Below are 126,423 nucleotides of genomic sequence, written 5' to 3'. Positions count from 1 at the left end.
TTAATACACATCACTGTAACCCCATTAACATACATTTCCATTAATGAACGATTAAACTAAATCTGGATTCACTTAACTATAAAGCCAGCATAAGATACATAACACATTACTTAATAATCACAGAACAAAGTTATTTTTTACATTTTATTGTTATGAACAAGGCCAATGGTGATCCTTTACTTCCCGGGGAGGATGATCCCATCATACTGTAAAGAAGAGAACAATTAGCTTACAATGCCCAGAAAAGAAGTCACCTCAAATCAGGAGAAATGGCATACTTGTCAAAAATCCAGACAATACAAAATGTTCAATGAAGTACATAAACCAATAGCCCTGCAACAGAAATGTTGAAGGGTCAACTGACAGTTCTCTTCCAATAGCATTAGAGCAGGTATTGGCAATCTTAAAGGCAAATAGGCAGTGTGAATGCAGTTTTCATTCCTGCCGAATGGCAACACCTGCCTCAAAGCTTGTTTGACATGCTATGCAGTTACAGCTCACCATTTATTGATTGCTAAAATTCTAATATTTCACCTATGTCAGTTAATGTGACAAAACAAGCAAGTACAGCATAAAGAATCATTGTACCATCTAAACTGCTGTAATATATTTATGACACCAAAAATAATTATATTTTCAGCTGGTGTACAAAATGTCAATTCTGCATAAACTTAACAGGAAGAGTAGAAATATTGTAAATAGAACACATCTACCACTTCAGACTTCCAATGAGAATGACAGATTTAAAATATCTGAATTTTGTCAGGTTGCCAAAGTGACATTGCAGCTTTAAAAGACTCAAGCATTACTGCTCCTAGGAATAGGGGACTGAATCTTACTGGTAAACTACGAGTTTCAGACACATGTCACATTCATGTTTCTGATGTACTTGTAATAAAAATCAACGCCAGCCATTTGCAGGTACCATTGACCACCCGTACCAAACAAAATAAGTCAGATCATAGCTCAAACAGCCTCACCTTCTGCTGGAACCAGCGCATGGCCTCCTCTTTGCGGATACGGTGCCTGAAACCGATGCGACCGGTTTTCTGCTTCTTGTCAGCGATGCTGAAGCCAGGTCTGCCAAGGACCTGACAGAATGAAAGGAGAGAAAGAGGGTGGTTGAGATTAGAAGGCATGCAAAAAACTATTGTATACCAACAGCCATGTAAAGACAAGTTATTTAAAAAGCATTTGAAGCCACTCACGACATAGAAGTCCAGTCCATAGATACCGATGCTGGGGTCGTACTTGATTCCCAGATCAATGTGTTCCTGGATGCCAAAGCCGAAGTTCCCAGTGTCGGAGAAGTTGTTCTTCCTCAACTCGTACTCACGCACCTTTGGAAGGATGCCTTACACCAATTAGGAAGGGCAACATATAGCAACTACAAGCAATCTGACTAAATACATTCCTAACCATGTGGACAAAGTTCACACCCTAGATAAAACACCATTTGTTGAAGTTGAACATGAGTGATACAATGCAAAATGTGTCATTTAGCAGACATTTCTCCAGAGCAAATTGGGTTTAAGGGTCTTGCTCAAGGGCACATTGACAAACCTCTCCTAGTCGGCTCTGGGATTCAAACCAGCTACCTTATGTTTACTGGCACAACGCCCTTAGCCGCTGGGCTACCTGAGGCCCTAAAAGTATGCATAATTCAATAACGCATGGAACAGCAGCCAATGTTATGAAGGCTACTACACTAAGCCCCAACCAAAGGTGTCAGAAACATTCCCTTGACAAATTAAGGGCAATTAAGACATGTGCAAGGTCATTAAAACATCCATAAAAATGTAATAGTGTTTCTAATAAATAATATTGAAAGCGCACCTTGAGTCCCTTCTCCAGGATCTCCTCAGCCTTAGCTCCACGTACGGTACAGTGGACAGCAATCTTTTCATTTCTGCGGATGCCGAAGGATCGCACAGTGTAGCGGGCTGAGGAGGACAGGTGAAAGGAATTGTAATCATAACACATTTCACTGACAAACAGAACGTGTCAGTCTGTTACCTAACAGTCAAACACCCTGCCACTGATTAAAAGCACAGAATCAAGACAGTTTACCTACCCTTGGAGAAGACAGGAGTCTGTCCTGTCAGCTGCTCAAGCACCTTAGCAGCACGGGTCAGTCGGTCACCACTCTCCCCAACACAGATGTTCATACAGAGCTTGCGGATGCGAAGCTCACGCATGGGGTTCTCCTTTTTCTCGCCCTGTTCCTGTTGAAATATACAGATATCATGAGGCTGGAAGGTTGACACACTGTAGCCAATAATGAAACTTCTGTTTGGATACATCAGCTGCCTGTTATGCAGGCTGGCTAAGTTAGCTAGCAGCCGAACTAGCAACATGTTGCTAACTACTGTTAACGTTAGTTAGCTAGCTAATAAATCCAGGTCAATAGACGACAGTCCATCTTTAAGCTGTTCCCAAAAAGCCATACGTGTTCACACCGACTTAAATCCCTTCAAAAACGTGATTCAGTGTTATTTACATTCCTAAGTGAACCACTAAAACCTGCCACACGGACATGCCCGTGCATATCCCCGACTGCTAATAGACAGTTAGCCATTAAAATGTTGCGGAATCAAATGTCACAACTTCTTACAGAATATTTACAATATTTTTTGCACGGTTCGCATACGGACGTTCCAGATACCTATTTAGCGGTAACTAACAAAGCATTGAAAAAACGTATTCGGAGAGAGACCTCAACTACAACAGCTATGTCGCTAGCACTTACTGATGCTTCAATTAAATCAGTGGTCCATAACATCTTGGCCGTAATACAACGTCATTCCAATGCTGCACATGAATCTACTCATATTTGGCTATAAAAACATTGAGATGTTGGCCATAACACGCTGATGATTGTGGATTTAAACTGTAAACCGAGAAATCTCGCCATTTTATGTGTAAACGCTGTACTTACCGCCATGTTTAATCACTAGAAGAGGACGAGACGTTTCCGGCGCAGCATATTTATAGGGAAGTGTTCGAATAAATGGGCCCTACGTAACATACTGAATTTGAAGGACGGTTCCATAAGCGCCCAAAGTCAATAATAAAGTACAGTAAAACTGTATCTATCAGTATTAAATTAGGCTTATATAATAATATTTAGATTCAACAATTCAAAATCTTTATTAAAGAAAAAATATGGAAAATTGTAATGTAATCAGTTAGGACGTCCATCAGTTAGTCATCCATCTCAGTTATGTCATTACATTAGTTTTGATTTAAAGAATTGCCATCACCTTTCCTTCCATACAGATTTTGGAAGGTCCTGCCCTAATACAGACTTCAAAACAGACCAGCAACTCTGTTATAGAAGGACTGCAATGCACAAGGATTTTATACATGCACACACACACACACACACACTATAATAAATCATATAGGATCATACATGATGGACAAGTATTTCATTGATAAATAATATATTTTATTTAAAAGTTTGGGGTACGTTGGGGTAGTGGACAGAAGTAGTAAACAATACATTGTATAGCTACTATATTCTTGGTCATTTGCATATATTTAGCATTTACATACAAATACAGAAATGTTACTTTTTTCATTGTGTTTATTATTAAGAGCAAAGACATCATTTAAAGATAAATAAAAATCTGTTTAAAAATGGCTTATCATTCTCTACATCTGCATAACATTTTAGCGCCCTCTGCTGTAGATTGGACTGTCTCTGCTACCTTCCTACCACTGATGGGCTGAGGTAACAAACAACACAGACCAAAGCCACAACCAAAGCTAAAATGTTTAACATTTTCACTAAAGCTTTTGTCTCAATAACTTTGGCTGGCTGAATAATAGTAGACTGGATAACATGAGTCTGCTGTACAACAATGGATGGCTGGGACTGGGAGTTACTGGGGGAGTGTACTGCCAGTGGTGGGGCAGGAGCCGGGGGCATTAAAAGGGGAAGCCCCTGTCTCCTCTGCTCCTCCAGAGACTCAGTCAGAAACACCAGAGCTTTGCGTGGGAAGGTCGGTGCAGCGAAGAGGTTGGAGCTGGGGACAAAGAAGTGGGGTAGCAGGCCACTCCTTGCGTGGCCCTCCAGGGCCCCTAGGAGGTGCATGAAGCAGGCAGGCAGATGATGCGGTGTCCACAGGGAGTCCTGGGCCCTGATGGAAAGAGTGTGTAGAAAGACTGTCTTCCCATGGTAGGAGCACAGAGCATCCAGCTCCTGAGGGTAGCGTTTCTTCAGTCCCTCGATCAGAAACTTGAGGAGCTTAAAGCACTGCTTACTAAAGAAGAGGAGGAGAGAAGGAGAGGTATTGTTCATGATGTTGATGACTTCAGATAAAGGTATTTGTTCAGTATTAGGGATAAATGAGTCACAGGTGCTGGTAAAGGCTGTAGTAGAGTGAATTCTGACCGGCAGCACTTGGTTGCAGAGCTCTCACAGCAGGTCCTCTTGTTCCCGTGAGTCTTGATTAGTTCCTTTTCTATGTGAGAAAAGGAAATACTCCAACTCTCTGCAGTAGACAAGCAGCCACAAATAAAAGGGAATCATTTTCAATAAAAGGAAAAATAGCATTCACATTCACTGTATCAATCGTGACAAAATCTATCCACATACATCTATGGCTCTGGCACAAGAACAATGTAATGTTACACACACCTTTAGCTGCCTCACTGAGGTTACGCCCTGGCGGTTTCTTGGGCACAAAGAAGCAAGTTTGGTGGGTGAGAGAGTCTTCTTCCCCAGCCAGTTGTTCACATCTGGGCCTGCGCGGGCAGCCAGAGGCCAGCTCTGTGAGGAGGGCACTTCCAAGGCGGGCACCACATCCACAGAAAGTAGTTCCTCTTTCCCATTATCCACCTCCAACAGGGAAAGGGTCACCGCTGGGGAGTTTGGACGCTTCCTCTTCACAACCCAACGCCAGCTATTTCCAGGCACTGCTGATCAAAGAACATACAAAAGCCTACAGGTATGTGCCACGTCATATTTAGACAAACAGTTTATATTACTAATATATATATAGGTGGCTGGAGATGTGGACAACGACCACTGACCTCTCAAGGACTCACGGATTCATATTGACCCCTCAACAACATAGCATCCACAGATAAACCAGTCGGACAAGATACAGCATATAAACACACAGTATGGGTAGGTGAGCACTTGTATGACTGCATTTCCAAACAATCAGGTGAATATAGACCTGTTACCACACCTTTGTAGGTGCTGATGAACTTTCGGACCAGACGGTGCATTTCCCTTATGATCTTGCTGGCTGAGATGGTGAGCCCATCTTCCAATAGGAAAGACCGTATGTGGGCACGCGTCGGTCGGGATAGGGCGACTTCGTAGAACAGGCCGTGGTATTGGTCCAGCTCAGTCATTTTGAGGCGGGAAGGAGACTGGAGCTTCAGCATCATGTCAAACTCATTTGGGTTGTGTATCTGTTGGCACACAATGGTAAAAGGTACTATGTATTATTTACATGCTATTTCGTTTCGTTCACAGGATTCTAATAACAGTAAAGTATACTCACTGAATGCTTAAGGCAGGTTTGACAGACCCAGATTTGTAAATCCAGAAGACTTACAAACAGCAACACCTAGCATTCAACACAAGAAGAACAACGACCTCCATGTTTGCATGTCACGTTTCCTATTATGTACAGTATGTCAGAGATAAGCTTTAGTATTGACTCATAGATACTGCCTAATCAGTCGCTCAATGTTCATCCATGTTTATCAAAACACACCTTTAGTGAAAATGTGGATCATTTGCTGCCGGTAATTATTTTGTTTTCATGGGTTTTAATTGAGCCGCCAGCCAGAGACAATTCCTGTCTCATGGAATTGAGTACCTTAACCATCTCGTAGTATGAACCACTGTTGAGCACAGAGGCTGACTGGAAGTAGGGCTGCTCGTCACTGTTCTTGAGGAAGACCAGCAGGCTGTCCCGGAGATGGTTGACCAAGTCCACGGCCCACTGGCGGTCTCTCTGGCGGAGCTTGAGGTTCTGTGACCGAAGCCTGATCCAGCGGGCCAGCTCTGGGGTGATAGGGGCCAGCTCGTACCCTGGTGTGGGGTTCTGGGCTGTGGACAGATCGAAGTATTGGCAGGACTGTCTCAGATGAGCATATTTCCTGACAACAAACCATGGGTGACCAAAGAATTGAAAGTGGTGCTTAATAAGAAGAAACAAGTGGACAAGAGGCACAGAGAGTGAACAAAGAGATTTTTTAAAAGGTGAGATGCCAGTACAAGAATAAGGTGCAACAGATAATATTACAGGGAGACTCTCGGGTCGGCCTGGTTGGGCATTCAGAATATGGCCAACGACACTGGGCCAATTGTGCGCTGCCTCATGGGTGCCCTGCCTCCAAAACATTGCAGATGCAAAAAGTCACTCAACTCAGAATATGGATTCTAGCAAGATGAATGAATGTAACATGTTACTGATTGATTGTCTTAGCGTCTTTGACATGAAATGATACCCACATCAGATGAGGACAATCAACAATACCATTGAAGCGAGCAGGTTGACCGTGCTATTACCTGTCAGGTGTGGTCTCTGCCTAGGGAGGGGTGAGTTGTGTGTGGCTGGGGTACTGGAGTTTCCATCAGTCTCCTGACCCAACGATGCCCCAGTCTGAGAGTCCTCTATGGGGCTACCTCCATCTCCATCTTGTCTGTCCAGATACTCACCCTCCACTGCCTCTCTGCCCAGGCTAGTTTGGAGGTCGACGGAGGTGGACGAGGTCCTGGCGAGGGCCCATGATTGAGGAATTGTCTGGGGCTCTCTAGGGGGTGTGGATGGAACTGAGGTCTGTCTCCTGGAGGATGACCTCCTCTGAGGTGTGGTTCTGTTCATCTTTCTACTGTGATCAACACACGCACACAAACACATCAATCGATTCAGAGAAAGGAGAATGACATAAATGGAATTTGAATATCCTCTTCCTTTTAGGTTGAAAGTATATGGGACGGGACCGCGCAATAACAAAAACAACCTTGCTCAGTCTTTAGTGGGTGCATAGTAACGTAGTATCAGAGATCATGTTACTAAGTTCTATGTCATTTTAAGCACGGTATTGTGATTTCCTAGACCTTACCTAAACCAGGCTACATGTTACTCTCGACAACTTCGCTTGCAACCATTTCTTCATAATCCCAGACTGATTGTTAGAAAATCATTCAACCATTGTGACATTTTACAGGGGTTGTTAAGACTTACCTATTGCCCCGTCGTTGACACAAATTGCAGCTTGCTAGGGGGACATTGAAACATCTCCATCGCTCCTCTCTGTGTCAGCTGAAGTATTTCTGGTTCCGGACACTATTCCCTTTCTATTTCCAAACTGTGATGTCACATATCACTCAAAGATAATAGATCGTTTCTCCCTCTGTCTCTGTAGCAGTGGATCATGGATTGCACGACTGAATTCTAGGTGCAGTGTTGCTAGGGACACATTAAGGAAGATGTTTCACTCATGTGACGCCATTCCATAAAGATTTGTTATGCTCTACCTGGCTTGTGAAGGCTTTTGTATATAAAAACCACGCAATTAGTTTCTCCTTCTGTCAGAACCCCTTACCTTGACAGTAGCCGACATTTAGCGGGGTACAATTTCCCCTATTGAGAAATCACTCTTCTCTGAAAATAGGAATCAACAGTACTGACATTTCTCACGTACATTTCTGATGTAACTCAAAGGAGAGAATGCTTAAAATGGAGGCAGTGAATGATATCTAAGTTGTTATTATTTTCTGTTTGTAGCCAATATTGTAAACCAATGGAGTGTATTCAGCAAATCAATCCAAAATTTGACAATTAGCTCAATGTTTCACAGCAACAGAAACCAGACTTTATTTGAATATTCTAACACAACATATCATTTCATGGTAGATAGCAGTATGAATCCAACAGTAACTGATTCAGCGTTTTGGCGGTTCATGTTCATGGTTTTTTATTTTATCAGAATTTCCCCTAAAGCATTATTCTTCGAACATTTGCTTTCCTTTCCTGCGAAAATTTTTGCGATGGGTTTTTATTAGCATTAGCCAGTCCTTGAGTAGAGAGCTCAGGTTCTGAGACACTGCAGGATGGGATGCCGGTGACACGCTTTGTTGTTGCTGGATGTCTGGAGCAGGAATTCATTTAGCTTTGGCAGCCTTAACGGCGGACTTGGTCACCTTGCCAGTGCTGGCAGCCTTCTTGTCGACGGCCTTGATGACACCAACAGCCACGGTCTGCCTCATGTCACGCACGGCAAAACGACCTGCAACGATGCAGCAACAAAGAGATATGGTTACTGGAATGGAGTGTCAGAATAATCCAGTCATTGTAGTCATTGTAGTTCCTAAAGAGTTTTTGTAAGTGACGTTGTAAGGTATTGAGGCAAGTAAGATCTCTTCACCTTCCTACAAGCAATCAACAGTAAATGTATGGCGAGTTCTTTCAACACCAAACGGCTACATTACCCAGATGGGTCCTATACAGTGATGATAACAACCCCCCCCCCCCCCCCCCCCACGTAACATTCCGTTTTTCAATAGCACTGCATCAATAAGACCCATAATCGTCATCATAAGGAATTGGTGTGTGACTCACCGAGGGGAGGGTAGGCGGCGAAGCTCTCCACACACATGGGCTTTCCTGGCACCATGACGATGATGGCGGCGTCTCCAGACTTCAGGGCCTTGGGGTTGTCCTCAAGCTTCTTGCCGGAACGACGGTCGATCTTCTCCTTGAGCTCGCTGAACTTGCAGGCGATGTGAGCGGTATGGCAATCCAGCACGGGGGCATAGCCCTGGGAGATGGTGCCCGGGTGGTTCAGGATGATGACCTGAGGATTGGGGTAAAGGTTGGGTAAGGATGGGATAGAATCTAGAACTACATTGACAAGGGGTTGGAATGTGGGTAAACTGAATTTAGAAAAACATTTAATGAAAGTGCAAATGTTTGGCCAGAAACGAGACATGAAGGAAAGTAGACTTGGAAATATTTCAAATCTGTCCCATCTCTCACCTGAGCGGTGAAGTTGCCGGCCTCCATTGGAGGGTCGTTCTTGCTGTCTCCAGCCACGTTGCCACGACGGATATCCTTGACGGACACGTTCTTGACGTTGAATCCGACATTGTCACCGGGGAGAGCCGCTTCCAGGGTCTCGTGGTGCATCTCCACAGACTTGACTTCAGTGGTGACGTTAGCGGGGGCGAAGGTGACAATCATACCGGCCTTCAGGGTTCCAGTCTCCACACGGCCCACGGGCACTGTTCCAATACCTAAAGGGAAACAAGTATTTACCCACAAGAGCCACACCTCGTCATGTCTAAAGGAAATAACCAGTATATTGAAACATATTGATCTATAACTGGTTCTTACCTCCAATTTTGTAGACGTCCTGCAGGGGCAGACGGAGAGGCTTGTTGGTGGGGCGGGAGGGGGGCAGGATAGAGTCCAGAGCCTCCAGAAGGGTCACACCATTAGCGCCACCCTCCTTACGCTCAACCTTCCATCCCTTGAACCAGCCCATCTGCAATTGGAAACAGAAGAAACAATGTTACTGTTCTTGTGTGGATCAAAATTAGAATGAGGCTTGCTGACCTGTCAGTGCTTTACCTTCTATAATGTTCCAGCCCTAATCATTTAGGCATATGACCACCTAAAACTACACTGCTGCGGAGGAGTGGACTGTGGGGATGGACTACTCACGTTAGGGCTGGCTTCCAGCATGTTGTCCCCATGCCATCCAGAGATGGGCACAAAGGCGACGGTGGCAGGGTTATAGCCGATCTTCTTGATGTAGGTGCTGACCTCCTTCTGGATCTCCTCAAAACGCTTCTGGCTGTAAGGGGGCTCTGTGGAGTCCATCTTGTTGACGCCAACGATGAGCTGCTTCACTCCCAGAGTGTAGGCCAGGAGAGCGTGCTCACGAGTCTGCCCGTTCTTTGAGATACCGGCCTCAAACTCACCAACACCACCAGCAACGACCAGCACAGCGCAATCAGCCTGAGACAAAGACATGACACACTTCAAACGTCATGGTAAAATGCCACTACTGATCATTTCATAATTAGGAAACAGGAAACCAGCAATGGTTATTATAGCTTTTCTTTACCTGAGAGGTACCAGTGATCATGTTCTTGATGAAGTCTCTGTGTCCGGGGGCATCTATGATTGTGACGTAGTACTTGGCGGTCTCAAACTTCCACAGGGAAATGTCGATGGTGATACCACGCTCTCGCTCAGCCTTCAGCTTGTCCAGCACCCAGGCATACTTGAAAGAGCCTTTGCCCATCTACACAAGCAGAGAATCAAGTTTGCGTTTATTTCACTTAAGTCTATTGCCTACACAGTTGTAATAGTTTTTAGATCATATCTACCCAATTAGGCCTACTACAAATGCATATAATTTTTTGGCAGTTTTGTCATTTAAATCCATAACACAAAATGACTGCCATCAGATAAGATTTTTCTGCTAGTTGAGCAAGTTTTTTCCCAGCAATTTCCTGATGCCCAAATACGTTTGACCACCATATCATTTGCATATCTTAATTTTGAGTTCTTATTCCTTGACTGAACGAGTTGCAGTTCAATGACTCAATTAAACCATTTTTAGAAGGCATTTTTGCATTTAGTTACCGCAGAATGACTGGCCACAACTGACAGCGATACACACTATCGTACAGTAGGTGTCGCTTGTGTCAAAGCAATCTTTCCAATGATTTTCAGCTGTAACCACGCCCGTTATGTCGCTATTCATAGCTGCAGACAAACAAAAAAAAAATCGAGAAATGTCAGAGCGCCCAAACCTACCTCAGCAGCCTCCTTCTCGAACTTCTCAATGGTTCTCTTGTCAATGCCTCCGCATTTGTAGATAAGATGGCCGGTGGTGGTTGACTTCCCGGAGTCGACATGGCCAATGACCACGATGTTGATGTGGATCTTTTCCTTTCCCATGATTTACTGATTGAAAGGAAACTGACGTAACTACCGATGCACAAATACATTTACACAAAATACGCATGCAAATAACATGGTAGCAGGAGATGCATACAATGTTGATGCCTTTGACGCCCAGCGGCACCACTGACTCATGCACCATGTGCTATCCGCAAATCGTCCTCCATGTTAAATCGGTGGACTAGCGAGCCGGCCATGTTGGGTCGTCACTAGTTACCACAGCCAAAGTCATACACCCCCGCCTAGTCGTGGAGTTAGTCCACACGTCTAACCCATTAGTTAACATTTTAGTTCGCTGGTAGCTAGTTAACCACTGAACATGATGCGGTCAACTATGTTGGACCGAGCAGTGGACTCATGACCATTTATGAATCCAAATGAGCGAGCAGATAGAAACACTAATCTCTAGTACAATTAGACCGGTCCTTAATCATGCTCGTGAAGATGATACTTGTTAGGCTAGCACGACTCATGACCATCCCATTATCACAATTTTAAGCGAACAGTGTTAAGAGTAGCTTAGCCACAAGCCATTAACGACCAGTATATCCTGAAATAAGCATTCTGTTACACTAACCTGCGATAGGTTTACCGTTATCCCTGCTTTAGACCGGAGAAAAAGGGAAGAATTTGATCTCACATTTCTTTTTATACTGGTGCTGTGAGGGGCGGGAGAACAGCAAATGCTAAAGCACTGCTGTCATCAATAAAATAGGGTGCTATTGGTTGCACCAGTGTAACCCACCAAGGTGATTGGACTGCAAAAACCCAGCACTGGGCACAGCCCTGCAGCTGTCAGGGATAGGATGTGTCAAAACAGCTGCAAAGACCAGTTACATACAGCATTGCACTTGTCCTACCCTATGGAGCAGCTCCTACTGAACTACAAGCACACAAAGGACAAAGGATTAAGGAAAACGACAGCAGGATTTTTGGTCAAGACATTTAAAGACCTTTATTAGTTATCAGCAGTTTCCTTCCAATTTAATAGTAGAATCATAACAGGTTCCGTTCAACCATTTACACAATTTAACTGAAAGAGGCACCGCCTGAAATGAAGAATCCACAAGTGTCTCCACGTTGGGTTCCTTTCCTGCGGAAACTTTTACGATGAGTTTTAATCAGCATTAACCAGTCCTTAAGTATAGAGCTTAGGTTTTGAGACGCCGCAGGATGTAGGGCAGCAGACCCCGCTACCTGAGGGACGTCCTGTGGGAGGGGAATTCACTTTTTACCGGCCTTAACGGCAGACTTTGTGACCTTGCCGCTTGAGGCGGCCTTCTTGTCAACAGCCTTGATGACACCGACAGCGACTGTCTGTCTCATGTCACGCACAGCAAAACGACCTGCAGGAGATTGAAAAGGCAGCGTTACTATTTTGCCAGAAGCATAGAGGACCTTAAGGATTATCAATGTTTTGGTGATGAGAGCATGTGGATAACTTACCAAGAGGGGGGTATTCCTGGAAACTCTCCACACACATGGGCTTGCCGGGGATCATGTCAACGATAGCAGCATCTCCAGACTTCAGGAACTTGGGGGCATCTTCAAGCTTCTTGCCAGACCGACGGTCGATCTTCTCCTTGAGCTCACTGAACTTGCAGGCGATGTGAGCAGTATGGCAATCCAGCACAGGGGCATAGCCCTGGGAGATCTGGCCAGGGTGGTTCAGGATGATTACCTGGAAAAACAAGGAGTGGTCAATTAGCACAAGAACAATTGTCATGGGAAGTAACCTGCCCCGCCCAACTACAAACAGTATGCCTACTTGAGCGGTGAAAGTGCCAGCCTCCATTGGAGGGTCATTCTTGCTGTCTCCAGCTACGTTGCCACGACGGATATCCTTGACGGACACGTTCTTGACGTTGAATCCGACATTGTCACCGGGCATAGCCGATTCCAGGGTCTCGTGGTGCATCTCCACAGACTTTACTTCAGTGGTGACGTTAGCGGGGGCGAAGGTGACGATCATACCGGCCTTCAGGGTGCCTGTCTCCACACGGCCCACAGGTACAGTTCCAATACCTGAGGAAACCAGAGGAGTAGATTAACCAACTAGCAGAACCAAACCTTTGCGTGTCAGTCACTTTCATGAAGTTTAACAGATTCTTACCACCGATTTTGTAAACATCCTGGAGGGGCAGACGAAGGGGCTTGTCTGTGGGGCGGGATGGGGGCAGGATGCTGTCCAGGGCCTCCAGCAGAGTCACACCATTGGCGTTACCATCCTTACGCTCAACCTTCCATCCCTTGAACCAGCCCATCTGGAATAAGAGAAAAGCATTTAGAAACAGTAATATGTATGCAAATGACAGGCAACTATTTCACAGTAGTGTACTGTTGGGATGGACTACTCACGTTGGCGCTGGCTTCCAGCATGTTGTCCCCATGCCATCCAGAGATGGGCACAAAGGCGACGGTGGCAGGGTTATAGCCGATCTTCTTGATGTAGGTGCTGACCTCCTTCTGGATCTCCTCAAAACGCTTCTGGCTGTAAGGGGGCTCTGTGGAGTCCATCTTGTTGACGCCAACGATGAGCTGCTTCACTCCCAGAGTGAAGGCAAGGAGAGCGTGCTCACGAGTCTGCCCGTTCTTTGAGATACCGGCCTCAAACTCACCAACACCACCAGCAACGACCAGCACAGCGCAATCAGCCTGGGGGGGGATTAAGGTTGGTCAGCCCACCACCTTAAACTAATAGGCTGTAGATTAACAGTACAGCCCAATTGCAGTGGGCCCCACTTACCTGAGATGTACCGGTGATCATGTTCTTGATGAAGTCTCTGTGCCCAGGGGCATCAATGATGGTGACGTAGTACCTGCCGGTCTCGAACTTCCACAGGGAAATGTCAATGGTGATACCACGCTCTCGCTCAGCCTTCAGCTTGTCCAGCACCCAGGCATACTTGAAAGAGCCTTTGCCCATCTACACAAGCAGAGAATCAAGTTTGCGTTTATTTCACTTAAGTCTATTGCCTACACAGTTGTAATATTTTTTTTAGCTCATATCTACCCAATTAGGCTTAAGTTAAAATAATTATTACATTAAATCAAATCAATGTGACCAAGCTACATGTTAAATTGCATTGTGAGCAAGTACAACATTCAGGGTCAAACCTAGAATGTTATTGGATACTAAGCCAATAATTTACACTAAAAAACAAATATAAATGGATTGTTCAGTCTACTTTCAGAAACGTAATTTATGCATTTTATGAAGTGGAAATAGAGGCTGTGAACTAGAGATGGGACAACTTCTTAGAGTTCACTTTCCGTAGCCGGTGTTCAGTAAGTTATTAGCTAAATATATATATATACATATACATACACACACACACACACACACACGTTGTACCCTTCTAGCCACGAAGGCCTCAGCCACCATTACACAAAGTGCATCGTCATCACCCGGACGCTCGGCCCGCGCGCAAGCGCCACCCCACATGCGCGTACTCGTTACACACCCTACCGGCTTCGCCGTTCAAAGACCATGCTGGCGTCGCCATTTAATCCAAAGTATTGTAACCAACGAGTTTAGGAAATGCTTACCTCAGCAGCCTCCTTCTCGAACTTCTCAATGGTTCTCTTGTCAATGCCTCCGCATTTGTAGATCAGATGGCCGGTGGTGGTGGACTTCCCGGAGTCGACATGGCCAATGACCACGATGTTGATGTGGATCTTTTCCTTTCCCATGTTCGCTTAAGTTTCTGAAATAAAATGAGAAACCACTTAGCTAAGCCACATTGCCTCTTGGAATATAGCTGCAAAGAAAACGCAGGTCACTAATCTTTTGTCGATGGTCCAAAAATATAATACATCTCATTAAGAACAGGACCCCATAAAAAATGTTTTAAGAGTCACCACTCGACAATGTTAACTCATCCGATGCGATTTGACAAAGGGTGAATGAGCCATGACCACGTAGGCCTTAGTCCGCCATGGGCCAAACGAGACACGTGTTACTTCTGGGCCACGTCGTGTTAAGTTACAGAAAGATTTCCAAATATCCGAGAGGAATTTAGCTATCACGACTCGACAACTGTCGCCTGGGCTACCGTGCAATTCACTTTAATGGAAGACAGACATTCCATTTAGCTACTCAGCCACACAGACCACTGCTTTAGTATCCTTTGTTCTCCCCCCCAGTTTCCCCTCCCCCAACCGAAAAGTGTAATTTTCTGACAAACTAAAAACTTCAGTAAAGACAACATTACGGCCATTTGTATAAAGTAACTAATCACAGCATCCTTGCCGTTACACCATCAAATCCACAGGTTAATTGAAACGACAGACAGAAGATAACAAATGTATTCGCTATAGTACATTTTCGCAATACGGCTAGCTATGAAAAAAAAAATGTAAAAACATAACCACTTGTAAATTCAAGAAAAGATTAGGCCCATTTTTGAAACCACTTGATGATAAACGCGCTTACCGGTGTCACTACGAAATCACACTGCTACTACCACTGCTGTTGCCCTTAACCAGGTAACAGAAAGAGAAAGAATGATGGTTGAGTTGGAGTTTTATACACGGGGAGGTGGCCAGATTGGGTTGCACCCCCGCTTCCTTCCCCCTCCCTATTCGAATCCGCAAATCACACACAATTCAGCGAAAAACTGGTCAAGGATAGAGGGAATACAGGTTATTTCAAGTTTACATCAAAAGTTGATTTTCTGTCTTCTTTTTAGCTCTTCGCTAACCCCTTTCCGAACCTTTACCTAAATTCTCAGAATTTACCACGTTAATTCTCATAACCTGCTGCGTAAATTCTCATAACCTTCTACAAAAGTAATTTCTGATCATACATAAACTGTCTGTCTCCCTTCTAGCCGAAACCAGAAAAACGATCCTCGCCTGAATTAATATGTCATGATTTAAAATCTTTTCAATTTTGAAAGTAATCCTTTCTGATTCAATCAAATAATCTAAAAAGAACATAGCTTGGTAATTGATAAATTGATTAAATAACCCCAAGTGGTCAAGACTTGCTTATCATTGGACCTCAAATATTTTGATTTTCTGGAATGTCTGCTTCTTCTTGAAAATCTATCATATTCAATGATGATGCTGGAGGTTTGAGAACATTGATGATTCCCATAAGGGGCTACTTGATACATTGCTGCATTACCATCCTAATTGTCAGCCTCACTCTGGCTTTTCTTCTACAACGAAACAAAAATTGTCAATACAAACCATTCTACTTCACCTCAAATGTTTTGAATTTTATAATTATTTGTATACAATCTAATATGTTGTCTCTGTCTTTTTCCCTATAACACTGTTCAAACACACTCTTTATTGGCATTAGAAAAACATGAACAATAAATCAGAGATTCATTCAATAACTCAACTGACAGAGTTAAACTGTTATCTGAAAATAAATCTCCCCACTGTATGTTGAATGTGATTAGTTATCTCAACAAACCAATCGCCACTCTGTCTCATAAACCTGAGTGAGATGATCAAGGCCTGTTTTCTAGAAAGGAAAATCTATTATTTCATACATTTTTTCAACGTTAGTACATAGTGTTTACACAATTGTCATATCAAATTTATATGATTTTTCCTCTGTGGACCATAAACTGTCAATTAAGAGAATCACATTTCTTGGATTATTGCCTCAGGAGCAGGCTACACTAGACAGAAAATAAATGCCCTTGAGTTTCTCATTATCACCATCAACCTGTATTGACTCTAGGTGACCCAATCAGCATAACAAATCCAGAGATTTTCACTCAAACAGTGCACTGAAAAGGGAGAGCCAGGCTCATTGTTTCAATGGCCTGGAGGGCACCTCCACCACATCTCACACACATTCAGATTCTAAAGACGTTCAGACAAGGCCAAGTTGAGTGACTACAGTGATCAATGAGTGTGAGGGAGTCCTGCTAGATTCTCCAGTCACATTCGCAGAGTATAATGCTAACACTGAGTGCTTCCCATAATGATCATATTGGTCAAGCCAATTCTCCAATAAATATAGCAAAAGCCATGTTAAACCTCGCCATGTTAAACCTCTGTTGAGTTGCCCACCCAGTCCACAAGCAATGTTAAATTCTATAACACTGGATCAAAGTTGGGTGATGTACCTAATTGCAGTTCTACATTCTACAGTTGCTTTTCCCCATAGCCTAGTCAGTGAGTCTGTTTTATGGTAAATATTAGTGAGGAAAATGCATGTTTTTAGATTTCAGTCAACCTTTTCCAAAAAACAAACAAACTACAATATAAACATTTGATTTATTTCATTCCCAGCACCACAAAGATTTGATGATGTGGATATTGACATTTGCCCAATATATGATCCATATATTCTGATCTATTGAGCCTATTCCAAAGGATGCTGTGGAAGTCCATTCTGTGTTTTGGGTGCTGTGGAGAGGTCACAGAGGTCCGACTCAGTGCCCTGCAGTCTCCGTACTGTCCCATCACCGTTGAATGCCTGACATAGAACAGCTGGCATCCCTTGGCGTGGTGACGGCACTGCCCGACTATCTTTTCCTCAGTTCAGGTAACAGTCACAGAGCTCAGCTGCTGCTTTCAATCAGCTCACAGCACAAGTGAGAGGGGGAAAGAGAGAGTGGGTGAGAGAGCGAGTGCGAGAGAGAAGGGTGCTCACAAACCACGTTACAGATAGTGGGCGAATGCACAGATAGTGTCCGAGGAAGAGAGGAGACATAGGATGGGAAGCCGGAAGAGGTTGAAAAAAGAACAGGGGGAAGCAAAGGTGAATGAAAGCGCAGATGCATTGGCCAGGAACAGGATTTCAGGGGACCAGAAAAAAAAAACATCTTACCCTGCCAGCTATAAGTTGACGATCCCAAAGAAGAAAGAGGAGCACTCAGAAAGCTGCATGGATCTTTAGGTTTATTCAGGACAAACTAATAGGCTTACATTTCAGCGTGTCAATCGCCTTCCTCAGAAGGTTCAGGAGAATCTTTTAAGAAGTGTTGGCCTGATATATCAGAAAACAGGACAAATGGTTTATTCCATTAACGTTTCCCCATTCCATTACTTTGGCTCACATATTTGGCTGGGTTTTACATGTCAAAAATGTTAGCACATTTGTCATAAATGAACTAATCACAGGAAATGTGCCCTGGTTGTCCCTAATCCCCAAAGATGATACAGTACTGCGTCTTCCTTTAAGAATGAGGAAGGATCTAGTACAGAATAACACAGTAAAAAAGGCCAACAAGTAAAGGGTGGTTTCAGCACTAAAACCAGAAGAGCAGGCGAATGGAATCTTAACTACAGTCTTCACAAAAGGACAATTTGTTGAATCTACACCCTTGGGTTGGCTTGCTGACGCCCAATGCTACCCAAACTTGAAAAATGAAACCATTGCTAAACCACACCCAACAATCTTATGAAGAGACACTCTCGGTTCCTAGATCTATTCCCGTTTTTAATAGGGACGCAGTGACAACAATAAGCATTCAGCTTTAAAATGTGACATATAAAATATGACAATCATATGTTGTGTTATGAATATTCAGCTAAGTTTATTTTACAAGTAGGTGAAACAAAGTGGGAAGTAGTTAGGAGGTGCTTGAGCATTCACTGTAGTGCAATGATTACAGGCTAAAGGACGGAATAAATGCAGTCCACCAGAAAGGGGAAGGGGATAAGAGCAGGTATGACTGACAAAGAGGGACTAGGAGAAAACTATGCTGTAAGGCATCCTCCAGTGACTTTTGAACTTTTACTGTTGAAAATGTCATGTTTTGTCATTGATTATCATGTCTTGTCCCTGTGCTTCCCCTTCTATTCGTTTCCCTCTGCTGGTCTTAAGGTTCTTTCCCTCTTTCTAAATGCAGTCCATTCCCCTAATCAATCATTTAGGAACCTGGGATAAGAGTCCCTATTTCTCTCCTTGTTTTCCGTTCCTGCCCTATGACTGATTCAAAGAGTGTTTCCCTCAGATGCTGAGCAGGTGTCTGAAAACTTCCCGAGGCAACCTGCTGTCAAGAGGCAGTCGGTTCCTCCAGATTGACTGGATTATAGACTCTGTTTTGAACTTTTACTGTTGAAAAGCAATATCCCAAGTATAAATACATTAAAGCACACACACAAAAGGGTAAAATAAAGAAATAATTAAATAGCGTTTTGAGAAAGTTTTTTTTCTTTTCTTTCAGACACAACAGCAAACTTCAATGAGTATGGCAATCAAGGAGTTGGTTTGATGGGAAGTCGATGTCATCAGCCTCCCTCCAATTTATGACAGATTTCCTGGGTGACCTTAGATTAATTCTGACTATTAAGGGACAGACAGTAAAATTGTCGTTTTTTTCTCGTTTTTCAAGTGAAGGTATTTTAAGGGAGTATGCAGTTCGGCTAGCCGGGTTAGGACTGAAGCATATGATGATGACTTTACCTGTACCACCTTTTGTTAAGTAAAGCAGGTGTTAAATGGAGGTGAAAAGGAGACTGGAGTGCCACATTAATTACAGGTTTCCCCCCATGGAGCCTACTCACCTCCCCTCCTGTTCTGTGTCTGAGTGACTCATTGCAAGTTTACAGGCAGCTGAGCAAAAATGGAAAAAAATTCTGGAGGACCTATCATCCTTTCCGTCCTTCCTCTCTACCTTATGTTCTTCTGGGGCTATTGCTAAAGCCAGCCTCTATCATTCAAAATGTCAAGCCTCTGCCTCTAACCCTAGGAAACTCTCCCTCTACGGACAACTTTATCAATCACTTTGAAAAGAAGGTTGACATCATTTGCTCCTCATTAACTCAGCCTATTGAGTCCACTGGCCCCATTCACACAGAACTACCCTATGCCTTGATCTCTTTCTCCCCTCTCTCTCCAGATGAAATCCTGCAACTAGTTATGTCCGGCCGCCCGACAACCCCATCCCCTCCTCCAGACCATCACTGGAGACCTTCTCCCATTCCTCATTTCCCTCATCCCTGACCATTGGCTGCGTTCCCTCTAACTTTTAAATGGCCAGGGTAAAACTTTTTTTTAAGTAAAAAAAAAAAGACCCCTCTGACATCAAAAACGACAGACCGGTATCCTGGAATTTCTTTGCAAAACACTTGAGCGTGCTGTTTCCGCACTGCCAAAGCTGACTCTCTCTCCGCTGTTCTCATCCTCCTAGACCTATCTGCTGCCTTCGACACTGAACCATCAGATCCTCCTCTCCACCCTCTCAGGGCTGGGCGGCTCAGGCTCTGCACACTCATGGATTGCATCCCACCTGGCAGGCCGCTCCTACCAGGTGGCGTGGAGAGGGTCTGTGTCTGCACTGTGCTCTCACTACTGGTATCCCGCAGGGCTCGGTTCTAGACCCTTTCGTCTCTCTATACACCAAGTCACTTGGCTCCGTCATATCCTCACATGGTCTCTCCTATCATTGCTATGCGGATGACACTCCACTACCTCTCCCCTTCTTACACCCAGATGGTGACACGCATCTCTGCGTGCCTTGCCGATACCTCAGCTTGGATGTCGGCCCACCACCTCAAGCTCAACCTCTGCAAGACAGAGCTGCACTTCCTCCCGGGGAAGGTTGCTCTACAACATGTGCAGAGTACAACCCTACCTCACACAGGAAGCGTCACAGGTCCTAATCCAGGCATTTGTCATCTCCCGTCTGGGCTACTGCAACTTGCTGTTGGCTGGGCTCCCCGCTTATGCCATCAACTTATCCAGAATGTTGCAACCGCCTGGTGTTCAACCGTCCCAAGTTCTCCTTGTCACACTGCTCTTCTGCACACTCCACTGGCTTCTAGTCAAAGCTTGCATCCACTACAAGACCATGGTACTTGCCTACAGGAGCCAGAAGAACTGCCCCTCTGTACATTCAGGCTATGCTCAAACACTCCGTTCTGTCACCTCTGGTCTCTTGGCCCTCCTATAGCCCTTACAGGAGGGCAGCTCCTGTTCAGACCAGTCCAACCTCTTCTGTAAACATCTGAAACCCTACCTCTTCACTCAGTGACACCCAGATAAAGAACACGTACATAAAACACACAGTCATCTACAACGACACACACTCACACACACTGAAATGCCGCGGATAACTTGACTCAGGGAGATTGGAGGCAGTTGAAAGAAATAACTGCAGCTGTCCGTGTGGCTGGCTCTCCAACCCACACACCCCTCCCCATTCCTAGACACATACTTACACTCACCAATTACTCACCATGTCCCGGAGTGGCTCACACCAGCATATAAATATATCACACAACCTTTGTTCCCCGTCGGTAGCCACTGTAGATGAGAATCTCATGACATTCAGATTGCCTCACAGTGGTAGCGCTATTATACATCAAAACAAATTTGATTTGTCACATGTTTAGCAGATTTACTGTGGGTGTAGCGAAACGCTTGTTTCTAGCTCTGCCAGTGCAGTAATATCTAACAATTTCACAACATATACCCAGGACACACAAATCTAAGTAAAGGAATGATGAATAAGAATAAATGGACGAGCAATGTCAGAGCGGCACAGACTAAGAGACAGATAAGTCAACCCTAGACAGTGATTCCCATTCAGTGCTGAAGTTGTGATTTGATTTAATGTCAGCAGCACACACAGCTACAACAAGCAACAGCTGAAGTCTTATTTCACACACTAACTCGGGAAGAGAGAGTGGGCTGTGTCTGGCAGAGAGGCATGGTGCTGGTTGTCCGCTCATATCAGTTCTGAATCTTCCTGATGGCTTAACAGGCAGTTAAGATTGTGACCACCGGCAACAGCCTTGTTTTTATATTAGTGTGTCTCAATAAGCAATAGACAGTATATACTGAACAAATATATAAACCTAACATGTGAAGTGATGGTCCCATGGTTGATGGTTTCATGAGCTGATATAAAATATAAAAAATGATCCATATGCACAAAAAACGTATTTCTCCCAAAATGTTGTGCACATTGTTTTTTACATCCCTGTTAATGAGCATTTCACCTTTGTCAAGATAATCCATCCACCTGACAGGTGTGGCATATCAAGAAGCTGATTAAACAACATGATCATTACACAGGTGCACCTTGTGCTGGGGACACTAAAATGTGCAGTTTTGTCACACAACACAATGCCACAGATGTCTCAGGTTGAGGTAGTGTGCAATTGGCATGCTGACTGCAGGAATGTCCACCAGGGCTGTTGCCAGAGAATTGAATGTCCAACTTTGTTTTAGAGAATTTGGCAGTATGTGCAACTGCCCACACAACCGCAGACTATGTGTTACCATGCCAGCCCAGGACCTCCACATCAGGCTTCTTCACCTGCTGGATTGTCTGAGAACAGCCACCCAGACAGCTGGGTTTGCACTGTGAGTTTGCACAACTGAATAATTTCTGCACAAATTGTCAGAAACAGTCTCAGGGAAGCTCATCTGCAAGCTTGTAATCCTCACCAGGATCTTGACTGTAGTTCAACCTTGTAACCGTCTTCAGTGGGCAAATGCTCCCCTTCAATGGCCACTGGCACGCTCTACAAGTGTGCTTTTCAAAGATGAATCCCGGTTTCAACTGTACCGGGCAGATGGCATCATATGGGTGAGCAGTTTGCTCATGTCAATGTTGTGAACATAGTGCCCCATGGAGGCGGCAGGGTTATGGTATGGGCAGGCATAAGCTACAGATAACAAACAATTTCATTTTATCAATGGCAATGCAAATAGTCCGGGGAGCCATTTGATTATCTGTTCAGGAGTCTTATGGCTTGGGGGTAAAAACTGTTGAGAAGCCTTTTTGTCCTGGCACTCCTGTACCGCTTGCCATGCGGTAGTAGAGAGAACAGTCTATGACTTGGGTGAATGGGGTCTTTGACCATTTTTAGGGCCTTCCTCTGACACCGCCTGCTGTAGAGGTCCTGGATGGCAGGCAGCTTAGCCCCAGTGATGTACTGGGCCGTACGCACTACACTCTGTAGTGCCTTGCGGCCAGAGGCCGAGCAGTTGCCGTACCAGGCAGTGATACAACCAGTCAGGATGCTCTCGATGTTGCAGCTGTAGAACCTTTTGAGGATCTCAGGACCCATGCTAAATATTTTTAGTTTCCTGAGGGGGAATAGGCTTTGTCATGCCCTCTTCATGACTGTCTTGGTGTGTTTGGACCATTCTAGTTTGTTGTTGATGTGGACACCAAGGAACTTGAAGCTCTCAACCTGCTCCACTACAGCCCCGTCGATGAGAACGGTGGCATGCTCGGTCCTCCTTTTCCTATAGTCCACAATAATCTCCATAGTCTTGGTTACGTTGAGGGATAGGTTGTTATTCTGGCACCACCCGGCAAGGTCTCTGACTTCCTCCCTATAGGCTGTCTCGTCGTTGATCAGGCCTACCACTGTTGTGTCGTCTGCAAATAATAATAATGATGGTGTTGGAGTCGTGCCTGGCCATGCAGTCGTGGGTGAACAGTGATTACAGGAGGGGACTGAGCGCGCACCCCTGGGGAGCTCCAGTGTTGAGGATCAGCGTGGCAGATGTGTTGCTACCTACCCTCACCTCCTGGAGGCGGCTCGTCAGGAAGTCCAGGATCCAGTTGCAGAGGGAGGTGTTTAGTCCCAGGATCCTTAGCTTAGTGATGAGCTTTGAGGGTACCAGCAACTTCGCACAGCCATTAAAGAGTGGGACAACATTCCAAAGGCCACAATCAACAGCCTGATCAACCATATGAAGGAGATGTGTTGCGCTGCACGAGGCAAATGGTGGTCACACCAGATACTGACTGGTTTTCTGATCCACGCCCCTATTTTTCCAGTATCTGTGACCAACAGACTCATATCTGTATTCCCAGTCATGTGAAATCCATAGATTAGGGCCTCATTTATTTATTTCAATTGATAGATTTCCTTATATGAACTGTAACTCAGTAAAATCTTTGAAATAGTTGCATTTTGAGTTTATATTTTTGTTTAGTGTAGATTCCAATCTCTAAAGGAAGATAAACATTAGTCATGACAAAACTGGGGCATGAAAAGTGAAAAATTGTGTCAGCACAAAATGGTCAGTGAAATAAGTCATGTTCTTTTTATAGCCTACTGATAAAGCCACAAAATGAAATGATTGATATCTTAAATATACTGCATGTGTAAGGTACTCAGTGTCATTCTACCTTCAGGGGGCTAATTGCTAATGCAAATAGAATATTTTGCAAGACAGTGATTTCCTGTCACCCTCTGGCAATCTAAAGTAGTTGGTTCACACTTGCAAACAAAGTCCTTTTGGTCATTCTTTTCTTTGGTTTGGCCTCGGGCAAAGTGTGAATGGGAGAAAGTCTAAACACATGCATATGACTCTGGGCTCCAGTTGTCCCATGTCTTGATTGCACATTTGGGAAGAGGTGAGCTCAATAGAACACCTTCACATGTGTTTCAAATGTGAGTGAAAGACTAGGGGAAGAACACATTGGAATTTAAATGGGATTTTAATTGAATAAAATGTGAGGATTATTAAAAAATCATATCTGGACATTTGTCTCAAATACCCACTTTTAAATATCCAATTAAAATAGCAAAAATGTCAAGTTTTGTCATGTTTTGTCTTAGATTGTCTTGTCATTTTGCTTTCCCCTCTGTTCATTTTCCCCCTGCTGGTCTTTTTAGGTTCGTTCCCCTTTTTCTCTCTCCCTTCCTCTCTCTCTTCTCTCTATCGTTCCGTTCCTGCTCCCAGCTGTTCCTATCCCCTAATCAATCTGGACATTTGTCTCAAATACCCACTTTTAAATATCCAATTAAAATAGCAAAAATTTCAAGTTTGCCTAGTTGAAGATGACTGGGTAACATGTATAAAATGGCTTATACTGTGTACAAGTAAATGCAATATTTTATAAATGTGCAAAAATGTCAATGTGAATAAACATGTATTTTTTATATGTCACCATGACATTGGATTTAGGTTACAATTTGGGTGGAGAAAAACATTTTTTTGAGGACCTTTTGCAAATCCAAACAGCTTTCCACATGAATTCAATGTCATCACATTAGATTTCATGTGGTTGAAATGACACAAAAACATTTTTGTCCAGTGGGAAGTGTCTGAGCAAAGTATCAGAAGGATGAATCTACTGACCATGAGAAAAAATTTGAATATTATCTAACTATGAGATGTCTGCCAAGAGAAGAATATAATTTCATCAACATGCAAAAAACTCCCACAAATTTGGTAGGCCTATTATCTAAACAAGTTATGTCAATGTCCTGTTTTGCATACCTTTCTTGATGAAAATAAATCAATAGCCTATGATGTTTTCACTATGATTTTATGCATAATAAAAAAGGTTGTCACAAGAAGTGAAGAATAAAAGGACATTAAAGACACTCATTCATAGCCTTCATGTAACTGTACTCTTAGAGTGACTGCTCCTAAAAAGCAACTTCTTGTTTTGAAAATGGCCTACGTGACAGACATGAGTCAGAAAAATGTATACATCCGAAACAGGTCAAAATTGACTACAAAGTGTAAATAGGATATATTTTGATCATGAAGTCAGTCAAATCAAATTTGTCACAGGCGCCAAATACATCAGGTGTAGACTTAACCATGAAATGCTTACTTACGAGCCCTTTCCCAACAATGCAGAGTTGTGCTGATGTTGGCACAAGATGGAGGGAAAGTTAGAGCATAACTAATGAAATTAGTTGTTTTTTTTTAAGAGAAAAAAAAGGATGTTTGATCCAGTATAAACAAATGTATAGAATTTATTATACAAGAGACAAAATTCACAAATTCCACAGCATGACTGCAGAGTCAATTCTCAAGTAAAAAAAGAATGACTCAATAAATAGAAGTATTGCAATGTAAACTTTCAGTTTGTCTGTCTGCATATTTCAAGACATGACATATGGGGGTGGAGTGAGATACCCAGGAGGCTGGACAATTATTTTCTCATTACGAAAAAACGTATACAAAATACTTGGAAGTCAATCAATCTGCCATCATTGACACAATGGAAAATCTAATGATGTAGTATTTAAACATTTTACGTTACAATTTAAGACCAAGTGGCAAACTATAATGCAGGCACTAGGGATGGGGGTGTGAGCATGCAGGTCTGTGCAGAAGAAATGTAGCCATTGTTTGCATGTGTCTGTAAGTATACGCTTGTTTTAGTATTTTGGTGTAAAGTAGACAAAGTTTGGACACAACTACGCATTCAAGGGTTTCTTTATTTTTTTTACTATTTTCTACATTGTAGAATAATAGTGAAGACATCCTTCTGTAGCTCAAGACATCAAAACTATGAAATGTAACACATGACGGAATCATGTCTAGTAAATGGCATATATTATTATATTACATCAAAACTATGAAATAACACATACGGAATCATGTAGTAACCAAAAAAAAACATTAAAACAAAATCATACTATTTTTTAAATTTGAGATTCTTCAAAGTAGCCATCCTTTGCCATGAGGACAGCTTTGCACACTCTTGGCATTCTCTCAACCAGCTTCATGAGGAATGCTTTTCCATCCGTCTTGAAGGAATTCCCAAATATGCGGAGCATATTTAAATAGCCCTTACACAGCCTTGGAGGTATGTTTGGTCATTGTCCTGTTGAAAAACAAATGATACTGGGACTAAGTGCAAACCAGATGAGATGGCGTATCGCTGCGGTACCCATGCTGGTTAAGTGTGCCTTGAATTCTACACAAAGCACCCCCACACCTCCTCCATGCCTCACGGTGGGAACACACATGTGGAGATCATCCGTTCACCTACTCTGCATCTCAAAAAGACACAGCGGCTGGACCCAAAAATGTCAAACTAGTAATCATCAGACCAAAAGACAGATTTCCACCGGTCTAATGTCAATTGCTCATGTTTCTTGGCCCAAGCAAGTCTCTTCTTATTATTGGTGGCCTTTAGTAGGGGGTTTCTTTGCAGCAATTCGACCTTGAAGGCCTGATTCACGCAGCCTCCTCTGAACAGTTAATGAAATGTGTCTTACTTGAACTCTGTGAAGCATTTACTTAGGCTGCACTTTCTGAAGCTGGTAACTCTAATCCTCTGCAGCAGAGGTAACTGTGGGTCTTCTTTTCCTGTGGCGGTCTTCATGAGAGCCAGTTTCATCGTAGTGCTTGATGGTTTTTGTGACTGCACTTGAAAGTTATAGAAATTTTCCAGATTGACTGACCTTCATGTCTAAGTAATGATGGACTGTTGTTTCTCTTTGCTTATTTGAGCTGTTCTTGCCATAATTTGGACTTGGTATTTGACCAAATAGGGCCATCTTCTGTATACCACCTCTACCTTGTCACAACACAATTGATTGCCTCAAACGCTTCAAAGAAAGAAATCCCACAAATGTAATTTTAAGAAGGCACACCTGTTAATTGAAATGATTGAGGTGACTACCTCATGAAGCTGGTTGAGAGAATGCCAAGAGTGTGCAAAGCTGTCATCAAGGGTGGCTACTTTGAAGAATATAAATTCTAAAATATATTTTGATTTGTTTAACTCTTATTTTTTATATTATTTTATATTTAATCCTCATAAAATTTCACTGTCTTAGTTCAGTTAGGATCACCACTATTTTAAGAATGTGAAATGTCAGAATAATAGTAGAGAGAATGATTTCTTTCAGCTTTTTTTTTTCTTTCATCACATTCCCAGTGGGTCAGAAGTCTATATACACTTAATTAGTATTTGGTAGCATTGCCTTTAAATTGTTTTGCGTAGCCTTCCACAAGCTCAATAAGTTGAGAAAATTTTGGCCCATTCTTCCTGACAGAGCTAGTGTAACTGAGTCAGGTTTGTAGGCCTCCTTGCTCACACGCTCTTTTTCAGTTCTGCCCACAAATTTTCTATTTGATTGAGGTCAGGACTTTGTGATGGCCACTCCAATACCTTGACTTTGTTGTCCTTAAGCCATTTTGCCACAACTTTGGAAGTATGTTTGGGGTCATTGTCCATTTGGAAGACCCAAGACTTCCTGACTGATGTCTTGAGATGTTGCTTCAATATATCCACATAATTTTCCTTCCTCATGACGCCATCTATTAAGTGCACCAGTCCCTCCTGCAGCAAAGGACCCCCACAACATGAGGCTGCCACCCCGTGCTTCACGGTTGGGATGGTGTCCTTCAGCTTGCAAGCCTCCCCCTTTTTCCTCCAAACATAACGATGGTCATTATGGCCAAACAGTTCTATTTTTGTTTCAGACCAGAGGATATTTCTCCAAAAAGTATGATCTTTGTCCCCATGTGCAGTTGCAAACCGTTCAAATGATGTCAATTAGCCTATCAGAAGCTTCTAAAGCCATGACATAATTTTCAGAAATTTTCCAAGCTGTTTAAAGGCACAGTCAACTTAGTGTATGTAAACTTCTGAACCACTTGAATTGTGATAGTAAATTATAAGTGAAATAATCTGTCTGTAAACAATTGTTGGAAAAATGACTTGTGTCATGCAGAAAGTAGATGTCCTAACAGACTTGCCAAAACTATAGTTTGTTCGCAAGAAATGTGTGGAGTGGTTGAAAAACAAGTTAATGACTACAACCTAAGTGATGTCAACTTCCGACTTCAACTGTATATTTTTAAATGAGGCTATAAACAATGAGTGCGGGTACCAAGTCAGTGTGCTTTTTGAGGACCTGAGGGCCCATGCCAAATATTTTCAGCCTCCTGAGTGGGAAGAGACGTTGTCATGCCTTCTTCACGACAGTGTTGGTGTGTTTGAATCATGATAGGTCCTTAGTGATGTGGACACAGAGGAACTTGAAGCTCTCAACCCGCTCCAATACAGCCCCGTCAATGTGAATGGGGGCGTGCTCAGGCCTCCATTTCCTGCAGTCCACAATCAGCTCCTTTGTCTTGCTTACATCGGGGGAGAGGTTTTTGTACTGGCACAACACTGCCAGGTCACTGACCTCTTCCCTGTAGGCTGTCTCATCATTGTCGGTGATCAGGACTACCACCATTATGTTGTGAGCAAACTTAATGATGGTGTTGGAGTGGGTGAACACAGAATATAGGAGGGGACTAAGCATGCACCCCTGAGGGGCCCCTGTGTTGAGTGTAGGCGTGGTGGAGATGTTGTTGCCTACCCTCATCCCCTGGAGGCGGCCCATCAGGAAATCCAGGATCCAGCTGCTGAGGGACCTGTTTAATCCCAGAGTCCTTAGTTTAATAAATAGCTTTGAACGCACTATGGTTTTAAGGTTACCTTTGCGTTCTAGGGCACAGGGACTATGGCAGTCTACTTGAAACCTGTAGGTATTACAGATTGGGTAAGGGAGAGGTTGAAAATGTCACTGCACCGCAGCGCTAGCTGTGCCACTGAAGATTCTGGGTTAGAGTCCAGGCTCTGTCGCAGTCGGATGCGACCGGGGAGATCCATGGGGCGGCGCACAATTGGCCCAGCATCATCCGGGTTAGGGGAGGGTTTGGCCGGCAGGGATGTCCTTGTCCCATCGCGCACTAGCAACTCCTGTGGTGGGCCGGGCGCATTGCACGCTTACACGGTCGTCAGGTGTATGGTGTTTCCTCCGACACATTGGTGTGGCTGGCTTCCGGGTTAAGCGGGCATTGTGTCATGTGTTTCGGAGGACGCACAGCTCTCGACCTTCTCTCCCCAGTCCACACAGGAGTGCCAGCGAGGTGCAGACAAGACTAACAATTGGATACCACAAAATTGGGGAGAAAAATAAAAGAAAAATGTCAGAGTACGCATCCTACAATCTGTCTGGCCCTGCGGCCTTGTGAATGTTAACCTGTTTAACGGTCTTACTCACATCAGCTAAGGAAAGTGTGAACAGTCATCCGGAACAGCTGGTGCTCTCATGCATGGTTCAGTGTTGCTCTCCTCGAAGCAAGCATAGATGGCATTTATCTAATCTGGTAGGCTCGTGTCACTGGGCAGCTTGCGGCTGTGTTCAAAGCGGAGATTTGTGAGATGATAGGAAAAAATGGTATGTCTGAATGAAGGAGCATTTCCTAATGAACCAAATCAAAGATGATCTATTATATTGCCAATCTTGCCGAATGACCGCTCCAACAATGGAAATACATGTCCTCAATCAGCAAAACAAGTGAGGTCAGGTGGGACCATTCTAGCCAATGAGAGGGTTGATACGCGTGTGAATAACAGGCACAACTAAGTTATTTCTCAAAATTGCCAGAATGCAACATGCATACACTTAACAGTACATTTGTAACAGCCTAAACATTACAAAACTTATACCCGATCAAGTAAACCTCACGTAATTTGGCACTAATTTATCGACCTCCATACAAAAAAAGGGCTTTTCTCACGCAGACAAATTTTGGCAGAATAAATCCTCTCATGTGTCAACTCTTCCTCTCTGACCAGAACTAAAACCATGCCAAATCAGGAAGTGCAGTCACATTCTCTGTTATTATTGATGACATCCATGTAACCATTTGCCTGTAGTGTGAATCTGGTTTAATACGTGACAGGCAGTGCTTGACATGGGCAGGAGCTCACCGGAGCGGAGTACCAACACCTCACATTCTCTACTGCTTCCAGGCTTATCACAACCGGCCGTGATTGGGAGTCCCATAGGGCGGCACACAACTGACCTAGTGTCGTCCGGGTTTGACCGGTGTAGGCAGTCGTTGTAAATAAGAATTTGTTCTTAACTGACTTGCCTAGTTAAAAGTTTTTTTTTTAAATGATGCAGAAATGTTTTGGTACCCTTCCCCAGATCTGTGCCTCGACACAATCCTGTCTCGGGGCTCTACGGACAATTCCTTCAACCTCAAGGCTTGGTTTATACTCTTGACATGCATTGTCAACTGTGGGACCTTATATAGACAGGTGTGTGCCTTTCCAAATCATGTCCTATCAATTGAATTTACCACAGGTGGACTCCAATCAAGTAGAAACATCTCAAGGATGATCAATGGAAACAGGATGCACCTGAGCACAATTTCGAGTCTCATAGCAATGGGTCTGAATACTTACGTAAATAAGGTATTTCTGTTTTAATTTTAAAAAATGGATTTACAAATATTTCTAAAAACCTGTTTTCGCTTTGTAAATTATGGGGTATTGTGTATAGATTGCTAATGATTTGGTTTTATTTAATACATTTTATGTTAAGGCTGTAATGTAACAAAATGTGGAAAAACTCAATGGTTTTGAATACTTTCCAAAGGCACTGTATTTTCATTGTTAGAGCGGTCACTCCACTGTCTTGTCAATATAATAAGAATAGCTTATGCATTTTTTCTTATGATTATAAACTGGGTGGGTTAAGCCCTGAATGCTAAATGGCTGAAAGCAGTGGTATATCAGACCATATACCAGGGGTATGACAAAAACAAAAATTGTTGACTTTTCTAATTACGTTGGTAACCAGTTTTTAATAGCAATAAGGAGCCTTGGGGTTTGTGGTATATGGCCAATATACCAATGGTTAAAAGACCATTTATGCTTGATCAAAATGTGGTTGAATGTACCATATGGATGGTGTGAAGCCTCTGGAGGCATGCAGAGGCCAAATTGAGCTCTGTACTGCATGGGCACCGCCCAATTTATTTGTAACAATGTGGATGGCTCCATTTAACTCTCTGCATTGCCATGATTGGTTGACGGTAGGTGGGGGCGGGGGTCCAGTATAAACACAAACTCACTTCCTTGACAACTTCCTTCACAACAGCTCTGCTATGCGAAACTCAACAAGTATGAATGCCCTGACTTCTGCAGAGGTTGTATGGCAGAAAATGCTGTATGGGCACTGCAGACATCGGATTGACCATGCAGCGCATTTAATGGCTGTATCCAGGCACTCCGCATTGCATCATGCGTAAGAATAGCCCTAGCCATGTTAAATTGGTATATACCACACCTCTGGCCTTATTGCTGAATTGTAGCTCAGTGAAGTTTACCGCAATGTACATCCAGATCATTCACACTAAATCTGAGGCAAGTGCCTGATGCACAGCCATAGAAATGTATTTATTCATAGCCCTCTTGAGAGTTTTAGCAACTGTCGCAACTCTGACGTCACCCCATTGAAGTAGACATTTAAAATAGTTAGGTAAGGGTTATGGTTAAGGTTTAGGGTAGGGTCCCGAATAGCACTAACCATCTCAAAATTACACACACTTTTGAATTTGGAAAGACAGAAGCCTTGCTGCCCACCTTGAGCATATCTTATTTCTTGATTACTCAAAATGTATCTTTATTTTATAATGTGCAGTTCGTCAGAGATTCAACTATTTCATTTTTTTGGTGTCAACTCTTTAATCTCTTTTTTGGGGGGAGAGATTAAAATATGAATATTAGTCAAAAGTAATCTACAACACCTGTAATTTTAAATGCGTAACCTTAATGGAATCAAATACATTTTGTTAACTCGTTTTGGTTACAAATTTACAGTCAGTAAATTCAATGTAAACCATGAACACATAACTTATTCCATCAAACACTGTAGCCTATACTGTATTTTTATATTCATGACGCGTTGCCAAATGTATATGCTGAAGTCATGGTGAGGTAGGTAGTATGTCGATGAAAATGCAGCCAACGCATTAACATATGTCTTCACAGTTCGTGGGCGCCCGCTTTACCACATGCCGCAAATTTGGGGATTTTGTAAAGTGTCCTGCGACAAGCATCTGTGACAGAGAATGATTTTCTTTACCGGAAAAATATCTCCTGCATTCTGAACATCCCTCAAGAGTTACGTTCCTACATTGAGTACTAGCCCCCTGACAACTCTTTCTTTTCACTACCTCGTTGGCAGGGCGGGGATCGGGATCTGACTTTATAGCTCCTTTTAGCATCACATAGTTTGCCCGAAGCGCTGATGCTAGGTTCAGGATAAACTCTCTCCGGGTATAATCGCATAGTGTCCCACATGCACTCTTTGTAAAGCACATAGGCATTGATGGCTGCCAAGTCCAGGACGTTGTAGAAGACGGCCTTCGGCCAACACTGGGAGCCACCCTTCACACTACATGCGCGCATGCCTATCCAACACATTCACCCCGACTTTAGTGGAGTTGTTGAAAGGCAGAGATTCTGGGGTTTTCTTTCTGCAGGTACTAGTGCCAACAGACAGGTGCAGGGTGCGGAGAACACCGATGGTCTTCATTGGCTTACACATGTACACAGCCTCGCGTCATGCGGCAATTTATTTATTCCTTCCTTTGTCAAGATAAGGTTCCATCAGCTTCAGCACCACACTGGCACTGTCCAGTTGTCTGGAAGTCATCTTCTTTCCCCAAGTTCGGGAAACCATTCACGATGCATTTGGAGTAAGCATCCACTGCCATCCAGAACTTGATTCCATAACGGTCGAGCTCGTTTCCCATGAAGTGCGAGAAAACGCCCTGTGCTTTTGTAGGAAACTGCGAATCAACAGCAATATTCGGCCCTGTGTTGTAGCAGGTGATGCTATTTTTGACAAAACTGTTCAAAACGTGTGACAAGGGGGAACATTTGTCATTTTTAACACTTTCACTCTTTATTTATTTTGGGGCAAAACATAAATATCGCATGATGTCTCTAAATCTGTTCCTTGGCATTGTTTGTCCAAATAGAATCACCCCACACTGGTCATTCCAAAAGCTCTCCATCTTCGCGCAATTGCCACACGAACGTAAAGGAGCGCAATGAAGGCTTGAAGCTCATCCAAACACATATCATAAAAACTGTCATCAGTGCATCTGCGCGCTTCTTCAACTGTACATTCTTTGATGTGGAGCAACATGTTGATGTCAAACAGGCAATGAAAGGCGCTGAGTGGGCTGCTGTCTATGTCGCTTTTTGCTGGCCCTGGAGCGACCATGAAAACATGTTGCTCTCTGGCCCACTGCCTCTCCAATGGGATTTAACCCTCGCCGAACGGTGCCATCTTTGCCAGTCTCATGATCCCCATTTTCTGTTGGAGGAACCGGTTTTCCTGTTGAAGTGACTGGGTTCTTCAGCCGAGGTTTCTCGGTTGATGGCGCTTCTATCTCACTGTCCTCACTACCAGTGGAACATTGACGAAGTTTAGTCCAAAATACATCACTGTCAGGCTCAGATTCACTGCTGGAATCTAAATCGTCTTCAATATTGGGGGCATTTCATGAGCCTCAGCGGCGCGTTTTCGTATAGCCTTCTTAAAATGTCTCTACTCAGGGTTAAGGTGATGCCTTTTTAGTAGTTGGAGTATTCCGAAAACTGCCTCCCCGCAAAAAAACAACGTACAAAAATGTTATTGCCCTGCAGTCTGAAAATGTAAAGGAAGCACTTGTTTCACTCCGTCACGTTCACGCTAGCAACTAACAACATCCGGGTTGGAAGTTAAAATGGAAACCAGGTTATGGAGCTTGAAAATGTCAAAATAAACATATTTGACGCAATATAAATGCGAATAAAAAATGTATAGCACAATTAGGATAAAATTGGCACTAATATAGTTATTCAAAAGTATTAAAATGACAACACATGACAACCCAAAAAGTCAGTATGTGAACATTTGGTATATTATTTAATGGAAAGTTAAACCAGTAGGCTATTGGAAATAGCATGACATTTTGATTTCACATATTTTTTTCTGTTATGAACATTCACATTGATTTGTTTTTACCTAACACTTACAAAATGTTCTTGCATGAATTTACATTGACCAACAAAACATTCTTACATGAATGTACATTTCCTCAAATTAAACATTTTTGGTAACCACATTTTTTTTGTGCAGCAATGTCCTTAAGGGCAAAGTGCCGGGAGGTCAAGTAGGCAGCGGTAAAATATCAATTGTTCAAGTTCTGTAAGTACCTCTGTCTGTCGTTCAATAAAAAAATATTCAAAGCACAAATGGTTTGGGGCAGTAATTGTTATATAGCCAACAGACCAGACAATGGCTAATCATAGGCAATGAATCCTGGGAAGAGCACAGGTATTTTTTAAATAAAATGTGGCAGATAAAAGTATAAGAGCACTTAAAAGTGATCAATTAAAGAATAATCTAGTTTATTAGAAGTTGCCTGTGTATTTCCTTATACCACTACGGGTAGCCCATTATTAAATGTAAAGCTCTTAGATTTAAGTAAAAAAAGGTATAATGACTCATCCTGTATATATATATACACTGAAGAAAAAAACATTACAGTTCATATATGGAAATCAGTCAATTGAAATAAATTAATTAGGCCCTAATCTATGGATTTCACATGACTGGGCAGGGGCACAGCCATCGGTGGGCCTGGGAGGGCATAAGCCCACAAATTTGGGAGCCAGGCCCAGCCAATCAGAATTATTTTTTCCACACAAAATCAGAAATACTCCTCAGTTTCATCAGCTGTCCGGGTGGCTGGTCTCAGACGATCCAGCAGGGGAAGAAGCCAGATGTCGCGGTCCTGGGCTGGCATGGTGACATGTGGTCTGCAATACTAAAGAAAGGCATTTGGAATATAAAGAAGCCATTTTAAAAAGTCCCTAATTCTATCATGAATAATGTATTATATATAGGGTCCCATTCCCAACACAGCGTACTAAGAGACTATTAAAATGCACTGGTCCATCCTTTTTAAAACCACCTGATGGGGAGTTAAGTTAACCTGAGGTCAGCTTATTTCTTACAGGCCCTATTCCCTTTAGGTCATGTCTGTCTGTCTGTCTGTCTGTCTGTCTGTCTGTCTGTCTGTCTGTCATGTAGGGATTAACCCATCTCTCTCGGTTTCTGCCTGCTCCTGCTCCTCCTCTGCCAGGGCCCATTTCTGGACCTTCCCGCTGCCAAACAAGGTGAAGACAAGCGCTCCTCCGGCGCTGATCCCGGCTGATAGACAGAACACATTCCTCCATCCCGCCAAGGAGTGCTGTTTGAGGAGGGAGGGGAGACATGAGTCACAGTTGTATGTATAACAGTCTTCAAGGGTGCAGTAACTTTTAGAAATGAGCCATTGCATTGTCCTCGTGTCAAGCAGCCCAATTCTGATCTGTCTTCCACTAATTGTTATTTTGACCAATCACATCAGATCGTTTTCAGAGCTGATTGGTCAAAAGACCAATGAGTGAAAAAAAGATCAAGAATTGGACTGCCTGTGTAGACGCAGCCTCGGTCGAATACTTTTTACAGAAACAAGTATTTAAGTAGCTATATTAAATATATAGAATTATTTTGAAAAGCAGTTTCAGAATGAATCAATTTGATGATGAGGGAAAAGCTAAAGCGTACATCTTTGGTGAGGTAACCTGTGATGATGGGCGCGACAACACCTGGGATAGTCGCAAAAGTGTTGGTGATTCCTAAAAGCACCCCGCATACCTGAATATGAGAGGAAGAGTGAGACAAAGAGGTTCAAATACATCCAAAAGCAGTGAAAAGGCACTGAGTAAGTGACTGAGAGTGTGATAGAATGAGTGCAAGAGAGTTCAGTGAAGGTCCAAAATATGCCAGAAAAGACTGGTGAGTAAAGGAGAGAAGTGAAGAGAAAAAAGTGAAGTGACGACATGTCAAATAGAGAAACACCCACCGTGGAGCAATGTCTATCTGGTTGATGAAGACCCCGGCTGCACTGGTGCCCCCAACAGTGGTAGAGAGGGTGAGGAAGGTCACAGCCAACACCCCACTGCAGCCGGAGAAGCCCACAGCAACCAGGAACGCTGCAGGCAGCAGCAGACCTGAGGGAGGAGGAGTCAACAATATACATCAATACACATGTTGAATGTTCAAACACTGCACTTACTTTCTATTGATAAGAGACATATAAGTGTGGCCATTCATTCATTCAATTAACAACAACAACAACAACACACACAATATATATATATATATATATATATATATATATATATATATATATATATATATATATATATATATATATATATATATATATAAAATACTCTAACTGTAAGTTGCTCTGGATAAGAGCTTCTGATAAATCACTAAAATGTCAATATAAAATGTAAAACTATAAATTCATATTTTGCTGATAAACATATTTCTACAGACTAAAATATCAACTGCATTAAATAGTACCAAAGAATCCCCCAAAAAATTGTTGCAAACTTTTTTACGTTTTAACAGCCAATCAATCAACATCTGGTAAAGCCCATTCCATAAGTAACCAAGACCAATTCCTTTAAAAATAAAAGTCCCCTCCTTGCCTGTGATAGTGAAGATCTTGCGGACCGCTGTTACACTCAACAGCTCCTTCTCCAGGAGGCTGTCTGCTACTACACCTGATATCACTGAGAAGGCCCAGCCACCCAGATAGGGCAGAGCTGAGAGAAAGGCATTCTACAAAGAGAAACAGAAAGAAATAGACAATATTAACCAACGACAAAAATAATTTCAACTACATTGTAGGAATAAAATATCCCGATAAGATGGCGTCACTTTCACCAATGTTTTATTCAAACATTGCTACAGCAGCACAGGCCTTGGTAACAACACAACATGATTCAAGTCCAGAGACTCCTGTACTATCCCTGTACAGTGTGATATACTGATACGACATTAAAACTTAGTCAGTCATTCTCTAGTCCTACCACCTAAAGTATGTATACACTTGTCTAAGAAATATGACACAACTCTATCTATGGAGCCTGGATGTCGATTATGGCAGCCAACCGCACCTCTCTGATTCAGAGGGGTTGGGTTAAATGCGGAAGACACATTTCAGTTGAAGGCATTCAGTTGTACAACTGACTAGCTATCCCCCTTTCCCTTATATCAACATCAAATCAAATTGTATTGGTCACATACACATATTTAGGAGATGTTATTGCGGGTATAGCGATATGCTTGTGTTTCTAGATCCATCGGTGCAGTAGTATCTAACAATTCACAACAATACACACAATTCACACATTTACATTACATTTAAGTCATTTAGCAGACGCTCTTATCCAGAGCGACTTACAAATTGGTGCATTCACCTTATGACATCCAGTGGAACAACCACTTTACAATAGTGCATCTAAATATTTTAAGGGGGGTGAGAAGGATTACTTTATCCTATCCTAGGTATTCCTTAAAGAGGTGGGGTTTCAAGTGTCTCCGGAAGGTGGTGATTGACTCCGCTGTCCTGGCGTCGTGAGGGAGTTTGTTCCACCATTGGGGAGCCAGAGCAGCGAACAGTTTTGACTGAGCTGAGCGGGAACTGTACTTCCTCAGTGGTAGGGAGGCGAGCAGGCCAGAGGTGGATGAACGCAGTGCCCTTATTTGGGTGTAGGGCCTGATCAGAGCCTGGAGGTACTGAGGTGCCGTTCCCCTCACAGCTCCGTAGGCAAGCACCATGGTCTTGTAGCGGATGCGAGCTTCAACTGGAAGCCAGTGGAGAGAGCGGAGGAGCGGGGTGACGTGAGAGAACTTGGGAAGGTTGAACACTAGACGGGCTGCGGCGTTCTGGATGAGTTGTAGGGGTTTAATGGCACAGGCAGGGAGCCCAGCCAACAGCGAGTTGCAGTAATCCAGACGGGAGATGACAAGTGCCTGGATTAGGACCTGCGCCGCTTCCTGTGTGAGGCAGGGTCGTACTCTGCGGATGTTGTAGAGCATGAACCTACAGGAACGGGCCACCGCCTTGATGTTAGTTGAGAACGACAGTTTGTTGTCCAGGATCACGCCAAGGTTCTTAGCGCTCTGGGAGGAGGACACAATGGAGTTGTCAACCGTGATGGCGAGATCATGGAACGGGCAGTCCTTCCCCGGGAGGAAGAGCAGCTCCGTCTTGCCGAAGTTCAGCTTGAGGTGGTGATCCGTCATCCACACTGATATGTCTGCCAGACATGCAGAGATGCGATTCGCCACCTGGTCATCAGAAGGGGGAAAGGAGAAGATTAATTGTGTGTCGTCTGCATAGCAATGATAGGAGAGACCATGTGAGGTTATGACAGAGCCAAGTGACTTGGTGTATAGCGAGAATAGGAGAGGGCCTAGAACAGAGCCCTGGGGGACACCAGTGGTGAGAGCGCGTGGTGAGGAGACAGATTCTCGCCACGCCACCTGGTAGGAGCGACCTGTCAGGTAGGACGCAATCCAAGCGTGGGCCGCGCCGGAGATGCCCAACTCGGAGAGGGTGGAGAGGAGGATCTGATGGTTCACAGTATCGAAGGCAGCCGATAGGTCTAGAAGGATGAGAGCAGAGGAGAGAGAGTTAGCTTTAGCGGTGCGGAGCGCCTCCGTGATACAGAGAAGAGCAGTCTCAGTTGAATGACTAGTCTTGAAACCTGACTGATTTGGATCAAGAAGGTCATTCTGAGAGAGATAGCGGGAGAGCTGACCAAGGACGGCTCGTTCAAGAGTTTTGGAGAGAAAAGAAAGAAGGGATACTGGTCTGTAGTTGTTGACATCGGAGGGATCGAGTGTAGGTTTTTTCAGAAGGGGTGCAACTCTCGCTCTCTTGAAGACGGAAGGGACGTAGCCAGCGGTCAGGGATAAGTTGATGAGCGAGGTGAGGTAAGGGAGAAGGTCTCCGGAAATGGTCTGGAGAAGAGAGGAGGGGATAGGGTCGAGCGGGCAGGTTGTTGGGCGGCCGACACAAACCTAAAAGTAAAAGAATGGAATTAAGGAATATATAAATATTAGGATGAACCATTACGGAGTGGTATAGACTAAAATACAGTAGAATAGAATACAGTATATAGATATGAGATGAGTAAAGCAAAATATGTAAACATTATTACAGTGACTAGTGTTCCATTATTAAAATGGCCAGTGATTTCAAGTCTCTGTATATAGGGCAGCAGCCTCTAACATGCAGGGTTACGTAACCGGGTGGAAGCCACCAAGTGATGGCTGTTTAACAGTCTGATGGCCTTGAGATAGAAGCTGTTTTTCAGTCTCTCGGTCCCGATTTGATGCACCTGTACTGACCTCGCCTTCTGGATGATAGCAGGGTGAACAGGCAGTGGCTCGGATGGTTGTTGTCCTTGATGATCTTTTTGGCCTTCCTGTGACATCGGGTGCTGAAGGTGTCCTGGAGGGCAGGTAGTTTGCCACCCAGTAGAGCTATTACCATATTCTTATAGTTATCTAGTCTTGACTGCACTCTGGAATTGAGCATCTCACTCTGTCTCTCCCCTCTTCTGGCATCATCCATAGAAATCATATGTCCATATCTATGATGTATGACTTAATGTACAATTTCTTTGGGTCTCACCTGTCGGAGGTCAAAGTGAAGCACCGTGTCCATGTAGGTGGGTAGTGAGGTGAGCAGAGTGTAGTAACCCCAGTTGGCACACATCTGAGACACTATGATGGCCCACAGGGGAACAGAGAGCACCATGGGTAACAAAGGCACTGACCAGCCATGGGCACCACCCTGGGTTCAGAGGCATAGAGAAAGAGAGAGAGAGAGAGAGAGAGAGAGAGAGAGAGAGAGAGAGAGAGAGAGAGAGAGAGAGAGAGAGAGAGAGAAAGGGGATTGACTGTAAAGTGATTGACAAATGTTTGATAAAGTGGCATAAAGGATACCACAGATATATTGTTGTTACATCTTTTCCTATGGAGTTGATGATGTAATGTTTTTCTCTTGTGCTGATTCGTGGATGAGTGCCAGGCTGGTCAGACACCAGAATGAACCAGAAAACTGCCCAAATACAACCAGCACCCCCTGGTGACGAGAGAAAGAGGGAGAGAGAGGGAGGGAATGAGAGAAAAGACTGTTTATGTTGACATCTTTATAAAGCAAGAGGATATGTAGGAACAGTGTTTGTGCTGAACTAGGTTCCTGTATTTCTAGGGAGTGTTTCCTAGCCACCGTGCCTCTACATCTGCATTGCATGCTCTCTGGGGTTTTAGGCTCAGTTTCTGTATAAGCACCTTTTTTTTTCTTCTCAACTACTGTTGTAAAAAATAGAAATACTCTATAAATACATTTGATTGATTGAGTGTACAGAGAAGAATTGTGAATGATCCAAAAATAGGAAAGTATAATGTGTGTGAAAACAGGAGAATAAAATAAGAGCTGACAATGCAGATAATGGTGTGTGTAGGGGGAATGTATATGGTTGGGGGGTGCAACTCAATATTACGAAGGTGTCCTTAATGTTTTGAACACTCAGTGTAAATGTTTGGGGAGTGTAATTGCTATCCAACTCTCACCACACATGTAGAAGACAGCGGGCCAGCCCAGACTGTGACATATGAAGCCGGTGAGGGGCAGGGCTACAAAAGCCCCAAAGTTTGCCCCTGACCCCGACAGGGAAATAAGACGAGACCTCTCTAGAGGGGGAGCCCAGCGAGCCCACATGGCCATCATGGCCGGGAATGTCACCCCCTGACGACACACAAACACAGAGCAATACACACTGATATGTCACTTAAATTAACAATATACCTTGTAGTTTTAGAGAAAATAATGACCACATGGCCAAATTGGCTATACTGTAAGTATACCATAAATCGAATGCTAAACTAATCCAGTTCAATGCTGATAACAGAATGAGATTGACCCCTACTCTGCACACATGAAGCCTCTTACCTCCCCAAATCCCTCCAGTGCCCGTAAGCCAAACAGCCAGTAGGGTCCTAGCTGGGCTGCCAGGGGGGTGAGGAGGGTGAGGGCTGCGGTGCCAAGCACCCCTCCCCCCAAGAAGATACTCCCTCCAAAGTGACCGGCCAGGTAACCCCCGGGGATCTGAGTCACCAGGTAACCAAAGAAGAATGCCCCCAGCAGCAGGCCCTGAGTTGGAGAATCCCACGAGTACTGAGGTATCTGAGAGAGAGAGAGAGAGAGAGAGAGAGAGAGAGAGAGGGGTAAATGAGCAATAGTGTTACGTATTAGTTTGTGAGTGTCTTGTATCTACTGTGCATACTTTGCATGTGCAGTATGTCCAGTACGCATGCATCATGTTTATGTGAAGCATATTGATGTACTGTAATATATGAGCTTTAATATGGATGTACAGTATACTATAGGTCTAGTTGTGGATACTTTGGAAAAGCTGGTACTTACCCCGTCTGGTTGGTCTGGGGTTTGGCTGCCATTGTTGTTCCCGTGGGAGGACACTGGGCACTCATGGCCAACTGAGCTGTTGAGAGTTGGTTGGCTATTGGTCCCATTGACCATGGCGACCATGGCAACACTTAGATTGACACGGAGACCATAGACAACAGAGAATCCGAAGAACATCATGATGGCCAGATTGTAGCGTGCAGAGCAACATTGTGGAGGTACTGGTAGACATGATGACAACAAGTGCACAATCACACCTCACAATCGATCTGAAAAAACTCAAAACTTTAAAGATGACTATTTAAACAGCGCTGGTAGAACATCTACACTACCAAACGAGGAGTACTTGACACTTAAATGACCTATTTCACTAGCACTAAGCTAAAGCATAGGGACATATCCAAACTTCCAGGTAGGTCAAATTTTCACTTGATATGACTTCCTTCAACTATCATAAAAAGTTATCATTACATAATAAATCACCCTCTAGCACATCCATGCTGCTGAGTGCTTACTATGCAAAAGAGCAACGCAAAAATAGTAGACACCTGAATCATCAACATCCACCACATGTTTTTTAAGTAGGGGTGTTGTCTCTCCACTCTCATCCAGTGGGGTGGAGTTGATGGAGAATCCATTTTGTAAAGCCATGGCAACCACCAGTCAGGTGACAGCCAGAGATGGAATGAAGTGGTTGTGATCTGAGGTCACCTAACCATAGTGTCCTAAGAAAATATGCAGGACAGACAGAGAGCAAGAGTCAGCAGGAAAAATGGCTAGACATTCAGTCTCATGCGCAAGCACGCACACACACACGCACACGCACACACACACACACACACACACACACACACACACACACACACACACACACACACACACACACACACACACACACACACACACACACACACACACACACACACACACACACACACACACACACACACACACACACACACGGGTTAAGACTACAGACACAGGCTGGATATGAGAATGACCATGACCTGACAGGTCAATGGTCCTTATGGTGTTCAAATAAATCCATGGGTGCTTGTGCAACCATTACAAAACACCTGACTAAGTCAAAGAAATCAAATATACTGTAGACATGCATTATAACAGTAGACTTAGCTCTTTATATTGAGGAATGTTCAGAATTCAGGGTTCTCCAACCCTGTTCCTGGAGAGCTACCCACCTGTAGGTTTTCACTCCAACCCCAGTTGTAACTAACCTGATTCAGCTTCTCAACCAGCTAATTATTAGAATCAGGTGCGCTAGATGAGGGTTGGAGCGAAAACCTACAGGATGGTAGCTCTCCAGGAAGAGGGTTGGAGAGCCCTGGTTTAGATAGAGAAAAAGGTTTGACCAATTATCACAAGTAGGACTGGTTGGACCAGAATGTTACTCACTTGCTGTTATTGAGTTTCTAGACCTAGATCATAGGACTGGGGAGCATCATATATTCTTCTTCAGATGATGCTCCAAATAGTTTTAGGCTGGCTGGTGGTGTGGCTTATACATGTTGATCCTGAAGAAAAAAACAAGATGGAAAACAAATACCAGTCTGTGAATTATGGCCTATGTAAAGTCAGTCACAGAATCATGAATTCAATGATTTTTCATAGCTACCTCTTTTAGAGCTGGACCAGTAGTACGCAATAAATCTGATCTCAGAATACAGGTCTGTCCACTAAATGAAATAAACCAGTAGTCTTGGCCTCTCCTTCACTCTGACTGTGACTTGTGCAGACTGATTAAAAGCAGATGTGAACCTAGTGTATCTGCTGACTAATAAAACGTTCACACTCAAAAGGTTAACATTGGAGGAACAGAGAGTGTGTTACGCAAGTCAGCTGATGAGGGGGGTGGAATAGAATGACATAATGTAGTGCCTTTTGACATGGTGTAGTGGCCATTTAAGGTTAATAAAGTATATTTATTAAATGTTTTATTTAACTAGGTAAGTCAGTTAAAAAGAAATTCTTCTTTACACTGATGACCTACCCCGGCCAAACCCTAACCCGGATGATGCTGGGCCAATTGTGAGCCGCCCTATGAGACTCCCAATCACGGCCGGTTGTGATACAGCCTGAAATTGAACGAGGGTCTGTGGTGATGCCTGTAGCACTGAGATGCATTGCCTTCGACTGCTGCCCCACTCAGGAGCCCGAGTTCTTATTCAGTTTAGAGTGATTAACACAATGCTTAGCATATTTGTATGTTTTTGCTATTCTGTAATATACATGTTCTATTTGTGACATATTTGTGTCTGAGTTGATAGTCACTAGATTTTTGTACTGAATGTTATGGATTCTTCTCATATCGTTTGATAGTGATTGACGCCAGAGCTACAGATTGCAAAAGGAACGAGGACACTGATTCTAATTGTATTGATTACAGTATGCACTGTGTGATTCTGTAGCAGCAGGCAAAGTCACTGTCTTTTGTTTTGACTTCGCACAAGCCTCTCGGGCTGATGTTAAGAGAACATTTGGCACTGTCTGAATATAAAGGGCCTGTCTCCAAGAGGCCCGTTAGACATTTTCTCTGCTTCTGTACTAGAGGTGTCTCCCTGTTGCATCTTGTAATTAAACCAACATTATTTTGATTGATGTGATCAACAACTGCTCTCCTTTTTTGTTCGCCTGGAAATTCCCATTACAAACGGACACAGTCAAAATAAACATGGGCATTGGTATGTGATTGTGTGTTATCTGTAAAGTTCACTTCTTCCAAAGTTGGTATAATAACTGTGTGTAGTTTTAGTAACTCTATGCTTCTTCTTTCAATCATAACTTCTCCATTTTCTGACATTAGATTTGGGAAAGGGGATTTTAAATCTCTGCTCTCTCTCTTGTTTTGATGTTTGTTTTGCCATATATTTTTATTTAATTTATTTGTATTTATAATCCCAGCTCCCGTCCCCGCAGGAGGCCTTTTGGTAGGCCGCCATTGTAAATAATAATTTGTTCTGAACTAACTTGCCAAGATCAAAACAAAAAAGGTTAAATAAAATAAAAATAATAAAACAAGGTTATTACAACACTGGAGGCTTATAAGCAGTCAGTCATGCATGTGAATCGAAATGTGAATCACTTGAAACAGCTGGCCACATTGGTACATAACGAGAATAGATAGCTAGATAGGTCTCATAAGTAGATCCAAAATAGTACAGCTGCTAGTGCATTTTAGTTGAATTTGAGCTATAGAGCAAACCTACCTAGAACGAATGGACTCTTCAACACAAACCTCTGGTTTACGTTGCACCTGTCGTGTTTAATAAATGTGTAAAGAGCTCTCTGTTTTGCCTTATAGCGGTATAGCGTCCTTACTGCTTGTAGCCTTTCCACTTGGCACAGACCAAGTAAAAACAGTGGTAAAAGTGTTGTGTACACTGTTTGCGATTCAGGGAAAGCGGTAGTCACATGATCAATAATATTTTTTTATTCGGTGACGTTATTTTTATTTACACTGAACTCTACAACACAAGATAAACTAAACTAATGTACACATCGCAGGATATGCTGCTCCGTATGATGTGGAAGTTGATGATTGTTTCTCAAATTTCTTCCGGGTAGCTAGCATGTCATGTGACAAACTGTGGCGATTCTGAAAAGTAAGTAGTAGTTTATTGCTCGGTTTCAGATTGAGTGTTTATTGCTCAGCAAATGTGTATTGTTTCAATATTCAGTGAAACACGACTTGCAAGAAATGAAGACAGTTGCTTGTTCAGACATAGATACCTATCAAGCTAGGAAAATAACGTCCCTAGCTTCCCACATTTGGGGAGCTGGTTTGTTATAAAAGAAAGGCACCTCCCAAACTTGTCTTTGATTTTGGGAAGCTCTCGCAGGCATATTCCATGATTTTGACAACATGGAAGACCCCTACCAAACAAGAATCGCGGCTTTAAAGGCACACTCTGCCAGACCTTGAATTCATAATAACTACGTCTGCATCTGAGAGATTACATCCCCTCAGCCCCATCGCTCAGTTTACCAAACAAAGTGGCAGGGCCAGGCTGTTGAAATTACACATTGTGCCTTTTAACACTAACACATATTGTTCCGTTTAACACCGCTAATAGCCCACTAACGTTCCTGTTGTATCACATGACTGATTACATAGATAGCCTTGAATTTGCATTAGTTCACTTCTGGTCCTCTTCTTTATATTGATTTCAGGGTTCAAGATGACCACACTTCTCCGCTTGCTCCTGGGGGCTGGCCCCCTGCTGTCACAACTTGTCCTCAGCCCGGTACATGGATCTGACAATGCCACCCTCCCATTGGTTATGTGGCATGGAATGGGTAAGCACTTAGATGCATAATACTAGAACATTATGTTTTCACATACAGCAAGGATGTTTCTCAGTTTGGCAGAATGGCTAAGCAAGGAAGGGGAGGCCACTTCCTATATTTGCCTGTGGCCCTTAGATAAGTCATGCTATGTCAGATAGTGTATATAGACCCTGTTCTTGTTTCTGTTTGAATACAGGAGACAGCTGTTGCAACCCTCTCAGCATGGGCTCCATAAAGAAGATGATCGAGGAAGCAATCCCTGGCATTGACGTCCTGTCCCTGATGATTGGCAAGACTGTCATTCAGGTACTTTCCACTCTCCTATCTCTGTGGCAGGGCTAGCGCCAAAATGAATAAGTTGGACGGGCATTTGATTTCCATAGGCAGGCTAGTTTTTTCGGACAAACTTCCTATGTGATTTTATTTTTTATTTTTAAAAAAATGGTTGTTATAGTAAAGACCAGTTTCAAATTTGGTGAAGCTTACAATTTACCCTACCATCTCTACCGATCTGTGTGCCAGTTATGATTATTTTTATATGTGCATTTTTGTGGAACAGTAATATTTCTATAATGTTATTGTTTCTCAAAATCATTGTCACGTAGTTAATCATAAAAATCATAATTAAAATGATACAAATCTCAAAGTTAAAATTCAACTAATGCGAGAGCTGTATGGACACATTGATACACCGTGAGCCGTTGGCAGCTAAAGAAATGAGCGCATGGAACTCAGAGATTGGCTGTAGGTCAATGCAGCAGTAGGCCTGTAATTTCCATTGTCAACTAAGTCAAATAAAACCTAAAGCAAACAAATAAAAACAGAAAAAATCCTGATTATATTCAGGTTCTTTCAATCTCATTCATCTCTGTACCCTGCCTCTCTTACCATCTGTCTTGACTTGAGCTATAGCTAGTGAAGATTTTTCAAATATTGTGAGGAACTATTATCATTCCCAATGACTCAAAACAAAAAGGACTTTGTTGACTTGATGTCAGTTTATACAATGTGGACCAGAGGCTGCGTACGAAGGGTTTGATGCAATTTCCTTAATTTTGTGGCTAGAGTCAAATACTTTCTATAGAACAAACTTCGTCAGGGTAGGCAACCAAAATGAATAATTCATGTATGTGTGTTATATTAAACAGAGGGTGTAAAATGTAGGCAAGCAATAAACATTTCAGAACATCTACTAGTCGAATAAGACATGGGAGAGATTATGAATTTTGGCAGAGATTTATTTATAGACTAATACAGTTGAAACAATTAGTCAAACCGAAAACTGCAGACATTACCAGTGCCTCCCCAACGATCAAACCAACATATCAAATTAAACGCAGTCTAACGTGATTAGAAAGCAAGTTTCAGCAATGAAGAATTGAGTGCGTGCTCGTTCACGCGAAGGGGGGGGGGGGGGGGGGGGGGGTTGGCAGGGGGGGAGCTTTTCGGCACAACATCGTTCCTCAAGTTATAATGCTTTAGTTGCTTACTGGACCCTGGCAATCTGTGTGAAATGTTAACAAGCTAACAAACTAACCTCTATCTGTTAACTAATGTTTTCCCTCTACAGTGTGTGGTTCATTTTCAGAATGAGAGAATTAGGTGAAAATGAGGCATTGCTTGTTAAACAAGTCGATTCAGGGATCAAGTGTAGCTGATGCCGGGCCTGGCTTAAGCTGGATGCCACTATAGAGGTGAAAGGAACACCTGTCGTGGAAATTTCCTCTATTTACCAAATCATGGGAGCAAACCACACACACAAGTCAGAGTTAGTTATCAAAGTCCATCTTTACTTATAATGATATTTACATTTACATTTAAGTCATTTAGCAGACGCTCTTATCCAGAGCGACTTACAAATTGGTATGAGCTCTATCACAATCCTGTGACTCTCAGGTAATTCAGTGTCCCTCAATTAATTCTCTGAGAGCCCCTTCCACATTTCAAATGAGGTCCTTTATAGCAAAGACACACACAGGATAAGACAGCATCGGCATAATTCATCGTTCAGCTTTGTCTCCTTTCTCAAACCCCAGAACCATAAACCAATCCTCCATATCAACAGGCATATATCAAATTATAATTTAGATACAACCAATTCTAAATACAACCAATCCTGGACAAACTCACGGAGAGGAGAGTGAGGCTATAGGTTAAGATAAAAGGGAGCATGAGAATGATTCCAGACACTGCCATCCTCCTTTTCCCCAATGGGAAAAATAGGGAGTGACTGTCACACACACAGTGGAGCAAAAGATATGTTTACACATGATGACACTTTGACCTCTCCCCTCTCTGCGGCCCATGCAACTTAGTCTTGACATAGAACAGATAACTGCAACCTCACCACAGTATTATACAAAAATACCATTCTGATGAGAAGTAACTTATAAACATATGATGAATATAAAACATCTTACCTATGTTACCAACAAATTCTGATTATTCCCTAACACACCACACACTTTCTCACTTTTGCTGGCACATTGTAGAACAAATGTCCACAAGCAAAAAATGTACAATGTAATAATGTGCAGTGTAGCTCAAATATATAGATTTTGTTGTGTTGAACTGTGTGTGTGAGAGTGAGGAGGGATTATATATGTTTTTACTCATTGAACATTATTTTTGCACTTGATCGATGTCTGGCCACTATAATATCGCAAAAATAGGGTTGGAATACTTTCTGAATGCACTGTATGTAATTGGGAATTGATCCAAATAAACAATCAATGGGCAAACAATTCACACAAGGAAATGCGCAAGAATTGGCAGGAGACAGCTGTGTGCATCCTAGAGAACCAAGTACATTCGTTTGAGCAAGACGTGCCATATCTTCATCCCATACCCCTCCACTTTTTTTTCTCTCAACATTTTAAAATGATACTCAAGACATTATCTAAACACATCATTTAGATGCTGTTCACTGACAACTCAATCAGCTAGGCTTATTGTCACGCGTGCTGCCCAAATACTGGCTGCCTAAATAGGCATGTGCCTAAGAAGCTAATCATCCCCTGTGGCTAAGTCGTGCTCTGTGGTTGATGGATTTTGAATGATTTTATTTAGACAGGAGTAATTATATAATTTTGGCAAAACATCATACTTTAGGGGAAGCCATTGTCTGAACAGTGCACTGTGCACATGGCAACTTTCCTTTCCTCTTGAAGAGGCTGAAACCTGAGATCTGTATATAATGACGAGATGCTCATGTCTCCGCCCTAACAGACTACATTTTGCAACTGCACATGAGGACAAAGATAGTACTTTGAAACTGCACATGAGGACAAAGAAAGTACTTTTTGGATGAATGTCCTCTTTTCTGATTAAACAAAAAGCCGAAGAACACCATCCCAACCGTGAAGCACGGGGGTGGCAGCCTCATGTTGTGGGGGTGCTTTGCTGCAGGAGGGGCTGGTGCACTTCACAAAATAGATGGCATCATGAGGTAGGAAAATTATGTGGATATATTGAAGCAACATCTCAAGACATCATTCAGGAAGTTAAAGCTTGGTCGGAAATGGGTCTTCCAAATAGACAATGACCCCAAGCATACTTACAAAGTTGTGGCAAAATGGCCACAACTTTGTGGGCAGAACTGATAAAGTGTGTGCGAGCAAGGAGGCCTAAAAACCTGACTCAATTTCACCAGCTTTTTCAGGAGGAATGGGCCAAAATTCACCCAACTTGTTGTGGACCACCCAAAATGTTTGACCCAAGTTAATCAATGTATATATATATATATATATATATATATATATATATGCAATGCTACCAAATGCTAATTTAATGTATGTAAACTTCTAACCCACTGGGAGTGTGATATTCCTGATTGCCAACTTTGTTACGTTCCCACCATGAACTTTCTTGCCTCATATCTACCCCTCAGGACACAGAGAATGGTTTCTTCATGGATGTCAATGAGCAGGTGTCCATGGTGTGCAGCCAGCTGGCCCAGGATCCCAAGCTGAAGGATGGCTACAATGCCATGGGCTTCTCCCAGGGAGGGCAGTTCCTGTAAGTATCTCTGGACCCGTACTCGCAAAGCCTCTCAGAATGTTTTTTTAAATAGAATGTTAGAGATTGGGAAGAGCCACTCCGGTTCTGGAGAGCTGCAGTACACTTTGACACCTATTCAACCAATGTAGTTAAATCAGGTGTCTCATAGCCGAGGTGGAACAAAAGCCTGCGGAGTCTCCGGTCCTCAAGGAGTTGCCCATCCCTGGTAAGCGGAGGAATATACTTTATACAAGAAGCTGTCATTCTCAGTTCTTCACCTTTCCACCTAGGAGGGCAGTGGCGCAGCGCTGTCCATCTCCTCCAATGAAAACCCTGATCTCTGTTGGAGGACAACAACAAGGTAACGGCACCATGGCAACAGTGCCTTGTCTCTATTCATTAACATTGTTTTTCATTCACTTCCTGACAGTTGTGTAATGATTCTATTCTCTACATTCACAGGGGTGTATGGTCTCCCTAGATGCCCTGGAGAGAGCTCCCATATTTGTGACTGGATTCGCAAGGAACTCAACTCAGGAGCCTATACCGATATTGTGCAAAAACAGTGAGTGTAGGCTTACAACTCAGAAGGAAATGGTTATGTTTGAGACAAGTCAGCAGCACCCAGGTAATCAGTATGACGTAGTTACTATACGTTTTTGAGAGGATGCGCAAAGAAAAGACAGTGCTTTGTGTATGGTGGCTGTTATCTAGTGGTACATTTGGAATCCTTGTCTTTATCAGCTTGGTGCAGGCACAGTACTGGCACGACCCACTGAATGACGACCTGTACAAAAAACACAGCCTCTTCCTGGCTGATATCAATCAGGAGCGGGTTAGTATGGTGCTCATTTTCAGAATCAGACCTTATTTGATTGGTCATACAGTGCTGTTTGTCTCCATAACTGTATTCCAAATGATCTGCTGCATTTCACCTCACAGGTGGTGAACGAGACTTACAAGAAGAACCTCCAACTGCTGGACAAGTTTGTGATGGTCAAGTTCTTGCAGGACAGCGTTGTTGATCCAGTTGACACCGAGGTAAATACTGGACACATCATGACAATCTCTTGATGTACTGTCCTCCTACACTGTAATTGCTTATGAACCAGATGTTTTTCCATTTGCAATCTCTTTGTTGTAGTGGTTTGGTTTTCTGAAAACTGGTCAGGCGAAAGAGACCGAGACCCTTCAGGAGAGTGTCCTCTATAAAGAGGTAAAACCCCATCATGTTTACGCATCTTCAAACAGACACGTATTTCAATAATACAGATTCTGATAGTGTTGATAAATGTTATCGGTTTTAAGGATCGTCTGGGACTGGCAGCGATGGAGGCAGCTGGGAAGCTGGATTTCCTGGCCACAGAAGGAGATCACCTTCAGTTCACCGATGAGTGGTTCAATGCCAAACTAGTGCCTTACCTGCACTAAAACCACCTAGCTAGCTACACTGACATGAGTTGACATACGCACACATTACTATTGCACTGATCATTCCGATATCATCCTGCTGTTTAAATCAAATAATGCACTATTTATGATTTAACTGTTTTACCCAGTTAACGTACTACCACAGAGAAATAAAGTTGGTGTTAGTTGGTTCTCAGAGATGCATGAGTCTAATTTGGAGATCTCTATTCAAGTTTAAATGTAGGATCATTTGCTTAGCACTGTATTTTGGAATAAAAGTATGGTGGGTGTTTCTTCGCCAGTAGTGTAATGGTAAATAACATGTTAAGAAATCACTGGTTCTGAACGGAGTTAATTATCAAGCTCTCCTTGTGAAAAGTGGCACGTTTTCCCAGATAGAGCAAAACATAAGGGCTCATCATCCCCATATTTGGCCTGCTCTTACTGTCCAGTCAGCCAATAAAGAAAAATCCCCCACATTATCAGACTCAAGACTGACTTATATTGCAACATTATTTTAATGTTTTCCTCCAGTGCTAATGAGCAAAATTTAGATTCTTGACCCAAATGAAATAAACTCCACATCAGAGCATGACAGCTACAAGAACAGGATAACCACAGAGGTTGTAGTAGAGACATAAGTGGATAGGTGGGTTGATGATGGCGACAGTGGGGTTAAGACAACTAGCATTAAAAATGTCTATACAGATGATTACAGCAGATAATCCAAAAATCATGGCAACCACAAACTTAACCATTACCGATCAAACAGTATTTTGACGTCTTCTCGCTAAAAACCACATCCACATCATTCACCTCCATATTGTCTGAATAATATGGAATGTGTCTTGGTTGAGCAAGGAATTAACATTTATTTTTTTACATTTCATCTTTCACCATTTTGCTTCAGTGTTATGATAAAAAAAGACAGTGATCCTGCACGTAACTTGTCATTTGACCTATTTTAAGAGTGATGACACAAATGTTATATTTAGTCAATCTCTATGAATGTTACCATTGTCGACTGTAAAGAGGGGTTGGTTGTACATGTGCTTCACGGCTGAATTGCATAAATGGAACTGAAACCTTGGACCCCTAAACACATGCCTCCCCCTGACCAGAGCCAATTAACGATTGGTTTTAGGAAATATTGGCCGATGCATTAACCACAGGTGTGATAAAAGCTTTGCTCCCTCACGTTCGCTATTACGTTTATCATTAGCAAGAAATCAAAAATCAACCTGGCTGTTGGCAAACCCATTTGAATACACTCACTGGTCATGAGGATAACCGAATCGAATAACAAGCCGCTCCCTGCAATTGGCTGAAGGAATGCTCCAGATAAAGCAAGCAGTCCTCTCATTGGCTGAAACCGCTAAAGCTTTGATTGGCAGAATGGAAAAATATGGGTGCGGTTGGCATCTCAGTCTACTTTGTGGTTTGGTTAGCTGGTCGGTTGATCAGTCAGGTAGGCATTTGCAAAGGGGAGGCTGTTTCGAGTGCTGCGCCTCTATCCAGCGATCTCTGTACAAGTGGTGACAAGCTTCTTGCCATCCCAGACAGTCTTGAACTGCTCAGGAACAGGGATCTCAGTCTGAGAGACAAAGGAGAAATGGTAGTTTATCATCACTTTTCCACATCACATGTATTACCATGTTGTTCCATAATTGCCTTTATAATGCCAATTAGACAAGATTCCCCCATAGATGTACTCACATAGTCTCCGTCGTTACCAGGTACCAGCACGTTCATCTCTGAGCTCTTGGCGCTGACGAGCTCACACTCCAGCGAATCTTTGCTCAGGTACACGTGGCAACCGTCAGTCTTGTTGATGGAGATAGTGGGAACCTTGCCCAAGACCTGAACACACCAGAGGGTCAAGTGTGATTCTACTATGATTAAATAAATCTGTTTGGTACCGTGCACAGATAAAACAGCCATACGTTTAGTAAACATGCAAAGTAATCTGTAAAATGTCACACCCACAATCAAACTGGAGACTTTGTCATTTACATATTAAATCAGACAAAAGCTGATCTGATCAGTTGTTACCGTTGTGTGATATCGCCATGTTCATTGACTGTACGACCAGCTTCTTTCACGGTGTCCATTTTCTCATTGATGGAGATTAGAAATACACACCTGAACCTTGACGTCCCTGCAGTTGATAACCTCTACGATGCCCACGACATCGTCAAAGACCAGACCCAATTTCTTACAGTTGTCTACAAGAGAGGAAACCTATTAAGAAATGCCCTTAGTTGACCTTTGACTTTAAAATGTGTCCACACACGGGTAAGTCCTTACCTAAAGTGATGGAGTTTATCTTGCCCTTGATCTGCAGGGTGCTGTTGTTACACTTGAAGGCGTAGACCACCTGCTTGAGCTCTGTGTCGCTGATCACCATGCCCTGGACACCCTCTTGGTTCTCCTATTTGTCATTACACAGGGGAAGAGGTTAGGGGTTAGAGAGGAAATACACTCCACTCCTGAAAATGCAAATGTCTCAGGACTGTAGTGATCAGTGCATGTGAAACCTGTACATTCAGCTCAGGGGTAAACCAACAGCCCACTTATCTGAAATATGCCCTTTGTGAGTTCACTGAAATTAATCTTTGAAATGCAACAGAAAGGCCATAATGTATTATTCCAGCCAAGGCGCAATTTTGATTTTGTCCACTAGATGGCAGCAGGGCATGTGGAAAGTTTTAGACTGATCCAATGCACCAATGCACATCTGTTCAATGTTGTATCAAGACTGCTCAAATGTGCATAATTGGTTTATTAATACATTTTCAAGTTAATAATTGTGCACTCTCCTCAAACAATAGCATGGTATTGTTTCATTGTAATAGCTACTATAAATCGGACAGTGCAGTTAGATTAACAAGAATCTAAGCTTTCTGCCCATATCAGATATGTCGATGTCATGGGCCATTTCTTTGTTACTTTCAATCTCATGCTAATCACATTAGTTCAACCATCGGGGGGGGGGGGGGGGACATCGATCCTGTAGAGGTTAAGGGCTTCTGGAGAGAGAACATTGCCCATAGGAACCTTTTTCCTATAGGAGGAACTGACTGTCAGAGAAGCCGATGTGGTGCACTGACGCAGCGTTCTGGGCCTGTTTGTCAGACTGTCTTTGTTTCTCTCTGGCTGAACCGTCGAAGCCGCTCCACTGAAGCTACATTGCCTTTCCAATCCGAACTGCCTCAACTCCCAGCCTTACATCTGAAGCCAAATAGACATTCAATCTCCATCTCTACCATATCAATTTAAAATGTGGTTTGTTTTGCTTTTTATGTGCTTCGAGATTTTTTTCTGTTATGAAAAGCGCTATACAAGTTAAATGATTGTATACCAGTGTAAACGACTTGACAAGGACCAATATCTCACCACTTTCCACTTTTTGCCGTCAAGCTCCAGAACGGGGGGCAGCTTGCTAGAGGGGGCGGCGGTGGCCTCTGTCTTGGGTGAGCTGAAGGGCTTTGGCCCTGTGCACACCGGACCGGTCTGGGTCCTCAGGTTGGGATTCTTGTGAGTCATTTGGTCTTTGGGCACGTGCTTCAGGCCTAGGGACAAAAAGTAAAGGTAGGAAGGAGAGGGGACCACAAATACTGACATTTACCAGAGGCTATTATCCAGTATAGTAAGCACAAATATACTGTAAGATGGGTCAGACATGGTGCTACTGTCCTGGTAGACAAGGAGAAATGCCTTTACATAATGGAAGACTATATAATGAATGTAAGGGCTGGGGTCAATTTGCTTCTCACATTGTATTATTTTCTCGATCCTTTATTTAACCAAGTAAGTCACATTGAGATCCACATCTTTTTCAAGTGAGCCCTGCATGTTTCAAAGTACTTCTTAATCAATTGAGCTTCTGATTCTAGAATTTTTGCTGATGCATTATTCGATATGTACCCTTGGTGATGTCAGCTCCCTTGTTGAGGGAGGCGAAGAGGGCGTTACGGGTGTCGGGCCCCTGGTCTCCGCCACCGCCAGACGACCCGCTGAAGTCCATGGGAGGGGGAGGAGGGCCGGGGGGAGGAGGAGCGCCACCGGCAGGGTGAGCTGCAGAGGCCGAGGCTACTGGACCCTGGGATGGACAAAAAAAACAGACAGCACATTGGTTATACACATGCCTAGACATGGTCATTTCCTTTACTTAACAACTGGGTCTAATCCAATAAGGCGCAATGTTTGGAACTGTGAGAATAGTAACGGCTGACAAGAAATCAACACATTGGTGATTTTACCATCCGCCCTCTCTATCACACAAACAGACTTCTTGTTGCACATAAAACTAAAGACATTACTTGACAACTGGGTGGGATGTTGAGTACTGTGCTGATAGACAAGGCAAACAGAGCCCAGTCTGACTGCATGACAGATCTACATATGTTAGATAAACAGAATTAGAAGGTTTCTATTTGCATCCGTTCTGCCTTCCTAAACACGCCCATGTCATTACTTCACTCATATGGTAACGGTTTGAATCACCTTTCCCTACCCCCAGCACTAAGTCTGTTGTTTATGAGCACCCGATAACGTGTATCCCTCCTGTAGTGACATGAGAAGTAAAGAGAGAGCGAGAATAGGGTAAAAATGACTCACGCTCTTGCTCCAGGCCAGTCCGGTGGTGTGGTGCTGTTTGATGTAGTTCTGAAGTTCAGTCCAGATAGACAGATAGGCCTTAACCCAGTCCACATGCTTCTGGTCCCTGAGGAGTAGGACACACAGCAATTTAGCTTAGCACAACAGGAAGAAAATATACAGTATTCAACTATGAGATTAAAACCAAAACTTTTTGGGGTTTTGGTTTTAATTCAGCAGACGCTCTTATCCAGAGTGACTTACGGGCGCAATTAGGATTAAGTGCCTTGCTCAAAGGCACATCGACAGATTCTTCACCTACTGGTCCAACGCTCTTAACTGCTAAGCTACCTGCCACCCACTTGGCAGTCAGAAAAAGGTTAAAAGGCCAACAAACAGCAGATGGTCCTTACTTCTCCTTGTAGTCCTTGAGCACCCGATTGGTATAGAACTGGGCAGCATCCTGCATCTCCTTCACATAGGGACCTGGCTTAGGAGCCTGGAAGAGCAAGAACGTCGCAGGAGATTTATTGCTCTTCAAAACAGCCTGTGTGGACACGGCTCGTGCGATGGCTTACGAGGGTTTATTAGATGTGTGCATTGCATCCACTGGCATACCAAAGTCTAGGTTTAACTTTGTTCATTATTGATCAGACTAAAATGCAGCAGTTCTCATTCATATTCATTACTCAAAATTATCAGCAGAATTCCAGAGTTTCAACACTGATGCACTGTTGCTAAAAGGGACTGTTTCAATTTCACTGCCAAACAACAGTCTCAGGACTTCCGCAGAATGAAAGACGTGCTTGTTTCCAGCAATCACACACACACACACAGGTTATAACGCCAAGGCCCTCCACTCACCATGGCGACCCAGCCGAGGGCAGGCACGCTTTCGCTGATGGCCGAGAGGTGGTTGAAGAGGGGCGAGGAGCGGTTCTGCTCACGGAACGTCTGCACCTGCTGGATCACTTTGGAGACGGGGGTCAGGAGAGCAGTCAAGGATGCCTATAGAGGGAAAATAACCATTACTTAAATCATAACATCCTAGAGATGCAAATAAAGGAATGTATTTGCACCTGAAGACCAAATATAAATCACCAACCAGGGTGGAATAACGTGCAATTAATTTGAATAATATATGTGGCAAGAGAATGTAGGAAAGCCATGCCATTGGAATCAGTTAACCTAATTGCTACACTGCTGATTCAATACCAATATGTCCGTTAATGAGACAACTACAGTAAATGCACTGTTGAGTTGATCTAAATAATGCCATTCTGTTGAAAACTATGTCATGTCAAGGTGATCGCTGACGGGTGAACCAACTCACATCAGAGGGCTTCTGGGAGCCGGAGGCGGTGACAAGGAGCTGTCTCTGACATGAGAACGCCTGCTTCATCATGTCCGCCTGAGAGAGGGAGAGACAGAAAGGGATGAGAAGAGGTCCAGGTTTGGTTAACTGAATCATACACATCCACCAATAAGCGTGACATGAGACCTGAGGAGCATTACGAGCCAACTTTTCCCACTAGTGCAATTCAACTTACATGCTTCTGGACGTCGCCCCCTATCTGCTGGCTGAGGGTCATGTACTGGCCAACAGAGCCCGTGATGATGGCATCATAGGCCTCCACGTAAGCTGCCACGACTGCAAGGAATGGGTGGCAACGGGCAGAGATACCAATGTTTATACGATATGTTTGTTCTGCTTGTGAGTCATGTTTTAATTTTACCTCCATTATCTAAGACAAAACAAACGATGACAACTGGTACTGTGGAAGTTTCTTTAGCATTATTAGGACCAGGACTCGCAATTCAGTCTCAGTCTTTCCCTGACTTCTCGCACCCGTGTTTCCGTGAAAAGGGTTACAATATGAAATATCCTAAAGGTTACCTCCAGAGCCTCCAGTAGAGCCTCCCGCAGAGCCACCGCCACCTCCACCGCCCGACACCGCCTCCAAACGACTCACAGCCACCTCCAGCCGCTGCACCAGACTTGCCAACGCCGCCATTCCTGGGGACAGACGACACATTAGCTGATGGGCTCAGTAGTCACTGCTTGTTTGACTATAAAAGTATCACAAGCGGTCGTTGACAGCAAGTGGTTGAGACTGTCTGAAACATGTTGGCTTTTCATTTAAAGTTGTTCATTAAGTTGTGCATTAGTAAGCCTACTTGTCTAGTATGTTAGTCTGTCTTTTGTCATTCCGTTACTCATACATTGTCTATAAAATAAAAATAGGCAGCCTACTGCTATTTTGGCAATAAAAATCAGAGATCATGGCCATAGATCCAACTGGACAGAGAACGACCAAAAGGGGGAAGACGAGTTGTAACTTTAACCAACCTAGTGATTAAACAATGAGTACTGGAATGGGGTTGGGGGACAAGACCTCCTGAGTACAGGTATGCAGGGAATAATACTGGCCTTCCCTCCCTGTCATTCCCATTACGCAACCTTCACCTGGGCGTGATTACACCAAAGCAACCACTCATAACTACACTGAACAAAAAATATCAAGCGCAACATGCAACAATTTTTAGATTTGACCGAGTTACAGTTCATATAAGGAAATCAGTCAATTTAAATAAATTCATTAGGTCCTAAATCTATGGATCTCACATGACTGGGAAAAGAGATATGCATCGGTTGGGTCACAGATAGCTTAAAAGGGTAGGGGCGTGGATCAGAAAAAAGGTAGGGGCGTGGATCAGAAAACCAGTAAGTATCTGGTGTGACTACCATTTGCCCCATGCAGTGCGACACATCTCCTTCGCATAGAATTGATCAGGCTGTTGATTGTGGCCTGTTGTCCCACTCTTCTTCAATGACTGTGCGAAGTTACTGGATATTGGCGGGAACTGAAACATGCTATCGTACACGTCGATCCAGAACATCCTAAACATGCTCAATGGGACCTGATGCATGTCTAGGCTAATTGAACACAGCTAAATCTATACTCATCAACAGTCCTCTGTGTTGACAAAGTGGGAAGTGATAAGTGTTGTTAGAGCTTCTCTACTGTTGTGAAATGCCCTTGCAGGAGTGCAGACACACACAGACACACCCTATAGGCTGACATTGTGTAATAGAAACCGGATCCCCTTTTCATCGGACTGACTGTCTCAGGTACTGTCAGCTGAGTGGAAACACAGTCTTCAAACCATTAATGACAATGGGTCCATGTCGCTCTATTCTCCTGGGATAACTTTACAAAGCAATGCTTGTGACATAGGACAGACAGGGTATGCAAAACGCTACCAAATGATTCAATGGCTCTTGATTTGGTTAGAGATAAACATTTGTGTTCTGTATAGTGTACAGATGATCATTGATCACTCAAACTGCACTTTCTGTATTTACTGACTGTATACAGTGCATTTGGAAAGTATTCAAACCCCTTGTGATGTTACAGCCTTATTCTAAAATTGATTAAAATGCCCCCCCCCCCTCATCAATTTACACATAATACTCCATAATGAAAAAAGTGAACAGGTTTTTACAAATGTTTGCTAATTTAAAAACAAAAACTGAAATACCTTATTTATATACACTACCGTTCAAAAGTTTAGGGTCACTTAGAAATGTCTGTGTTTTTGAAAGAAAAGCAACTTTTTTGTCCATTAAAATAACATTCAATTGATCAGAAATACAGTGTAAACATTGTTAATGTTGTAAATGACTATTGTAGCTGGAAATGGCAGATTTTTATGAAATATCTACATAGGCATAGAGGCTCATTATCCACCACCTTCACTCCTGTGTTCCAATGGCATGTTGTGTTAGCTAATCCAAGTTTATAATTTAAAAAAGGCTAATTGATCATTAGAAAACCCTTTTGCAATTATGTTAACACACCTGGAAACTGTTGTTCTGATTAAAGAAGCAGTGAAACTGTCCTTTAGGCTTGTTGAGTATCCGGAACATCAGCATTTGTGTGTTCATTACAGGTTCAAAATGGCTAGAAACAAAGAACTTTCTTCTGAAATACGTCAGTTTCTGGCCATTTTGTAATCAAACCCACAAATGCTGATGCGGCAGATACTCAACTAGTCTAAATGCCAGTTTTATTGCTCATTTAAAATCAGTACAACAGTTTCCAGCTGTGCTAACAATTAAAAATGTTTTCTAATGATCAATTACCCTTTTAAAATTATAAATGTGGATTAGCTAACATAACGAGCCATTGGAACACAGGAGTGATGGTTGCTGATAATAGGCCGCCTATGTAGATATTCCATTTTTTAAAAAAAGTGTCTACACTGTATTTCTAATCAATTTCATGTTATTTTAATGGACAAAAAAAATTGCTTCTCTCTCAAAATCACAGAAATTTCTAAGTGACACCAAACTTTTGAACGGTAGTGTAAGTATTCAGACCCTTTGCTATGAGACTACAAATTGAGCTCAGGTGCATCCTGTTGCCATTGATTTGACTGTTTCTAGAACTTGATTAGATTCCACCTGTGTTAAATTCAATTGATTGGACATGATTTTGAAAAGGCACACACACCTGTCTATATAAGGTCCCACACTTGACAGTGCATGTAGCGCGCCGAGACAGGATTGTGTCTAGGTACAGATCTGGGGAAGGGTACCAAAAAATGTCTGCAGCATTTTTATTTAACTTTAATTGAAGTCCCCAAGAACACAGTGGCCTCCCATCATTCTTAAATGAGAGAAGTTTGGAACCACCAATACTCTTCCTAGAGCTGGCCACCCAGCCAAATTGAGCAATCTGGGGAGAAGGGCCTTGGTCAGGGAAGTGACCAAGAAGTGACCAAGAACCTGGGAGAACCTTCCAGAAGGATAACCATCTCTGCAGCACTCCAGCAACCAGGCATTTATGGTAGAGTGGCGAGATGGAAACCACTCCTCAGTAAAAGGCACATGACCACCTACATGGAGTATGCCAAAAAGCACAAAATATTTTCAGACCATAAGAAACAGGATTCTCTGATCTGATGAAACCAAGATTGAACTCTTTGGCTAAATTCCAAGCGTCACGCCTGGAGGAAAACTGGCACAATCCCTACCGTGAAGCATGTTGGAGGCAGCAACATGCTGTGGGGATGTTATTCAGCTACAGGGACTGGGAGACTAGTCAGGATCGAGGGAAAGACGAACGGAGCAAAGTACAGAGAGATCCTTGATGAAAACCTGCTCCAGAGCAGACTGAGTCAAGACCACTCAGTGGCTTCAGGACAAGCCTCTAAATGTCGTGGAGTGGCCCAGCCAGAGCCCGATAAAACATTTCTGGAGACATGAAAATAGCTGTGTAGCGACGCTCCCCATCCAACCTGACAGATCTTGAGAGGATCTGCAGAGAAGAATAGGAGAAAATAGGTGTTCACAAATACAGGTGTGCCAAGCTTGCAGCGTCATACCTAAGAAGAGGCAAGGCTGTAATCGCTTCAACAAAGTACTGAGTAAAGGTTCTGAATACTTATGTAAATGTCTTACTTTTTTTATATACATTTGCAAACATTTCTAAAAACCTGTTATTGCTTTGTCATTATGGGGTATTGTGTGTAGATTGAGGAATAAACAATTTAATCAATTTTAGAATGCTGTAACGTAAATGTGGAAAAAGTCAAGGGGTCTGAATAATTTCCAAATGCACTGTATATCATTTGCCCATCTTTGAATGTGTTATGTATGCAGAACCGCAACCTAACTTTCCCCATGTGCTTAATAAAGTAATCTTATCTTGTCAAATTTGGTATCAGTGCATACCCTTGACCTAAATGTATGGGCTAGGCATTGTGCTTGTAAAAACGGCTCTTCAAGGGCTGGTGGACCCCGATTTTAATTTATTTTACTTCCATGCAATGACTCAACCTAGGCCTGCTGCTGTGGTTAAAGCAGGGTGGGTCAACTTGTGTTGCTTATATGGACAGTTAGGAAACAGTGCTTAAAGTGCACATGGAAAGTAAGAAGACATCTTCTAATTGCCTAATTGCGCACTGCAGCTATGGACGGTTGAAAGTCCTCCAAGTGATGAGCACCTGGAAACTAGCCTGTCCAAGGAAAATACATCTGCAGGTTTCAAGAGCGTTCTATTATTCAAGGGATCATTGGCAATAACACATTGTTTCACTTTTCAGCATAGATATCAGACCCTGTGAATGAGGGATTTTGGTATGTTACACAATTGTTCCAACACACTCGGGGTAGACGTGCGTTCAGACATACTAGGGAGAAGGAGTTTAGGCGCAGTCTGTCTGCGCTGTGTTCTGGTCAAGGATTACATTTTTTTTAAACAACACTTTTCTGCTTTAGTAATTACAAAATGATGGCAAATATACGCCGGCGTCTTGCGCCTACCGGTATCCAGAGTCTTACACACCGTTTGGGCTAGACAATGTTCCATCAAGCTATCATGGCTAGCTAGCTAGCGAAGAAACGCTAATCTTCACAAGCCGATGATAATGAGATTGGGAGTCGGCCGAGGTAGCTATGCTAGGTAGCTAGCTGGAAACAATGAAATAGCTAACGTTAGCTGTGGCGTATTCATTATGCAGATTTTGTTGCAAAACCTTAATTGAAAGGAAGCAAACCGAACGAAACGGGATTTGAAACCTGAATTTGTCCCAATACAAACTCTCGGTTTACTCTTTGGTTCTTAAACCGTAACGTAAACTGTTTCCGCAATGTATACTTACAACACCCTGTTCTGACAGTAAGAGTATGGGTTGGTTAACAACAACCTCTAACGATTTAGCTAGTCAGCTCGATCCCCTCCCTGTCTTTCGGCATTCCTGTATTTTAATGCATACCCCTCCCTTGTAGTGTTGCACACTAGTCTGCGAAAATAAATAACTACTCATTTGGGTTGAGTCGTACTGAAATTCACAACACTATTCCAATAATGCGTCATGGAATAATGTCTAGCTAATACAATTTGACATCAAGACAGCAATCATAATGTTAAATCATAACGATAATTTCGGAACGATTCCTTCATGCAATGAGGGCGCATTATGACACGGACTACTATGCACCTAAAACAATTTACAGAGGAATAATATAAAGCAGTATAGTCCCACAGAGTAACAAAACCTCATCCTTACCTGCTAAATTGGACGAGCACTGATTAGGTCTTTAATCACGGTCAATTGTGTGTAGGAGCTAGCAGACTTACTGCTCTGCCTATTCTTCCAATATAAAACAGACGGTACAGTATGAAGATGGGCTAAAACTGCTTCTCCAATAGAAATCCCAGATCACGCTTGCAGGCGATGTCATGGCGACGTTGGCTAGCTAAGCTCATGCGCAGAAACACGTCATCGGGTCTAACGGTCGTCTCGTGTCAAACTGCGCACGTGCAAGCCGTCAAATCAAAGGCATTCTTTCGATATAAAATAGTTTTTACGAAAATGAAAACGTGTCAGTTTGACACTTTCACACGGTTGGAGTAATAACATGTGCAACTACTTAAGACATTGGCTCGAAATCTAAGTTGTGCTTTTAGATTTCGACAAAATTAACTACTAAGGAAGAATTGTTCCCTTCTCTCATTGACTTCTCAAACCCAAAACCCCGACCCTGCTCTGTTTGGTCTGTGACGCACGCGTTCCCGAAAGTCTCTCGATGTTGCGCCTCTGGGTTTAGAAACTCTGTGGAATGATTGTGGACGTTCCCAGTTGTCACCGCGCGGAATTTCCGCTCTTATTCGCGCAACAATTCCTTTCCCTTATAAGGATAAGAGAGAGAGAGTGCAGATACATGAAATAGAACACAACAAACATTATTCCTCATCTTCTGAAATAAAAATGTCATCCCATTCTCTGGTCTCAATTGCAATGTATCTGTCATTGTTCGAAACACAGTATGGCCCCATCACTGTTATAAATTGCTTATAACGTCATACTGTGGTTGCGTTCGTAAATTCGCTCTGGCTATCTACTCCGATTAAGAGCACTTTCGTCTGAGTGTGCCAGAGTGCAGAATAATTGATGAATGTACAAACGCTCAACACCCGTTGAATATGGCCGGTGTCAGTAAACGTCGGCAAAAAAGCATAATACAATTGTTGACAGCAGCACAGTTATAGTCACAGTCACCAAAGCTCTGGATAACATGAAAATAGCCTAACCAGCTCTGCTAGGGCGAGTGTCTGGAAGCAGCTAGCCAACGTTAATTAGCCAGTTAGCTTGGGTGCTTGACTGCCGTTCAGGTCACAACAGCTCGGATCAACCCTACTCCTCCGCCAGAGCGTCCAGTGCACGCTCTGAATTTACCAACAGACAATCTGACAACACCCTGAATTTACGAAAGCGCCGAGCACACTCTTACACTCCAGATATATCCCTGTATATCAGCATCTGGTAGTAGGGTAGGCCTACTGATGTGACTTCTATACTCACTACCCCTCATCCTCACCACAATTCAACAGTCAGCACAACTTTGGGCCAGTTTTGACTACCTATGTAATGGAGGTGATTCAGTCAACCACACTGGCCTGATGAGTGATCTTACCAGTGAGACCTAAATGCTTGCGTTAGCTCTGAGGCCCAAAGCAATGTCTAGCCTTCATATCAGTGGGCTTACAGTCTTGTGGTGTACAGACAGAGTTCAAACCTAGATAGTCACATTGGTGCATTGACCGGGATTCGGTCAATTGATGCAGCATATCACGGGGTCAATGTGGAGAGGAGGCCTGCAGTGTGACACCCAACCTTTAACTTGAAGAGGTCAGGTCTAAACTCAGAAGGCATCAAGATAAATCAGCTTCATTTTCAAATGTTTTTTTTAATTGGCCAACAGTCTTGTTGAACCCATGTTCAAACCCAGACAGCAGCATATAGATCCCCACTGCCCTTTAACACCTTAGGCTGCCATAACAACCAGTAAATATATTTTTTTTATCAGTATCACAGCCAGTCACATGAGTGAATGACTGCCATCAATGAACTGATTTGCTTGGTGTTAGTAGTTTCACAGGTTGCAATAAATGGGTTAATAAATATCATTGGTTACAAGTAGTCTCTTAAATCAAAACAAGTCAAATCAAATAGTTGAACACAGCGTTCCCCCCCCCCCCCCCTAATTCTTGTCTGAACACATCTCTGTTGTGTAGCTGTTTCAGGTTAGGGGATAACAAGACACACCAATCCAACTGAAACAACGGCAGTGTTTAAAAGTATTAGCGACAGACTGACTGGCTGATCTAGAAATCACCTTGCATCCAAATAACAGTGATCAGAGACTGTCGAATTGATACTTTCAAGTACCAATTTGGTTGTTAGCCCACCCACTCAAAATCTCTGATGGGAGTTAGATTGAAAGGCATGCTCTGGAACTTTGGCAACTACCAAGTCTTTTTCACTCTTCAGTTTTGGGGCTCATGAGCTCTACTTTCAGAACTACTGGCTAAAAAGCATACACAAGTACCAGAGAATCTCGAACTCTCAATCTCATTACGGAGTGGGTATTGAAAGCCCATTAGGTCAACACTCAGTGGTGTGATGATTAAACAGATGTACAAACTGCACCCTGTCTAGTCTATGGAGAGATCAATGTCAAGCAGGCGGAATAACATTAACGAGACCACAGGCGGCCAACGTCTCAGATGGCTTCATCTCATCATTTAGTGTTATGAAGCACTAAAGGGGAACCACCGTCAGTAATGGTCAGCCATAAAAGAGAATGTGAAGTCTGTAAGTGGCAATAGAATAGATAGCTGTGCGGCAGTGTTTTCTCAGCGGTTCACAGTTGGTCTCTCCTTGGTCAGAGAGCTAATGACATATTTAGACTTTTGCGGATGTTTTAGATTAGCCATAGCTTTAAAAACTTTGGGAGTCTTGACAAAAAAAAAGGTGGACAAAGTAAAACATATTTGATTTTAATTTACAGATAATCCAGTTTGATAAGGTCTGGTCACATAGTGAGGAGAATCCTTCACTAAAATGACTGTTATTTAACAATGAAATGAACACAGAATCCCTTTCATTTCGTGGCTGCGCCCTCTCTGCTGCCACAGTGGACTCCCAGAATGCTGCCAATTTTTCATAAAAATGTGCTCAACTAGCACATTGGAGGAATAGCATGAGATGACTTTGCACTGAGAAAGGTCTGGTAAAGAAATGATTGCTTATTTCACAGAGCGTTCCTCCGATTAGATCGGGGGGGCTTTCCTCTTAAACATTCAACAACCAAAAAAAGCATCTCTAAAGTCATACTTGAAGGGTCAGGTTCACAGTAATCTTCATGCAAAGTGACAACACCACTCGAGTTCGGAGGAGGTACGTGTCGGGCAATGGAGAATCCCACCGCTCTGTATCTACGGCTGAACTGAATAAATTGCTAATCTGATCAATGTGTGTGGATCAGCACTTGTTCAGTTCGCAGCCTGTGAGAGCAGTGGAGATGCAGACAGACATAGCCACAGTGAGCGTGAAAAACAAAGTGCGCCAGGATCAAAATGGTCAGCCAAAACAAATCTTAAAAACAAACAAGACCGTAAGTGGTCTTTCAGGTTCGAACAGTCGTTAGTATCTGAGGTGAGTAGGAAGCATTGCCCCTTTCTTCCCCATGTGTCATTGGTGTCTTCGTCATCATCTCCCAGTAATAGGGGTGGGGGCGTCAATGTTGTGTAGTCCAGTGTGTTCATACAGTATGAGGCATGGCTCTCAAAAAACAGCATTTCCCAGGATCCTCTGAATAGCATGGCTGACAGCAACAAAAGCAGTTTCGACTCTCAATGCTGGTTAAGTGTCAAACACACAACGCTTTACTGAAACAACGTTTTGGCACAATTACCAAAAGCACACATATTTCAATTTTTAGACACTTCCAGGCACACACAACATGGATAATTCATGCAGACCTAACCACCATTCAAACATGAATACATATCACAACTGTGCTCTCATGCACAGATATCTAGATTTGTTTTCATCTAGACAAGTCACTTGTCAACCATTTTGTAACCTGTCAGAGTAGAGTAGGAACATTCAGGCTAGTCTTCACTAGCAGTCTCCCGTTTTCTCCTGGGGGGTGGGGTACTTTCTCAGTGTGTCCCCCCCCCACAAATCTTTCCTTTAAATGGTATGTCCTTCTCAGAGGTTAAACATAATTTAATTAATCTTGGCTCAGTGTGGGCGCAGGGAAGTTTAAATACGGGGGTGTGTGTGTGGGAGACTTGACCCTGTGCCCAACAGGGTTTTCTCTCATTCTCCAGGACCCATATGTCTTGAGTGTCCTATGGGTGGAGAGGTGTCCGGCTTGTGTGGTGGAGAAGAGTGAAAGAGAGTGGGTGGTGAGGGATTAGGCGTGGGGAGGGGTGTTCCACCACCCTCTGTTGCTATAGCAGCTCCTCTCTTTGCTTTTTGTTCCTGGTGGGGCCCTGGCCGTTTTCCAGGGTGCCGTTGTGGGGTCGGAGGAGGTGTCCTCGTTCCCTGTCTGTCCATGGGACCCCTCCCTGGCCGTCGTCACTGTCCAAGTCTGAGTCAGAGCGCATGAGGGCTGAGGACGAGGGGGCGGGGGCCGGCTTCATTCGGCCTGGTGGGGGTGAAAGGGAAAGGAATAGGAATGTGCTGTTTTCAACATATTCTAAGATGATAAGGCACAGAGGCTATGTAAAGTGTGTGTGTGTTACCAGCTCGGGGTGGGTGTAGCTCCAGGCCGTCCTGCTCTTCGCCATTAAGCATCTTATAGCGGCTTTTGCTCTTGTGGCGCATTTTACCCTTACGCCTGTTCAAAACACACAGTGCTGTCAGTCTGCTTATTCCACATTACTGGATGGACAACAAGCACGTATTTAAAACAGAGTTGCACGCCATGCAATGTAAACAAAGCAACATAATATTCATGTACAAAAATGTCAAACTCAAATGTTAATGGCACTCTTACCCGCGGCAACAACACACCATTCCCCAGACTAAGGTCGCGATGGCAACCACGCTCATGAAGGACGCTATGGTCACATACAGCACACTCCATTCTGTAAGAGAGAGGGTCAATACAAGTCGCAGGTTGTCAGAATGAGAAAGCGCAAATTCAGCACTTGATATTTCCATGACGTCGCTTTCCACTGTGTGTCATACTCGGAAGTAAATTCATGCAGTCACATGAGTCTTCACAGTATCCTCATGTATAATGTCATCATCTTCAATTTCACGAGTGTCCACTCCGCTCCTCACCACAGTTGCTCTCTTGGTCCCACAGCTGTCCTTTGATGAAATTCTCCATCCAGAAGGGTTGGCAGATACAGGTCCGCGTGAACGAGTCGCAATCCCCGTGACTGGAGCAGTTCAGCTGGCAGACTGCAAGGGGAAGAGAGACGTTAAGAGACGTGAACTTCGAATTCCGTCAGGCCACAGGTTTTCTAGAGTCTTCTTGACATCTTCTTGGTCAAAGACGACAATCGTATCCTAACTGTCTTTTAAGACTAGTCTATCTAACCTGGAGATGAATAAAACAAATATATTAAGCCAAACTTGAAGTTGTAAGTTAAAAAGAGAGGTAATAATGCCCATAATTTAAATATCACAAATGTAAAAACAATATTTAAAAAATACATATTTCATTCATAGAGCATGTTTAATTTCACAGCAAACTCTCAAACTCTCAATAAGTGCTTGGCATGTAAATTAACTAAGTCTCCTAATATATTTCTCCATCCATGTCATGATTTTCTCTTGTCACGTGTCTGGATACTCACTGACTGTGTCCACCCGCCGTGCCTTGAAGATGAGGAAGTCGTTCTTCTGTTTGCGTAGCTTGTTGCGCAGCCCCAGAGCCACACTGTGACCGGACAGTGGGGGGCGACCCGGACCCCCAGACACCAAGAACACCAGTCGAGTACTGAGAGGAGAGGAATGGAGATGGGAGGAAATTAATAGATTACCACACCCAGCCTAATTACGAATAATTCTTAGTAATTATAAACATTGACTCCTAGTTTTGTAACAAAGAATCTCTCATAAGTGTGGAAACAAAGTTACACATTGTAAACGTGGCAATTTTTAAAATTTAAATGACACATTGTTCAAAACAACACATGCTAAAACGTGTACCAGAAAGAAGAGTGAATTCCTGTGTTCTTGCACTTACATTGCAATTAAGTAACTTACTGTGCCAATAAAGTCGAGTGAGTTGAAATGAAGAGACCGAAACAGAGGAAAGGAGCTGACCTGTGCTCGTTGAAGGCGCTGACCTCCCGTACGATGATGTCACTGTCGAGCACGCCCAGCAGCACGCCCACCTGTCTGAGCAGCATGTCTCTCTGGCGGTGGGACACCTGGGACACAGACACCTCCAGCACCAGCTCCACCAGGTCACGCTGCCACACGTCTGACAGGAGAGAGAGGGCGGAGGACAGAGTGAGGGAGAGGAGAGGAAGACATTGGAATAATGATAAATGTGTGTAGGACCCATTTCTGCTGTGCTTGTGTGTGTTATCCATATAGTATTTCTCCTACTTCCCATAGATCTAAATGGATTGGGAGGGAGGAATATAATGGAAAATAAACCTAGTGTATCAACAGGCTAGCTGTAGCTATAGCCACATCCATTTAATTATTTCAGACCAAGTGTCGAGGGGTTGATTTGGGGCTGTGTTTGTAGTCCATAAGGAGCCCACTAACCCGGTTTGACCTCTACAGTCCCTCTGTCTGAGCTGCTCTGGCCCTTGCTGTCTGTCACAGTCAGAGTGAAGCTGTACTTTCCCTCCACCAGGTTAGTGAGAAACAGCACCGCCTGGTGGTCAGAGTTGTTCAGTACGTCCTGGGGGACAAAGACAACAACTCTTCAGACAAGATGAATTTGATTTGTATTTGATCAATTACAAAGATATTTTGTCTTATGTTGATGACACATTTCTTAAGTCAAAGACGTTGAAGACATTGAATTATGTTATAATTGCAGAACGTTGTATTTTCGAGCTGCATGCAATGGCCTACACTACTGCAAAAAGAAAAGTGGAAAAACTGGTCTGACCAGAACACATACTGGTCATTGTACGCAAATATTATTAAGTAGAATGTTTATCATGAGAAATGCAAGAGCAGATTGCATTTGATCATCATGCTTTTACCTAATACAACAATGAAGAGGGAAATGTATGCTACATTGTACATTTTCTGTTGACTTACTATAGGTATATTGTATGTTTGCCACTGCTCCCCTAGCACTTAATAATATGTTCTGTAAATATTTCTGTTATCCGTCATAGTACCACGGAGTGGACTCTCTCTCACCCCTGCTGCAGGACTACTTTCGTCACGGGTCCACAAGTAGCCGACTCCACCCTTGTCGTCTGTGGAGTGGGAGCCGTCCAGGGCTGCAGTCCGCAGGGGCAGAGAGATGGCCGGGCTGGACTGGACATGGGCTACTGGGGGTTGGTCTAACTCTGGTAAAGAGAAGACCAGACACTTTTAAAGGATATTGCCGTGCCAAAGAGTATTCTGAAATACTCCGTATGCTGTTTCTCTCCATGCACCTGGTAATAATATAGGTGTGTGAGTTATGCTTCAGTTATACTTCAAAGGGGTTTTGAATAGTTGAGTGCGTCTCGTGTGAGACCTCGTCTAGCCTGTTTCTGAAACCGTTCCATCTCTGACACATTTCGCTGTCGGCAATTCTACATTAAATAAAGTTTCAAGTTTTTAATGTCACAAGTACAGTGAAATGCCTTTCTTGCAAACTCAAATAATAATAATATATAATAATAATAATAATATATGCCATTTAGCGGACGCTTTTATCCAAAGCGACTTACAGTCATGTGTGCATACATTCTACGTATGGGTGGTCCCGAGAATCGAACCCACTACCCTGGCGTTACAAGCGCCATGCTCTACCAACTGAGCTACAGAAGGACCAATAACTGTGTTTGTCTGGTAAAAACTAATCTCAGCACACAGAAATAAATCAGAGGCTAAGGAAAAACCTACTCTTACGAAATCAGGAAAGAGAATTTAAACAAAAACACACAACGGGAGAATTACCCTCTCGGACGATGACCGTGACCGTGTCGGTGTTCGCCAGCTTCCTCTCGTCCGTCACAGTCAGACTGAACTCGTACTCGCCCACCTGCAGCCCCGTCACCGTGGCAACGGCGCCATCGGCGTTCTCGATCTTCACTCCGTCCGGACCTCTGAGAGACAGACAGACGATCACAGAGTCAGGCAAGTGGAGAAACAGCAGTTCCACTCTCCGCTGTCAGCACATAGCGCTGAACTGGGCCATACATCATGAGAGATGGAATAGAAGAGAGCTCCAAAGAGTCTTCTCCCACTCAACATATTGCCTCTGTGAGTTGAACCAAGTGTCAATCTCATATACAGAGAACAGCGAGTCTGTCATTTGCCAAAGGGTGCTCTGTGTTTATTCGGGAGTGTGTGCGTATGTGAGTGTGTACGTGAGCGAAAGTGAGCATTAATGTGGTTGACTGCGTGTGCGTCTATGTGCATGTTGGGTGGGTGGGTGGTTCTGTCTGTCTGGTCTGTCTGTCTGCGATTACGGACTTGCTCTGTTTCCAGTGGTAGGTGGAGATATTCTGGTCGTCCGTGCTCTTGCTGCCGTCCAGAGTGGTGCGGTCCACAGGTAGGGTCAGCTCCTTCTCTGGACCGGCGTCTGCTACTGGGGGCTTATTGTTCTCTGAGGAGGATGGAACACAAGCAGGCTCAGGAGAACATAGATTTTGGTGACATGCTGGGAGGAAAATATCCATATAGAAGTGTATTTCCACGTACAGAATCGTGCTAGTTTTGCCTGTCTCTATTCTCAATGTATGTTTCATCAAGGGTAAACCAACATCCATTCAGATATGTTATATAATAGCAAAGAATTAGAGAAAATATGTGTGGCTTATTTCATGTAAATCAGGCATGATATTCACGCAACTGCAAGATCACACAAGGGAGGTAACAGCATTTTCCATTCATTTCTCTTGATGCTATTCCCAATGTAAGCCTCAACAAGGTTAAGCCAACACACATTCAGATAAGTGACACAATAGCATTGGTGTTGACATTAGCCATAGACACACATGATACACATGCTGCTGGCTTACCTGGCTGGACGATAACAGTGACCTGTGCCGTGTCCTGCTGTCCGGCTGTGTCTGTGACAGTGAGCTGGAAGGTGTAGTCTCCTTCCTGCATGGCAGACAGCTGCAGAGCGGGAGTCCGGACTCCCTATCGAACGAAGAGAATGCTATCAAGACGGCAGAGAAGAATTTCACTTTTTTTTTTTGGTGACCGAAACAAAGAAATGTCCACCTTCAAAACAACAATTGCCACAATAAGGCTATCATGAAAATAAAGTGAAAATGAAATAATAATTTTAAAAAAAGACAGAATCCCCTTGATTGCTAAGACAGGCCCTGTGCATGGTCTCTGACAAACTGAAGCGTCCCCTGGTGCTCCTCTCTCACCTGCATTTTCGGCAATACTACATTAAATAAAGTTTCAAGTTTTTAATGTCACAAGTACAGTGAAATGCCTTTCTTGCAAACTCAAATAATAATTGTGTTTGTCTGGTAAAAACTAATCTCAGCACCCAGAAATAAATCAGAGGCTAAGGAAAAAAACTACTCTTACGAAATCAGGAAAGAGATGCTCCTCTCTCACCTGCATCTCCACCACCTTGCCCTTGCTCTCGGGGCTGAGCGACCACTCGTAGGCCAGCGGCTCGCGGTCGTCCGTGCTCTGGTTGCCATGTAGTGTGACAGCGTTGCGCGGGAGCGTGATGACCTGGTTGGGCCCGGCGTTGGCCACTGGCCGGTAGTCCACCGCCTTGTTGACCGACAGCGTGGCCTGGGTGGAGCTCTGGGCCCCGTCCGAGTCCGTAACAGTCAGACTAAAGGGGAGAAAATTAGGGGACAGATAAAAACTACAAACTCAAAAACACACCAACTCATTTGTTTGGAGGTGAAGCAAAAAGGTGTGATATTGAAGGATGCGGAAGGAGGACGGTTTTAATTGAACACTTACGCTTAATTCTAAACCAACCCCTAATCTCTAACTACTTGGTACTGTGCCAGGCATGTGTACATCTGAGATGCTAATCTGAGTACCGTGCAGGAAGGTCCGGGTTTATGACAGATTGACAAATTCCTAATGTCCTCCTTGCTTCTAAGACCCACAGTAGCTTTCACCTACAGCTGAAATGGGGAGAGGGGGTGAGGGGCGTGGGCGAATGCATGTGATATGGTATGACGAAAACATCTGAAGTAAGAGATGGAAGGGGAATACAAGGTAGAACATGCCCATAGGTACAAAAATAGAAAGAAGTACCTCAAGGAATATAAAGCAATATGTAGAGAATATACAAGATGATGCATTGCCCATTGAGAAGACAAGGTAACAGTGCCTGAATGTGTAGTTCCCTGGGACCAGGCCGATGAGGGTGAGGATTTGGGTGTCTGCAGAGACCTTCTCCTCCCTCAGCGGGCCCTTCACCTCCTCCCAGTGCCACGCCACCACCTTGTCGTCGTCTGTGCTCTCTGAGGGACCGCACACAGCGAGAGGAGGAAGAGAGGAGGAAGAAGAGGGGAAAAGAACCGGTTAAATGTATAGGCTACCCTGCCTAGATTTTTGCCCCGGTCTCAACCCTGACTACTAAAGTTTGTCTTCCATTGTTTTATGTAAGGTGATACTGTAAAAACTGCCCAGGGTGTTGTTTGGAGGACCTTTGCACCAAGCTAAAGATCAACATTAGTATTCTAGGGCAAATACCGGTTCTTGACCTAAAATGGTCAAGGTATAATTTCAATGTACGCTAGTAGAGCTATAATCTAAATAAAGGCACCCTTGACCAAATCTGTCTTTTTTTGTCAGGAAACAACTAGACAAGATGCAACCTAAGACCCCTTTTGACATCATCAACAGATGGTGCAATTCTAATTTATATGATTTGATTGAGACCAAAAAGCCAGGTGTACTCACGGCTGCCGTCGATCACGGTGGAGCTGGTTGGCAAGGATATCTCCTGGAACTTTGGGGAAACCACAGCGACGGGGAGCTTGTTTACCCGTGGCTCTGTGATGTGGAAGAGGTTAGCTAATTGGCTGAATGGTACTGCTGGGTTGTGTTCATTAGCGAACGCGTAGCAAAACATTGTTGCAACGGAAAACTAAAATAAGCATTTCTTATTGGACAACTCCAGGTAATCCATCACTGTTTCAGTCTTATCTTACATTTGGTTCAAATGAACATGACCCAGGTATGAGTCATTGTCGACAGTTCAGTCTAAGCCCATTAATGGGAGAGTCAGGGGAGGTGGCCTTTAATATGTTACAGTTTGCACATTCCTACTAATGAGCATATCAAACACAGTCAATACGAGTCATGTTAGTTTAACCCCCACCGGGTTTGACTGTGACGTTGACATAGCCCTCTCCGTGTGCGCCGTCACCGTCCACGGTCACCTCAAACTCATACAGTCCCACCGTCAGCTGAACACAGGAACAAGAGCCAGAGAAAGTTTGAATTAGAGCGAATACTATAGGAATTGTTTCTCATTGTATTACAGTACTGTATAAATGGCTCTAGTCACAAATTCAATTTCAGTTTGAACACACACACACAGAGAGACACAGAGAGACAGAGAGAGAGAGAGAGAGAGAGAGAGAGAGAGAGAGAGAGAGAGAACGGTTGAACTAATTCAAGGAGCTGCACCTTGCTGAGTTTGAGCGTCTCGCTGTGTTTCCCCTCCATCTCTCCACTGTAGTCTTTGGGGTGAGTCCTCAAGAGCCAGTCAAATGCATAGTCGGTCCCTTTCGAGAAGTGAGAAAGAGAGAGGGGCGAGTCAAAGCCGAGGAATGACAATGCAGGGATACAGAGCTGGCCTTAGTACCAGGCTGTTTTCTGCAGTAGCTCTCCCCTTTGTCATCGTCATGCCAACTTCAACAGATAAGCGTATGTAGAATTAGGGGTGACACATGGACTACAGAGGGTGCGTATAATACAGGTGTATGATACAGTATAACAAAGTAATAAGGCAGGGAGGTTGAGTAGTCGCACCTGGCTGGGGCGCTGGCACCACAAAGGCGTTGAGTTCCACCTCGTTGCGCGGTAGCGTGACCTCCACACTCTCGCCTGCCGACACCACCAATTCCCGGACTGTCATGGAAACCAGAGGCACGACATGGACTAAACTGGAGGACGGAGCAACTGAAACAGCAGTTCATTCAAAGTAGACAGAAATCTGCAGCAGGTGCCCGTTTTTGAGCTGGAGTAGATGTTTAGAGCAAATGCTTTACCTGCCGTGAATACATACCTCACAACACATACATTTTGTGACTAGTATGTTATTAACCCAAAAGTTGCCGAGGGTGAGTTTTGAGGAATACTAAGTCAAGATTTCCGTGTCCACTGCCTTACCAGCCTGGGTTGGTGATGTAGTGATTGTAGGAGCATTAGCGGGAAGCACAGAGCTGCTGTTGGAAGATGCTGGGCCTATGGTGTCCTCCGATTTAGAGTTCTGCTGTGAGGGTGATGGCGCTTCTCCACTTCCATCAGTTAGCTGGCTGTTATTCTTAGATGTTTGAGGGAAAGCTACTCCGCTGGTGCCGCCGACTGTTGGAGCCGGAAGCTCTTCATCCTTGGAAACTCCCTGCCAAGACATGGATGTACTTCAGATGAGAATGGAAAGAGGACTAAAGGCATTGGCTACATTGTACAGGCTTCAATAGCCTTCACGACGTCAACCCCTGCAGTTAAGAGATTGCATGATATTCAACAACACACAAGTCAGGGAAATAAGGTTGTCATATGCATGTAGAAATGTATATGAAGGTATTTAGTATGTGCATTCATCTACTCTGTCCCAGTGATCCTGGAAGGAAGAACGGAGGTAAACCGCCATTTATGACTCAACTACAGAACAGTAACTTTCCATTGACTCACAGTGCTAGAACGTTTGTGGTCCGACCCATGTTTCTGGCTTACGGCCTCACTTCCCTTTCCTGTTTGTGCCCGCCTGAGCCTTCTCCTCTGAGCTGTGGTGGTGCCCTTTGAAAATAGCTGTAGGAACCCCAGGGACTCAGTGTGGGGCTGGGGGAGAGATGTGACTTCACAGACTCCTCTGTTGGAGCAGTTCAGCAGCACACAGTGCCCCCCCAGGCTCCAGACGGCACTGCAGGCTGGCTGAAGGCAGCAGGAGTCCCAGCAGCTGGCGCTGCCCCTCCCCACGGCCAGGGGGCGCCAGCCTAAATCGACCACGCTGCTCCAGTGGATCCCCAACACTCCCCCCGTCACCCTGCAGATCTCAGCAGATACACCTGGAGAGGGAAAGAGAGTTGATACAGTGTGTGTATAAGAGGATGTGATCAGTGCCATCTGGGTCAAGGATGGGTAATTTCAGATACATGGGCCCCTGAGTGTGTTGCTTTTAGTTCCTTCTTGCTTAGCGCTGGGAAGCCAGTTGCATGCAGTCAGAGCAATCAGTGACACTAATGTGCTAGGCAGATGAGAAAAGCAGGTGACACTGGTTTTGCGCCCCACAGATTTAAGGCATGGATGTTGCGTTTTTTTTAACAATACCATTTTAAACGTGAAACAAGCGTTCAGCTCACCATGTTATCTTTCTATAGCCATATGTGCCTTGCAAACGCAATTTCTTAACATACAGTAACACTCCAGACAGGCATGAAGCTCAAATGCTCAACCAAGTCACAGTGGTAAAAGGGAAAGGAGACCTTTCCCTGACAACATACAGAGATTAGGCTACATTATCACCAAGGTCAAAAGTCCTATCACCAGGGGCTCAAGAACATAAACAAAAAGGCAGTATACAGAAAATATCCGAGCTCTGAAGCAAGCTTCCAGAAAACTGGAACGGAAATGGCGCTCCACCAAACCGGAAGTCTTCTGACTAGCTTGGAAAGACAGGACCATGCAATATCGAAGTGCCCCTGCGGCTGCTCGATCAGCCTTCTTTTCCAACCTGATTGAGGAGGATACAAACAATCCAAAATTGCAGTATCCCCCAACAGAGGACGGCCTTCATACCGCAGTGATGGATTCCTGAACTTCTTAGACGGAAAGATCATGACCATCAGAAAGCCAATTATGGACTCCTCTTTGAATCTGTGTCTTTCTCCAAAACTTAGTTGTCCTGAGTCTAAACAGAACTGCCAGCACCTAAGATACATGGAGACATTCAAGGTTATTAATCCGGTATCTCTCGAAACATTCACAAAAATAGTCATAGCCTCTAAACCTTCCAGCTGCATACTGGACCCTATTCCAACTAAACTACTGAAAGAGCTGCTTCCTGTACTTGGGCCTCCTATGTTGAACATAATAAATGGCTCTCTATCCACCAGATATGTACCAAACTCAATAAAAGTCGCAGTAATGAAGCCTCTCTTGATAAAGCCAAAACCTTGACCCAGAAAATGTAAAAAATAAAAATAAAATAATTTTTATTTTTTAAAATTGGCCTATATATCGAGGAATCTCCCATTCCTCTCCAATATATATTTTTTTAATTAAAAAGCTGTTGTACGGCAACTCACTGCCTTCCTGAAGACAAATAATGTATTCGAAACGCTCCAGTCTGGTTTTAGACAGCATCATAGTTCTGAGACGGCACTCGTGAAAGTGGTAAATGACCTTTTCATGACGTCAGACCAAGGCTCTGCGTCTGTCCTAAACCTAAGTGCTGCCTTTGACACCGTCAATCACCACATTATTTTGAAAAAGTTTGGGGTCACTTAGAAATGTCCTTGTTTTCGAAAGAAAAGCAACTTTTTGTCCATTAAAATAACATCAAATTGATCAGAAGTAGAGTGTAGACATGGTTAATGTTGTAAATGACTATTGTAGTTGGAAACGATTGATCTTTAATGGAATATCTACATTAGGCGTACAGCGGCCCATTATCAGCAACCTCCACTCCTGTGTTCCAATGGCACGTTGTGTTAGCTCATCCAAGTTTATCATTTTAAAAGGCTAATTGATCATTAGAAAACCCTTTTGCAATTATGTTAGCACAGCTGAAGACTGTTGCGCTGATTAAAGAAGCAATAAAATTGTCATTCTTTAGACTAGTTGAGTATCTGGAGCATCAGCATTTTTGGGTTCGATTACAGGCTCAAAAAGGCCAGAAACAAAGATCTTTCTTCTGAAACTCGTCAGTCTATTCCTGTTCTGAGAAATTAAGGCTATTCCTTGCGAGAAATTGCCAAGAAACTGAAGATCTTGTACAACGCTGTGTACTACTCCCTTCACAGAACTGCGCACATTGGCGCTAACCAGAATAGAAAGAGTAGTGGGAGGCCCCGGTGCACAACTGAGCAAGAGGACAAGTACGTTGTAGTGTCTAGTTTGAGAAACAGATGCCTCACAGGTCCTCAACTGTCAGCTTCATTAAATAGTACCCGCAAAACACCAGTCTCAAAGTCAACAGTGACTAGGCGACTCTGGGATGCTGGCCTTCTAGGGTATCGTTGGATGGGGCCACAGTGTCCCCCGACCGGTCTATCTCCCTCTCAACCTCTCTCGACTTCTTGTGTGGGGGCTGTGCTTTGGCAAAGTGGGTGGGGTTATATCCTGCCTGGTTGGCCCTGTCCGGGGGTATTGTCGGACATGGTCACAGTGTCCCCCCCATCTATCTGTCTCTCTCTCTCTACCTCAATTTAAGGGCTTTATTGAAAGTGAAATAAACTTTTTTACAGCAAATATAACACTCACAGAAGTTACAAAATAATCAAATAAATGTCAAATGTCATATGTGCAAATAGGTAAAATACAAAAGGGCAAATAAATAGCAAAAATATGGATTGTATTTACAATGGTGTTTGTTATTCACTGGTTGCCCTTTTCTTGCGGCAGCAGGTCACAAATCTTGCTGCTGTCATGGCACACTGTGGTATTTCCCCCAATAGATAAGGGACTTCATCAAAATCGCTTTGTTGTTTTCAAATTCTGTGTGTGTCTGTGTAGTCTGAGGGAAATATGTAACTCAAATATGGTCATACACTTGGCAGGAGGTTAGGAAGTGCAGCACAGTTTCCACCTCATTTTGTGGACAGTGTGCACATAACCGGTCTTCTCCTGAGAGCCATGTCTGCCTACGAAGGCCTTTCTCAATAGCAAGTCTATGCTCACTGAGTCTGTACATAGTCAAAGCGTTCCTTAAGTTTGAATCAGTCACAGTGGTCAGGTTTACTCTCTGTTTGGGGCCAAATAGCATTCTAGCATGCTCCGTTTGCCCCCATTTGTGAATTATTGGTTGGTGAGCAGACCCCAGACCACAACCATAAAGGGCAATGTGTTCTGTAATTGATTCAAATATGTTGAATTGATTTCATTTTTCATGTCATAGAAGGCCCTTCTTGCCCTGTCTGTCAGATCATTCACAGCTGTGTGTAAGTTACCTTTGGCGCTGATGTTTAGGCCGAGGTACGTATAGTTTTTTTGTGTGCTCTAGGGCAACGGCATCTAGATGGAATTTGTATTTGTGGTCCTGGCAACTGGACATTTTTTGGAACAACATTATTTTTGTCTTACTGAGATTTACTGTCAGGGCCCAGGTCTGACAGAATCTGTGCAGTAGGTCTAGGTGCTGCTGTAGGCCCTCCTTGGTTGGGGACAGAAGCACCAGATCATCAGCAAACAGTAAACAATTGACTTCAGATTCTAGTAGGATGAGGCCGGGTGCTGCAGACTGTTCTAGTGCCCTCATCAATTCATTGATATATATATATATATATATGATAAAGAAGATGTAGCTTAAGCTGCATCCGTCTCACCCCACGTCCCAGTGGAAAGAAATGTGTGTTTTTGCCAATTTTAACCACACACACACACACACACACACACACACACACACACACACACACACACGTTGTTTGTGTACATGGATTTTATAATGTCGTATGTCTGACATCAATTTGTATAGCAGACCCTTATGCCAAATTGAGTCAAAAGCTTTTTTGAAGTCAACAAAGCATAAGAAGACCTTGCTTTTGTTTAGATATATATATGATAAAGAAGATGTAGCTTAAGCTGCATCCGTCTCACCCCACGTCCCAGTGGAAAGAAATGTGTGTTTTTGCCAATTTTAACCACCACACACACACACACACACACACACACACACACACACACACACACACACACACACACACACACACACACACACACACACACACACACACACACACACACACACACACACACACACACACACACACACACACACACACACACACACACACACACACACACGTTGTTTGTGTACATGGATTTTATAATGTCGTATGTCTGACATCAATTTGTATAGCAGACCCTCATGCCAAATTGAGTCAAAAGCTTTTTTGAAGTCAACAAAGCATAAGAAGACCTTGCTTTTGTTTAGATTGGTTTCTTTGTCAATTAGGGTGTAAAGGGTAAATACGTGGTCTGCCATATGGTCATTTGGTAAAAAGACAATTTGACGATTTCATTCTTTTCACTGAGGAACTGTAGGAGTCTGCTGTTAATGATGATGCAGAGGATTTTCCCAAGGTTACTGTTGACGCATATCACACCCTAGTTATTGGGGTCAAATTTGTCTCCACTTTGTGGATTGGGGCGATCAGATGCCAGAGCTGAGGATGATGTTAAAAGAGTTTAAGTATAGCCAATTGGAATTTTGTAGTCTGTATATTTGATCATTTAATTTAGGATACCATCACCACCACAGGCCTTTTTGAGTTGGAGGGTTTGTATTTTGTCCTATAGTTCATTCAATGTAATTGGAGAATCCAGTGGGTTCTGGTAGTCTTTAATAGTTGATTCTAAGATTTGTATTTGATCATGTATATGTTTTTGCTGTTTGTTCTTGGGTCAAAAAGATTGGAGTCGTGGTTTATCCATATCTCCATTTTGGATAGATAACTCTGTTTGTTCAGTGTGTTCCAATTTTCCTAGAAGTGGTTAGAGTCTATGGATTATTCAGTTACATTGAGCTGATTTCGGAGGTGCTGTTCCGAATTTTCCGTAGTGCATTTCTCTATTGTTTTAGTGATTCACCATGGTGAAGGTGTGGGCTCAGGTTCTGGGTCTGTTTTTGGTTGGATAGGTTTCTCAATTTCTTTCTTAGGCATTTGCATTCATCAAACCATTTGCCATTGTTGTTCATTTTCTTAGGTTGCCTGCTTGACATTTTTAGATTTGATAGGGAAGCTGAGAGGTCAAATATACCGCTTAGGTTTTCTACTGCCACGTTGTCCCGGACGTTGTCTAAAAGGGATTGAATTTGTTGTTGCTTAATTGATTTTTGGTGGGTTTCCACACTACTTTCCTTCCTTCTGTAGCATTTCTTAATATTATTCAGTTCCTTTGGCGCTCTCTCTCTCTCTCGACCTCTCTCTCTCTCTCGACCTCTCTCTCGCTCTCGACCTCCCTCTCTCGCTCTCGACCTCCCTCTCTCGCTCTCGACCTCCCTCTCTCGCTCTCGACCTCCCTCTCTCGCTCTCGACCTCCCTCTCTCGCTCTCGACCTCCCTCTCTCGCTCTCGACCTCCCTCTCTCGCTCTCGACCTCCCTCTCTCGCTCTCGACCTCCCTCTCTCGCTCTCGACCTCCCTCTCTCGCTCTCGACCTCCCTCTCTCGCTCTCGACCTCCCTCTCTCGCTCTCGACCTCCCTCTCTCGCTCTCGACCTCCCTCTCTCGCTCTCGACCTCCCTCTCTCTCTCTCTCGACCTCCCTCTCTCTCTCTCTCGACCTCCCTCTCTCTCTCTCGACCTCCCTCTCTCTCTCTCTCGACCTCCCTCTCTCTCTCTCGACCTCCCTCTCTCTCTCTCGACCTCCCTCTCTCTCTCTCGACCTCCCTCTCTCTCTCTCGACCTCTCTCTCTCTCGACCTCTCTCTCTCTCGACCTCTCTCTCTCTCGACCTCTCTCTCTCTCGACCTCTCTCTCTCTCGACCTCTCTCTCTCTCGACCTCTCTCTCTCTCGACCTCTCTCTCTCTCGACCTCTCTCTCTCTCGACCTCTCTCTCTCTCGACCTCTCTCTCTCTCGACCTCTCTCTCTCGACCTCTCTCTCTCTCGACCTCTCTCTCTCGACCTCTCTCTCGACCTCTCTCTCTCTCGACCTCTCTCTCTCTCGACCTCTCTCTCTCTCGACCTCTCTCTCTCTCGACCTCTCTCTCTCGACCTCTCTCTCTCGACCTCTCTCTCTCGACCTCTCTCTCTCGACCTCTCTCTCTCGACCTCTCTCTCTCGACCTCTGAATGCTCGGCTACGAAAATCCAACTGACATTTACTCCTGATCTGTTGCACCCTCCACAACCACTGATCATTATTTGACCCTGCTGGTCATCTATGAACGTTTGAAGAACGATCTGGCCTTATTGGCCAGGTCCTCTAATAATCCCCCCCTGGCCACCCCTCAAAGCCTGGTTCCTCTCCATGTTTCTTCCTAAGTTCCTTCCTTTCTAAGGAGTTTTCCTCAACCACCGTGCTTCGAATGTACATCTGCATTGCTGGGTTTCTGTATAAGCACTTTGTGACATCTGCAGATTTAAAAAGAGCTTTATAGATACATATGATTTGATGTGTCTCTAGACAAGACATGGCACCAACCATCAACTCAGACACTCACTGAAAGCGCACCTATTCCCATGGCCATTGTTGCCATAGCTCCAGACGCTCCAGAGCTGAATATTATGGGATGTGGGTGTAACTTGAACTCCCTGTAAAACTGCTTGCAGCGAATGAGCCTTTCTGCTTTCTTTTAGAGAATGGGCCCTTTTGTCTCCGTTTAGTCATTTCCTCCCCCCCAGGCCTTGTGGCATCACTCACCCACACTGTAAAAACAGCCATTCGGAGTGGAACTTCCACTGAAATATGCACGCACGCCTCAGAACCAGCAGGCAGTACAAACAATTACTAACAACCCGATAAACACACAGTATGCTTCAGTTCGACTGGTGTCTAGCCGAAATCAGCTAGGCGAACCAAACAAGTGTGCTTGCATACTCCCTTAAATAGACCTTTGCTTGAAAATGTAAAAAAAAAAAAAAAACATAATTGTACCGTTTGCCCATTTTGAGACCCCATAGCCAGTATATAATTCCTCATAACAGTCCGAAATAATTTAAGATAACTCAACCAATCTGTCATCAACACATTTTTGCTGAGATCTTACATGATGACCTCACCGCTTGCATTATGTACGTGAGCGTTGCAAAATACATTTATACATACAGTTGAAGTCGGAAGTTTACATGCACCTTAGCCAAATACATTTAAACTCAGTTTTTCACAATTCCTGACATTTAATCCGAGTAAAAATTCCCCGTCTTAGGTCAGTTAGGATCACCACTTTATTTTAAGAATGTGAATTGTCAGAATAATAAGTGAGAGAATGATTTCATCTTTTATTTCTTTCATCACATTCCCAGTGGGTCTGAAGTTTACATACTAATTGAGTGTATTTGGTAGCATTGCCTTTAAATTGTTTAACTTGGGTCAAACATTTTGGGTAGCCTTCCACAAGCGTCCCACAATAAGTTGGGTGAATTTTGGCCCATTTCTCCTGACAGAGCTGGTGTAACTAAGTCAGGTTTGTAGGCCTCCTTGCACACACACGCTCTTTTCAGTTCTGCCCACAAAGTTGCTATAGGATTGAGGTCAGGGTTTTGTGATGGACACTCCAATACCTTGACTTTCATTGTCCTTAAGCCCTTTTGCCACAACTTTGGAAGTATTCTTGGGGTCATTGTCCATTTGGATGACCAATTTGCGACCAAGCTTTAACTTCCTGACTGATGTCTTAAGATGTTGCTTTAATATATCCACATCATTTTCCTTCCTCATGATGCCATCTATTTTGTGAAGCGCACCAGTCCCTCCTGCAGCAAAGCACTCCCACAACATGATGCTGCCACCCCATGCGTCACGGTTGGGATGGTGTTCGTCGGCTTGCAAGCCTCTTTTCCTTCAAACATAAATATGGTCATTATGGCCAAAAAGTTATATTTTTGTTTCATCAGACCAGAGAACAGTTCTCCAAAAAGTACAATCTTTGTCCCCATGTGCAGTTGCAAACCGTAGTCTGGCTTTTTTATGGCGGTTTTGGAGCAGTGGCTTTTTCCTTGCTAAGCAACCATTCAGGTTATGTCGACATAGGACTCGTTTTTACTGTGGATATAGATACTTTTGTACCTGTTTCCTCCAGCATCTCCACAAGGTCCTTTGCTGTTGTTCTGGGATTGATTTGCACTTTTCGCACCAAAGTACATTCATCTCTAGGAGACAGAACATGTCTCCTTCCTGAGCGGTATGACGGCTGCGTGGTCCCATGGTGTTTATACTTGCGTACTATTGTTAGTACAGATGAACATGGTACCGTCAGGCATTTGGAAATTGTTCCCAAGGATGAACACGACTTGTGGAGGTCTACAATTGTTTTTCTGAGGTCTCGGCTGATTTCTTTTGATTTTCCTATGATGTCAAGCAAAGAGGCACTGAGTTTGAAGGTAGGCCTTGAAATATATCCACAGGTACACCTCCAATTGACTCAAATGATGTCACCTATCAGAAGCATCTAAAGCCATGACCTAATTTTACAAACTTAGTGTATGTAAACTTCTGACCCACGGGAATTGTGATACAGTGAATTATAAGTGAAATAATTTGTCTGTGAACAATTGTTGGAAAAATGACTTGTGTCATGCACAAAGTAGATGTCCTAACCGACTTGCCAAAACTATAGTTCGTTAACAAGAAATTTGTGGAGTGGTTGAAAAATGAATTTTAATGACTCCAATCTAAGTGTATGTAAACTTCAGACTTCAACTGTACATGTTATTCAATCATTTCATCCAAACTGCTCACACACGTCTGCGTAGCGAGGCACTAAAATAAAACTTGGTTCTATATTGGACAAGCTGCAAGTCCCGCCTCTCCCATCTCATTGGTTTATAGGAGCATATACCCACGTTGGTGAGCGAAAGCTGAACTGAGGTCCACACTCCAGTCCAACTGGTGGTGGTAATGCACCTTAAAGTTGGTTGCCAACCGCCATATAAAGTCTGAAGAAGACTGAAACTAACTAGGTTTCCCCTTTCATCTGTGGATTAATTGTCAGAGTAGAGGACCTTGTGCATTTCAGATAAAATAACAACCCAATGTTTATATCCCAGGAGAAATGAGCTAGAAACAGCAAGCTAGCTAAATGGTCATGAATGTTTCATGCTTTCGACCTGTCCTCAAATGAATATAGTTGGTTCAGAGTTCGTTTTGATATTTCAACATTCATGCCCTGATCGGTCTGGTGTGGATGGACAAAATCAACATGCGCGGACGCACGCTCGTGCCCGGTCTAGTCAGCATGTTAGTCACACAATTTTACATTTAACTAAGTATTTTTCAATAAATAAATGTGCATGCCAACGAGTCGTCTCTTGTTCAACAACAACAAAAACTTTATTGAAGAATTCCTACTGTTGACCAAACACCGACGAAGGGGCGTAAGTCTTCGGATTTGAACTTCGACTTGCATCCCTCCCAAAAAGGTGTTCCCCCGAACAGCTAAAATAACCCTCACCGATGTTCAAAACGTACAAAAACGTCACAAAAATGTCCTCATAATGTATGCACAAACTCTACCGAACTGTTTCGGCTGAGGAGCATGCGGACCCAAACTATGACTTATGACACAAACTATGTAATAAAGACAAGCATCTATTGTTAGACACTGGTATTTATGTTGCAATGTCTCAGATTCCATAAAGCCTATGGTAAGTATAACAAAATAATCAACTCAATGAATAGATCTCATTCATTCTAACATCCTGGACAATCGTGACATCGCAAATAATTCCAGAGAAATGTATTGGTGCGTTTTACCTGCGGGAGCAACTAAGCGGCACAAGAAGCTCAGTGATAGGAAGAGGAGATGTGGCTGTGTCAATCGAGGTCGACTCCAGCTGAACAGGTTCTGATATGCATAGGACATTTTCCATAAGGACCGAGGACCTGGACAGAACAGAAACAGTTGTCAGAATTGTACAACATTACTAGCCTGGAAATCCAGACCAAATTCCTCTCAATAGTAAAACAATAGTGAAGCGTAGTATGCTTCAGTCTGGATTTCCAGGCTACAACATTACACCACCTTGATGTAATTCAACACCGGCACGAACCAGGCACTAAGCAGAGATTGACATTTAAAGTCTGAAAGGAGGCCTCCCGAGTGGTAAAGTGGTCTAAGGCACTGCATCGTAGTGCTAGCTGTGCCACTAGAGATTCTGGGTTCAAGACCAGGCTCTGTTGCAGCCGGCCGTGACCAGGAGACACATGGGGCGGCGCACAATTGGCCCAGCATTGTCGTGGTTAGGGAAGGGTTTGGCCGGCAGGGATGTCCTTGTCCCACAGCACACTAGCGACTCCTGTGGCAGGCAGGCCGGGCGCAGTGCACGCTGACACGGTCGTCAGGTGTACGGTGTTTCCACCAACACATTGGTGCGGCTGGCTTCCAGGTTAAGCAGGCATTGTGTCAAGAAGCAGTGTGGCTTGGCTGGGTTGTGTTTCGGAGTATGCACTACTCTCAACCTTCGCCTCTCCCAAGTCTGTACGGGAGTTGCAGCGATGAGACAAGACTGTAACTACCAATTGGAGAACACGAAATTTGGAAGAAAAGTGGTAAAAAGTCAATTAAAAAAAAAAAGTCTGATAGACAATGATGATCACTTCTGCAAAAATGTAAATGAGCTATTTACACACAGAGGAACCATATACTGCCTGCCTTTCACCTACACATAGGGGAGGAATCAGAAAGATCAGTACTGAAAGTCTTTGTATTTTGATTGTTTTCTGTAAAGGCTCTGACTGCCATAAATTGTCTGTCTTTCACTTAAACAAATGGGGCGGAACCAGAAAGATCAGTTTTAGGCTACTTTGCAGTTTGGTGGTTTTCACTTCTTTAAAAAGATAATCACCTGCCCAATGAAGCAATCTTAGAGCAGGCTCAACTTGCGTGACTATTCAGTTCACTTACCCCAGGCAATAGCCCAATCTCTTCTGTAAATCAGAGCTAAGGCAAATGGACACATTGTATCATTTCAGGACATTAAAAAGAGTCAGACAGGTGATCAAATACAATTGCGTGCGTTAAGGTCACAATCTTTTACAGTACAGTATATTTACCTTTCTCCTGGCCAATTGGTGGAAGAGGGTGGAGACTGAGAGCAGCTGGAGTTAGCTTATGTGGGGAGAGAGGTGAGGTGAAGGGTGAAGACAGGTCAACACCAGCACTATGTGGAAGAGCAGCTTCAACATGACACTCCCTCTGACCCCCTACTGCCCTGGCAGATGAGAGAGCAACCTGGGGGAGGAGAAGAGGGGGAAGAAAGTAGAGGTCAGCCGATTATGAATTTTCAACGCCGATACCGATACCGATTATTGGAGGACCAAAAAGGCAGATACTGATTAAATCGGACGATTTTTAATTTGTAATAATGACATTTACAACAATACTGAATGAACACTTATTTTAACTTAATATAAAACATCAATAAAATCAATTTAGCCTCAAATAAATAATTAAACATGTTCAATTTGGTTTAAATAATAAAAAAACAAAGTGTGCCATGTAAAAATGTGTGCCATGTAAAAAAGCTAACGTTTAAGTTCCTTGCTCAGAACATGAGAACATATGAAAGTTGGCGGTTCGTTTTAACATGAGTCTTCAGTATTCCAAGGTAAGAGGTTTTAGGTTGTAGTTAATATAGTATTTATAGGACTATTTCTCTCTATACCATTTGTATTTCATATACCTTTGACTATTGGATGTTCTTATAGGCACTATAGTATTGCCAGTGTAACAGTATAGCTTCCGTCCCTCTCCTCGCTCCTACCTGGGCTCGAACCAGGAACACATTGACAACAGCCACACTCGAAGCATTATTACCCATCGCTCCACAAAAGCCGCTGAAAAGACTGCTCTATCAAATTAGACTTAATTATAATATAATAACACACAGAAATACGAGCCTTTGGTCATTAATATGATCGAATCCGGAAACTATCATTTTGAAAACAAAATGTTTATTATTTCAGTGAAATACGGAACCGTTCGGTATTTTATCTAATGGGTGGCATCCCTAAGTCTAAATATTCTTGTTACATTGCACAACCTTCAATGTATGTAATAATTACGTAAAATTCTGGAAAATTAGTTCGCAATGAGCCAGGCAGCCCAAACTGTTGCATATACCCTGACTCTGCGTGCAATGAACGCAAGAGAAATTACACAATTTCATCTGGTTAATATTGCCTGCTAAACTGGATTAGTAGTTATAACTGGTGATTATGATTGATTGTTGTTTTTTATAAGATAAGTTTAATGCTAGCTAGCAATTTACCTCGGCTTCTACTGCATGCGAGTAACAGGCAGGCTACTCGTGTAGTGCAATGGTTAGAGCATTGGACTAGTTAACTATGCGGTTGCAAGATTGAAACCCCTGAGCTGACAAGGTGAAAATCTGTCATTCTGACCCTGAACAAGACAGTTAACCCACAGTTCCTAGGCAGTCATTGAAAATAAGAATTTGTTCTTAACTGACTTGCCTAGTTAAATAAAAGGTATAAAAAAATAATAATAATCGGAAATCTGCCCCAAAAATACCCATTTCTGATTGTTATGAAAACTTGAAATCGGCTCTAATTAAATCGGCCATTCCGATTAATCTTCTCCTGGAGATGTTTTATAACATAGTAATGAGTGGCTGTTCTATAAGCACTTGTAACAGGCTTCTGGGTTAACAGAAATTCTGTTTGAGAGAATCATGAGCATGGTTAAATATCTGCCTGACAGGAGTTGTCGGTGTTGTCTCTCCACCCACTGACCTAAGCGTTCATTTCCATGCACTCTCCTTCTGAACATTGTTTATAGTATATAGGGTGAGGTGCTGATGGAATGTGGTTAAGGCACATTTCAAATGTTGAAGGGACAGCAGAACAGCAGGTGGACTGCATTTTACAACGGTTATTAGTCCTTATGCTGAAAACTATCTGTATCGATCCTCGATAAGATTTTTTTAAATTCTGAAAACATAAAATGTCAGCAGGTACCAAACACGCATGATGAAAAAGGCCTTTCAAAAACGACATCAACATGTGGAGAGTTTCCAACTGTCACGCCCTGGTCTTAGTATTTTGTGTTTATATATTTAGTTGGTCAGGCCAGGGTGTGACATGGGTTTATTTTGTTGTGTTTTGTATTGGGGTTTTAGTAGGCATTGGGATTGCGGCTGAGTAGGGGTGTCTAGCATAGGCTATGGCTGCCTGAGGCGGTTCTCAATCAGAGTCAGGTGATTCTGGTTGTCTCTGATTGGGAAAAATATTTAGGTAGCCTGGGTTTCACTGTGTGTTTTGTGGGTGATTGTTCCTGTCTCTGTGTTTGTTGTCACCAGATAGGCTGTATAGGTTTTCGCGTTTCGTTTGTTGTTTTGTATATTTAGTTATTTCATGTAATCGGTCATTATTTCATTAAAGAACATGAGTAAACACCACGCCGCATTTTGGTCCGACTCTCTTTCAACAGACGAACGCCGTTACACCAACAATAATATTTTTGCTCTTGAAGAAGTCCGTTTTTGTAACTGGTAAAAGGGCCCATAAGCACCAACGTGTGAAGTTCGTAGGAACATGTCAAATAGGGAGTCAAATGAAAACTTAAGGCATATATACATTTTTTCCACCATTTTCCATCAAAAAAATTAGGAATGAGCAAAGGCTTCGATTTCTTGTCAAACAGATGGAAAAATTGTGTCTTAGAAGACATCTCCCAGAAAAAGTCTTAAAGGGCCAAAATGCAGTTGCTACATACATTTTTGAACTAATAAATGAACGATATGAACCCATTGATTCTAAAAGAATATAACATAAATGCCTAATGAGCTTAGATCAACTGTTTTACTCCATCAGAACCCAAAATATAAGTTTGTTTTGCACATTACATTTATTTGTCACATGCAGTGAAGACAACAGGTGTAGACTTTACCATGAAATGCTTGCTTATGAGCCCTTCCCAATGATGCTGATTTAAAGAGGAATAAAATACATACAAATTAAGCTATACAGTGGATTTGGAAAGTATACGGACCCCTTAACCTTTTCCACATTTTGTTACATTACAGCCTTATTCTAAAATATATTAAATATTTTTCCCCCTCAATCAATCTACACACAATACTGCATAATGACAAAGCAAAAAAATATTTTTAGAAATGTTTGCAAATTTATTCAGACCCTTGTAATGATATTCGTCTGCTGTTTGAAGAGAGTCAGACCGAAATGCAGCGTGTAGGTTACTCATGACTTTTAATGAAGAAAATAGCGGTACATGAAATAACTGAAAATACGAAAACAACAAACGAGTGAAACTAATACAGCCTATCTGGTGACTAACACAAAGACAGGTACAATCGCCCACGAAATACAACGCGCACTCAAGCTACCTAAATACGGTTCCCAATCCGAGACAACTAGAATCAGCTGACTCCAATTAGGAATCGCCTCAGGCAGCCAAGCCTAACTAGACACACCCCTACTAATACACACTCCCAATTAATACAAACCCCAATACGAAATACAACATATAAACCCATGTCACACCCTGGCCTACCCAAACAATTAACAAAACACAAGATACAATGACCAAGGCGTGACAACCCTTTACTCAGTACTTTGTTGAAGCACCTTACAGACTTGAGTCTTCTTGGGTATGACGCTTCCAGCTTGGCACACCTGTATTTGGAGAGTTTCTCCCATTCTTCTCTGCAGATCCGTCAGTGCACAACTATTTTCAGATCCCTCCAGAGATGTTTGATCGGGTTCAAGTCCAGGCTCGGGCTGGGCCACTCAAGGACATTCAGAGACTTGTCCCGAAGCCACTCCTGCGTTGTCTTGGCTGTGTGCTTAGGGTTGTTGTCCTGTTGAAAGGTGATCCTTCGCCCCAGCCTGAGGTCCTGAGCGCTCTGGAACAGGTTTTCATCAAGGATCTCTGTATTTTGCTCCGTTCATCTTTCCCTCGATCCTAACTAGTCTCCCAGTCCGTGCTGCTGAAAAACATCCCCACAGCATGATGAGTGCTGCAAATATGGTTGTCCTCCTGGAAGGTTCTCCCATCTCCACAGAGAAACACTAAAGCGCTGTCAGAGTGACCATCGGGTTCTTGGTCACCTCCCAGACCAATGCCCTTCTCCACCGATTGCTCTGTTTGGCCTGGCGGCCAGCTCTAGGTAGAGTCTTGGTGGTTCCAAACTTCTTCCATTTAAGAATGATGGAGGCCACTGTGTTCTTGGGGACCTTCAATGCTGCAGACATTTTTTGGTACCCTTCCCCAGATCTGTGCCTCGACACAATCCTGTCTCTGTCTACGGAAAATTCCTTCAAACTTATGGCTTGGTAAAAACCAATGCACTGTCAACTGTGGGGCCTTTTAAGACAGGTGTGTGCCTTTCCAAATCATGTCCAATCAATTGAATTTACCACAGGTGGGCTCCAATCAAGTTGTAGCAACATCTCAAGGATGATCAATGGAAACAGGATTCGCCTGAGCTCAATTTCGAGTCTCATAGGAAAGGGTCTGAATACTTATTTACATAAGGTATCTGTTTTTTTTAAAACCTGTTTTCACTTTGTCATTATGGAGTGTGATCTGAGGAAATGTTTTTATTTAATCCATTTTAGAATAAGGCTATAACGTAACAAAATGTGGAAAAAGTCAAGAGGTCTGAATACATTTCCGAAGGCACTATACACAGCGAGCACGAGTACCACATCAATGTGCAGGGGTATGAAGTATTTGAGGTAGATACATTTAGTATTTAAGGTAGTTACATTTCCCCTGCCCAATCCCTCAAATTTTTATAGAAACAGGGGCGGGGACCACAGTTATTATTTTGAACTGCTGATTGACACTTTTAAAAAAGGCATTATAAATACATCAAAACACCTGGCTTGGGTAGGTTACTTTGTACATGTAATCCGTTCCAGTTACCTGTCCAAAATTGCAATCAGTAACGTAACCTTTGAATTACCAAAACTCAGTAAAGTAATCTGATTACATTGTTACTTTTAGATTACTTTCCCCTTAAGATGCATTAGAAGAAGACAAAATGTATGTTACCAATTGAACAACATCTACTGCAGGATTAACCAATATTAAGGTTTACATTAATGGCCATACATGGATGTTACATTTTACTTTATGGGATGGTTAGATTTGGCTTCTTATAACCTATTCCTTTCTATTACGTATAATAATATCTTTGTAAATAATCATAATTTGTAAATCCCAAAAATGGATGTAAGAACTACAGATACACTTATAGGGGCAATCAAACGTGTGCGAGTTTGAGCATATCCATTAGGCCCATGGATTCTTTCTTTTTTTATCAGCATGAAATAGATTGAGCAATAATACATTTTATTTTGTAAAGTGATTTCTTGCATCAAACACAATATTTTCAGTCTCATTGTCTGAAGGTCAAGTGGATAAACAGGTTAATGTCAAGCCCTGCGTGTTTGTTTTTGAAAGTCTCATGGAAAGTCTCATGGATTGCAGGCCTACTTTGAACGCCACAAAATACAACACTGCACGTTTCAAAAAAAGAATCTCTTTACCTGACTAGCTTTTCAAAGATGTCTAGAAAATGTACACATTTTGTGCACTTGTTGGAAGCAATCACTCCCCTATTGCTGACTACAAATTATCTATAACTGACTAATAACTAACAAACTAGCAAAGGAGAAGAACAAAATGTACCCATGCCTACATGCAGCTCTCGCTTTGATCTCAAAACAAGCGCATCTACTCACAACCGCTCATGCTGTAAACACAGTCCAGTTAAAAGTAAATGGCACAGATCCATATATGGCAATGATCTATTTGCATATAGGCCTCCTGCAGCTCTGATTGTTTATGCCACTCCGGTCTGTGTAGAGTACGGCTGAGTCAAGCATGTCAATGCAATAGAATCCTACTCCAATGCGTTTGGCCTAAAACAAGTTTGTTTTGTGTCAGTATGTTACATTGACAGTGGTTAATATTGTGTTGATGCAATCACAATTGGCACAGTAAAGGGAAAAGTTGATAGTGTTAACAGGGAAAACTCTAGAACAGTGGTCACCAACCAAGATCCCTTGGAGTCAAAATGCAAGCTGAGATCTGCCACTCAGATCTTTTGTTGTTGACATGACTTAAAATGTAAACCTAAGCAACATCAACCAATTAAAAACAGTACTGTAGCAATGAGATTTGTGCAGTAAACTATAGTAAACTTTTGTATTATATAAATTGTTTTGAGATAGGCTATATGAACACCAGTAATAGATCCGTTGTTGTATTACTTATGAAGCACCCCTGAGTGAGCATACATTTAAATAATTTGCTTTCTATTTTACTGGGCTGATGGTGCCTGCATCTGATGGTCAGTCTCAGCGGAGGGAGAGAGCAGCAGACTGAGGGTCCGTCACTCAACATCCCTCCGCTCTGACTTTCCTCCTCTGACACTGACCAAAAAGGGACACCGTCTTCCAGCGGATGGCGAAACTTGAGTCGCACCGCATTATATCTGCCTCAAGCACAAATTCATGTTGTTACTCCCGTGAACAGAGAAAGTGAAATATTCCATGATATAAAAAAAGACCCAAGTCGCTAATAATAACAACGCAAGCCTATAGATACACTTGCCTACTCATTCATTACTGCTGCACTGCTTGTTGTAGCGCTGAGTGGCAATGGACATGAACTCACTCATAAAACAGCAGCTTTTTGCTGTATTCCTTGACAGTCTCCCTGTAGTCATGGTTTTACATGTTTTGAAATCTCACAGTATCAACTTTGCTGTAGATTTCTTGTGCTTGCTACGTTACTGCAGACACGGTAATCTGAGCCATCCGACTGGCCAGCGGTAGGCCTACCGTGCACTTGATTGGCCCTCGTGAAGGTAGAATTTGGACCTACAGTCACATGAAATGTTTCAAAATTGGAACAGTTCGCAGGGCAGCAGAATCGGGTGCACCTTCCACAAAACAGCCCAAAACTAATACAACATTTTTGGAACAAAGCTTTATTGTTGGGTTTTTACAGAAATGTTTGGCTATGCACGCAATTTAGAGGGAACATTGCTGCCAACTACTATCAACACTTATGTTCAGTTTAGGATTTTTTTTGTTTAAATACGCCTTCTGTAAATTTGGGAAACATTGCCTTGAAGTACTGTTACCAAAATCACACATTTCTTCAAGATATTTTCATAGTTCTCGCCCTCATGAGGAAAATGAAAATTCACAGAAGTAACATGTAAATGTATACCTATCAATTAAATTAGTGTTTTTACTGATATCAACTTGTTTATGAATTAAACTTAAAATTCTGTTACCAAATTGAATTGGATACATAGCAGTCACAAACCACAGTTGGGTCACCTGCTACTGTTCTCCCTTCCACTGACATACTGTTAAATTCTTTCACTTTCTGTCATCTGGTGGTTAAAGAAAGAGGTTGAAAAGATTGCCTCAAGGCTTAAAAACCCTTCTTTAACCGGTCTCCTTCCCTTTGTTTACACTGATTGAAGTGGATTTAACAAGTGACATCAATAAGGGATCATAGCTTTTACCTGGTCAGTCTGTGTCATGGAAAAAGAGCAGGTGTTCTTAATGTTTTGTACACTCAGTGTTATGCCTATTATCCTCCTATAGAATTAGAAAAGGTGGAACGCTCACCACATGCTGAAAATCTAACCCAAGTAGAATAGCAGTAGGCTACTATTTTTTCCCTTCACAATTCCTCAGCAAGTTCTTACAGGAAGTTCAGAGAAACAAAAACAAAACAGAGAGCAGCATGAGCACATTTAGTTCAGGTTGGAGTAGAAAGCAATCCCATGGCATGGAGCAATAGGCTCTCACACACACACCGCATTTTCGGACTGATTATCGAACTGAGAGTATGTGGCAACTGCTGCGCTAGAAAGTCATTTAATATCAACCTCCCACTTTACATGACAAGCAAACCTGCATGATATTGGTAATTTCTCGGATCCGCATTACAGCAAGCAGACATTGCCACACTTACATCCGCCTCAGTCTTATCAACAGTTGTATCCTGATAATGAAACGAACTGCGATGACAGCTGTCAAAAATGCCTGGCTTTTTGAAGTTGTTTCTGGCTTTAGAAGTCCAAATGGCTTCGTTCCAGATCTTCTAGGTTGCTTTCATATAACACAAAAATCCACAGGTAAAAAAATACTTAGCTATCAGATATTCTAAATAATTGTTTATTAGCATTTTGGCAGCGCGGTGGCTCGAGATCAGTCGTGACGTGGTGCCTGCAGAGGTACCCTCCCTCTGCCATGTGACGCGGTCACTGGGAGGCCACCTCTGTCATCAACTTTTTAGACGCATATTCTCATGAGGGAAAAAGCAAACAAGGATCTATGCGATGGTCAACTTTAGATCCGGGCAAGGTTTCACTGGCTTTTTCCTTCTTCCTCCTCCCATTCTCTCAGCCAGGCTAATGAAGAAGAAAAAATAAATCACCCGTAAATCCACTATTGGCTGCTGTAGACAGACAATTCAGAGGAGCACTTTCTCAGATGACAGAATGCCCCCAAGTCTTTGGCTCTGCCTCGTTTGAAATGACGACACATTGAGATTATTAATATACATTTCAAACCCTGCAAATTAAACAAAATGTATAATAAACACGAAGAAGAAGCCTAGAATTATGGCCCATAAGAAAGTTAGGCAATTTTGTTTTACAAGCTGAATTTAGCCATAGGCAAAGCAAGCCACTAATCTCTAAAAACCTGCCTCACAGTCGACGTTAGTAGTAGCCAAGGTTGCGCAGTGGACAATGACAATTATCCATGGCTGAATACAGAAAAAAATCTACCATTATAATCATACTGATACATATGCTATTGATATTCAGCATGACAGGTGTAACAATGACGTCCCTCGGTATAATCCTGGATGGATCACCCCTTCCAGGCACCAGCAGTTTATCATGGTTTGGCTTTAGAACCTGGCATTATTAGCCCACTCACTGATCGAATGCACGCAGTTTATCGATCGCAAGACGTGTCACGCCTCTGTTTTAATGTATGGAATATATATGCATAAACTCACCAGTCGTTGTATGAAATGTTTCGGTTCCTATGCTTGAGCTAGGATACGTCGTAGTTTCTCGCTGTTCACTATGGGTCATCTCTTACTGACACCGCTGTGAAGCAGGCAAGAATAACTGACTATTTCCGGGTTACAGATTTTAGGAGTCCTTCAGAATAAGAGTCCCGTCCTGTGTACTTTCTCAATTAATAACTATGGCGACAATTATAGAACATTGGTTATTGTTGCCAATCATCTTAAATCCAATGAGCACATCTTAAATCCAATGAGCACTCCAAATCCAGAGTTTACACCCAGAATAGCGTTGCTGCTCATTTTGAGGCCCTTAAAGTTTGGCCAATAAATGTAACAGTTTTTTCGTATTGGACAGATATTGCACAGTAGATAATCGGTTTGTCCATAAAACCAGGGTCCAGCCTATTCACAAGAGTACGTAGCCTACAAAACAGTAGTGAGTCAGGAGTGAGTTTGAACAAAATGTTAGCGTGGAGCTTCTGGACACCCAACAAATATGGTACAAATATAGCACTGTACAGGGAAAAACTATCAATTGTGTCCATAAAACCCAACCTCAACACCAGGGTGCAGTCTGCACTTTTGTACTGTCACTTTAACACTCTGCTGACTGACTGACAAATTCAAGACTATATTTTAATTACAAAGGAATACATTAAATATTTTAGTTTACTCAATGTTTGCTTCCAGTGTGAAATAAATCGCCATCCAATCCAGACTTGCACTCTTGGCTTGCCCTATAATGGAGGTGCCAAATTCCGACTATTAGCAGGCGATTATGTGGGTGAGAAGCTAACTGCTGAAGCAAACAATGTGATCAGTAGGTGGAGTGTTAACTGACCGACATACCTGTAAATAACCTACATTATTCTAATGATGATCAGCAGGCTGCGGACTTTACACGTTTAAATCTTTCCAAGGCCAGCTTTATGTGCCAAAACATGCATCAGGTCAAGAGTTTTGGCTAGACAAATCAAATGTATATTTTGAGTCAGTATCCCAGTAAGATCATGTTGCTAAATGTAAGATTCACCCATTCACAAAAAAAAATGACGTGGAAAGAATGTTGATTCAACCAGTTTGCACCCAGTGGGCTGACTCTACCAAGAGAGGATCTTGCATATAATTTGCAACTTCTGTGTTACTGTTCATGATCAATTTCTTTAAAAGTGTCTGATTTATTAACTTCATCATGATATAATTTGTTCTGAATAAATTATGCTTTTTTGAAAATATGTACTTGTTGTATATTTTACAAAGTGTCCACCAGAATTTAGATAGTAAGATATTTGGCTTTTACATTTTAAGCTATTTTGGTATCCAATGCATCCTATGACGCAGGTGTTTGTTCAAACTCACCTGTTATATATTCTAGTGAGTATACTGGAACCTGGTTTTCTGGACAAACAATCAAGATATTTCCTGTAGAGTGCTATATCAAATCAAATCAAGTGTTATTGATCATGTACACATACTTTGCATATGTTATTTTGGGTGTAGCGAAATGCTTATGTTCCTATCTCCAACAGTGGAGTAATAGGCTACCATACAATACAAAGCAATACACACAAATCCCCCAAAATATAAAGAAAGGAATAAAGAAATGTAAAAATATTACAACGAGCAATGTCGGAGTCTGGAATATGTACAGTGGCGACCAATCAATTTTTGAGCCCCACATTATTTGAATTTTTTTTGGTGGGGGCTTGCCTGTTTTGCATGTTATTGTTATGCAGGTGAATGAGGACCCAAAAGCGACTTGGCGAAAACAGAGTCTTTAATCCAGTAAAGGAAATATGCAATACTCCTAGACAAATCGGAGCGGTAAATAAAGCATAAAAAACAATTCCACTCGTAATGACGAGAACAGACTGGAGACTCGATCATAAACTGTAGGTTGCCTCGGGAAGGCACTTGACCGTAGCAGACTCAGACACCTGCTCACCACGCAGCATCTGAGGGAAACACGACACGACAGGGCGATACAAAGACACAGCACGGTGAACAATATACAAGGATCCGACAGGACAGAAACGGAAAACAAGGGGAGAAATAGGGACTCTAATCAGGGGAAAAGATAGGGAACAGGTGTGGAAAGACTAAATGATTGATTAGGGGAATAGGAACAGCTGGGAGCAGGAACGGAACGATAGAGAGAAGAGAGAGAGGGAGGGAGAGAGAAAAAGGGAACGAACCTAAAAAGACCAGCAGGGGGAAAACGAACAGAAGGAAAAGCAAAATGACAAGACAATATAAGACAAAACATGACAGTACCCCCCCACTCACCGAGCGCCTCCTGGCGCACTCGAGGAGGAATCCTGGCGGCAACGGAGGAAATCATCAATCAGTGAACGGTCCAGCACGTCCCGAGATGGAACCCAACTCCTCTCCTCAGGACCGTAACCCTCCCAATCCACTAAGTATTGGTGACCCCGTCCCCGAGAACGCATGTCCATGATCCTACGTACCTTGTAAATAGGTGCGCTCTCTACAAGGACGGGAGGGGGGGAGGGAAGACGAACGGGGGTGCGAAGAAAGGGCTTGACACAGGAGACATGGAAGACAGGATGGACGCGACGAAGATGTCGCGGAAGAAGCAGTCGCACAGCGACAGGATTGACGACCTGGGAGACACGGAACGGACCAATGAACCGCGGAGTCAACTTACGAGAAGCTGTCGTAAGAGGAAGGTTGCGAGTGGAAAGCCACACTCTCTGGCCGCAACAATACCTTGGACTCTTAATCCTACGTTTATTGGCGGCTCTCACAGTCTGTGCCCTGTAACGGCAAAGTGCAGACCTCACCCTCCTCCAGGTGCGCTCACAACGTTGGACAAACGCTTGAGCGGAGGGAACGCTGGACTCGGCAAGCTGGGATGAGAACAGAGGAGGCTGGTAACCCAGACTACTCTGAAACGGAGATAACCCGGTAGCAGACGAAGGAAGCGAGTTGTGAGCGTATTCTGCCCAGGGGAGCTGTTCTGCCCAAGACGCAGGGTTTCTGAAAGAAAGGCTGCGTAGTATGCGACCAATCGTCTGATTGGCCCTCTCTGCTTGACCGTTAGACTGGGGATGAAACCCGGAAGAGAGACTGACGGACGCACCAATCAAACGACAGAACTCCCTCCAAAACTGTGACGTGAATTGCGGGAATCTGTCTGAAACGGCGTCTAACGGGAGGCCATGAATTCTGAACACATTCTCGATGATGATTTGTGCCTTCTCCTTAGCGGAAGGAAGTTTAGCGATGGGAATGAAATGTGCCTCCTTAGAGAACCTATCGACAACCGTAAGAATCACACTCTTCCCCGCAGACAAAGGCAGACCGGTAATGAAGTCTAGGGCGATGTGAGACCATGGTCGAGAAGGAATGGGAAGCGGTCTGAGACGACCGGCAGGAGGAGAGTTACCTGACTTAGTCTGCGCGCAGTCCGAACAAGCAGCCACGAAACGGCGCGTGTCACGCTCCTGAGTCGGCCACCAAAAGCGCTGGCGAATAGAAGCAAGAGTGCCTCGAACACCGGGATGACCAGCTAACTTGGCAGAGTGAGCCCACTGAAGAACAGCCAGACGAGTAGAAACAGGAACGAAAAGAAGGTTACTAGGACAAGCGCGCGGCGACGCAGTGTGCGTGAGTGCTTGCTTAACCTGTCTTTCAATTCCCCAGACTGTCAACCCGACAACACGCCCATAAGGAAGAATCCCTCGGGATCAGTAGAAGCCACAGAAGAACTAAAAAGACGGGATAAGGCATCAGGCTTGGTGTTCTTGCTACCCGGACGGTAAGAAATCACAAACTCGAAACGAGCGAAAAACAACGCCCAACGAGCTTGACGAGCATTAAGTCGTTTGGCAGAACGGATGTACTCAAGGTTCTTATGGTCTGTCCAAACGACAAAAGGGACGGTCGCCCTCTCCAACCACTGTCGCCATTCGCCTAGGGCTAAGCGGATGGCGAGCAGTTCGCGGTTACCCACATCATAGTTGCGTTCAGATGGCGACAGGCGATGAGAAAAATAAGCGCAAGGATGAACCTTATCGTCAGACTGGAAGCGCTGGGATAGAATGGCTCCCACGCCTACCTCTGAAGCGTCAACCTCGACAATGAATTGTCTAGTGACGTCAGGAGTAACGAGGATAGGAGCGGACGTAAAACGTTCTTTTAGAAGATCAAAAGCTCCCTGGGCGGAACCGGACCACTTAAAACACATCTTGACAGAAGTAAGAGCTGTGAGAGGGGCAGCAACTTGACCGAAATTACGAATGAAACGCCGATAGAAATTAGCGAAACCTAGAAAGCGCTGCAACTCGACACGTGACCTTGGAACGGGCCACTCACTGACAGCTTGGACCTTAGCGGAATCCATCTGAATGCCTTCAGCAGAAATAACGGAACCGAGAAAAGTAACGGAGGAGACATGAAAAGAGCACTTCTCAGCCTTCACGTAGAGACAATTCTCTAAAAGGCGCTGGAGAACACGTCGAACGTGCTGAACATGAATCTCGAGTGACGGTGAAAAAATCAGGATATCGTCAAGGTAGACAAAAACAAAGATGTTCAGCATGTCTCTCAGAACATCATTAACTAATGCCTGAAAAACAGCTGGTGCATTGGCGAGACCAAACGGCAGAACCCGGTACTCAAAATGCCCTAACGGAGTGTTAAACGCCGTTTTCCACTCGTCCCCCTCTCTGATGCGCATGAGATGGTAAGCGTTACGAAGGTCCAACTTAGTAAAGCACCTGGCTCCCTGCAGAATCTCGAAGGCTGATGACATAAGGGGAAGCGGATAACGATTCTTAACCGTTATGTCATTCAGCCCTCGATAATCCACGCAGGGGCGCAGAGTACCGTCCTTTTTCTTAACAAAAAAAAACCCCGCCCCGGCCGGAGAGGAAGAAGGCACTATGGTACCGGCGTCAAGAGACACAGACAAATAATCCTCGAGAGCCTTACGTTCGGGAGCCGACAGAGAGTATAGTCTACACCGAGGAGGAGTGGTCCCCGGAAGGAGATCAATACTACAATCATACGACCGGTGAGGAGGAAGGGAGTTGGCTCGGGACCGACTGAAGACCGTGCGCAGATCATGATATTCCTCCGGCACTCCTGTCAAATCGCCAGGTTCCTCCTGAGAAGTGGGGACAGAAGAAACGGGAGGGATGGCAGACATTAAACACTTCACATGACAAGAAACGTTCCAGGATAGGATAGAATTACTAGACCAATTAATAGAAGGATTATGACATACTAGCCAGGGATGACCCAAAACAACAGGTGTAAAAGGTGAACGAAAAATCAAAAAAGAAATAGTCTCACTGTGGTTACCAGATACTGTGAGGGTTAAAGGTAGTGTCTCAAATCTGATACTGGGAAGATGACTACCATCTAAGGCGAACATGGGCGTAGGCTTGTCTAACAGTCTGAAAGGAATGTCATGTTTCCGAGCCCATGCTTCGTCCATGAAACAACCCTCAGCCCCAGAGTCTATCAAGGCACTGCATGTAGCACCCGAACCTGTCCATCGTAGATGGACCGACATAGTAGTACAGGATCTAGATGGAGAGACCTGAGTAGTAGCGCTCACCAGTAGCCCTCCGCTTACTGATGAGCTCTGGCTTTTACTGGACATGAATTGACAAAATGTCCAGCAAGTCCGCAATAGAGGCACAGGCGGTTGGTGATCCTCCGTTCCCTCTCCTTAGTCGAGATGCGAATACCTCCCAGCTGCATGGGCTCAGTCTCTGAGCCAGAGGAGGGAGATGGTTGCGATGCGGAGCAGGGAAACACCGTTGACGCGAGCTCTCTTCCACGAGCTTGGTGACGAAGATCTACCCGTCGTTCTATGCGGATGGCGAGAGCAATCAAAGAGTCCACACTGGAAGGAACCTCCCGGGAGAGAATCTCATCTTTAACCACTGCGTGGAGTCCCTCCAGAAAACGAGCGAGCAGCGCCGGCTCGTTCCAGTCACTAGAGGCAGCAAGAGTGCGAAACTCTATAGAGTAATCCGTTATGGATCGATCACCTTGGCATAGGGAAGCCAGGGCCCTAGAAGCCTCCCTACCAAAAACTGAACGGTCAAAAACCCGAATCATCTCCTCTTTAAAGTTCTGGTAATTGTTAGAACAATCAGCCCTTGCCTCCCAGATAGCTGTGCCCCACTCTCGAGCCCGGCCAGTAAGGAGTGATATGACGTAAGCAACCCGAGCTCTCTCTCTAGAGTATGTGTTGGGTTGGAGAGAGAACACAATATCACACTGGGTGAGAAAGGAGCGGCACTCCGTGGGCTGCCCGGAGTAACAAGGTGGGTTATTAACCCTAGGTTCCGGAGTCTCGGCAGACCAGGAAGTAACAGGTGGCACGAGACGAAGACTCTGGAACTGTCCAGAGAGGTCGGAAACCTGAGCGGCCAGGTTCTCCACGGCATGACGAGCAGCAGACAATTCCTGCTCGTGTCTGCCGAGCATGGCTCCTTGGATCTCGACGGCAGTGTTACGAGCGTCTGTAGTCGCTGGGTCCATTCTTTGGTCGGATCCTTCTGTTATGCAGGTGAATGAGGACCCAAAAGCGACTTGGCGAAAACAGAGTCTTTAATCCAGTAAAGGAAATATGCAATACTCCTAGACAAATCGGAGCGGTAAATAAAGCATAAAAAACAATTCCACTCGTAATGACGAGAACAGACTCGAGACTCGATCATAAACTGTAGGTTGCCTCGGGAAGGCACTTGACCGTAGCAGACTCAGACACCTGCTCACCACGCAGCATCTGAGGGAAACACGACACGACAGGGCGATACAAAGACACAGCACGGTGAACAATATACAAGGATCCGACAGGACAGAAACGGAAAACAAGGGGAGAAATAGGGACTCTAATCAGGGGAAAAGATAGGGAACAGGTGTGGAAAGACTAAATGATTGATTAGGGGAATAGGAACAGCTGGGAGCAGGAACGGAACGATAGAGAGAAGAGAGAGAGGGAGGGAGAGAGAAAAAGGGAACGAACCTAAAAAGACCAGCAGGGGGAAAACGAACAGAAGGAAAAGCAAAATGACAAGACAATATAAGACAAAACATGACAGTACCCCCCCACTCACCGAGCGCCTCCTGGCGCACTCGAGGAGGAATCCTGGCGGCAACGGAGGAAATCATCAATCAGTGAACGGTCCAGCACGTCCCGAGATGGAACCCAACTCCTCTCCTCAGGACCGTAACCCTCCCAATCCACTAAGTATTGGTGACCCCGTCCCCGAGAACGCATGTCCATGATCCTACGTACCTTGTAAATAGGTGCGCTCTCTACAAGGACGGGAGGGGGAGGGAAGACGAACGGGGTGCGAAGAAAGGGCTTGACACAGGAGACATGGAAGACAGGATGGACGCGACGAAGATGTCGCGGAAGAAGCAGTCGCACAGCGACAGGATTGACGACCTGGGAGACACGGAACGGACCAATGAACCGCGGAGTCAACTTACGAGAAGCTGTCGTAAGAGGAAGGTTGCGAGTGGAAAGCCACACTCTCTGGCCGCAACAATACCTTGGACTCTTAATCCTACGTTTATTGGCGGCTCTCACAGTCTGTGCCCTGTAACGGCAAAGTGCAGACCTCACCCTCCTCCAGGTGCGCTCACAACGTTGGACAAACGCTTGAGCGGAGGGAACGCTGGACTCGGCAAGCTGGGATGAGAACAGAGGAGGCTGGTAACCCAGACTACTCTGAAACGGAGATAACCCGGTAGCAGACGAAGGAAGCGAGTTGTGAGCGTATTCTGCCCAGGGGAGCTGTTCTGCCCAAGACGCAGGGTTTCTGAAAGAAAGGCTGCGTAGTATGCGACCAATCGTCTGATTGGCCCTCTCTGCTTGACCGTTAGACTGGGGATGAAACCCGGAAGAGAGACTGACGGACGCACCAATCAAACGACAGAACTCCCTCCAAAACTGTGACGTGAATTGCGGGCCTCTGTCTGAAACGGCGTCTAACGGGAGGCCATGAATTCTGAACACATTCTCGATGATGATTTGTGCCGTCTCCTTAGCGGAAGGAAGTTTAGCGAGGGGAATGAAATGTGCCGCCTTAGAGAACCTATCGACAACCGTAAGAATCACACTCTTCCCCGCAGACAAAGGCAGACCGGTAATGAAGTCTAGGGCGATGTGAGACCATGGTCGAGAAGGAATGGGAAGCGGTCTGAGACGACCGGCAGGAGGAGAGTTACCTGACTTAGTCTGCGCGCAGTCCGAACAAGCAGCCACGAAACGGCGCGTGTCACGCTCCTGAGTCGGCCACCAAAAGCGCTGGCGAATAGAAGCAAGAGTGCCTCGAACACCGGGATGACCAGCTAACTTGGCAGAGTGAGCCCACTGAAGAACAGCCAGACGAGTAGAAACAGGAACGAAAAGAAGGTTACTAGGACAAGCGCGCGCGGCGACGCAGTGTGCGTGAGTGCTTGCTTAACCTGTCTTTCAATTCCCCAGACTGTCAACCCGACAACACGCCCATAAGGAAGAATCCCCTCGGGATCAGTAGAAGCCACAGAAGAACTAAAAAGACGGGATAAGGCATCAGGCTTGGTGTTCTTGCTACCCGGACGGTAAGAAATCACAAACTCGAAACGAGCGAAAAACAACGCCCAACGAGCTTGACGAGCATTAAGTCGTTTGGCAGAACGGATGTACTCAAGGTTCTTATGGTCTGTCCAAACGACAAAGGGACGGTCGCCCCTCCAACCACTGTCGCCATTCGCCTAGGGCTAAGCGGATGGCGAGCAGTTCGCGGTTACCCACATCATAGTTGCGTTCAGATGGCGACAGGCGATGAGAAAAATAAGCGCAAGGATGAACCTTATCGTCAGACTGGAAGCGCTGGGATAGAATGGCTCCCACGCCTACCTCTGAAGCGTCAACCTCGACAATGAATTGTCTAGTGACGTCAGGAGTAACGAGGATAGGAGCGGACGTAAAACGTTCTTTTAGAAGATCAAAAGCTCCCTGGGCGGAACCGGACCACTTAAAACACATCTTGACAGAAGTAAGAGCTGTGAGAGGGGCAGCAACTTGACCGAAATTACGAATGAAACGCCGATAGAAATTAGCGAAACCTAGAAAGCGCTGCAACTCGACACGTGACCTTGGAACGGGCCACTCACTGACAGCTTGGACCTTAGCGGAATCCATCTGAATGCCTTCAGCAGAAATAACGGAACCGAGAAAAGTAACGGAGGAGACATGAAAAGAGCACTTCTCAGCCTTCACGTAGAGACAATTCTCTAAAAGGCGCTGGAGAACACGTCGAACGTGCTGAACATGAATCTCGAGTGACGGTGAAAAAATCAGGATATCGTCAAGGTAGACAAAAACAAAGATGTTCAGCATGTCTCTCAGAACATCATTAACTAATGCCTGAAAAACAGCTGGTGCATTGGCGAGACCAAACGGCAGAACCCGGTACTCAAAATGCCCTAACGGAGTGTTAAACGCCGTTTTCCACTCGTCCCCCTCTCTGATGCGCATGAGATGGTAAGCGTTACGAAGGTCCAACTTAGTAAAGCACCTGGCTCCCTGCAGAATCTCGAAGGCTGATGACATAAGGGGAAGCGGATAACGATTCTTAACCGTTATGTCATTCAGCCCTCGATAATCCACGCAGGGGCGCAGAGTACCGTCCTTTTTCTTAACAAAAAAACCCCGCCCGGCCGGAGAGGAAGAAGGCACTATGGTACCGGCGTCAAGAGACACAGACAAATAATCCTCGAGAGCCTTACGTTCGGGAGCCGACAGAGAGTATAGTCTACACCGAGGAGGAGTGGTCCCCGGAAGGAGATCAATACTACAATCATACGACCGGTGAGGAGGAAGGGAGTTGGCTCGGGACCGACTGAAGACCGTGCGCAGATCATGATATTCCTCCGGCACTCCTGTCAAATCGCCAGGTTCCTCCTGAGAAGTGGGGACAGAAGAAACGGGAGGGATGGCAGACATTAAACACTTCACATGACAAGAAACGTTCCAGGATAGGATAGAATTACTAGACCAATTAATAGAAGGATTATGACATACTAGCCAGGGATGACCCAAAACAACAGGTGTAAAAGGTGAACGAAAAATCAAAAAAGAAATAGTCTCACTGTGGTTACCAGATACTGTGAGGGTTAAAGGTAGTGTCTCAAATCTGATACTGGGAAGATGACTACCATCTAAGGCGAACATGGGCGTAGGCTTGTCTAACAGTCTGAAAGGAATGTCATGTTTCCGAGCCCATGCTTCGTCCATGAAACAACCCTCAGCCCCAGAGTCTATCAAGGCACTGCATGTAGCACCCGAACCTGTCCATCGTAGATGGACCGACATAGTAGTACAGGATCTAGATGGAGAGACCTGAGTAGTAGCGCTCACCAGTAGCCCTCCGCTTACTGATGAGCTCTGGCTTTTACTGGACATGAATTGACAAAATGTCCAGCAAGTCATTTTGGCATTAATACGTGTCATATATCAGTTTGCAAACATTGTAAAAAAAAAATATATATATAATTGAGGTAATAAAGCCGCATACAAACGTGGTCTCTTTTTTGTTTTCTTGAGTAAGGCAACTCCAAAATGCATGTGTTTCATCCTAGCTCAGTGCTTTCTGTGGTGGTGGGGCAAACCAGCAGAAAATAAGGAGCGTTGTGCCGTGATTGGCTCAGTGTTCTGTCATTCATGGGGACACTACGACACCACCAAGCCTAAGGGTATATCTTGAAAACTCAAACCCCTTGGGTGCTGCCATAGAGTTACATTAGAAGTGCGCATCCAAGAAGGCTCAAGGTCATTGGCCACAGATAGAATTACGTCAAATCACGTTATACCTACTGTAGCTTTGATTGGACTGATCATGTCAGCATCATACCTTCAAAATCTTAGCTAGCAGTCATCACAATGAATCAAGTCGACAATCTACTGGCAAAACCTTTTTAATCCTTGTCATGTGAAGAGAAATAAGGAAGAGAAATTATAAATAAAACGTATCGGTGCTCATCGGCAATTGGACATAAACATTACACAACAAGTTGGAAATGGCTAATTCAACAGTGGCTAAATGCAAGCATTGCAATCATTAGCCTGCTATACAGTGGAGTGGCTGTGTGGTCCCAAGTCTATGATTAAGGGTTTATTTTCCTAGTTTAAAATGATAAACATTCAACATTGGTCATGTTGTCAATGAAGCATGATTTGTGCCGTGCTCAAAACAACACCTCGGAACTGCAAAATCTGACTTTAGGAAAAACGTGCTACGACTGGGAAAATACGTTTTGCACTTTCATCCAACTCGGAATTGTAAATCGGGAACTCGGGCCTCTTTCTAGAGTTTGACCTGAAGATCACTGACATCATCATGATTCAACCTTTTTTTTCTTCCTGAGTTCCCAGTTGTTTTGAAAGCACCATAAATCCAGAGAATGCCAGACTTTGATGACAAAATTTGCCCACGAAGTACCGCCGCGCCACCTTCCTGTTCAAGTGAGCACAACAAGGTGAGTCCAAAAATGTCTTGTATGCTGCTGCATAAATTATGTAATATGCCAGGGAGATATGTATACTGTAGCTAAGAAAGTAATACTAAGTGTATGTTGTGTAATAAGCTGTCCGTATCCCATGTGCCTCACCCTAATAATTTGGTCTATTTTCACCTCTTGATTTTGCCTACTGTTCTGACTTTGTGGTGCACATGTAGCCTATAACCTGTTTAGAGAAATGTAATCATTGAATATTGTAAGAGTTTTCATTGTCTGCTTATATGTATGTACCCCTTTAATGAGGAGGCATATAAGCTGGTGCACGATATCTAAGGACGTCTCAAGCTATTGCTCGCCTGAGGTAGAGTATCTCATGATAAGCTATAGACCACACTACCTACCGAGAGAGTTTTCATCTGTGTCCTTTGTAGCTGTTTACATACCACCACAGTCAGAGGCTGGCACTAAGATAGCATTGAATGAGCTGTATTCCGCCATAAGCAAACAAGAAAATGCTCACCCAGAGGCGGCACTCCCAGTAGCCGGGGACTTTAATGCAGGGAAACTTTAATCCATTTTAACAAATTTCTATCAGCATTTTAAACGTGCAACCAGAGGGAAAAGAACTCTGGACCACCTATACTCCACACACGAAGACGCATACAAACCTCTCCCTCGCCCTCCATTTGGCAAATCTGACCATAATTCCATCCTCCTGATTCCTGCTTACAAGCAAAAATTAAAGCAGGAAGCACCAGTGACTAGATCAATAAAAAAGTGGTCAGAGGAAGCAGATGCTAAGCTACAGGACTGTTTTGCTAGCACACACTGGAATATGTTCCGGGATTCCAGTGACCATACGTACATACCCCAACCAGAAGCCATGGATTACAGGCAGCATCCACACTGAGCTAAAGGCTAGAGCTGACACTTTCAAGGAGCGGGACTCTAACCCGGAAGCTTATAAGAAATCCCACAACGCCCTCCGATGAACCATCAAACAGGCAAAGCATCAATACAGGACTAAGATCGAATCGTACTACGCTCGTCAGATGTGGCAGGGCTTGCAAACCATTACAGACTACAAAGGGAATCACAGCCAAGAGCTGCCCAGTGACACGTGCCTACCAGACGAGCTAAACTACTTCTATGCTCGCTTCGAGGCAAATAACACTGAAACATGCATGAGAGCACCAGCTGTTCCGGAGGACTGTGTGATCACGCTCTCCGCAGCCGATGTGAGTAAGAACTTTAAACAGGTCAACATTTAAACAGGACGTGTAGTGCGAGCATGTGCTGACCAACTGGCAAGTGTCTTCACTGACATTTTCAACTTCTCTCTGTCCGAGTCTGTAATACCAACATGTTTTAAGCAGACCACCACAGTCCCTGTGTTCAAAAACACTAAGGTAACCTGCCTAAACAACTACTGACCCGTAGCACTCACGTTTGTAGCCATGAGGTGCTCAGTCCCCTCCTGTACTCCCTGTTCACTCATGACTGCATCGCCAGGCACGACTCCAACACCATCATAAAATTTGCAGATGACACACCAGTGGTAGGCCTGATCACCGACAACGGTGAGACAGCCTATAAGGAGGAGGTCAGAGACCTGGCCATGTGGTGCCAGGACAACAACCTCTCCTTCAACGTGATCAAGACAAAGGAGATGATTGTGGACTATAGGAAAAAGAGGACCGAGCATGCCCCCATTCTCATCGACGGGGCTGCAGTGGAGCAGGTTGAGAGCTTCAAGTTCCTTGGTGCCCACATCACCAACAAACTATTATGGTCCACGCACACCAAGACAGTCGTGAAGAGGGCACGACAAAACCTATTCCTCCTCAGGAGACTGAAAAGATTTGGCATGGGTCCTCAGATCCTCAAAAGGCTCTACAGCTGCACCATTGAGAGCATCACTGCCTGGTATGTCAACTGCTCGGCCTCCGACCGCATGGCACTACAGAGGTTAGTGTGAACGGCCAAGCTTCCTGCCATCCAGGAACTCTATACCAGGTGGTGTCAGAGGAAAGCCCTACAAATTGTCAAAGACTTCAACCACCCTAGTCACTGACTGTTCCCTCTGCTACCGCACGGCAAACGGAACCGGAGCACCATGTCTAGGTCCAAGAAGCTTCTAAAGAGCTTCTACCCCCAATCAATAAGATTCCTGAACATCTAGTCACATGACTAGCCAGACCATTTGCAGTCCCCCCCCCCACCTGTCACCCCCTCTTTACACCACTTGCTACTCTGTTGTCATCTATGCATAGTCACTTTAATAACTCTAGCTACATGTACATACTAGCTCAACTAACCAGTGCCCCTGCACATTGAGTCTGTATCGGTACCTCCCTGTATATTGTCTCGCTATTTTTATTTTACTGCTGCTCTTGAATTACTCATTACTTTTATCTCTTATTCTTATCCACATTTTTTATAACTTCATTGTTGGTTAGGGGCTCGTAAGTTAACTGTATTCGCCGCATGTGACTAATAAAATATGAGATTATTTATTTATCATACGGTTCTGACTTGGTGTACAGGAAGAACACTGTAAGAATGGCCCATTATCTGAATTATGTCGCTGTACATTTCAAAAGTGCTGAACAAATAGTTATATTGACTACGTCCGTCCTAGCTCGCTCATTAATGTCTTCATTGAAATGACGGATTGCCTCTTATCCACTTGTCGTCCCCTTATGCCATAGTTTGTACATCTCAATTGTCAGTAGAAACCACATTTGTTTAAGCAAGTCAGCCATGTTTTTTTTAAAGGCAGTAAACAAGCTTGGCTCCCATGTTTGCGCCTCTGCCCAGTTTTGTGAAAATCATAGATTATGGCCTAATGAATGTATTTCAATTGGCTGATTTCCTTAACTGTAGCATGTTGCATTCATATTTTAGTTTTATAAACACATATATATATTTACATTTGAATTTAATCTTTAACTAGGCAAGTCAGTTAAGAAGAAATTCTTATTTACAATGACGGCCTACCCCGGCCAAACCCGGACCCTGGGCCAATTGTTAAACACCCTATGGGACTTACAATGACAGCCAGATGTGATAAAGATAGGATTCGAACCAGGGACTGTAGTGACACCTCTTGGCACTGAAATGCAGTACCTTAGACCACTGTGCCATTCAGGAGCCCATATGAATTGGGTAAAAGAGTGTGTAAACATGATCAAAGTGACCAGTGTTCAATGACTATCTACATAGGGCCGTGTGGTAACAGTGACTCAAATTCAGGGCAGGATACTGGGCAGAGGTCGACTAGTGGTGATTATTTAACAGTCTGACGGCCTGAAGATAGAAGCTTTTCAGTCTCTTGGTCCCAGCTTTGATATACCTGTACTCTCTCTGCCTTCTAGATGGTAGCGGGGTGTAAGACGACACAATCTTCAGGCACGGTACAGTGCAAGATGTCTGTCCAATATGAAAAAACCTTCTGTTCTTAAACTGATTGGTCACTCTTTAAGGGTCGCAAAATGAGCAGCGACACTAATTGGAGCGTAAACTCTGGAGTAGGAAACTAGAAGTGCTCCTGAGTAGAATTGACCCCAATTTTACTACGACTCAACATATAGGCAATTATGTACGGTGCAATATGCATGTCCAATTTTTTTTTTAAACATACTGAACATCGTGCAATAGGAATGTGCTAAATAACATTGGGATTTAAATGTTTTCTAAAGTTTGTTATAAAAACATTAATATATTATATTATTATTATTATTATTATTATTAGTATTATTATTATTATTAAATGTTGTTAATGACCTTAGCGGCCTATAGGCCTAATATATTATTATTATTAACACTAGCATTATAAATAATGTTTTGTTATTTGTATTGCTGATGTTACAATAATAACTATCTAGTAATCATTACTTTTAATGGTGTTAACAATATTGCTATTGTTATAATAAGATTTGTGATATCAAACCTATTCACTTTTTTTCCATTTTTTGATATTGTTAAACAAAATTCCGCTAACATTTCCAAAATAAATGTTATATGAATTTCGACCATTTTTATAATTTATTACCATCTTCATTGCGGGACTTTTATTTTCAAGGAAAATCGCCGATGTCACGGCCTTGCTAGGTCTTGCTTATTCTTGCTGGCTTCTCAGGGGTCTTGTTTGCAGCGGTTGCGCCTTCACTCGGAAATAAACCTGAACACGATTAATCCAATAATTTCCGTCTCGCCCAGCCATGTAATTGCAAACGATTGGAGTAATATATTTTTACCATGACAAAACACAATATTATCAAAGAACATTACATTTGGAAATAATGTGCAATTTCGCTTTGCCAATACAAAAATATAAACGGAACACCAACCAAAATGTCGACCTTACACGTCAAAGAAGTTAATCATGATTGACCGATTATTATATTTTAATCATGTTGATTGGTTGTTGTAACCATAATGTTGATTGGTAGTTGTAACCATCTTTGTTTTGACAGCTGACTACGGTAGATCTAATTTTCATGTGCAGTGCGGAAAGTTGAATGAATAACTAAAGAGCGCAGCTAGCCTAAATGTGAGAATATTTGTAGCTACTTGCACTATTTCCATGTATTTTATCACAGTAGTTTTTAATGTATGCCAAATAAAATGCTAAAATATATGTACGCGGAACGTAAACAATATGAGTTAGCTTCGCCCCTTGACCATGAATGACTCTCAGTTCCATTCCATTACACTAAAGTGATGAAATGCGTCTTCTGTATGGAGCAGGGGAAGAGCCCCAACGCTCCGTCTGAACATTACCACTCATCGCTTGCGGTACGGTTTGGGAAGCATAAGGACCTCATCTTTCATATCAGTCAGAAATCATTTTCAAAAGACAACGTTAAATTGATACACACATTTTTAGGGTTAGTGTTCCCACGCGGCCATATATCCCTGTTACAGCGCGTATTTTAATGGAAGACAGAGGGACCGGACCACCTGTGCTAATTAGCTATCTAGCATGCGCCTAACACCTGTGTAAAGGGAGAAGGCCGCCAGAAACCTGTTGTGAAAATTGAGATAAAGTTGGTTAAAACAGTGTACAGCAGTGTAAAAATAGTGAAACTTGATATATATATATATATATATATATATATATATATATATATATATATATATATATATATATATATATATATATATTAGATAAAACTAACCTAAATATATTCACGTCACCAAATAATTGATTAAATCACACTGTTTTGCAATGAAACAGAAGCCTCAGCAGCACATGGTAGGGCAGTACCATGGTGTAGCCGGAGGACAGCTAGTTTCCATCCTTCTCTGGGTACATTGACTATAAAAAGCCTTAAGAGGCTCATCTAGCACTGCAGTGCATAAAATGTGATGAGTAGTTGACTCAAAGAAAAAGAGACAATAGATTAACAGTTTTGAACAAATTAATTGATTTAAAAAATGAAGGAGAAGTGCAAGAAGTGTTTTTTTCATCTGATCACAGACAGCTGATGTGTTCTGCACTTAAGTCCACAAGCGGAAGGGAAAAGGTGAGAGAAGGAGAGTGCATATGTAAGAAGGAATTATACAATGAGCAAAGTGATCATGCTGTTTGTATGTGGCTGCTATGAAAGTGAACTGTGTTTGCGTGTGTTCATTCCACCCATTCTGTTGAAAACATTTCTTAAACGGAAGCAAATGGAACGAAATGGGGATAAACATACCTGAAATTGTCCAATAGAAACTCATTTACAACTGTTGGATTAATGATTACACCCTAGATCAGCTAGAGACAGGCAAGAGTGTGCAAGGTGGTATTGAATTTGTCATTGTCACCTTGATTACTCAAATGTTTCTCTTAACCTGTGCACCTAAACTTTAATTCATAGGCAAGTTTGTAGCAAACTCATAATGGGTGCAGGTAAAATTAGAATATCATGAGGTAGCCTAAACCTATCGATGTTACATCGATCTGGGTGAAAGGAAAATGAATGACAGTCATCCAATATCCTGTAATTAAATGGCATATATAATTAAAAAAAGGCATGCTCATGAAAAAAATGTTGTCTCCTCCCTCATTGTAAACAGCAGCTGGCACCACTACTGGTGTACAGTAAGTGTGTCTTTTGCATTTGTGAAATTATTTTGATGTGTTCTGAAAGTAAAGTGCTTTATGTTTCTAGAACCATATTGCAATTGAGAATCAGTTAACTTTTAGATGGAGTATTTGGCTGTTTTGGCAGCCAGAGCCAGTCTACCTCTGAAGTGATATAAGTTCCTTGAACCTTAAGGAATAAGGTAACGGTAAAGTTAGCCTCCTTTAAAAGTACGGACGTCAAACGTTGTCTGCTGCACATACACTGGAGGCTCTAGACTAGATTGCCAGGTTAAATTGTTTGAGAACATTTTTAAACTCTCCAAGTGGTCAAATGAGTGAGAAATATATGTCATTGTTAGTGCTGAGCGATTATTGCTTTTTGAGGTCGGTTTGATTTTGGTTCGATTATTATAAAATGATCTTGGGTTTCGATTATTTTGGTTGAATGCTGTAACACAGTAAAATGGTTAATAAATGTCCCATAATGGTAGTGACTGCCTATTACAGCTTATCACTTATTAACCATCATTTATTCAAATCAAATCAAATCAAATCAAATCAAATCAAATTTATTTATATAGCCCTTCGTACATCAGCTGATATCTCAAAGTGCTGTACAGAAACCCAGCCTAAAACCCCAAACAGCAAACAATGCAGGTGTAAAAGCACGGTGGCTAGGAAAAACTCCCTAGAAAGGCCAAAACCTAGGAAGAAACCTAGAGAGGAACCGGGCTATGTGGGGTGGCCAGTCCTCTTCTGGCTGTGCCGGGTAGAGATTATAACAGAACATGACCAAGATGTTCAAATGTTCATAAATGACCAGCATGGTCAAATAATAATAAGGCAGAACAGTTGAAACTGGAGCAGCAGCACAGTCAGATGGACTGGGGACAGCAAGGAGCCATCATGTCAGGTAGTCCTGGGGCACGGTCCTAGGGCTCAGGTCCTCCGAGAGAGAGAAAGAAAGAGAGAATTAGAGAGAAATGTGGGGTGGCCAGTCCTCTTCTGGCTGTGCCAGGTGGAGATTATAACAGAACGTGGCCAAGATGTTCAAATGTTCATAAATGACCAGCATGGTTGAATAATAGTAAGGCAGAACAGTTGAAACTGGAGCAGGAGCATGGCCAGGTGGACTGGGGACAGCAAGGAGTCCTCATGTCAGGTAGTCCTGGGACATGGTCCTAGGGCCCAGGCCAGTTGAAACTGGAGCAGCAGCATGGCCAGGTGGACTGGGGACAGCAAGGAGTCATCATGTCAGGTAGTCCTGGGGCATGGTTCTAGGGCTCAGGTCCTCCGAGAGAGAGAAAGAAAGAGAGAAGGAGAGAATTAGAGAACGCACACTTAGATTTACACAGGACACCGAATAGGACAGGAGAAGTACTCCAGATAAACAAACTGACCCTAGCCCCCCGACACATAAACTACTGCAGCATAAATACTGGAGGCTGAGACAGTATTCACATTACTTTTATCAAATGTTTCAGTTGTGTATATTACTTTTGTTTTATTTGAAGACTTTATTTCGTTCCAAGTCGTTGTCTCATCTCTATAAAGCTGCTGCCTCTGCTGTCTGACAAAAAACCTATTTCGTAGTTCTTCAAAGTAAATAAGGCATATTATTATGACTGCTGAATACCAACTATCAATCATTTAGATCATGTATTTTCAGGTAAAGACACCTTGTGAAGCAACAGTGGCTCTCTGTATCCCCCTCAAGATTGTACATTCTAATGTCTCTTCAGTAGCTGGCATAAAATAAACACAGACCAGTAGATGCGCAGTGGATTATTGTCATTGTAGTCAATTACCACTTTTTTTAATGTACTACAACTCCCTACCTCATTGCACAGTTCAGGTTGGATTGGCTTTATCTCTAGAGAAACTGTGCAATATGTTGGTCAATATGTTGGTAAAAAATAACCTTCATTTCGGTTAATCACTCAACCCTTAGGAATTCTATTGAATCTGGTATTGTTGGTAAACATTTTCTCAACCTTATATTCACAATCCTTTCTGTTCTGTAGATCACACGATTGTGGCCAGCTCGACAGTCCGACGCTGTGGCGCATCTTTGAGGCGGTGGCGCTGAGTCTTCCAGTTCGCCTGCTGGTGACTGCAGTCTGGGGGAGTGATGCCCCCGGCTTGCCCCCAGAGGAGCTTCTGTCTCTGGGCACAGCTCTGCTGGCTGCCCTCAGCTCCTCACCACCATCCCTCTTTTGCCTAGGCTGCTGGTTGATGGGCCCAAATGGAGCCCGCAGAAACAAGCACCAGGCTAGACAAGAGATGGAACCAGCCAAGCCAGACTGAACAGTCATCACAGAGCACGAACACTACCAGGAGACCGCAGGAGTCAAAGCACCAGCTCAGGATGCGAAGAGCCCTAGAGGCTGTGAGGACGGTACTGCAGAGAATGGAGCTACAACTTCCCATTCAACAATCAAACTGGTTGAGGCCTTGGCTACAGACTGTTACCAGGTTCTGATTACAGTATGCGCTTTACCCAGGGTCCCAGATCAGCTCCTGTTCAGGCGTGCTGCCACAGCTTTATATCGGGCGTTGGAGCAGAAACAGAGTCATGAAAAGGGACTACCCCTCCTGGGCACCCTCCTCTCAGGAAAAACCAGAGAGAGCCTGGTGTAAGCACCCAGCCGACCTCTATCTCCTGGCCAGAGTCTCACAAGACTTCTGCCAAGCCACCGGCCACACCCAGTTCGACATGTGTGTCCTGGTGCCGCAGTTCCTCCCCCTGCCAGGTGGGACATCTAAGAATACTGACCTAACGCCAACTATGGTCAGCATATGGGCGGCCCTGAGGCCCATGCTGCAGGCCAAACTGACACCAGGTAAGTTAGGCCCTGTGTTAGTCCTCTCCACCTGCCTGTTGGACCTGTGCAGCTAGGAGCCTGTGGTGCAACCTAAGTTCTGCTGCCTGCTGGTAAACCGGGCCTCTGTAAAGGTGATGGACTTGGAGGAGCCCCCCGATACAGAACTGAGCCCCTAGTTGCAACAGACGCTCACCTCCTGCTACTGCGTCATGGAGGCGGCCATGGAGCAGGCCTGCAGCAGCCAGGGAGTCGCCCAGCAGAGCAATGCCCAGCATCAGAGAGCCATCACTGGGCTCAGTCTGCAGCAGAGCAGGCAGGTCCTCCGGGTTCTGGGGGAGGCCTTCTCGGCAGTCATCTATCACCTGCAGCAGGTAAGAGAACGAGGCAAACAAGATGCATTCATACTCATTATACTCGCCAGCCAGTGTCTGTAAGAAAGTATAATTAGTTTAAATTAAAATCATGTCACCCACAAGATAAGTGTGTGTGTGTGTGTGTGTGTGTGTGTGTGTGTGTGTGTGTGTGTGTGTGTGTGTGTGTGTGTGTGTGTGTGTGTGTGTGTGTGTGTGTGTGTGTGTGTGTGTGTGTGTGTGTGTGTGTGTGTGTGTGTGTGTGTGTGTGTGTGTGTGGTGAATTGTTATAATCCTCACCGTCTCAGGGTAGCCTGGTGGTTAGAGCGTTGGACTAGTAACCAGAAGGTTGCAAGTTCAAATCTCCGAGCTGTCGTTCTGCAGTTAACCCACTGTTCCTAGGCCGTCATTGAAAATAAGAACTTGTTCTCAGACTCCACTGCTGCTACCCACTTAAAAATGCACAGGACAAAGTACACAGAAATGATTAATGATGTTCTAGCACCATACTTTCTGAAAAAGTTGGTCGCAGATGTGGGTGAGCAGCGTTTCAGCCTCCTCCTCGATGAGTCCACAGATGTGGGTGACCAGCGTTTCAGCCTCCTCCTCGATGAGTCCACAGATGTGGGTGAGCAGCGTTTCAGCCTCCTCCTCGATGAGTCCACAGATGTGGGTGACCAGCGTTTCAGCCTCCTCCTCGATGAGTCCACAGATGTGGGTGACCAGCGTTTCAGCCTCCTCTTCGATGAGTCCACTGATGTAAGTGTTTCTAAGTACCTGGGGGTTGTGATAAGGTACTTTAGTGACACCAAGCAGGCAACTGTATCAACATTTCTGGGGTTTGTTGAGTTGGAGGGAGGAGATGCCAAATCTATACCTCGTGCTGTTGTGGCTTTCCTCGAGAAGTGTTGTCTTAAAAAAGAGAAACTCCTGGGGATAGGGACTGACAATGCCTCTGTTATTGTCATGCAGGTGAATGAGGACCCAAAAGCGACTTGGCGAAAACAGAGTATTTAATCCAGAATAAACTTTACAAAACAAAAAACATAATACTACACGTAAAGACGAGAACAGACTGGAGACTTGATCGAGAACTGCAGGTTGCCTCGGGAAGGCACTTGAACCTAGCAGACTCAGACACCTGCTCACCACGCAGCATCTGAGGGAAACACGACACGACAGGGCAAAACATAGACACAGCACGGTGAATTATAAATGAGGATCCGACAGGGCAGGTACGGGAAACAAGGAGTGAAATAGGGACTCTAATCAGGGAAAAGGATCGGGAACAGGTGTGGGAAGACTAAATGATGATTAGGGGAATAGGAACAGCTGGGAGCAGGAACGGAACGATAGAGAGAAGAGAGAGCGAGAGAGTGAGAGAGGGAGGGGGAGAGAGAGGGATAGAAAGAGGGAAAGAACCTAATAAGACCAGCAGAGGGAAACGAATAGAATGGGAAGCACAGGGACAAGACATGATAATAAATGACAAAACATGACAGTTATGACGGGGATTAACAATGGGGTCCATAAAGTGCTGAAGGAGGAGTATGGCCTCAAATATCTGGTTCTTATTCGCTGTGTGTGCCACTCTCTACAGCTTGCTGTAAGTTATGCTTCCAATGACACCATCCCCCGTAGTGTGGAGTACTTGGTACAAGAGACTTATAACTGGTTTTCAGTGTCTCCAAAGCGCAGGGAGGCCTACAAGGCCATATATGAGAACATCAACTGTGGGCAGAAACCTTTACAGATAGCCAAGGGGTGTGCCACACGCTGGCTCTCCATTTAACCCGCGGTTTCACACATTTTGGACCAGTGGGAGGAGCTTAGGCTGCATTTTGCAGTCACCAAGTCCAGTGAACACTGCTACATGGCTGAGGTTTTATACTCCATGTACAGTGATCCTCAAAACATATTGTATCTGACTTTTTTGACGTCAGTGCTGGGTGAGGTACAGTTGGCCATCAAGGCTTTTGGGGGAGAGCAAGTATATCCTCTTAAGCTACTTGACAGCTTGCTTAGCCTGATCAAGTCTGTGAGCAGCAGGGTGCTGAATCCACTGGCAAATGTTGATGTCCTCAAAGGGCCAATAGATGGATACATCAGTCCCAAACCGTACCTTGGATACCTTTTTGAGTCAAAGGCAGCTGAGCTCCACCTTTCGCCTGAGGATGAAAACAATGTCCGAAAGCGGTGTGTAGCCTTCACCATCTCCCTCAATAATGAGTTGAGGGTGAGACTGCCGGACAACATCGAAGCATTGCAGTACATGTCCGTTTTCAATGTGGAGGAAACTCTAAAGCACAATAAGAGCCCTGGAGAAATAGAAAAAATAGCCAAGCTCCTTGGCTCCTCCCTGCAGAGATCAACAAGATTGTCCAGCAATGGCGTGCCATCCATCTTAGTAAATGAAATGAGACAAAAAACACACTGGGCTTCTGGAGTGAGATTTGGAAGTTCAGGGATGCAGCTGATATCAACCCGTTTCAAGAACTTGCCATGGCTGCTGTGTCTGTGTTGTCCTTGCCACACTTGAATGCTGAAGTCGAGAGAGCATTCAGCCAGATGAGTGTGGTAAAAAGCAAACTTAGAAATCAGATGTCCTTGCAGACCCTTAACTCCATCCTGTACATTCGATATGGACTGCGGCTGTCTGGTGAGGCTTGCTATGAGCACCAGCTGGCTGATAATGTTTTGTAGCTTTTTGGCACATATCAGCTGCTTACTCATTTAAGTCAGCCCCCTTCAGTTGCTGAACCTGCCATAGAGAGCCTTGACCAAAATGACAATGACCCACTCTTTCTGTGAGCCAGCACAGCCTGTGTGTGTGTGGAGGGGGGTCTGAAAAACCCCCAACAATTAACCTGAATTAGGGCCAGACTAGATACCATAATTTTCTCACATTGCCATTAACAGTTTTTTCTATTGTGTCTTTTTGGTCCATTTAGATTGTTCCCTGTGCACGCCCCAGATAGTTCACTCATGTCTTCCAGCGCTGCGGGGTGCCTGAGGACATAGTCTCTGATCGAGGTCCCCAGTTCACGTCCAGGGTCTGGAGAGCGTTCATGGAACGTCTGGGGTTCTCGGTCAGCCTCACCTCAGGTTTTCACCCACGAGAGTAATGGGCAGGTAGAGAGAGTCAACCAGGATATGGGTAGGTTTCTGCGGTCATATTCCCAGGACCGGCCAGAGGAGTGGGCGGCGTTCATCCCCTGGGCAGAGATGTCTCAAAACTAGCTCCTCTTCCATTAACCTCTCTCCTTTCAAGTGCATACTGGGTTATCAGCCGGTTCTGACACCATGGCATCAGAGCCAGATCGAAACTCCTGCGGTGTACGAATGGTTCAAGCGCTCGCGGTCTGGCTCTCGACCAAAGCCTGTACCTCGCCTGCCCTGCCGGAAGCTGGGTCCACGGTTTGTGGGGCCATTTAAAGTCCAGAGGAGACTGAACGAGGTATGTTACAGGTTACTAATAGAAATTGATTCAAGTGAAAGTCACCCAGTAAAATACTACTTGAGTAAAAGTCTAAAAGTATTTGGTTTTAAATATACTTAACTATTAAAAGTAAATGGAATTGCTAAAATGTACTTAAGTATCACAAGTAAAAGTATAAACCATTTCAAATTCCTTATTTTAAGCAAACCAGGTGGATTGCTAGGGGCACACTCCAACACTCAGACATAATTTACAAATTAAGCATTTGTGTTTAGTGACTAGTTGGGCCCAAGCTTGCTGTACAACATTAAAACCTATTCAGTGTGTCTACAAACAGGCTCTCAAAGTGCTTGAAGCCCAATAGCCATCATCACTGTTACATCCTCAGAAAGCATGAGCTCCTGATTTGGGAAAATCTTGTGCAATACACCAACGCATGTCTTGTATTCAAGATCCTAAATGGCCTGCCCCCCCCCCCCCCCCCACTCAGTATTTTTGTTAAACAGAAAACCCAAACGTATGGCAGCAGATGCACAAGGTCTGCCATGAGAGGTGACTATAGTTCCCTTAAGGAAAAGCACCTTTAGTAAATCTGCTTTCTCTGTGAGAGCTTCCCATGTCTGGAATACACTGCCGTCAGACACACATAACTGCAACACATTTCACACTTTCACAAAATGCATGAAGACATGGCTAAAGGTCAATCAGATTTGTGAACATAATCCCTAGCTGTGTGTTGCCGCTTTCCATGCTGTCTGTTGTCTGTAGCTTGTGAGGTGTGGAAACACTTTGTTGCTTTTATGAATTTTGTCTTGCTGCTTTTTGTTCTATGATGCTCTGTCTGTATGCTATGTCTTGCTTGTCCTATGTTGCTCTGTGTGTGCTCACTGCTCAATGATTGTATATATTGTAATTGTTTTTAATAACCTGCCCAGGGACTGCGTTTGAAAATTAGCCGGCTGGCTAAAACCGGCACTTTTATTGAAACGTTGACTAATGAGCACTGTCCCTGTAAAAATAAAATAAACTCAAACTCAAGTACAAGTTAAAGTCGGCAATAATATACATAGTAAAGTAAAGTACAGATACCCTCAAAAAATACTTAAGTAGTTATTTTATGTAAGTACTTTACACGACTGCACAATTTGAGAGAAATAAGCTTTTTATGCGCATGGAACATTTCTGGGATCTTTTATTTCAGCTCATGAAACATATAACCAACACTTTACATGGACATTTTTGTTATATTATATTTTTGTTCAGAATACAGTTCCAGTCAAAAGTTTGGACACACCTACTCATTCAAGTGTTTTTCTTTATTTTCACTATTTTCTACGTTGTTGAATAATATTGAAGACATAAAAACTATGACATTTACACATGGAATCATGTAGTAACCAAAAAAGTGTTAAACAAATCCAAATATATTTGAGATTCTTCAAAGTAGCCACCCTTTGCCTTGATGACAGCTTTGCACACTTGGCATTCTCTCAACCAGCTTCATGAGGTAGTCACCTGGAATGCATTTCAATTAACAGGTTTGCCTTGTTAAAAGTTAATTTGTGGAATCTATTTCTTTCTTAATGTGTTTGAGCCAATCAGTAGTGTTGTGACAAGGTAGGGGTGGTATACAGAAGACCAAGTCCATATTATGGCAAGGACAGCTCAAATAAGCAAAAAGAAACAACAGACCATCATTACTTGAAGACATGAAGGTCAATCAATCTGGAAAATGTTATAAACTTTGAAAGTTTCTTCAAGTGCAGTTGCAAAAACTTCAAGAGCTATGATGAAACTAGCTCTCATGAGGACCGCCACAGGAATGGAAGAACCAGAGTTACCTCTGCTGCAGAGGATAAGTTCCTTAGAGTTACCAGCCTCAGAAATTGCAGCCCAAATATATGCTTCATAGAGATCGAGCAACAGACACATCTCAACATCAACTGTTCAGAGGAGACTGCGTGAATCAGGCCTTCATGGTCAAATTGCTGCAAAGAAACCACTACTTAAGGACACCAATAATAAGAAGAGACTTGCTTGGGCCAAGAAACACGAGCAATGGAAATTAGACCGGTGGATACCTGTCCTTTGGTCTGATGAGTCCAAATTTGAGATGTCTGGTTCCAACCGCCGAGTCTTTGTGAGATGCAGAATAGTTGAACGGATGATCTCTGCATGTGTAGTTCCCACCGTGAAGCATGGAGGAGGAGGTGTGATGGTGCTTTGCTGGTGGCACTGTGATTTATTTAGAATTCAAGGCACACTTGTGGGCCGGGCGCAGTGCGTGCTAACCAAGATCGCCAGGTGCACGGTGTTTCCTCCGGAACACATTGGTGCGGCTGGCTTCCGGGTTGGATGAGCGCTGTGTTAAGAAGCAGTGCGGCTTGGTTGGGTTGTGTTTCGGAGGACGCATGACTTTTGACCTTCGTCTCTCCCGAGCCCGTACGGGAGTTGTAGCGATGAGACAAGATAGTAACTACTAATAATTGGATACTACGAAATTGGGGAGAAAAAGGGGGGTCAAAAAAATAAATAAATACAAATAATAAATAAAAATAATTCAAGGCACACTTAACCAGCATGGCTACCACAGCATTCTGCAGCGATATGCCATCCCATCTGGTTTGCGATTTAGTGGCACTATTATTTGTTTTTCATCAGAACAATGACCCAACACACCTCCAGGCTCAGTAAGGGTTATTTGACCAAGAAGGAGTGTGATGGAGTGCTGCATCAGATTACCTAGCCTCCACAATCACCCGACCTCAACTCAATTGAGATGGTTTGGGATGAGTTGGACTGCGGAGTGAAGGAAAAGCAGCCAACAAGTGCTCAGTATGTGTGGGAACTCCTTCAAGACTGTTGGAAAAGCATTCCAGGTGAAGTTGGTTGAGAGAATGCCAAGAATGTGCAAAGCTGTCATCAAGGCAAAGGGTGGCTACTTTGAAGAATATCAAATATATTTTGATTTGTTTAACACTTATTTGGTTACTACATGATTCATTGTGTGTTATTTCATAGTTTTTCTACAATGTAGAAAATAGTTTAAAAAAAGAAAAACCCTGGAATGAGTAGCTGTGTCCAAACATTTGACTGGTACTGTTTATGGTACTGTAGTTAAGGTAAACAAATTTCTTTCCATGTCTCCATGCATGTTGCTTTTTCTACCACTAGATGGCATTCTGACTGCAGTGTGGCACTTCGGGTCATGGTAAATATCTGAATTATGCATGGGTTACTTATTGAAGTTATTTTGACACTGATATATTAGTGTAACAATTGTTTTTTTGTCAGATGAGATTCACAATCCATAAAACTGAAAGAATGTAGTTTTGACTTATTTTCTCCGAAATGTCAAGTTACCGTTAGCTGAATTTAACTTTCTTAATTTCTTTCTTACAAAAAGAGAATGTCACTGCATGACGATGATGTTTAATTTCCGATAAATGTAATTGATCAAAAAAAGCAGGGTCTCCAAATACCGGACAAAAGTTTTCAAATGATACAGTAGCAAGAAAGACACCAGTTGAGTGTACATTTCTAATCATTCATTTTGAATGGCTATATCTACGAAAATACTTAATGAGAAAAATTATTTGCCTGTAATTAATTCAAATCTGGTCACTATACAGTTTGCTTAAAATGTCATGGTCATACCTAATGGCATAATTGCACATTGCCGTACAACTTCATGGATTCGACTTGGTAAATCTAATTGTGTAAATATACACGTTTCCTTTTGGCATGAAACTCTCACCTTCTCTCAGCCCCAATTTAGCAGCCCTATTGACTCCCCTCACCTCCCGCCCTTACACCCCTCCCCAAACTTCCGTCTGTTGTCTATGTGACTCATACAAAACTAGTGCTTCGCTACTCCAACTAACTCACTCTTCAGTCTACCTTCAGCTCGTCTCTATCCATCCTCCTGGTATCCGCTATAACCTCCTGCTCCATCCTAACTCTAATCTCTGCAACCCAGCCGCCCTTTACAACAACGTCATCATGCTTTGGAAATCGCGAACGAAGACTGAGCCCTACTGTCTTCAGGTAACATCATTTGGCTATGCTTGAAGTTAATAAAATGGTAAACGAATTTGGAAAATTGTTTTCTCTCGTGCTTTTACGAGGTAGGGCTGCTTGCAATGAATATACACTTTTGTTTAAATAGTATGTGTAAAGTGTCAAGAACTCGTGTTAGAACTCGTTTGATGCTATAATGAGTTTGAGGACCGATTTAGCAAATGGTAAGTTTTCCAATTTGGGTGCATGAAATGCTATAAATAACATTCACTAATTGTAGAAGACAGCACTCTTAAATTATTCAAAATTCTGTAAATATATTTCAAGAACACTTTCAAAGTTGTTTTGAATTATCTGTATCATCTAACAAAAAGTTGAACCAGATGTATAGCGTGCGTAATGGTTTGATTACGAGGCAGTTAAAAAAGAAGGCTGGATATTGATTCATAGCCTAGCAAGTAGGATATTTGATGCATATTGCGTGCCAAAATTATTTTTAGATTGTCTGGGGACAAGACCTCTCATTTTTGGCGTTTAAAACAGGAGGCAAATAAAATGGGGGATGTTTGGCTAGTTTAATAACTACATTTAAAAACCGTCTAATCTAAAAAGAAAGGAAAGGTAGGTCAATATTTTTTTAAAACATAAATGTGGGAGAATGAATGAATGTCTGAATGAATATCTCTTTAAGAGAACTGGACCCCCCACCCCTCCCTTCATTCTGTTGAGCGCGTTCAGAATCCTATAAGTAGCGCGCATGGGGAAAATTTAGGACACTTTCTGACAGCGTGTCGCAGAAGCATCCTTAAACCGCACATGCTTGAGGGTTGACACGTTGAGACATTTCTAAAAGAAAGAAAAAAAGAAGCTTGAGCTACTTCCTGCATGGATCTTGTAGACAGATGAAAGTAGCTTGGATTATAACTATTTGGTGACGTAGCTAAGACATTGACGGCGTCCATATCCTAGACTGTGAATTTTTGGTAACCAGAAGAGATGTTAGTCCACACATATTCGGCTATGGTGAGTCCCTGTACTTTCAATACTACGCGCTAGTCTGCAGCCCAGATTAGGTCCTGTGTGGTCTTGTCATCTTCAATTTCTACAACTTTGTCTTGATTTGAGTGGGCACAGATACGTGACGTTAACTTCGCACTAGCGGCGCCGCTACTGTCATTGTCAGCTGTCTGGATAGATCCGCTGTATGCGGAATGTCAGATGTTGGGAGAATCGGACCGCATCAAAGTGTCCGTAGAAATATTAATTTAAAGAGGGCCAACTAAACGAGGATGACACTTTGAGAGAAAAGTCCCATTGCGTTTTGCTGTGGTGAGCATAATGAAAGTTGAAACGGCTAAACATGTGAAGTGTACAAGGCATACAGATGGTAGCCTGTATTAGTCTAGTTGCTATCAGTTATATGTTGACATTTTAGAATTGTATACATATTTTAAATGACCTTTTGCTTTTAAGTCCCCCCCTTTGCTCGTTTCTAAAAATGGACAATGTTCCAACAACAAAATTGATCCGAGTGACCCAGCTTTAGAAAAATCGATTTTTTTTTAAAAACCAGGAAGTGCATGCATATGGAGAGGAATGTAGGCTACATGACAATTGGAGAATATTGCAAAATGACTGCATTGATAATGTTATGTTATTACACTATTACATGATGACTCCCAAATTCATTCAGACAAAATGGCTAAAGAAGTTATGTTTAGGTTATATCGCTTTATATTTCACTTGGAAATATTTGCAATATTTTGTAAATATTTCATAGGCTCTTGTAGTCATAAATGTGTGCACATATTTTATCATATTGAGTGTTGTATTTCCTGGGGCAACATAATGCTGTAGCGCATTAGATACCTGTCCTTTGTTCTGTTGGGGTTCTCAGTGGCCATGACCTTTTTGACAGTGCCAGGCAGCGATGCCAGGGAAACCTGCTGTCTGTCTGCATGCAAATCAAACCCTCCGTTTGAGTTATTTGGACATTTTAGAATTAAATAGTTG

At 43.5% G+C, this 126,423-nt stretch overlaps 7 protein-coding genes and 1 pseudogene across 17 annotated transcripts in view; 2 read left to right on the top strand and 6 right to left on the bottom strand.

The window, feature by feature from the left end:
• Positions 1-130: 130 nt before the first annotated feature.
• LOC124012973 (60S ribosomal protein L11) lies at positions 131-3,014 on the bottom strand. 2 transcript variants are annotated; one of them, XM_046327071.1, is made up of 6 exons: positions 2,939-3,014; positions 2,075-2,225; positions 1,837-1,943; positions 1,209-1,340; positions 981-1,091; positions 131-206 (listed from the first exon to the last, which is right to left on the bottom strand). In XM_046327071.1, exons 1-6 carry the CDS (start codon positions 2,942-2,944, stop codon positions 177-179), a joined length of 537 nt encoding a protein of 178 aa, XP_046183027.1. In that variant the 5' UTR covers positions 2,945-3,014; the 3' UTR covers positions 131-176. The 2 variants fall into 2 exon arrangements, with proteins under 2 accessions (XP_046183027.1, XP_046183026.1); XM_046327070.1 differs by lacking the exon at positions 2,939-3,014 and adding an exon at positions 2,750-2,797.
• Positions 3,015-3,555: 541 nt separating this feature from the next.
• Positions 3,556-6,854, bottom strand: LOC124012196 (annotated as a pseudogene).
• Positions 6,855-7,819: 965 nt separating this feature from the next.
• Positions 7,820-15,505, bottom strand: LOC124012599 (elongation factor 1-alpha, oocyte form). 3 transcript variants are annotated; one of them, XM_046326397.1, is made up of 8 exons: positions 14,610-14,662; positions 10,803-10,913; positions 10,105-10,284; positions 9,699-9,995; positions 9,369-9,519; positions 9,012-9,268; positions 8,595-8,829; positions 7,820-8,262 (listed from the first exon to the last, which is right to left on the bottom strand). In XM_046326397.1, exons 1-8 carry the CDS (start codon positions 14,640-14,642, stop codon positions 8,138-8,140), a joined length of 1,389 nt encoding a protein of 462 aa, XP_046182353.1. In that variant the 5' UTR covers positions 14,643-14,662; the 3' UTR covers positions 7,820-8,137. The 3 variants fall into 3 exon arrangements, with proteins under 3 accessions (XP_046182353.1, XP_046182352.1, XP_046182354.1); XM_046326396.1 differs by lacking the exon at positions 14,610-14,662 and adding an exon at positions 11,527-11,679 and having other exon boundaries at positions 10,803-10,952; XM_046326398.1 differs by lacking the exons at positions 7,820-8,262; positions 8,595-8,829; positions 9,012-9,268; ... (2 more) ...; positions 10,105-10,284; positions 10,803-10,913 and adding exons at positions 11,879-12,295; positions 12,396-12,630; positions 12,718-12,974; ... (2 more) ...; positions 13,696-13,875; positions 15,385-15,505 and having other exon boundaries at positions 14,499-14,656.
• Positions 15,506-35,533: 20,028 nt separating this feature from the next.
• Positions 35,534-45,196, bottom strand: LOC124012052 (sialin-like). Of its 2 annotated transcripts, none has more exons than XM_046325423.1 (12): positions 45,006-45,196; positions 43,195-43,313; positions 42,330-42,506; positions 41,782-42,002; positions 41,308-41,541; positions 40,929-41,103; positions 40,319-40,437; positions 39,985-40,146; positions 36,986-37,118; positions 36,349-36,496; positions 36,051-36,140; positions 35,534-35,691 (listed from the first exon to the last, which is right to left on the bottom strand). In XM_046325423.1, exons 3-11 carry the CDS (start codon positions 42,430-42,432, stop codon positions 36,122-36,124), a joined length of 1,314 nt encoding a protein of 437 aa, XP_046181379.1. In that variant the 5' UTR covers positions 42,433-42,506; positions 43,195-43,313; positions 45,006-45,196; the 3' UTR covers positions 35,534-35,691; positions 36,051-36,121. The 2 variants fall into 2 exon arrangements, with proteins under 2 accessions (XP_046181379.1, XP_046181381.1); XM_046325425.1 differs by lacking the exon at positions 45,006-45,196 and adding an exon at positions 43,415-43,550.
• Positions 45,197-45,305: 109 nt separating this feature from the next.
• Positions 45,306-51,974, top strand: LOC124012053 (palmitoyl-protein thioesterase 1-like). The gene is made up of 10 exons (XM_046325426.1): positions 45,306-45,401; positions 45,970-46,095; positions 46,283-46,392; positions 49,976-50,103; positions 50,376-50,446; positions 50,548-50,650; positions 50,830-50,920; positions 51,028-51,126; positions 51,230-51,301; positions 51,394-51,974. Exons 2-10 carry the CDS (start codon positions 45,978-45,980, stop codon positions 51,514-51,516), a joined length of 915 nt encoding a protein of 304 aa, XP_046181382.1. The 5' UTR covers positions 45,306-45,401; positions 45,970-45,977; the 3' UTR covers positions 51,517-51,974.
• A 20-nt stretch (positions 51,975-51,994) lies between these two features.
• LOC124012051 (adenylyl cyclase-associated protein 1-like) lies at positions 51,995-63,335 on the bottom strand. Of its 2 annotated transcripts, none has more exons than XM_046325422.1 (13): positions 63,172-63,335; positions 57,992-58,111; positions 57,645-57,745; positions 57,428-57,505; positions 56,959-57,102; positions 56,508-56,593; positions 56,116-56,221; positions 55,423-55,597; positions 54,892-55,067; positions 53,803-53,926; positions 53,638-53,720; positions 53,212-53,355; positions 51,995-53,089 (listed from the first exon to the last, which is right to left on the bottom strand). In XM_046325422.1, the coding sequence occupies exons 2-13, from the start codon at positions 58,107-58,109 to the stop codon at positions 53,006-53,008; spliced, it is 1,419 nt and encodes a 472-aa protein (XP_046181378.1). In that variant the 5' UTR covers positions 58,110-58,111; positions 63,172-63,335; the 3' UTR covers positions 51,995-53,005. The 2 variants fall into 2 exon arrangements, with proteins under 2 accessions (XP_046181378.1, XP_046181377.1); XM_046325421.1 differs by lacking the exon at positions 63,172-63,335 and adding an exon at positions 61,135-61,157.
• A 1,836-nt stretch (positions 63,336-65,171) lies between these two features.
• Positions 65,172-96,302, bottom strand: LOC124012534 (dyslexia-associated protein KIAA0319-like protein). Of its 3 annotated transcripts, XM_046326266.1 has the most exons (23): positions 96,187-96,272; positions 95,131-95,569; positions 87,195-87,372; positions 85,896-86,024; positions 75,958-76,331; positions 75,433-75,664; positions 75,073-75,171; positions 74,728-74,825; positions 74,417-74,504; positions 73,996-74,088; positions 73,421-73,553; positions 72,679-72,907; positions 72,120-72,243; positions 71,572-71,704; positions 71,053-71,201; positions 70,303-70,454; positions 69,691-69,829; positions 69,238-69,397; positions 68,766-68,908; positions 68,245-68,367; positions 67,955-68,045; positions 67,701-67,795; positions 65,172-67,603 (listed from the first exon to the last, which is right to left on the bottom strand). In XM_046326266.1, the coding sequence occupies exons 4-23, from the start codon at positions 86,002-86,004 to the stop codon at positions 67,407-67,409; spliced, it is 2,961 nt and encodes a 986-aa protein (XP_046182222.1). In that variant the 5' UTR covers positions 86,005-86,024; positions 87,195-87,372; positions 95,131-95,569; positions 96,187-96,272; the 3' UTR covers positions 65,172-67,406. The 3 variants fall into 3 exon arrangements, with proteins under 3 accessions (XP_046182222.1, XP_046182221.1, XP_046182223.1); XM_046326265.1 differs by lacking the exon at positions 95,131-95,569 and having other exon boundaries at positions 96,187-96,302; XM_046326267.1 differs by lacking the exons at positions 95,131-95,569; positions 96,187-96,272 and adding an exon at positions 94,782-95,108.
• Positions 96,303-124,290: 27,988 nt separating this feature from the next.
• LOC124013032 (transcription factor AP-2-epsilon) overlaps positions 124,291-126,423 on the top strand; it is a 10,606-nt gene continuing 8,473 nt past the window's right edge. For 2 of the 4 annotated variants that reach the window (XM_046327145.1, XM_046327146.1), the window contains exon 1: positions 124,291-124,437. In XM_046327145.1, coding sequence (XP_046183101.1) covers positions 124,393-124,437 — 45 coding nt within the window. In that variant the 5' untranslated portion in view covers positions 124,291-124,392. Of the gene's footprint in view, positions 124,438-125,202; positions 125,434-126,423 lie in introns of those variants that run through there. The other 2 variants (XM_046327147.1, XM_046327149.1) reach the window with 1 other exon arrangement.

This window comes from Oncorhynchus gorbuscha, linkage group LG24 (genome assembly GCF_021184085.1).
Source record: "Oncorhynchus gorbuscha isolate QuinsamMale2020 ecotype Even-year linkage group LG24, OgorEven_v1.0, whole genome shotgun sequence".
Classification (NCBI taxonomy): domain Eukaryota; kingdom Metazoa; phylum Chordata; class Actinopteri; order Salmoniformes; family Salmonidae; genus Oncorhynchus; species Oncorhynchus gorbuscha.
Note: the sequence above shows the minus strand (reverse complement) of the source record. Positions and strands in the feature narration are given on the sequence as shown.

Bases quoted from the DNA above. Each gene is read 5' to 3' on its own strand.
- LOC124012973 (XM_046327070.1), bottom strand. From the start codon at position 2,782: ATGTTATGGACCACTGATTTAATTGAAGCATCA. The intron at 1,341-1,836 runs GTGCGCTTTCAA...ATCCTTCCAAAG, and splicing joins TCCTGGAGAAGGGACTCAAG to GTGCGTGAGTACGAGTTGAG. The intron at 1,092-1,208 runs GTGAGTGGCTTC...TCATTCTGTCAG, and splicing joins ATGGACTGGACTTCTATGTC to GTCCTTGGCAGACCTGGCTT.
- LOC124012599 (XM_046326397.1), bottom strand. From the start codon at position 14,642: ATGGGAAAGGAAAAGATCCACATCAACATCGTG. The intron at 10,285-10,802 runs GTAGGTTTGGGC...CTGCTTGTGTAG, and splicing joins TCGAGAAGGAGGCTGCTGAG to ATGGGCAAAGGCTCTTTCAA. The intron at 8,830-9,011 runs GTGAGAGATGGG...CCCAATCCTCAG, and splicing joins CCGGCAACTTCACCGCTCAG to GTCATCATCCTGAACCACCC.
- LOC124012052 (XM_046325423.1), bottom strand. From the start codon at position 42,432: ATGGCTTTACAAAATGGATTCTCCATCAACTCCACCCCACTGGATGAG. The intron at 40,438-40,928 runs GTGAGAGTTGGA...TCTCGTCACCAG, and splicing joins CGCTGTCTTCTACATGTGTG to GGGGTGCTGGTTGTATTTGG. The intron at 40,147-40,318 runs GTAACAACAATA...CTCTGAACCCAG, and splicing joins TCAACTCCATAGGAAAAGAT to GGTGGTGCCCATGGCTGGTC.
- LOC124012053 (XM_046325426.1), top strand. From the start codon at position 45,978: ATGACCACACTTCTCCGCTTGCTCCTGGGGGCTGGCCCCCTGCTGTCA. The intron at 50,447-50,547 runs GTAACGGCACCA...CTACATTCACAG, and splicing joins TGTTGGAGGACAACAACAAG to GGGTGTATGGTCTCCCTAGA. The intron at 51,127-51,229 runs GTAAATACTGGA...TCTTTGTTGTAG, and splicing joins TTGATCCAGTTGACACCGAG to TGGTTTGGTTTTCTGAAAAC.
- LOC124012051 (XM_046325421.1), bottom strand. The intron at 57,746-57,991 runs GTAACCTTTAGG...CATTCCTTGCAG, and splicing joins CTCTACTGGAGGCTCTGGAG to TCGTGGCAGCTTACGTGGAG. The intron at 56,594-56,958 runs GTGAGTGGAGGG...TTGCTCTTCCAG, and splicing joins CCCTCGGCTGGGTCGCCATG to GCTCCTAAGCCAGGTCCCTA.
- LOC124012534 (XM_046326265.1), bottom strand. From the start codon at position 86,004: ATGTCCTATGCATATCAGAACCTGTTCAGCTGGAGTCGACCTCGATTG. The intron at 68,368-68,765 runs GTGAGTATCCAG...TTCCCCTTGCAG, and splicing joins ACGGCGGGTGGACACAGTCA to TCTGCCAGCTGAACTGCTCC. The intron at 67,604-67,700 runs GTAACACACACA...CACCCCCACCAG, and splicing joins GCTACACCCACCCCGAGCTG to GCCGAATGAAGCCGGCCCCC.